Below are 144,179 nucleotides of genomic sequence, written 5' to 3'. Positions count from 1 at the left end.
TGGCACCCTCTTTGACCTGACCAGCACCCTGCCTGTCCAGCCAGAAGGACCACCCAGCGACCCCCTTGTGAAGTAATATTGCACTGAAAGAAGCCTCACCTGGCCATTGATGGCAGACTCCAGTGCTTGAGGATAGGTATATCTTGACACTGGGGCTTAGTATTCATAGCTAGCTACCGTGTGTGTGTGTTTTAAGGGGATCAGCCCCAAAGTTTATGACCTAACTTTTGCATCTATCTAATAAACTAGAATTTTATGATGATCCTGTGAGTTGATCCTTTGTAGCCAACAGGAGAACCTGTCAGATTCTGCTTTCTGCAGCCATTTTCCATAAACTGGCCACTAGACACTGACATACACAAGACAGAGCCAATCAGTATGCTAATTTATCCTTGCAACATCTGCCTGTGTCATGGTCTCTTGTCTCAGATAAGGATCTTGGCATTCAAAGGCCATGGCCTCTACCAAGTCTCCCACGTTACATCAGTAGCTGTGATGCAGATGGTTCTTGGACAGCCACAGGGCCTTGGATGTTAAAATTATTTTTTTTCTCTCTCTCCTTTTCAAAACATCATTGTTATAATATGAAAAGCAGGTACTTTTTAAGTAAGTGTCCCAAAACAAAATGGACAAAATTTATCAAGGCACTTAGGTTCTTTCCCTTCTTCTTTAAGGAAAGAGTAAGTTTAAATACACCTGAAGGTCCGAAGTTGGCAACCCAAGACAATTTTATTTTACTAACCACCAAACTTTTTTTTTATTGACACACATCTTTACAGAAATGTGTTGCAAACTACAAATTAAACCTTTCTGCCAGGTGTTGGACAAAGCTCAAATTTGTTACTCTAATATCAACCATAATAAAGAAGTTTGGTTATCAGTAAAAAGTTTTGCAGCATATGAGCGCATCCCCCACAAGTGTGCCACCTCAAAGTTATTTGAGGTGCCACAAACCACATGCAGTGCTATTAATTTGCAGAGTGGTGGGGGGGTTTTTTACATTGGGTGGTCCTAGTGCCAAAAATTACAGCTGCTAAAAAAAGCGGCACAGTGCACATTGTAGCAACATGTGCTGCCAAAAACTAGAGCCTGGCCAGCTAGAGCCACTCTCCAGCTTCTGGCCAGGCTCTGAGTGGCCATCTTTGTGCTGCTGCTGCGGATGGCTCTGCATAGTAGCGTGCCATACTTTGCCCCTTCAGTACCATACAGAGCAATTCCTTCCTAACCCAAGGTGATGCTTTGTTGATCTGGAATTATGACAAAAGAGCCAATTAAGTTCTCTATTCTAAGCTAACTTTTTCAGTCATGTGCTTATGCTCATTGGGCATTTATACACATACTCAGGGAGGGGGTTGCTTTAATTACAGCAGCTCTGAGAGCTGCTCTAACTAAACTGCCCATAGCATTATGTCTATCAGCATCCCCACGCTGAAAAATGGCTAATTAAAGCTCATCAAACAAGCTTAATTAAAGTGCCTCCATTGCCACTTTTCAGTGCAGGGATGCTGATACACATGATGCAAGGTCTGCATGGAGCATGGTAATTACCACACTTCAGCAGACTCGATTAATCAAGTCTGCCCTGACATGCTGTAATTACTGCGCTTTGGAGCAACTTCACTGTCCTTGTATAGGCACCCATTCTCATGTAGCTATTTTTCTCTAGATGTAACCAAAGATTAGTTTATTTAGTACTGAGTAGAGCTTATGATTGACAGATTGCCTTCTTATGTTATCACAGAACCCTCTTCTCAGTGTGTTGTGGGAAGAAGTAAACAGGAAACAAACCATTTTCTTTGCTGCCAGTCGCAACCTTGTCGGGTTGATGACCCATTTTTAAAGGAAAAGTGCTCATTCCAGGCTGGTGTGGAGCTGTGGATGGAAAGCTACCACTGTACTTTCTCCTGGAGAAGTCATCCCCCAGCTGCTCCCTGCAGTATGGACATGGGAGCATGTGCTGGGGGGTGGGCAGGTTGGGGTGGGTCCCCTGCCTCCTCCAGCCCAGAAGTGCCAGTCAGCACAGCTCAGGCCCCCAGTCACTAACCCCCGCCTTGCAGAGCTGGCAGAGCAGAAGACTGCACTCTTCAATGTTCAGTGTTTCTTTTCCATCCCCAGGCTGCTCGCCACATCTCTGTTTGGGTCTCTGTTCCCATTGACCAAAGCCCAGTTTCCTCAGGCTGTCGGCCGGGGAGACAGGATGGCTGGGTGATTGCCCTGGCTCCTGGCTTGGGCAGGGGGAGTAAAGCCCCAATGTGAGCTTCCCAGCAGATGGCAGTCAAGGTGATCACCAGGGATCTGGGTTTTCCATTTCCTGTGGGAAATTGGAGTAAACTGTGGATTTTACCTTTAACCAGAGGCAAATGCGGATGTCTCATTTTACCAGAAAAGCCTGAAGATTTTGCAATTTTGGGATGAGTCCTCTGCAGACTGGCACAGTTCCAGCCTGCGGTGGGCTGGGAAGGAGTGGCAGGAGGGCGGTCAGGCATGAGGCACCATGGCCTCAGGCAGCCTGGACAGCAACTCCTGCAGATAAATAGGGTTGGGGGAATTTCATAGATTTCATAGACATTAGGGCTGGAAGGGACCTCGGAAGATTATCGAGTCCAGCCCCCCGCCCAAAGGGCAGGACGTCAGCTGGGGTCATAGGATCCCAGCAAGATAAGCATCCAGTTTCATCTTGAAGGTGTTCAATGAAGGCGCTTGAACAACCTCCGGCGGCAGGCTGTTCCAGACCTTGGGGGCTCGGACAGTAAAGAAATTCTTCCTTATGTCCAGCCTGAAACGATCTTGTAGTAGTTTGTGACCATTCGTCCTCGTCATCCCTTGGGGCGCTCTGGTGAACAAACGTTCCCCCAGATACTGGTGATCACCCCTGATAAACTTGTAGGTGGCCATCAGATCACCCCTGAGCCTGCGCTTTTCCAGGCTAAAGAGCCCCAGGGCTCTCAGCCTGTCATCGTAGGGTCTGCTTCCCTGACCCCTGATCATGCGCATGGCTCTTCTCTGGACTCTCTCAAGCTTCTCCACATCCTTTTTGAATTGTGGAGCCCAAAACTGGACGCAGTACTCCAGCTGCGGCCTCACTGAGGCCGAGTACAGGGGGAGAATGACATCCCGGGATTTGCTTGAGAAGCATCTATGGATCCAAGCCAGCGTTTTGGTCGCTTTACTAGCCGCAGCATCGCGTTGCAGGCTCATGTTCATCTTGTGGTCAATGATGACCCCCAAGTCTCTTTCTTCCATAGTGCTAACCAACATGGCACTGCCGAGCCTATAAGGATGCTGCGGGTTTTTCTTCCCAAGGTGGAGAACCTTGCATTTATCGGCATTGAACACCATCAGATTTTCATCCGCCCACTTGCTGAGCCTGTCCAGGTCAGCCTGGATCACCCGCCTGTCTTCTGGCGTGGATGCTTTGCCCCAAAGTTTGGTGTCATCGGCGAACTTGGCCAGTCTGCTTCTGACTCCAGTGTCCACATCGTTAATGAAGATGTTGAACAGTATGGGTCCAAGGACAGAGCCCTGGGGGACCCCACTGGTCACAGGACACCACGATGAGTGACTTCCATCAATTACTACCCTCTGGGTCTGACCCCGGAGCCAATTTTCCAGCCAGTGGATCGTGGGGGACCCAAGGCGACAATTGGCCAGTTTCTCCAAGAGACGATCATGGGACACCAGATCGAAGGCTTTTTTGAAGTCAAGATATATGACATCAATCTCATCTCCCTTGTCCAGGTGATAGGTCACCTGGTTGTAGAAGGAAATGAGATTGGTCAAGCAAGACCTACCCGCAACAAACCCGTGCTGGCTATCCCTTAAGATGTTGGCGTCGGCCAGTCCATTAAGGATGGCCTCCTTAATAAACTTTTCTAAGATCTTCCCCAGGATAGAAGTCAGGCTGATGGGCCTATAGTTAGCCGGATCCACTTTCCTCCCTTTCTTGAAGATAGGCACCACGTTGGCCTTCTTCCAGTCTTCGGGCACTACACCAGAGTGCCAAGAGTTTTCAAAGATTCGCGCTAGAGGCTGGGCTATGATGCTCGCCAGCTCCTTGAGTACCCTGGGGTGAAGATTGTCAGGGCCGGCTGACTTGAAGGTATCCAGCTTCTCAAGATGTTCCTTCACAAAGTCAGCATTAATGGAGGGCAGGGGATCACCCTCACCCGGACTTCCCGGCCCTGTAGCAGGCACGGGCGTCCCATGGGGCTGATGAAAGACCGACGCAAAGTACCTATTTAATAGGTTGGCTTTTTCCTGGGCGTCAGTTGTCAGTTGCCCCATCTGGTTCAGCAGGGGTCCAACGTTGCCCCTGCTTTTCCTCCGGCTCCCCACATATCTGAAAAAGGACTTTTTATTGTCCTTGATGCTCAAAGCTAGCTGGAGTTCAGTTGCAGCCTTGGCTTTCCTGGTCTGCTCCCTACAGGACCGGATCAGTGCAGAATAATCCTCCTTGGAGGTGACTCCCATCCTCCATCCTTTGTAGGCCTTTCTTTTTAGCCTCAGGAGGTCTGCTAGGTCCCTGGAGAGCCAGGGGGGCTGCTGTGCCCTCTTGCTGCCTTTCCTCCGAGATGGAATAGACTTAGTTTGTGCATTGAGGATCGCTCCCTTGAGGAGCAACCACTCTTCTTGAACTCCCCTCTCCCTGCGGTCACAGTCCCTTAGGGCCTCACTGACAAGCCTCCTGAGCTTGTCAAAGTCGGCTTTCCTGAAGTCAAGGACTTGCGTGTTGCTGACCGACTTGCCAGCTTTTCGGCAGATGGTGAAGGTGATCAGCTCGTGGTCGCTGTCACCCAGCTTCCCATCGATCACTAGGTCACCGACTAGGTCCTCCCCAGTAGCCAGCACCAGGTCGAGCAGCGCTTTGCCTCTCGTTGGCCCATAGACTTCTTGAGTCAGGTAGAGGTCATCCACACACGAGAGGAAGCCTGTAGGGAGGGAGGGATTTGGGCAAGGCTGGGGTTGCTGCCCAGCTGGGCAGTGTGTGGGGTTTGGGGCCCAGGGCTGCAATGCATGGCTTCAGGGCCCCAGTGGGGAGTGGGACAGGGCTATGGGTGGCTCATCTGGGGGGAGGGGGAAGTGGGGCCAGCTCCCCACCACTGCATGCACTCCCAAGTGACAGGGGAACCCACACCCTCCAGATTTGTGCATAGGATGGGGGTGGGCATGGGCTGTCCACTGCAGGCTCAGGCTCCCACCATGCTTCCCTTCCCCGGGGCAAGTGGGTGCAACCCGGCATGGCAGGGAACAGCAGAGCCATGTAGAGAAGCTGCCTGTTGCTGCAAGCTCTGTGCTAGCCTGGAAATGTGCCTGCTGTGCGCCAGGCATCTTTGAGGGACACAACCCCATGCCGCTGCTCCCACTGCAGCTGTGTGCATAGGGGGTGCGTTGCCAGAGCAGCGTGGAGCTCGCAGTGGCAGGCAGCTTCTCCACGTGGCTCCACTGTTTCCTGCGGCCCTGGTTGCATCCACTGTGAAGGCCCCTGGGAAGGGCAGCAGGATGTGGAGCCTGAGCCTGCAGTGGTCAGTGCACGCCTGCCCTGTGCACAGATCTGGATGGCACAGGTCTGCCCCCCAGCTGGGCCCACTGTGGTGGGGAGATGGCTCCACCTTCCCCGCCTGAGCCCACAGCACACAGTCCACCCTGCCCCTGCCCCACACACAGATCTGAAGGGTGTGGGTCCCCTCTACCCCCCAGGAGTGCCAGCCCCCACAGCCTGAGACCTCAGAAGGCAGCAGCTGGGGTGGGGTGGGCAGGAGCCAGGCTTCTCTCCACTGCAGCTACCACTGGCTTCTGTGGGGGTCAGGGGACTGTGAACCCAGGTCCCTGGCCCTGTAGCCCTAGCAGCTGGGGGGGCCCTCCAGCAGGGCTGGGGGGGATGCAAGGGGCTGTGGGTGGGGGCAAGTGGAACCAGCATGGCTGTGGGGGCTTTGTGGGGGAGTCAGAGGCACCAGCACATCCAGGGGGCTGTGAAGGGAGAGGGGAGTGAGAGGCACCATCAGGGCTGGGGAGACTGTGGGGGTCCTTTAATTTAAATCATGGATTTGGGGGGTTTTATCAGTTAATTTGTGATTTTTTATCAGGGGAAACCAGGATCCCTGATGATCTCCTGACCATGGCCCCTCTTCAGCCAGGAGGCTGGCTGAGGAGGGACTGGGAGGTAAAGTGGCCTCCACTGGGGGCTTCCCTCCATGCAGGGCACAACCTGGCTGGGCGCCCAGTGCCAGGTAGGGGGTCCCTCCGCCCCCACACTCCCTCCTCAGATAGCCTACCAGCCTGGGAGGGGGCATGGCCAGGTGATCGCCCCAGCTCCTGGCTGTGGGGAAGCCCGCAGTGGGGGCCTTACTCCCCCCACTCAATACGGGAGCCGAGGTGATTGCCCTGCCAAACCCGCTCCAATGGGCCCATCTGGGGTGGGGGAAATGGGTCAGGAGTTCAACCAGAGGATTGACAATCTTCAAAACAAGTCAGGCACATTGTAGTCACTGCTAATTGTCACTACAAGCCAGCAACTCCCCCTTCCACCCACCCTTGTACAAGCCAGCAAACAATCTCCCTCCAGCCTTCGACACTTCCCCTCTAAAACACAGGGAACATGAAGAATTGAATGAAACAAATAGAAACTTTTATTTACAAATCAAATATTAACCATAACTAAACAAGACCTGTGTATGCCATGGCACAATAGCAGGCAACTGAGTGACCCATGTGTCAAGACACTGCTCCCAACAGAAGAAGCACTCAGTGAAAAAAAAGCAGGCACTGAGCAGAAGACTGAAAGGACAAACTGCAAACCCCAAGGGCAGCCAGTCACCCCTCACAGCCAAAAGCATCCCCCACATCAAAACCCATGATCTGCCCAGGGCTGCAGATAATAGTGCTTTGTGGAACAATGAGTAGACCCACCACAAAGTACCACCCCAGCAAATACCTCCAATCTGGCAGAAGCCAGGGAAGAAATGTGGGTGTGAGGTCCTTGTGCTTTTTTTGAATAGGCATATCAAGAGCTATGCCAGATATTGAGGTGCCAGAACAATCAAGTAATATCACAGTCAGAAATGCCCCAAGTCTTCCTACACCTGTTTGTTGATGACATTTGCTCAGCAGAAAAAAAAACATGTGCTGAGCAGAACACTGAAATGGGGAAACCCAGAATTAAGGATTGGTGAATAGGGACATGAGCATTAACAACCCTGTGCACACTGCAGCAGCTGAGCCTGCCCTGCTCCCACCCTCAAGGCAGCCCCTGCTCAGCCCCCACACTGGGAAGAGGCTGGCGTGCCCCTCTGAGTAGCTCATGCAAGCCCGTCACCCTACAAGCCAGAAAACCCATGCCCATCCACACTTCCCTTCTTCACACTCCCAGACTTCACATGAAGTGAAGAATTAAACAAAGCAAATAGAAACTTTTATTTACAAACCAAGTATTAACCATAATTAACCAAACCACAGAACAGCTTTTATAAAATGATGATGCTCCCGTTCTCCACTCTAAAGCAAGGAGCTTAGAAAGACTCAGAGGGCTGACTCTAGCTGGGGTCTGCAGGTTTGCCAGAATGAAGTCCTGGTTCAAATATAACTGCCCAGAGAAAGCTCCTGTGGCTGGAGACCCATGTGCCTTCAGGGTCCTGGAGTATCTAGACTGCAGCTCTGGGGCAGAGCCGCACTGGAGACTGTCCCTGCACAGTGCTGGAAGAGTGCATCTCGTGGGTCTGCCCCAGGACCCCTACTTTGGTTTTGGGAAAATCTGACAAACCGGAGATATATGAAACAAGACGTGGGTCTCAGCAAAGTCTCGCAAGGCATTTTTAGAGCTTGTGTACTTGGGCCAGACTGCGGCAGCCTGAGTGGAGAACAGCAAAGGGTTTTAGCCAGTGCTGCCCTTGCAGCAATGTCCAAGGACCATCATGCATGCAGGCCACAGCACAGAGAATGGGAGGGCAGTGAAACAGCAGGCTTTTGGAGGCCCCTACTGAGTTCCTGACCCTACTATGCTCGGGGCTGTACAGAGACAGCCCCTTCCCTGCACGATCCCAGTCTAAAGGTGGGGAGGAAAAGATCATCATCCCCAATGTCCATAGCTTAAGCTGTGCAATTGCACTGGCAATTGGGTGTTAGTTGCTCAGAGCAGAACATACCCAACAAGGCCAGAGCTAACCTTTCCTGTTGTTGCAAAGACCACCAGCTCTCTGGACAGCAAGGGAACTTTGGGGACCCATTAAACTCCTATTAGGTGTTAAATGCTCAGAGCAGAAGACTAGTATGCTTTACTGACAATAGCAAGCTTCACTGTGAGGTATTTCTATAATAGCACTGAGGGAGTCAGGGTACACCAGGCACCACATTATCCCTGATAATGGAGAAGGGAGCACATACACAGCAGACACTGATAGATTTCCGTAAGAGATAGATTTAGACAAATACCAATCTCCAAAAGAGTCTGGGATCACCCCGATCTTCAACTCCTGAACACACCCTAGGGCCTTTTGGACACCCCCACACCAAGCAGAATAGGAGATGACAAGCACTGATTGGTTTCTTTAAATTACTTGTTTAATAAAGTAATAAAAAGAGGTCAGCAGAAGATTGATTCATGTCTGGCTCTGCAGCTACACCTGCACTACACTAAAACATTCATTACACAAAAATACCTGTAAATTGTAGGGATATGTGGTAGACAAGAGGGCTCACTACACAAAAACTGTAGCGACATCCAGTGGACAAAGGGTCTCAGTCCATTTAATTCAGTGCATCACCATGAACATGTGACAGATTTATGGTTGTATCATTGCAAGTTGCAACATTGCAAACTAAACTACATCTGGATGCGCTTTAAGTTTGTAATGATGACAACTAATTTAAAACCCCACAAAACTCATGTACATGTAAAGTGTGAAGCCATTAAGCCACACAAAGGGAATTTTTTTTTGTATGTACATCACCTCAGCATCACGTGTATAAGCTTCCCTAGTCCTGACTGGGAGGGTGGACCTTTCTCTAGTAGATCAGTGGTTCTCAACCTCCTTAAATCCAGGGCTCCCCTCAGAACATGCCAGCTCTTAGTTTTCACTTGTTTTTTGACTACATAAAAAATAACAGAGCAGTCTCTGCCGCAACGAACTCAGAGGCCACGACAGGGCAGAATGGTTCGGGCGCTCTGGATTCCTGTTTGCAATCTCTGGTCGATCTTGTGCAGCATGTCTGCACCCCGGCAGTGCTAACATTGTGTGGCACCCGGAAAAGGATCCCCAGGCACCCGTGTGCTACAGCACCCTGCTTGAGAATCACTGCAGTAGATGAATGCAGGCAGGCCCCGAGAACTTCCCCTCAGGAGATGATCGAACTGAGGCCCTGCAGAGAAGTAACAAGTTTCTCAACTAGTATAACCCCTGCCTAAAAATCCTAAATCAAAAATAACTGCATGAAAAAGGTGGCAAGTAGTAGTACGGCTCACAAGCCTGGCTTGAGAGGGAGAAAAAATGCTCTTGGGCCAAGGTTCATGTAGGACAGCAAGCCTGGAGCACCTAGAAATGATCCCCAACGGATTCAGTCTCTTCCAAGCAGCGTGTTGTGAGTTCTCCTCTCCTTCCCTCGTCCTTCCTTTCCCACAGGAGTGCTTGCTACTGCCCACAGCTCAGGCTGGCAGAGGCAAGCAGGGAAAGGCAGAAAGCTGGTTTGGCGCATTTAAATAGATTTTCAGGTTCTTTCCCAGTCCAGCCTGAATGCCTTGTTTTCCACTTACAGTTTTTCATCAGCTCCTCTCTAACACAGAGCTGTAAAAGCGCAGAGTCTGACACCGCGGGGTACAGGTGAATGTGAGGGGACCTCAGTGTAGACCAGCAACAGGTGACACATAGGTAGGGAAAGCTTCAGATTGTTAGTTCCCAACCCAGGGCACTCAGCCTTTCTTTTTAAGAGACACAACATGAGTACAAAAAATATATAAAATAATTTTAAAATATTTGATTTTTTAAATTTTATTTTAAAATGTGTTAAAGTCTAATTAAAATAATGAATTAAGTTTATGATGCTATGCTCCCCAGTTTCAAGCAGGGGGCTGGGCCCAGAGCTGGGGGTGGCGGGGGAGCACATAAGAGACTGGAGATAGTGGTGGTGGTATGTGCACCACCACTACCACGAGGGTAGTGCACCAAACTGTGCATGAGGGTTGGGCAGGTATTGGCTAGGTCCTCCATTTTTTTCTTTCTGTATAAGGACTACATTTCCCATGTATTCTGAAGAAGTGACTACTGCTATACTTATGCATAAAAGCATCAGCATTCACAAAGCATACAATCACACAAACACAAGCAAGGAAAAATTGTAAAAACACAAACAACAAGCATGCACACAAAAATAGAAAAAACACAGCCACAAAAATGCAAAAAACACAAACACAGTAACACAAAGACAAAAGCAAATATCAAGATTCAAGGAGAAAGACTGTCAGTGTCAAGGTGCTGGCAAAAACACAAACCATACAAAAACAAAACTGCAAACAAACACAGACGAATAAGTCTTTGTTGCTCCAGTTAAAATATTCTGACTGGTCAATGCTAGTTGTGACTAACCAAAAGCTATTAAGTTACGCAAATGTGAATGCAGAACGAAGTGGATAGGGTCACCTGCCTGCTCAGTGTCTGAGTCTGGTAGCAGTAATCATTAGAAATAATTGGACAGTGTGATGAGTGGCCACCCAGCTCCCCCACCGCCCGGCCCCCAGTCTGCCTACGAAAGAAAAATGCCAATTCAGGAACTGTATGAATTTCTACACTGTACTTCAACATTAAATGGTGCTCCAGTTACATGTCTGTCTCTTAAACCGCGCCCCCCCCCCCGCCTCCTTGCATTCCTGGCTCTGCCCTGCAGGGGTGCCTGCCGCAAACTATGGGGTACTGCTGCCCAAATGGTATTGGGGTCCCCTGTCTGTTAACTGTCCTGCAGCAGGGGGGGTGGGCTGGGTGGTACTGTCAATGCTTGCATTTCTACAAATGTAACTTGTTCATGGTTTTACTAATGAGAAAAAAACAAAAAGGAGACAAAAAATTTGAAGGATTTTTATGTAAAAGACAATGAATGATCTGCCTCCTGTCTTTTGTATCCTCCCATGAAACAGCAGGGATGACTGCCCAAGCTGAGCAGCAGCATGGCAGATTGGGCCGGGGGTTGGGGTGGGGGTGGTGTAGAGGTGGATTAAGATTCCTTGGGTCCCAGGGAGCCCCATGCCCAGGACAGCTGCCCCCACCTGGCAGGGACCCCGAACACCCTACTCCACCACACTGCCCAGCATCCATGCAGCATGTGTGGGCACAGGAGACCTGCCTGGTGGTGCTTGGAAAGTGGGATGAGCTGCTCCCCCTGCCTGGCAGGGAAAGAGTGTGGTGGAGGTGATGCAAAAAAGAAAAACCAAGCATAGGCTCATGATAGTCTGAGAAGTTGTTAGTTGCCTTCTTTCAAATGTTAAGGCTGTCCCCTGGCACAGTATTTACAATTTTTCTTGTTGGGTTTAGGATGGGGCACTCTGTGTGGGGGGCTACCAAAAGGTGCTGCCCCCTCAGGAGTCTGTCTTGCCAGGATTCTTGTACATTGGGATCGGGGGGCAACACAACCATTGCACAAGCATTGGACCTCACATACCAATCCACCCTGCTGCTGTCTTCAAGTAATCCCAACACTCCAGAAACGCCCCCAAGCAAGGCTTCCCCATGCTGAGGTGGGCATGGTCCTGACCTCTCAGACCCACCCCCAAAGCACACAGACTGCTATGCATGCCAAGCTGCCTATGAAAAAAAACATGCAACATCCAGAAGGAACTATGTGGATTTCAAATCTTTACTTCAACAATAAAATTAGGTGCATTTACATGTCTTTTTTTCTCAGAAAAAAGGCATTATTTAAAATAAAAAAATTAACTAAAAAATTGTAAAAAACTGTTCAATTAGTAGAAAAAGAGAAGAAAATAGTCAGGTTTTAGCTTCCCTGAACCCCTATATCTATACGCTATTTAGCATTTATACATTATCTATTTATACACTATTTATACATTATCTGTTTACTTGTTCACTATACATCCTATTTAAACATATACACTATTTAAAACTATTTATCATTTACACACTATCTATTTACTCACCTATTGATACTTGGCTACCTATGTATATCTATTTCTATTCTACTTTCATTTTATTTACTATGTTCTTCTATTTCTTGTACTGTTATAAAGGATTCATGCTTTCCTTTATTCATCCTTTTCAATTTCTGATCTTGAAAGTCTTCTGCAGGGCAAGAAAGAAGAAAAGGATGGGTTTTGGCTCAGAGTCCAAATACCACCCTCTTCACCTCCCCCCTATAAAGTTTACAAAGTCAGTGGGATATTTCTGATATTACCTATATATCACCCAGGATGTTGCATATCCTGGGGGGTAGGTCTGGCATGCAGTGTCTGCCTGCATTATTTGTTGTGCTTCTGGAATGGAAGTGGCAATTATAAGAAATAGGGAAGTTACCTCTGAAATATTAAAGTGTTAAGAACAGGTGCCACACTCCCTCAGTTGCACACTTACCATTTTGGTGCTGCTGCTGTTCTGCTCCATAATGTACAATCCAACCAAAAGTACTGTGTAAAAATCCAGACACACTCCCAAACCACCCTACACCAGCAGTTTTGATCCTCAATGAGGATAAGAATCAACACATCAGTGAAGAGCCTCCCTAGTGCAATTGACTGTATGTGAAAGGTGCACAAGTACTTCATGAACAGATATCGGTATAAAAGGCTGAGACAGATGGAATTAAACACTGTGTCACTCATGCACAGGTGTAAGGCAGATGGAGAATGCTTAAAACGGAAACGTTTGGGCATTTCCTAACTTTGGTGTGCTTAACTTAGAACTATGCGACATACCATAGCTTTTCTTTGTAATAGGAAGAAGGCAGGGCAAGGTGGCACCTTAGGGTGCCTGTAGATGTGACAAGAGCCTGCTCCGGCATGCTGTAAATATGCTGTATCTGAGTCTGTCAGAGCAGACTCAATTAATTAAAGCTAATGACAGCTTTACTTTGCTGGCTCTCCATCCTCACAGAAAGATCCCCTGGGTGCAAGCGGTAGGCAGGTTAATGATCCTGTATGCATTTCCTCCAGGGGTGTTGCACTTACTGAAGTACAGCATGCCTCCCTCTGCTGCACCTGCCACATGTTCAGCGAGTATGACTGTATCAGATGGCATGGTATCCTTGTATGATACTGTCTTGTCCTGTAATGTTGTACAGAGAACTACAGCTCCTGGGCACCCCCAGGGGACTGGGAGAAGGAACTGTAGCATGCACTACAGCTCCCAGAAGGCTACAGGACAAAGGAAGAAGCAGACATACACACACTGGCCTCACTGTGTCCTGCAGTAGTTAGCATTTATGCAGAAAGAAAGAAATGGAGGAGCAACCCAATACATTGCCAATTCACACTGTGGTGTATTACCCACTGGTCATTGTCATGCTCAAACCACCACCACCACCACTCAACCATGCCTCCTCAACATGGCATGGTTGAGGAGGTAGTAGATTTTAAACTCAGAGCTGGATACAAGCTGGTTTGTGCTGCAGAGCAGTTATATCAGTCCATAAGGTCTGCTAGACTCCCATTGTAAAAGACAAGGCGGGGCTTCTGATCAGTGCAGAGCTGGCCGCTCAGAGCCTGACCAGCAGCCAGAGCTGGGCTCTGGCTAGCCAGGCTCTGGTTTAAGGCAGCACTTGTTGCTACCATGTGCACCACGCTGCTTTTTTTGGCACCAAGATTTCCTTTTGTAAAAAAAACCCCACCAGGCTGCAAATTAATAGCATGTTGCATGGGTGCACATGCACTGTGTGTGGTTTGTGGCACCTCAAACAGCTAGAGGCACTGGAAACCACACTTGCACGCTCATGGGAATGCACCTATATGTTGCAAATCTTTTTACTGACAACCAAACTTTTTAGTATGGTTGGTATTAGAGCCATAAAATTGAAACTAGCCCTTGTCCGGATCCTGGCAGAAAGGTTTTATTTGAAGTTTGTAACACATTTTTATAAAAATATATGTTAGTAAAAAAAAAAAATGCAGTTGGTAAAAAAAAAAAAATTTGTCTTGGGTTGCCAACTTTGGGCCCCCAGGTGTATGTAAACTTCCTCACTCCCTAAGAAATAAGGGGAGTAACCTCCATTTTTATGTCACACTTATTTAACAGTACCTGCTTCTCATTTTATAACAATGAATTGAGACAGATAGAGACAGACAGAGACTTTTAGCATCCATGGCCTGCTGGCTGTCCAAGAACCATCTGCATCACAGCTGTTGTCAGCACAGCTTGTACAGATGTAATGAGAGAGACTTGGCAAAGTCCATTGCCTTTGGATGCCAAGGATCCTAGTCTGAGACAGGGACCACGACACAGGCACGTGTTGCAAGGCTAATTCATGGTACTGATTGGTTCTGTCTTGCATATGTCAGTGTCTAGTGGTCAGTTTATGGAAAACAGCTGCAGAAAGCAGAATCTGACAATTTCTCCTCACAGACCATAATGTGGTGTCATCTTGGTTTATATTGCCTTTCTTACTGGAGTGCTGTCTGGGGGACCGGTTTCCAGAGTTTGGGATCTGTGACAAAACCTGTGGGAAGGGAAAACAACAGAATATTAGACGTTCCATCTTCTGCCTTAGGTTAGGCAGGTGAGCTCTCCTGCTGGGGCCAGGGGGACACCGGCTTTTCAGGACTTCTCTACTCTGCAAATAACAAGTCCAGAGGTGTAACTAGCAATTGTGGCACCCTAGACACAGAGTGCAGAAAGGCGATGTCAAACACTGCCCACTTTTCCTGGGCTACCCTTCTGGCATTTGCTTTAAATAGGTGCCACAGGCTGGTGCCCTGTTCACTCTGCCCTAGTAACACTATGGAGAAAATCCTTCAGTTGTGTTGTTGTCCCAAGGACAACTAAAGGTCTTCTCTCAAATCATCCATTACCATCTGCTTTGAACCATTGACTACATTTCTGGTCTCATGATCCTGCATTTGTGGAGCCCCTGCTCACAGCTGAGGGAGTGCCTAGCACCAGGAGAGAGCAGAACAGTGGAATTTGTCCTGGGCCACCAGGTCAGCTGCTCTAGTGGGTAGAGCTGGGCGTGGAGCGGGGGTTAAAAGGTCAGGGTCAGAGGCCACAAGTCAGGACCCAAAATATCAAACCAGGGTTAGGGACTAGACATACTGGGGTCAGGAGTCAGGAAGCAGATCTGCAGGGAGAATCCAGAAGCTGAAATCTAGGTGCAAGCTGAAGGGAGGTTCATGAACCAAGGAAGTGAGAGATGTTGCTGGGGCAGAAGCTGTTCAGAGACTGAAGGCCAGTGTGTTCTGCAGCAAGGCTGGGGTGCTGGAGGAGCTCCTCAAATGCAGCTCCAGAACGAGTTTGCAGGAAGGGGCTGGGGGTCAGCTAGCCTTGTATAATAGTATCTGGGTCACTGTCCTTAACAAGGGCTGCAGGGTAGAAGCCAGCCTGAGCCTTACAGAGCTGACCCAGGCTCTAGGACAGGAGCCGTACAGAGTTAAGGCTCACTGAAAGGGTAAGAACGAATCCCCTTGTGAGGGAAGAGGAGAAGGTCATGAAGTGAAGCACCAGGAGCCCAGACAAAGGGGTAAGAGGAGATGGAAGAGGTTCTCTCCTGGTGCAGTTTCCTAGGTCAAAATATGGTACTTTTTGAAGTCCTACCCTGGAACTGCCTCCCTCAGGGTCAGTTTGTGAAGGCCCGCATGGTCAGAAGCGCAGCTCTATAGGGGGAGGTTCCTCACACAACGCAACACTGACGGTTCTCTTTACTGCCCTTCTACCAGGTAGCCCCGTTCAGCCCTCAGCAATTACAAGTTGCCCATGGGGTGGAGAAGCAGATCCCCTGCCTGGTGCCCCAAAGGAGACGAATGACTGACAGATAGTGTCATATGTAGATGACAGCTTTACTTTGCTGGCTTTCCATCCTCACAGGAAGATCCCCTGGGTGCAAGAGGTAGGCAGGTTAATGATCCTGTATGCATTTCCTCCTGGGGTGTTGCACTTACTGAAGTACAGCATGCCTCCCTCTGCTGCACCTGCCACATGTTCAGTGAGTATGACTGTATCAGATGGGGCTGAATGGCATGGTATACTTGTATGATACTGTCATGTCCTGTAATGTTGTACAGAGAACTACAGCTCCTGGGCACCCCTAGGGCACTGGGAGAAGGAATTGTAGCATGCACTACAGCTCCCAGAAGGCTACAGAAGAAAGGACAGCGGGTACGTCTACATGAGAGGTTACATTGCCATAGTGATGAGCTACGTTGCTGTAGCTTATTGCCACACGATGTAATGTGGCTGGGCATGAACCATTACTCCAATGCTACTGCACAGTAGCAATGAGCTACTGCACGGTAGCTTCTATAAATAGCCATGCGGCATTGTGACTGCGCAGTAATACTAGTTACTGTGCAGTCATTTAGTACTTGCTAAAGCAAGTACTAAATGACTGCACAGTAACAACTGCACCATCCACCGTGTGTGTAATTGCACCCACTGTTTATTATCTGTCATATATATCCTAAGTGTATGTACACTAAAACATGTATTTACTTGTGCTTTGCCCAATCTCCTTAGCCCATTGGCTGGTGACCCTGATCCTCAGCATCCCTATATGAATGTGGAAACCTCCCTTGATGGTTCTCTGTGCCAGTTTCTGGGGTTGCAGGGTTTGTTACAATACCATTGGCATGATATCAGATCTAGATAAATTGATTCACTAATGCTATAGGATACGTACCTGTGATCACAGGGCAGGCACAGGTGGATGAAAGCCAATATTAACAGCAAGCTCAGGAGACCAGGAAGAATCAAGACCCACCGCAGAAGACCCACTTTACCCATTTCTAAACAGAAAGAGTTGCTATTTCAGTTACATGTCCTTACTGATTATTTCTTTTGTTGCATCCATCTGAGGAGCACAGGCAGATTAAACTTTCATCTTAAAACATTCATAGAATCATGGACAAACTGCAGCCTGCTTCTAAAACAACATCAGCACTGGCACAGTCGTCAGATCAAAGGTCCTGGATCCAAGCCTGTATCCTGTGACTGTGGCAAATCCTGGCTGCCTTAGTGGAAATGTATAAGGAATGGGGCGTGCAAACAATGATCCCATCCTAGTCATCCCACTCAGTCACCAACAGTGACAAATGTAAGGAACCCTCCCTCTTTTTCAGAATGGGAAACTAAGGCACATAGGTTTGGGGATTTTCCCAAGCTCACACGTGGAGTTTGCAGCAGAGCCAGAAATACAGCCCAAATCTCCCTTTTTCCAAGCAGCTAGGCCACATGGGAGCTGGTGAAAGCCTCCACAGCCAGTTAACAGTCCCCTACCTGGCCCTGTGCCAGGCGAGGCACTTCTGTGGTAAGAGCACAGGGAAAGGTCCCTGTGTCAGTCTGGAGTCTTATGGAGGATTTCTGTAGCTTTGCCAGATTTCCCTATCCCAATAGTTTACAGGGCTCACAGTTCCTGCTGCAGCCTGGCCAGTATCACTGTTGCTTCCCTGGGCAGAGATGCATGAGGGTTCATTCATTATGAGCCTGAACAGAATACAAGTGGTACTCACCGTTACCTGAGTGGCAGCCTATGGACAGGCTCTGGTTTCCCGTTGGATGAGAGACAGAGCAGGTTACTTGACTGTCTGCAGTGGCGTTAGCTATGCGTGTGCTGAGAACAGTCACTGTCCCATCGGGGTGAGATTCATCCTTAGTGCTGTGACAGACTTCTGGGACCCACGAGATTTGTGCAGCTGGTTTCCCTGCAGCTGCTTTGCACACCACATTGCCACTTCTGTCACAATTCACAGTGACCTTGGGAGAGACTGCAAGGCAGGAGAAAGGGGAAAGATTTGGTTTGATGTGCTTAACATGGTGCCCTCCTCATTTGTACCCAGAGGAGCCTAGCACAGCGAGAGGAATGGAAATGGAGTGTGGCAATGAAGACTCTTTATATGATGTGCCCTATGGTATCATATTGGAAATAAAAAATGAAAGCACTTCCAGTTGGTGACAGGAGTCATGCAAAAAGTGGCCTTGATGTCCCTCCCTGTGGGACAATCCTGGACTTTCCAGTCTCTTTTATGATCCTCTCTGCCTTTACTTTCATCTGCCATGCCTTTGCTTGTCACCAACCATAGAAAAAAGGTCTTGATGTAACTTGGTGTCTGGGGAGGTTGCGTTGCTGTCTTAAGGAGGAGTCTAATGGTACAGTCCTCAGACCAATCTCCTCTCTCTCCTTGACCCTAAGTGTGACCTCCAGCCTCCTCCACAGCTACACCCATTCCTCACAGGTCCTATTCAGTCTCTTCTCACTACATCTCCTGCCTCTCTTAGTTTCTGTTCCTTGGGTCCCTGGCCCTGGCTCTGGCACTGGGCCCTACAACCTCTGCCTGGCCCTCTCCAGGTTAATATTTCAGAGTGCTCTTCTGCACTCTGCTACATGGCATCCAAACTACCCCTTTCAGCCGCTCCTCCAGTTTTTATCAGTACAATTTGAACAGAAATACAACCTCCCCATGGTGAACAGAACCAGGCATTCACCAAAATCTCATCCTGCCAGGTACACTCACCAATAAGGGGAGGCTCCCCCACCCCTTCCAGTATCTTTTCCTCCCCTTGTAGGTATGGGTTCCCTGCTCTCCTCCAGAGTTTTCCTCTCCCAAATACTCAGCGCCAGAGGGACCTTTCCTGCTGGGGAGGTAAACCTATATAGTGGCCCACCCCACCCCTACTGCTCAGCTGATGTCTGCCTCAGCCACAGCACAGGGATTTCCCATTATCCAATCTAGAGCCTCTGCAAGAGGCAAGTCTCCAGTCCTAGGTCAACCTGCAGCCTTCAGCTCACTCCTGGCCTGAGGCACAGTCTTGGTAAAGCCTATTGCTGGGCAGCTCGTTCCCCCTGGAAGCTGGTAAACCTCCTGCTCTAGCTGCTACCCTCCCAGGACTGCTTACTGCTATGGGTACCAGTCTTTCCTGCCTTTCTGGCCTAGAGATCAGCAACTTCTTCACTCCTGGTTTTAGGAAACTGAGCTTCCTGCTCCATGCAGCCTTGCCCCTCCAGACCACAAAAGTCCTGTTCTTATAGTGGCCTTGAGGATTTATCTTACCCTCCAAACCTTCCTCAGTAGCAAGGCTGGGTACCATATTGTACATTGACACCAGGAATAGAGACAGTTCAGGGATAAAGTGCAAATCAGGAAACCAGCTGACCGGAGGAAGGCTGGGACCCAGTCAGTAAAGGTGCTTTCCTGCGAGCTTTGCCCGGGTGCTGCCTCAGCTCAGAGGCAGCATGCAGCTTGATCCAACTCTTCCTCAAGCTGGGGCAGCTCTCGGCCCACTAGCAGCCCTCCTGGGTGAACTCACAGGGTGCCACTACCATGGAGGGAAGAACTGGAGCCCCCTGCAGCTCAGGAGACACTTGTCCCTCCAGCAGATTGATCTCTGCCCATGAGAGAGGTGGGCAGACTCTGACAAAAAAAAAGGATCCAGTCCCTTGCTACTTCTGCCTTCAGCAGGCACTTGTAGCCAGCAGGACAGCTGGGGCCACCTGGAAGCTGCCTGTCTTACCCCTGAGGTAGTGCAGGAAGGTGGTAGGAGGGCAGCTGGGTGTGCTGGCAGCTGGAGAAGGTGGTGGGGTTGATGCAGTGGGCATTGGAAGCTCCGGCAGACTGCTAGCTGGCCAGGTGCTGCCCCAGCTCAGAGGTGCTTGATCCAAATATGTCACCGAGCCTGCCCAGACTTCCAGCACCCCGTGCACCATCCCTACTGCTTTCTCCAGCTGCCCAGTCACCCTCCTGCCACCTCCCTGCAGTGCCCCAGGGGTAAGCTGGGTATGCTGGCAGCCGGAGAAGGCAGTGGGGATGGTGTACGGGGTACTAGAAACCTGGGTGGGATCAGGGAAAGTTGCATCGGGCACCTCCAAGCTGGGGCAGCGCCCGGCCAGTTAGCAGCCCACCCAGGCAGCCCTGCACCCCATGCACATCTCTGCTGCCTTCCCTGACTGTCAGCACACTCAGCTGCCCTTCTGCCATGTTCCCGTGCTGCTCCAGGGGCAATCCAGCCCGTTCCTGGGCAGCCCCGGGCATCACAGGTCTAAGAGCCCTCATCAGTGATCTTGACCCCAGGTCTCAAGTGGGAAATGGCTCATTTATTTCCACATTTACTTTGAAATTCAGAGGCATACGAAGGGCATCTGCACCCTGGGCACTGGTAGCATGTGGGGCAGCAGAGGCAGTGGCACAACCAGCTAGCAGCTGTGGTGGTGCTTATCTTTATTTTCCCCACCAGAGTGGGCAACCAAGGGCTACTGCCCCATTAGGCTCTACCCCGCACTCCCCAAGTTACACTACTGCTGCAGTTTTCTGCAGGAATGAGTGTTTAATTGACTGTCCAGGTGGAATTGGCTCCTTCTTGAAAATAAGAAAAAAGGCAGCTGTGAAAAGAACTACCCCATTAGCCCAAACTAGATCTTTGGCCCTGGATGGATTTTCCACTTCCTCGTCTCTCCTTTGTGTACCCATCAGTCTCAGTGCTGTCATGACCCAAAGGTCTGATTTTTTGTGTGTGCTTCGGCACTAAGAATTATCCCCGTGGGTTTACAGCTTCATTGCACGGAGGAGTTCTGCTGCACAGAGAACCCGCGTGCAAAGGAGAGAGTTCCCGCCACTTTGCAGCTGTCTTTGCAGGGTCTTTTCTCCTTTGCAACACAGAAATGCACAGTGCAAAGGAGTTCCCTCTCTTCGTATGCAAATTTATGCCCTGCAATTGGCTAGTGCTAAATTATTCACACGTGGCGGCTAGCGATTGGCCTGCTAGCTGTATAAGAGGCTTGAGCACTTTCCGCCCAAGCCAAAGAGGACTCCACATCCATCTCGTGGGGACTCTGGGTGTGCGGCAGGGTCATCGAAGCCCTGTGTGTTATTCAGAGGAGTTTGGCGGCCTGATCCACCGCCCACCTCTTCCCGTCTTCGAGCGGTAACTTTCTATAAGACGTATCGATGAGTTTTCTATTTTGATGCGTGCTTGTCCTGGACATAAGGAGTTCTGTCTGCGTGGAGCCTAGCAAACTCCATGTCATTGTTCGTGTTCTGTCTGCGTGGAGCCTAGCAAACTCCACGTGATTGTTCGTGTTTTCCGTTTGTAACCGCAACTCAAGCAAGTTTTCCAGCCTGCACCGCGACCATCTTGGTGTAAGTAAACAATCTTAAAATCAACCGTTAAGTCTCTGTGCCTAATTCTAGCTCGGCGCCTGCCCTCTGCGACCCGGCCTGCCCAGGCTGCCGGCCACAGCCCGCATGCAGCGCGACGAAAAGGGCCCGGGTTCCGGCCCGGCCCGCACAAGTGCTACCTGCAGAGTCGCATCTGCTGTGAATAGAAGGCTTCCAGTTACTAGAACTGTTGCTCTGGCACCTTTCCTTAGCCTTGGTTTAACCTAATGAAAATTACTTTTGGGGACGCATGGCTGCGTAAGGGGATAATTGTGTAGAGGTCCCCTCTAACAGAGCGGGGTCTTTATAACCAATAGAAAACTTGCTCAAGCCTGCCTGTTCCTTCCAGCCCACGAGTGAGGCTCCACTGCTGCAAAGGGCAGCAGAAAGGAAAGGAGGCTGAAGAGAGGGAAAGGAGAAAGTGGGGGCAGAGATAGAGGGCATTAATCGCAGGAATCAGAGATAAAAATGTGACTGGGGTTATCCCTGTCTGATCTTTCTGTGGGGCACACTCCAAGCCTGCATTCTCATCCTCATATGGGGAGAGGAGCTTGGTGTGTCTGGCCTGGGTCTGATCATTTAGCTCACTGAAGAACAGTACAAGGTGTTTCCTACCTAGCACAGTCAGATGGTAGCATCGGTCGAAGTTCCCATCACTGCTTATGATTTCACAGATGTAAAAGTCCTCGTCAGTGAGTTCCACTGATGAAAGCTGAAGGGTAAAATTCTGCTCTGGTTCAGGATTCCAGTTCAGTCTCTCAATGCAGGCTGTTCTGACCACCGTGTGTGTATCTTCCCTGTAGGCCAGGCTGCAGTCAGCTCCCTTCCGTGGTCGTATCTTCCAAGTTACTGTTACCAGACTCTCCCATGAAGGGCTAGGACAGGTCAGCAGAACCCTGCTACCGGCAGACCCGCTGATCTTTTCTGGAGAAGACACAGGGAGAGGAAGACACTTGAGAAGTCATTTAGGAAGTCTTTCCAAGCCTTAGGACAATGATCTGTAATGCACTGCACTACTTTATTCGGACCTTACTTCTTCAGATCCTAGAGCCGTTTCTTACACTCGTAACAAGCAGAAAGGTTGTGATTGCCTAAAGGGGGAGTGTCTCATGAGGAGCACAGCTGGGCAGCAGCATGGGAAAGCTGCCCCTCTAGAGACAATGTGCTGCGAAAGTGGGATGTTTGTCCCAAGACAGCACTATAGTGTGGGCGGATGAAGCCCGCCTGGAGGGACCCATTCTGGGGGAGAAAAAATGGGAACAGGGGCCATTGTGGAAGCCTCCACACAAAATCCATGTTGGGTATTAGCTAGGGAGGTCCTGGATAACAGGGGTTTTTTCCCCCCTTCCCTAGGGGAAGGGAGAGAAACAGTCCACAACACAGGCTGGGGGCTGGAGGGAGCCTGGCTGTGTGGTGCTTCCCTGGAGCTTGCAGAGCCGCTGGGGGACTTGCTGCAGGCTCGGGGAGACATCTGCACCCAGGAATCCCCCCTGGGGCAAGGAGGAGAGCAGTGCTAGGGCCTAGCAGGGAAGGAACCCACATGTCCTGTGCGGGGGGGAGTGTGCACAAGCAGGAGGGACCAGAGGGAGACAGGCCCAGTCCACCTGTGTGCAGGGTTGAAGGAGATGGGACACAGGCTGCAGGGAGCCATGGCATCCATGTGGTTCATGGTGGGGAAAGGAGGATTTAGGGGTCGCCAAACCCTAGTTACCTGGGGGAGGCATCCCATAGAAAGTCAGGACAAGGTGGTGACAAAACCCTTTCCTGAGTGTCTGGCAGGTGTGTGTGTACTGGCCAGGGGGATTGCTTGAGTCAGCAGCCCAGACCCTGCGGCCAGCTTTGTCAGGGGAGCAGATCAGGGGAGAGAAGTGTAGTGCAGAGGCGCCAGGAGGGAGTGATGGCCGGCAGTGTGTGACGCCTGAAGAAAGCACAGGGGACCCAAGCCAAGGAAGACCTGCCCCTGCTGCAGTGAAAGGGGAAAGAATTGGCTGTTCCCCTCCAGGCTAAGTGGGCAGAGAGCCATCATAAACTTGCTCCTAATTTTTTAAGCATTGTCTGTCCACACCCTCTGTCTACCTTTCCCACCTTTGGTGATGCTCCTTATTACCTAATTTCTTCTGCTTGGCAGAGGGAGAACCACTATTTGACAACATCCTATCCAGAGGTCCCCTCTACTGTTATTAGATGAGGTATTCTTGCAGTGAGGTGTGCTTTTCAAAGTCACATGGGAGTGATGTACACTGCCTCTTGCTCTTACCAGACAGTATATAACAAGTTGTAATTGTGGGCATTCAGGCCTATCAGAATAGCCCTGATCCAGCTAAGCACTTGAATTCCTGCCTTTCTAGAGAAGGTCCCATTGAACTTCAATAGCACTGTTCACACTCTCCAGATTAAGCACATGAATAAGAGTTTTGCTAACTGGGTGCTCCAGTATGGACACAAAGTTGGAAGATGCCAACCCAGCCTACCTTAAAGATGAAAAACCCTGAAGCTTGGAATTGTGACAAAGTGACAGTAATTCTTACAATTCAGCCCTGGTCACTTGTGTTCATCCTCCATGGACCTGAGCAGCAGTCTTGTTCCCATTTCTACCACAACCATACAGCAACATGTGAGGCAGTAAAATGCTGTGGTGCAAGAAGAGTTGTTATGACCCTTGTTCTCAAGGCCCTAAAGACTCTGCCTACTAATAGCTATGAATTCAGGAAGTACATTACCGTAAGTAATACCTTGTGGTCTGCAGACCTCTTGCTTCTCCTGGGGATTTGAATTGTTTTCTTCTTTGGGCTGAGTCTTGGGTTCAGTAGAATTACCTGCCTGGGAACCTGTGTACAAAGAAAAATTTCAAACCAACTCATAACTGGATTGGAAGCAAAGCATTCTTTAGTCTGTTGGTTGCTGACAATCTACCTCTTCACAATCTGTTGAAGACGGCTAAAACATGCTTCATGCACAATAGCAGTGTTGTAATGCAGACATAAATGGGAAGTGGCTATGGCAGGGGTGGGCAAAATATAGTCTGTGAGCCTGATCTGACCTATCGATTGATTGCACCCAGTCCACAGCTGCCCCTGTAGTGCTCCACATGGGTACGAGCCATGTTCTTTCCTGCCTGGAGCAGACCAGGCCATGCTCCAGCCCTCACCTGCCCCATGCCAGCTAACAATACCACCCCTGTCCTGGCCATGGCCATGGCCCTGGCCCTGGCCCTGGCCCCAGCCACCATGCACCGCTTCTTGGCAGGGTAGCTTCTGCTGCCGCTGCAGCTCCCCAGGTACTGGTCAGCTTCCCCTACATCCACCAGCTCAGAATCATGGTGGTAGCCATTGGGGTGTGTGCTGAGTACTGCACACAGAGCAAATCGGGGAAGCTGCAGTGACGTGGCTCCTGCCCCAGCACATGGGGCTCCAGCTCCTGGGTGCCTTCCACTCACTTTGCTCACCCAGTGTGATGAGCAGCCAGCTGCAGAAGGGCAAGTGGGTGGAAGGTGTCCAGGGATGGTGCTGGGGCTGGCATGGTGTCATGGGTAGTTATGGGATGGGTGCAGGCAGGAGTATGGTGCAGGTTGGCCTGGGTGGGAGCAGGTGGGGCTTGGCCCTATGCAGATTGCCACAGGGGCAGCCACAGGCCAGATGAGGGCAGAGGGGTGAACCACACCTGCACGTGCACTTTTACTGATTCTTGTGGGCCATGAAGCAGAGGAGTTTCTACTTAAATGCTTTTATCCTTCTATGTGGGAAAGGGCTCAAAAACAGCAAGTCTGTCACATGGCCACTTGTCTAAAGCTGGTGCTTCATGCAACAGAACTTCGGTTTTCATTAAAAAGGAAAGAAGTGTATTGTTGTTAAAGTTGCAGATAAAGCTTAAAAATGTGGACTGAGGGCTAGTGCACACAGTGAAATGGTACAGCTAATATTACAGTATTGGAGTTAGACTGACATAAACTCCATATGGGGCATTCTGGCCCCTGGCAAACGTAACTTGTATTGCATGATTAGTTAATTAGGAAATAAATTGTGATATGTTACAAATGCAAAGTAATTATCATGTGATGAAAATGGCCAACCAGCCACAAAGATATTACTTGTTAAATGTGGAACATTTTTGTGTCTGGTTTGTATTGCTGATGAACTTGAATGTGTGGCATGTTACACACCACATGATAAGTCTTTTCTGGTTCCTCTGGCATGCTAAGGGGCTGTGCTCCCCCCCCACAACTCACCCCCCCCTCCAGCATGCAGCAGTGGTATGTGTAGCAAACACAGACCCAGGTTGTCAAATGCAGCCTGAAGCCACTTGCAGACAGAGACTGGGAAAAGTGGGCATCCTCTCTGTCTCCTCATCCCTGCCAGCAAACTGGAGCTCTGCTCATTGCCTTCACAATTGCCCTGTGCCCTCTGCCAGTGCTCAGCAGTTTACAACATATTGAAGTTAGTGGCATAAATATTTTAACAGGAATAGATGACAAGTGGGAGAATACTTGCCTCATAGGAATATATGTGACATGAGGCTTGGTCTTTAAAGCGGGTACTTCTGGATGCTTGGAGAACGCCTGCTTAATAATCTGAGTTTGGGTCTGTGAGAAGGTAAAAGATAGGCAAACTAACTGTGACAAATTCCATGCTGTTAAGATGCTGGGGTGACCCCGGGCCCAAGCTTCTCCCTTCTGTTCTGCTGTGTATCTTTGGAGATAGACTAGATCTTCCTCTTGGAGGTGACTCTTCACCCACTAGCCAAACTTAGTCTCCCACACCCCAGACCAAACCTTTGTAGTTCCAGCAGAAACTCTCCCTTCTGAAGAAGAGGAATGCCTGAAGTATCAACTGCTTCGTGGTGATCACACTTGCCACAGACAGTCAGTAAGGCAAGCAGGAAAAGGGGTTTGATTCAAGAAAATGTAAGACATACAGGCAAAAGAAACTAAAGACTGAGAGAGAAGATGATAGAAAAATAAAAGGTCAAAAATACAAGATCTCAGCCAACAATTTCCCTGAAGGTAGCTTTTTTTGGTTATCATCCTGCCTGCTTACGGACTCCCTCAGCTTGCCCCAGCAGAGCCCTTGATGGATTCCCCAAATTTGGGAGCATCTCATCTTTTTTACCAGCTTAGAAGCTGGGGCCAGAAAACATCCCTAGGGATTTCCCAAACCCCCCTCTGGTCTAAAGCACATGATCTGAGAATCTTCCATTTGTTTCTCCCTCTTCTTTCTGGAGAGATTAATATTATGCAAATGAGTTTTCCCTCTCATCAGGTGGGATGGGATATGACTGAAGGTGTGTCTGTCCCTTTGTGTTGCTCCCTTTTCCAGACAAAACCTTTGGGCCAATGTAATTAGGCATTCTTTCAGACATATCTGGCAGGCTTGCCGCTTTTGCCTGGCAAGCCCAGCTTGGAGAAGGACACTATAGATTGGTGGAACATTTCTACCAATCAGGTAACAGCTGGAAAGGGCTTGCCCTGCCCCTGCTGGGAATGAGGTGGGGTGAGAAGCCCCTGTACCTGACTGGAGACTGTGCTTTGGAGGTCTGGCAGACTTCAGGGGCGGGGCCTCTGGTATAGATAAAAGCATGCTGGGCAGAGATGGTGAGGGACATTGGAGAGGGAAGAGCCTCTATGGAATCCCTTCTTCATCCTAGCAGTGTGCAGGCCAGTGCACGGGGCTCAGGCTCTGGGAGCCACATCAAGGCAGCTCGAGCCTGCATCCTCAGCAGAGGGCTGGACGGAGCGGTGTACAGACCAGCACATGGAGAACCAGCCCTGGGAGCAGCTTGAGGCTGCTCGGGCCCCACGCGGTCTACAGACCGGTACATGGAGAGCTGGCCCTGGGAGCAGCTCAAGGCTGCTCGGGCCCACATGGTGTGCAGACCGGCACATGAAAAACCTGCCTTGGGAGCAGCTTGAGGTTGCTCAGGTTATCCCCGGTGTAAACCGGATAACCGGAGCCCCGCAGTGCAGCCTGGCCAAAGAACTAGAAGAACCCCAGAGCCTAGAACAGGGCCCAGGAAAGGGGAGGCCTAGGCATCAGGCTAGGTAAACCCAGCTGGCAGCAGCTAGGTTCCCCTCCACGAGAGCTGGAAGATCCCTTGGTTCCCAAAGCGGGGCACAGGGCCAGGAGGGGAGGTCTCGGGGTGATGCAAACAATGCTGGTGGGGCCTCTGATTGAGCAAAGGGCTCTAAGGCCCAGTTGACAGCTTCTTGAAGAAAGCTGTAAGTTGCTGGCAGAGTTGGGTCCCACAGGGGAGGCATTCCTGAAATAAGGCAACTGCTTCCCCCCAGAGGGAAGCCCCAGGTGCAAGTTTCCCTCCCAGCTTGACCCATAGAAAGGGAAGCACCCTTTGCTAGCTGGGATCCGGGGAAAATGTGCCTTGTATTGTATAAAACTGCCTCATATTTTGTATAATTGTTATCATAATTATGAATATGTTGTACAAAACATTATGGAATTGGGTTAGTTTGGTATAATGGGTTTTTGGCTTATCGTGTTGTAAATATTTATTGGTATACCTTTGGTATTTTTAAAAGATATTACTAAGAATATTTTTGGAAAGTTTTCTTTTGTTACCTATTAGAATATTTACCTATATATATATATATATATATATATATATATATATATATATATTGAATAAGAAATAATAGTATATTATAATTCAATAAACTGTAAATAGTTAAGAGCATTGGCATGGAGTTGAGTCTACAGAGGAAAGAGGGACCTGCACAAATCACCAGTGTCCTTCTCACAGCACTGTTGCCTGCTCATTTATCCCTTCCAATTGAGGATGGGCACACCCTTCGGTGTTCCTGGGTTACACATACAAGGGGCAAACATGACCTTCTCTGAATGAGAATGGCTACTGCTCCTCATGGCCACCCTGTCTGCTCTAGGCATTGGGTTTGTTTCTTGAGTGTGACAAGTCAGGTGGGGTAGTAGAGAACAACATGATTAAAGCCCTGTGTGGGGCATCCTCAGTGGCCTTCTTTCCTCCTCTACAGCCACTCCATAAGCTGCCATTGCTTATCTTTTAGACAGTCCTCTGAGTGGTACCTTCACACCAGGGCCTATGGACTTCCCTGGGTCTATAAGCTCGCATACCCCTATTCCTGTGCAGCTCCTGTTCCCCCAGAGTATGCCAGGTCCTGCTTCTGCCAAAACTGCGGTTCCAGCCCCTGGGTCTAGCTTATATGTGCCTCTGCTCATCCCCTTCCTGGTCACCTGGTCTGAGGTGCTCCTAACCAGGATCTGCAGTTTTAGCCCAATTAGCAATCCTGCTGCTACTCTTCACTGCAGTTCTACCTGCTTACAGGCTGTGGGCATGTTGATCTTCTGGTGGACAGGTTCACCGAGTGACAAAGAATAAGAACCCGTGGCTTTATGTCTGCTGTCTCACAGAACGAGTGTGGTAGGGGAAGGTTTAAAATTGTAATGGCCCTCAGTGCTTTTTGGCAAGGCAGAATTGATGCAAGGTCAGCATTTGCTCACAGGAAGCATCTCTCACTCCTTGCTTGCTTCATCTCAATACTACTAAAAAAATTAAAACTCACTATGTTAAGAAGTTGCAAAGGTTGCAAAGTCAGGCACTCAAATGTCAGAAAAAGACAGTATCAAAGTTCTCTTGTTTGTCTGCACTGTGCTACAGTCTCTAGTTACCTGATCAGTTCCTATTGTCTCCATGACCCCATCTCCCAACCTCTTTCTGGGCATGGGCTACACTTCCTATTACACTTCCTTATATCCTTCCCCTTGAGTGTGTGGCCCCATGCACAATCCAATCCCAGCAATAGATAAAGCAGTGGTTTTCAACCTTTTCAGAGTCAGGACACTCTTGACAATTTCTTTGACTATGGTGCAGACTAGGAAGAGCTGCAGCCTAAGCTAGTTCTCCTGCCTGCTTTAGGGTTATCAGAGAACCTTAATTTAGGACTGTGGACATACTGCAGCCCTGCACAAGAGGCAGCTGCACGTGGCCATCACCATCTACAGCACCCCTGCGGGGTTTTCACGGCACCCTAGGGTGCCATGAAACCCCACAGCACCCACTGGAAAACCACTGAGATACTGTCATTCATTTCCTCACAGACTTTTCAACATCTACCCAACACAGTGTCTGAGTTTTCCAAACAAATATGATTAGTTTCATAATAAAATATGAGATTAAGTGTTCTTATCATCTTCATTTGATAGATGGGGCATTGAGAGATTAAAAACCACAAATTCTTCGAAGGGCCATTTATTAATCAGTTGAAAACAGGATTATACTGGGCACATCTACATGAGACACTTAACGGCAAATTAGCATAGTTTATTGTGAAGTAAGCATGTGGGTCTCCATGTGCACATGATTATTTCACAGTAAATCTCCTTAATCCTGAATTAATTTGCTACCTGCAACGTAGCATCACGTGTAGATGTGCCCACTGTACAGTAGCTTAATGCACAGTAAACCTAGGCTAGAGTAAATGCATACGTAGATGTGTCCACTGTCTTCTGCGTTCTCATGCAGCTCCTGTTATTAATGTCCAGACTTTTGCCATTTGGCGCACAGGGTCTCAGATTTGGCAGCCAGTAAGTGAGTAAACATATTGACACTGCCCTAGATGATACATGTAGAAGTATAACGAGCTGTTTAAAACCCACCCCTGCTCCCTGCCTATACTCACTATCTGGCATAGTGCCCCCTTGCACAAGGAGGAAAGTAGCAGGTGACATTGGCAGGTACAGGAGACAGATGACCACCGCCCACTATATCGACATTAGCTAGTGCACCACAGTCTCTCAGCAAAAAATAGCTTTCTGTCCTCTACCACACCATTGACCACATCATCAGAATCACCCAGAACTACCCTCTGGCAACAAAGAATGGGAAAAGCTAGGTAACAAAGCTGTTGAATGAGCTGGGAAGGAATTACCCCCATGAGGAGTTAGCATCCAGCTCCAACTACAAATGGCATGGATGGCAGAGCCAGAACATATTATAAGTGCATCTTGGAAGATGCAACTTTCTCATGAAATCATGGGGCCTGTATGTGGATGGGTTTTCATGTGTGGGAAACTTGCTCGGCTGCTGCTGTGGCTTGTACTGTACCTATACCTTAAACAAGCAGAGGATTTCGGGCAACCCAGCACCTTTAACAAGCTGGAACTTAACCATATGTGCAAAATCTCCCTCCTCAGGCTCAATGTATGTATCTGATAGGCAGTGTGGTTTCCTCAGCTTGGCCTAACAACAGCCCTCCAAAATGCAGTTAAATTACCGCAAAGTATTAGCAGCAACCCCCTAGGTCACCTTCTAAATGTTTATTCTGCTTCTGATATCTGAATGCAAGGAGAGAACCTTTTTGTACGTATGGTGTATTTCTACTACATGTCTACTCTGTCACATTTTTCTGAGGTCACTTCACACATGTATGGAGACGAGTAGCTCGTGCCTCGTGATTAGTCTTGAGTATTACCAGTTATACTTCTGAACACAGGAAGCTTTTAAGGTCATTTAGTGATCTGGGGACAAGTATTGGACACGCATACTTTTTTCTCCTGTTCACCATTGTCAATCTGGTCCAGATCTATAGCCAAGTCCTCTTATTCTCAAGGGGCCAAATCCTCTGCTGGTGTAAATGAGAGCAAATCCATTCATTTGAATAAAATTTTCCTCTGTTACAAGAGTTTTAACCCCTAAACTGGAAGCACATTTGTGTAACAAGTTGATGGGTGTCTGCTCAGCTTTTAATAGAAGAAATATTTCCAACAAATTGCTATTAAGTCTGGCACCAATTTTCTTATTTTTTCACCTGTATTAAAAAGTGCCCATCTGGATGCACTTGCCTTGTCTACATTCCTTTTTCTAGGCCTGTCTTCTAGCGCACTGGGATGCAGTGCAGCACGGCTATAGCTGTTCTGTGGCAAAATAGAGGACTTCAGCCGCTAGGGCTGTCAGCCTTCCCTTTCTCACCTGCACTGGATTCTTTCAAGCAAGGGTATCAAATCTCTGGCCTGCTGAGCTGTGTTATTTGGCCCACAGGGCTCCTCAAGGGGCCAGGAATTTGGGGGTGGAGTGAGTGGGGATAGACTCCACCACTGGAGGATCCAGGGAACTACAGACCAGTCAGTCTCACCTCAGTCCCTGAAAAATTCATGGAGCAGATCCTCAAGGAATCTATTTCTAAGCATCTGGAGGAGAAGAAAGTGAGTAGGAACAGTCAGCATGGCATGGATTCACCGAGGGCAACTCATAGCTGACCAACCTGATTGCCTTCTATGAGGTGACTGGCTCTGTGGGAGACCAGTGGATGTGGTGTACTTTGATTTTAGCCAGGCTTTTGATATGGTCTCCCACAACATTCTCGCAGGCAAGCTAAGGAAGTACGGGCTGGATGAATAGAAAACTGGTGGATAGAAAATTGACTGGAGAATCGGACTCTGAGGGTAGTAATGGATGGATTGATGTCTAGTTGGCAGCCGATATCAAGTGGAGTGGGCCAGGGATCAGTCCTGGGGCCAGTTTTGTTCAATGTTTTTATCAGCAACCTGGAAGAGGGCGTAGAGTGCACCCTCAACAAGACTGCAGATGACACCACGCTGGGGGGAGCAGTAAATACACTGGAGGGAAGGGCTAGGATTCAAAGTGACCTAGACAAAACAGGAGGATTGTGGCAAAAAAATCTCATGAGGTTCAACAAGGACAAGTGCAAAGTCCTGCACTTAGGATGGAACAATCCCATGCATCAGTACAGTCTGGGGGCTGACTGGCTGGGCAACAGTTCTGCAGAAAAGGACCTGGAGGTTACAGTGGACAATAAGCTGAATATAAACAAGCAGTGTGCCCTTGTTCCCAAGAAAACTAATGGCATCCTGGGCTGAATTGGTGTTGCCAGCAGGTCACACAAAGTGATTATTTCCCTGTATTCAGCATTGGTGAGGCCACACTGAAAGTCCTGTGTTCAGTTTTGGGCCCCAAACTACAGAAAGGTTGTGGACAAATTGGAGAAAGCTCAGCAGAAGGCAACAAAAATGGTGAGAGGGCTGGGGGACATGACTTCTGAGGAGAGGCAGAAGGAACTGGGTTTATTTAATCTGGAGAAGACAAGACTGAAAGGGGATTTAATAGCACCTTTAACTACCTGAATGGGAATTCAGAAGAGGATGGAGCTAGACTGTTCTCAGTGGTGACAGATGACAGAACAAGGAGCAATGGTCTCAAGTTGCAGCACGGGAGGTTTAGGTTAGATATTGGAAGAATGTTCTCACTAGGAGGGTAGTAAAACACTGGAACAGGTTACCCAGAGAGGCTTTGGACTCTCCATTCTTGGAGGTTTTTAAGACCCGGCTCGACAAAGCTTTGGCTGGGATGATCTAGTTGGGCTGGTCCTGCTTTGAGCAGGGGGTTGGACTAGATGACTTCTTGAGGTCCCTTCCAACCCTCATTTTCTATGATGCTATTGAAATCTGGGGTATAGAGCTGCACTGGAGAGGCATGTTGGTAGCAGGGGGGCAAGTGATGGCTACATTAACTTGTTGCCTGCATTTTGATTGGCCATCTGAGCCTTTCTTGTGATAACCTAGTTGTGCACCCGCTCCCTGCACTGCATGAACAAGACCTCTGTCACTGAAACAGTTACTGTGCCCAACATGGGGTGTTCAGGGAGGGAAATCACAAGGTGAGGCTTGAGAGTAACTGTCTTCACTTCCTATTTTTGGCTGAGTATTACAAGCTTTGGGTGACAAAACCCATTTTACTCCTTTTTCTGCTTCATTCTCTGTGTCCTTCCTGTTCCAGCTCCACCCACACCCTCTTCCTTCCCAGGCTCCTTTCAACTTTCTCTGTTGTTTTTTGTTTGTAACTAGCTCCTCCAAGCAGCACCTGGTTGGACACAACCCATAGCATCTCTCACACCACTCAGCTCCATGGCTGTGGTAGGAGCATAAACATGACCATGTGTCTCATAGCTTCATAGTAGTTAGGGGTCAGAAGGGACCTGAATAGATCATTTAGTCTAACCCCTTGCCACTGGTTGGAGCATACGCTGGGGTCACACGACCCCAGACAGGTGTTCATCCAATCTCTTTTTGAATTTACCCAAGGTAGAAGCGAGGACCAGCTCCCTAGGAAGTTGGTTCCAGATCCTAGCTACCCTTACAGTGAAATAATGCCTCCTAATCTCTAACCTGAACCTATTCTCTAGCAGCTTCTGGTCATTGTTCCTCGTCACCCCAGGTGGTGCTGGGGAGAATAGGGCTCTTCCTATTTGCTGCTGATCTCCCCTAACAAGTTTGTAGGCAGAAAACTCTCATTTGCTTGGTTAATTCTGGGAATGTGAACAGCTGTATTGAAGTTCAGTGGGACTTGCTTTCACCTGTAGGTTCAGCAGTCACTAAACTAAGTGCTTAACAAAATCAGTGTCATTGCAAAGGGCCAAACACCCACATTTATACATCCTTCTTAGAGGCACAGTGAGCTCCTTGGGGGCAAGGGGAAGTGGCCTGGGGTGGGTGAGAGGAAGGGGGTTGTGCAGACCCCTTGAGGGGGAGCAGGGGATGGGGGTGGAGTTTTACTTGTCCCTGCTCTCAGCAGCTGACTGCTGCTGTAGCAGCATGGGCTCAGGCTGCTGCCACTGGCGGGCAGACTCACTATACACCAGTTGCTGTAACCACCCTACCACAGCCTCCCCAGGAGCCACCCCTGGTGCCACATTTACTCCCCCTCCCCATCCAGATATGTTACTGGGCACAGGCTGCATCTGCTATGGCAAAGACTTCCAGGGCGAGGGGCAGGAGCGGGGGCGGGCAGGGAGCGTTCCACTTGCTCCTCTGCCCTCCAGATACAGCCTCTCCCGCAGTAATGTATTTGTCCAGCTCCTGTGGCTGGGCAGCACAGAACTATTTCTGCCACAGCAAACATTTGCAGGATGAGGGGTGGGAGCAATTCTGGCAGCCACTCTAAGACAGTGCCTGGACCTGGTGTCCTAGTCACTCCCCGCTAGTTAAGCTACTAATCCTCATATACCATCTGGAGCAAGGAGCGCAGCACCAAAAAGCAAGCTGCATTATTTCACTGGTAGGTGACTTCCCACAAACACCACACCTCACTCCAAGGATGCACTTGGTTCCCTGGCACTCACGGGACTTCTGGGGATGAACTTGCCAAACAGTAGCTCCCCACTTTATATCACCACAAAATCATGAGGGATGTTTGTACCAGTAGGGAAATCTAACTCATGGCTTTAAAGGGATTGTGAGGTACATGTAGAGGAGCCTCAGGATAAATGAGAGCAGCAGAACAGAACCATAGCTAACTGCTGCAGTCAGATCAGGCTATAACAAGGCCTCATTGTCTCACCTGTAGGGGAGGAAGGATGGTCCTGCAGACAAGGCTGTAACTTTGGGCTCAGAAGGGCCAAGATCTGTTCCATGTTTTTTCTGTGCACCCTTGTGCAACCACGTGATCCTCAAATGTATTGAGATGCCTAATTCCTACAGGGAAGAGTACAACCATGGTAGGACAGTCTGCGCGAGTCCACACGGAGACCTGAGTCAGTGCTTAAGCCCCAGTCCATGGCATGGCAGGTAGACTGTTGCCATGCCTGGACTGACTTGCATAATCCTTCCTTGGCAGAGCACAGCACTACCACAAAGTGATGCCTAGGGAGATGTGTGTAGTCGTTAGAAATCAGTCAGGGCAGGTTTCCTGTAACATGGGCAGCTGGATCCTAGGAGTTGCAGAAATGCATGTTTCTCACATTGAGGACCCACGTTCTGTCAAATGCAAGTGCTTAGTTCTGCTAAAGGCTGCCATTCTTTGTAGCAACAACCAACTTCACAATTACCTAAACTTTTTAAAATACAGATTTTGTTCCACAATCCTCAGGCTACAAGTAGCATAGCTAGAGGGGTTGGGGCAAGAGGGACACAGGCTCCTTAGTATATACTTTTCTGGAGTCCTTCATGCATCTGTAACTGTCCTGCATGGCTGGCCCACAAGAGCCATTCAACATTGGGAAACAGACTGGGAGATGGAAGAGCTTGTCTTCTTTGACGCTCTGAATAAAATCTAGGTATGATTTGGAGATCAACCAATTGTACAACTTTGATAGGAATAGTAACTAAAAAAAAATTCTTGTTCTAGATATGACATTCTTTATTTAAAAAAAATCACATTTCAATAAATGACCATTTTTCTTGTATATCCAGCATATTACATTTCTTTAGTCAAAGAAAAGAAAATTAAAATGCTGTTTGCTACACTTAAAATCAACTCAAATTCCATCACGTAATACAAATTACAGGTAAGTTTCTGCCCTGGTCACTAGTGTTTCTCCTCCAAGGACTTGGCCAGTACCTTTGTCCTGGTCATACCTATCCCATACAGCAGTGGGGGTGTTGCAAGCCTTGGCCATTTTCAAGGGGCCTAGGCCAAGCTGCAAAAGTGTGGCTAAACAGGAGCTATCAAAGCCTGTTTCTGGGTGACCACAGAGTGAAGCTTTAGATGAGACAACTAACTTGATCTACAAAGTAAAGGAAGCCATCAATGGGCATCTATACATGTGCTCCAGGGCAGGGGCAAATTAGAGCAGATCTGACAGCCGTTCTAATTAAAGCGCCTGCATTAGCACCCCTGCGCTTCAAAACTTGTTCATTGAGTTTCAGGTAAAGCACCCCCGCTGCCATTTGGAAGCATAGGGATGCTGATACATGAGACACGAAGGCTGGCTGGACCACGGTAATTACCACACTCCAGCAGACTCTATTAATTAAGTCTGCTCTAATGCGCTGTAGTTGCAGTCCACCAGACCAGCCTCCATGCTTGTGTATAGGCACCCAACATGTCTGTCTAAACCAGTAATGAGATACAATTTAACAGAATGCAAGGCCTGAAAGGAGACACTATAAAGGAAGATTATTATTAAATAATCTTATTTAACATATTTAAATCATGTACATTAAACACATATATTAAATAGTATCTTAAATATATTACCTAGGCATTAATATATATGCATTAAATAATGTAATATATATAAAACTTGTATTGTTATTAAATAATCCAAGCATACTATATAGCTTTTAGTAATTGATGTAACCAAATGTATTAGATGCTGTTTTGATATAATAGAAGCATTTTTTCCTAAGATTTTTAGATAAGCTATAAGAAAACAAAGCAGCTTTGTTTATAGAAAACCATACATTTTGGGGAAAAAGAAAAATAGGATGAGAGCAAGCAGTATTCCATAATGCTAAAGAAAGGAGATAAGAATCCTTCCCTCCAGAAGTGTAATTTTCACAGAAACATAAATCACAACTAATTGACACCTTTCATATCCACAACTGATTCAGTCCAATTCCAAAAGTTTCAGTGAAACAAAATTTTAAAAAATATAACCAATCAGAGATCATTTATTAGACTAGTAGAACTGGCCATCTGTAAATATAGGGTATAGGCTGGAGGGAAATTCGGAGAACTCGGTAAATTCAAAAAGACCTGCTGCCAATGTGCATGCTACCATCCACCTCTCGAGTCTCCACAGCAGTGTAGGTGAGAATCGATGTTCTGCTGCCATGGGTAGCCACATAGACCTTGGGGTAAATGTTTGGTTTTGTGTTTTGAAGTGCAAACAAATAAAAAATTGGGCTGCAGACCTGTTTCTGCCTCTTATCAGTAGCCAACCAGCAAGGTTACCTGTAATATGGCTAATAGGGGTCAACCTTTTCAGCAGGTGTGTCACAAGGTAAGACTTGTCACCTCCCTGAGCGCCACTCCAGTCCCCTTCCCCTGTCTGATTTGCTGCTCTGCTTTCTGCTCCCTGTCTTCTGTTTCCTGCCCTGTCTGTGTCCACTGTCCCCAATCTGCCATTTATCAAGAGTCATCCTGTTCTGTTAAGAAGCAAATAACCTAAGACTAAGGTTATATCTATACCAGGAAAATGGACTGTATTTTAAGCCAGACATAAGCAAAAGCCAAGTGGGCCGATGTATACAACCAAGGCTTGGAATTGTCTGGTCTGCGAAACGCACAGGGCCAGATCTGCAAGAAGTAAAAATCAGCATTGTTCAGCTGAAGTCAGTGAGTTAGACCAGCTTACACTGTCTCAAGACCTTCACCACAAACGTTGAACTATACAAGGCAAAGACCATGCCTCCATCTTATGCACTGTGCGGGCTGGGGGCGAGCCGGGCCCGTCTTTGCGCACGCGGGCTGCGGCCAGCAGCCCGGGCACACAGGGCTGGAGGAGACCGTGCGGCGGCAAGGCACGCACGGGCTAGAATTAGTCACAGAGGCGTAATGGTTGATTTAAAGATTATTTACTTACACCCAAGACGGTCGCGGTGTAGGCTGGACAGTTTCCAGGTGCAGCTCCGCTTAAATCCTCGTTGGAGGACTACGACAAATTCGGTTCTTTGGCCCCGGAGTTGTTAAGGCTCCACGGGTTCGGCAATTTCTTTCCCACGGAGTTGTCGAAGCTCCGTGGGCTCTGTTCGGTTCTCAGGCCACGGAGTTGTTAAGGCTCCGTGGGTTCGAAAATTGAGTATATAGGAAAGGGATATGTCTAGGATTGCGCTTGGTGACGGGGAGAGGCCAGAGGCTGTTTAGACCTCTGTTGCCTGTTGCGTTGAGTCCGTGAGGAGCCGCAGCGCTTGGAGATCTTCACGCTCTTTAAGTGATTTCTCTCCAAGTGATTTCTCTCCAACTTGGGCGGAAGACACCCAAGCCCTTTATACGGCTAGCAAGCCAATCGCTAGCCGTTACGTGTGCATATATTAGAGTTGGCCAATAATGTGGCACGAACTCTCATACAAATGGTGGGAACTCCTTTGCACCGTGCATCTCTGAGATGCAAAAGAAATGCACCATGCAAAGAAAGCTACAAATTGGCGGGAAATTCCCCGTTGCACCGGAGTTCTCTTCCGCAGCAGAGAACTCCACCATGCAAGGAAGCTGCAATTTAACAGGAACATAATTTAGCGTTGCCGAAGCACACACAAACAAAAACTCACAAGTTTGGGTTGTGACATGCACAACACCAAGCACAGTGACAGTGCACAGGAAACAATTGGACATCAACGAATGTAGATGTTTTTATATTCTGCCCTCCTCCGTTTCTCTGATGTGAATCTATTCTTTTTTGGGCAGCTGAGGTGTGAGAAGTTGCTCCACATCCAAGCCCACCCAGAGTGTAGATTGCTGCCTTGCTGTTTTTGCTAGCTTCGTTGGTAAATCTCACCATCATTGATCCTATTGCCATTACGCTTGGCACGCACTTGCATTACATGCCTCAACTTCCAATGTCTTAAATTTCTGAGAAAATTCTCTTTATGTCTTAAAAGTGTCCCATTGATTCTCCGCCCAGAAATGAAACTAATTTGCTGACTTTGGGGAAAAATTCTATTTATTTACAGATTTGGCCTTGCACGTAAAGCACCCTTGTGGCTAAGCTGTGTTCCTACTATTTCTACTTCAAAATATTTTGTTCATTCATTTTTCAGTTTTACAGGTGAGGAGATTTTTCATCAGACAAACATTAAAAATATAGGTGCCCGCTGCTTAACGCTGTTTCTCTTACCACTATTTTGCTGTAATGCTCATTATAAATTGATCCCTGATTCCCTTTAGCGCTCAGCAAGTTTTGTTATAATGCTTGCAGTTGCCATCTTGGATCATAAAAAATTGAACATTTTTGTTTTCTGTTGTTTTAAAACACAAAATCAAACTTTTCTGCAGAAATCTGATATTTTTTTTCCATTTCCTTAAAAATCTGTCAGGGAAAATCCCATCCTATTCTGACCACCTCTGTTCATGAGCCCTGCGCCATGACTGTCATGAGCTCATCTCACATGACCTCGTGTCACTAGGTAGACCATAACACCAAATATCCCTCTGGATCAATTAGTCCATCTGCAAAAAGGGGGAGGAGGGGCCTGAGTGGTATTGAGGTTGAATTAAATCCTCCTGCAAAGTGTTTTGAAATCCTCTGATAAGCAGTGCTAGAGGAGCAAGACCCATCTTCTGAAGCCTGTAGATTTTGGCTAGTTTGGTGCATTGGACGTGTGGCCCCACTGCCACTACTTGTACTTAGCACTGGCAAGTGGTGTTCAGGGCTTCCTCTCGTCAGTATTATGAGAGTTCCTGTGTCAACGTCCAGGGCCAAGGACACAGGCTGTACACTCAGATGTAAGCTGGGCTGGTGGAGTGGATACAGCAGTTGTTAAGGTGGGCCTTAACCCACAACTCTAAAACTTTGGACCTGCAGCCTGAGCTGGCCCCTGCTCTTGGCGCAGAAGCCATTGCAGGTGAGAGGTGAGGCAGCTCCCTTTGGCTTTCAGAATAAAACCCCAGCAACTGTTCTCTGTCCCTTTGTGGGATCTCTCCCCTGTGCCCAGGATAAAACCTAAGGATGCGTGGACATGAAACGGAGGCCCTAAATTGAAGCGGTGGGTTTTTAAAAACATCGCTTCAATTTAGGGTGAAGTAACCCCCCGTGTCATGTACACCTGTGTCTTACCTGCCTCTCCAGCAGCGGGGAGAGGAGGGCGAGCTGCTGGCAGGTGGAAAGGTCTCTGGGCTGAGAGGGGGAGTGGGGGCTGGTGTTTCCCTCTATGGCAGCGGTGGCCCCCCATCCCTCCCCAGGCGGCCCCCCAGATGGTCCTGGGGGCACCGCAGCCACGGAGGGAAGGACCAGGTCCCCATGCAGCTCATGCAGACAGGCAGACTCCAGGTGAAGAAAAAAAAAAGATCAAGCTAAAAAAGATCAGGCTCACCACTTTTTTTTTTTCTTTGGTGGAGCCTGCCTTCCTGGGCTGCTGCCTGCACGGGCTGCCTGCAGAGTCCCTGAGCTGCATGGAGCCTGGTGCTTCACTCTGCATCTGTCGGGGAGCAAACCGAAACTCCTTGGAGGTGTTTTAGTTTGCTGTGGCCCACAGTCATTCAAGGTGCATTACACTGCCAAATGTGCTACAGCTGCTGGAATGAATGCACAATATGCCACCGATGCGTGTGAACACCAGCACCATTAAAGCAGTGCAAAAGCATTTAACCTGCTATAAAGTGTCGTGCAAACATGCCTCTCGTTTTGTCTACACATGCCCTAAGACCTCAGCCCTCCCTCATGGGAGCTACCACCAACCTTCAGCATAAAGCCCTGAACATAATTCCTGGCTAAAACTCCAAGTTCACAGGCCCTTTCATCTGGGCACTCTATGGCCTGTTAAATAAACCCAGATGGAAAGAAGGTCGAGACATGAGGGAAGAGCCCTCACCTCTGCCATCTGACAGTATTGTGAACCATGGATCAATCAAGGTCACTAAGCAGATGCCTTTAGACCACAGGCCTGTGATCATCACAAACAGCAGCAGGGGAATGAGAGCAGGGCAAAGATGCTGGTGCTGAGCTACAGAATCTGCAGTGTCCTTTACTGAAAACCACAATGAGAGGGACAGCAGCGATGGGAAGAACCATCCTCTGGTTCCCTTCCCCTCCCAGCAGCACAGCCCCCAGAGCAGTCAGACTCACCCGGTAGCACTGCAGACCTGGCGATGATGAGCAGGAGGAAGGCACAATGCCTCTTCCCTACTGAATGCATGGCAGCTCTTGCTTGTACAGCTCACACAGCTCTCTCACACTATCCAGCCTGCCGGGAACCCACAGGGCATAAGAGCTGTTGTGAGAGTCAATGCATTAAATGCTGCAAGATGTTTAGACACCAAGGCAAGGGGATATTTGATTACCACAGATAGACAGCTCAACAGCTTGCTGGTGACAGCAGCCAGCCACAAGTCTGACCTGCTGACAGGATATCTATTTGAAAACTTATAGCGGACAGCTTCACTAATTTACTAAAGTAAGAGCTTGTGGTCATATGTCTCTCATATAAGAGCATATGAGAAGGGAAGGCCTGAAAGTTAATGACCCTGTGTGGTTTTTTGGTGATGTAAAGCTGGGGACAATATCAGCATTTCACAGGAAGCTTCTCTTATTGATTATTAACTGTCTGAATCCTATCAAGATATTACAGCCAGAGAAGGATGGGAGGGAAAGGTGGGGCGGGGAGGAGAGTCACAACCAACCATATTAAAAAGGTCCAAAATCAGGTATGCAGAAGTTGGGTAAAACCAGAATCAAGGCTGCTTCGTGTGTCTGCATTGTGATAGTAACATGATCACTTTCTATTGTGTCCGTTCTCCACCTCACCCCCTCCTCTTTCTGGGCACAGACTGAATGGACTGGGTAGCTGTGCTACACTTCTTTATATGCTTCTCCTTCAGCGTGTGCCCCAGGCTGTATACACTGCACACCATCCAAACGTGGCACAGGATAAAGTGATTTGGTAATATCCTGCTGGACATTCAAGGCTGCACCCGTCACAGTGTCTGAGTGCTTTTGAAACATTACCATGATTTAAGGTTCCCAGTGTTCCTCTGAGATGAGGTAGAAGAATTATCTCATCTCACTGCACTGAGGGATAAAACCCATAAATTGGCAGACCTGTGCTCCAACTTTCAGGGCTAACTTGCAGCCATTCTCAGAATCAGTTGCATTACACAGACCTCTATATTTTGATGTGTCTCTCAGTGAATTCAGCTGCTGCTGTTAGAATTCAATCCTTTTGCCACTCCAAACTCAGGGTCGCATGCTGGGCTGCTAGTAAACTCTAGCAAGGCTCCAACAAGCACGTGTGAATTGAGGTTTTGCAGAGATTTCTCTCTCTAAGCCAAATTTGGGTAGGCAAATCTTAGTCCAAATCGTTACATTTTGACAAGGTTATAAAGATCCTATTGTCAGTTGTTAAAATGGGAAGTGTCTGGCCACCTTAATGATAAACTGCTTTTCTGAACTAGATTTATTCTGACTCTAGGACAATGATGGTTTGTAGCAAGAAGTACAGCCCTCTTGGATACAAGGGGCTGTGTGGGGGCTAAAATCACTTCTCATTGCTACTGAACTGTTGCTATGTTGCCACTTAGCTCTTTGTGCCTTTGGCAGCTTGAAGAGGATGTTCTTATTAGTGGCTGGCATAGTAGGAATTCAGAAAGTAGACAACATTGCTGTAGAGATGTTGGAAGAGTTTGGGATCCCTTATGTGGTAAGTTAATTCTTTGTATTGAAAGCACAAACCCAGAATAAGGCTTGTTTAAAGAATAATCCTGACTTGTGCCTAAAATACATAACAGACAGACCAGATGTTAAAGGTGGCCTGTATGGCAAAAAATCCCTTTCATTATAATATATGAGTCCTGAAAAGTTGCTTTTTCTAAAGGCCTGGAACTTCAAAATAGAATTAATTTTTGGTGTCCAGCTTGACACCTGAAAGGGCAGGTTTTCATAGGGCAAGTACTTGGCATTAACGTACTTCCTTGCCCATTAAATAAGACAGAAGGCAGTCAGAAAACTCTGGGAGAATGATGTATCTTGTAAATGTTTCCAGGTTCATAATAACATCTCTCTCTCTCTCTCTCTCTCTCTCTCTCTCTCTCTTTCTTTCTCTCCACCCTACCCCAAATCTTCACTCTATGGAGTTGTGTAGCTTGTATTAACAAAAATTGAAAAAGTTCCCAAAGCACAGTTGCTAAAAAATGTACTGATCCAGGACTTTGTAGAGAAACAAACTCAGGGATGTTTTCCTCAGCTCTTTCCAGTCAGGTAACCTTCTGTTCTATGCACCTTCCATTTAAGCACCTGAAAGGAAGGAAACTAACTGGAAGGTGTTGGGTGGTTTTGGAGATGGAAGTCCTGGTTATGCACAGACCCAGTGCAGGGGAGAGTACCTGTAGAACGGAGGTGAGACTTCATCCTTCTAAGGCCCATACCTCCTTTGGCCTTTCTGCTTTGTGATGTGGAGGCTTGTCTCAGACCACTCATCTCCTCTCAGGCAGACAGTGCAGGGGGTGGTGACTAAGGCATAGTTGACTAGGACCTCCTGTGGAATGATTGTGGCTTTCTTCTTGGAAAAGAAAGGTAGTAGCTGTGCTCAGGCTGCCCAGTACAAATTAATGCTGCTCTATTGAACTGTACTGCTGCCTGTGCTTGCTTTGACTTCAGTGTCAGTACATGTATTCCTCTTAGCCTATCAGTCTACTTGACTGGGAGGAGGAACAGGCTTTTCTTCTGGATCCACCATTAACAGAACATCAGGCTGAGACCTTGCCCTCTGTCACATCTGTACTGTCTGAGGGAAGCCAACTAGAGAGCACTGATGTAAATGAGAATGGAATTGGACATCTGAGTTACAGATAAAATGGAAAGGAAGGACCCAATTTGATTTTCACATTATGGGGGTAGATTGTGTCAGTTAAACAAAACAAAACAAACCCCACCTTTTTTTTATGTGGAGAAAGTTACAAATCTAGGACCCCAATGCACTTTTCAAGTCAGTTTTCCAAATACAACTACAGAACTGTATCACACATGGGGCACATCTACATGTTACCCTACAGCGATGTTGTTATTGCACCATGCCTTAGTACTTCCTTCTGGAAGTACAAAAGCAACAGCAGAATAACTGCCTGCACTGCACCGTACACCTGGCTATCAGACAATTTTTTTAGATCAGTCCTAGAGGGCATCCCATTAAGCAGTAAGCAGATCAAAGCCAAATCTGCCTACATCCATATTATAGTCTGAAATTTAGCATCATGAAGGTGCTAGTCATTAAGGGCACTTGTACGTGTGATGATGTTGCCATGTAAACATGACAAAAATCCCTCTTTGTGTAGCTTATTGGTGTCACACTTTACACTTACGCAAGGTTTGGGTGTCTTAAATTATTCCCATTATAACAAACTAAACCATATCCTTATGTAGTTTAGTTTGACATGTAACGGATTGCACTCATGTGGCCAAAAATCTGCTGTGCACACATTGTCGTTCACTGAAGTATGTATACTTAGCCCCTTTGTCCACCAGGTGTTGCTACAACTTGCAGGTACTTGCAGGTAATTTTCAGTGTAGTTTGCAGGTATTTGTGTGTAATGAATATTTTAGCACACCAGGTGTAGCTGCAGAGCCCAACAAGGATCAATCTTCTGCTGACTTCTTTTTCTCAGTTCATTAAATAAATATTTCAAACAAACTGTTTTGTGTTAGTCATCTCCAATTTCACTGTACTGACAGATAGAGTGTGTTGGGAGGTTGAAGTTTGGGGTGGTTGAACTATGCCAAGCATCCAGTGCACAGGAGCATTCAGTAAAATCACATTATGATTTTTCCCAAGTCTACAAGCCCCCACTTTTACATGAGATGTCTTCAGTGGTAAAAAAACAGTGGGCACTCAGCAGAACACTGAAATGGCCGAGCCCCGAATTGGGGGTTGGGTGGCTAATGTGGGTGTCAGGTCCCTGTGCCCTTTTTCTCAATGTCGCATTATCATAACCAGAGCTAGACACCAGAAGCAACCAGTAAAATCACACTCTCAATTTTTGCCGGGTCTCCCAACACCCCTTTTTACACGAGATGCCCTCAGCAGTAAAAAATGTGGGTGCTCACCAGAACACTAAAATGGCTGAGCCCTGAATTCAAGGTCGTGTAGCTAATCAGGATATCAGGTCCCCATGCCCTATTTTTCAATAAGTGCCATTAACACATTCAAAGTTATGCCAGGCCTTGAGGCGTCTTTGCTACAACACAGGAGGTCATCTCTGCCCCTTTTAGGTGTGTTCTGCTTTGAGCATGTAACACCCGGTAGGACTTTAATGGTCATCCAAAATTCACTGGATGTTCTCCTAGGAAAATACAAAGGAGCAGTTTTGTGTCAGACAGCTTAGAAGTATGCACACACTGACCCAGAGGACATCCAGCCACCCACCCTAGCTATGCATTCCAGACAACCAAGGAGCTCAGGTCTGGCAAAGAGACCTCACTACCACCATTCCCCCATTTTCCACCACCATCTCCCCTGCCCCGCACTCTTGTCCTGCTTTCCCATACTCCCTTCACTACTCCCATATACATTATCACAGTGGTGATGCTACTGCCACCCACTGTAGTCATGCTTTCCCTCCATCCCCACGTCCCTCCACCACACTCACCCCAGCTCCCCCTCCCACCCCCATCAGCTCCAACATTGGGAACAGGAGCTACAGGCAAAAGTGCAGCTGATGGTAAGTTTTCCGTCGCAGTGGGGACTTGGGGATATGGTAATAGGGGAAGCATGAAAGTATATGTTAGGGTACATTGGAACATGTCAGACTAACTGCTGTCTCTCTCTCCCAATTGCCCTCCAGTTGTCCCTTGCTTAAGAACAGCCGATGCATCAACCCAGACCCCTGCACAAGGATATTTAGCCGCACCAAGGAATAGGTATTTTCACAGAAGGCTTGGAGAAAGCTTCCTCAGAAAATGTGCTTTAAGGGGAGGTGAGAAAAGTGAGTTTGTGAGTATGGGGCAAACCCCCATGTCTTCTTTCTTCCCCTGCAGCACACCCATCGCTTTGTGAAGAGTGTCACCTTGGCTCTGCAGAAGAGGGTTGCCTCTGCTCTGCTGGCACTCCATTTTTTGAGAGGCAAAAGACTTTGAAGGGGGCATTTTAGATCTTTAATTTTATTTATTGTTTTCTAGTTGTGGGATGGGGGGACGGGAATTGGATATTCAGCAGTATTTCAGTTTTCACTATTTGTTGGTTTTGTTATTCATTTATATTTGAATTAAAGCTTTAGTTTTATAAGTTTCTGTGTTTTCAATCAATGTACACAGTGCTTTAGTGATCTGTGGGACTTCAGTCTTGTGGGTGGTGGCTGCTGTTGGTGGTGGGGGTCTCCCTTGAAGGGGGGCACTGTTGTGATTGTGCTGCAGGGGAAGCTTTTGGCCATGAAGGGTGTCCCATGGCATCCATAACCATATGTCAGCTGTCCACACTTTGCCCAGGCACTACAAGGTCAGGGCTGCTGGTGAACTTCCCTTGAGCAGGTCACCCCAACCTTTTTGGGTGTCTGTGGCCTGACTGCCCTCTTCCTTAATACCATACAATCTCTGGTCACTTTTACTTAAAACCGACAGGTGGGGTTCTGTGAAGCCGATCATGAATCTAAAAGCAGAGCCTCTTTATGAATAGTGGGTACTCGCTGTCCCATGGCATCCATAACCAGCGTGCCCCTAAGATGCATGGAGTGCCTTTGGGGTCAGACAGAGCCCCCTACCCTGGCTCAAACTAGGCTGGCTCCAAAATGACCCAAGTGAACCCCTCAGTCTGGTGCCAAAAGATGCAACAGTTGCAGATCATGTCTGCTGTTCAAACTCTGCCCAGGTACTACAGGAACTTTCCTTGGCCAGGTGACCTCAAGACTGCACACAGCTCCCCAGGGCATGCCTTATTGATCTCAGATACCTGAGGTTTGTGACAGAAGTGCGTGTCTGGTAGTGCATAGGTTGGACCTTCACCAAAACTAAGAACCTTGCGTGTGTACTGGGGGACCCTGATGTGTGCCAGTTCATCTGCAGTCCACGGGCCAACTGGCAAATCTACCTTGATGTTGCCCAGAAAATGTCAGAGCGGGTTCACAACAGGACCCCGCTATAGTGCTGGGTCAAGGCTAAGACACTGCAAAATTCCACAGGGATGTCGCACGAGTGTAGTGCCAGGGCACCCCAGTGTGTTACGTGGTTCACTGCAGGTACCTCCAGCTGCTAATGGAGGTACTGGATCAGCGTGAACAGCAAGCAACAGAGACCTCTGGGGTGTCCTTGCCTTCAGGCACTTCGCCAACCCTGGTTGCCACTCCTTGGCAATCCAGCCACTCAAGTGGAGAGGAAAGTGGAAGGGTCACGGGCATGTCACCAGCCAATTCTTCCGAGGAGGATAGACCAAGGACCTCGACCTTCACACATGATATGTTACCAAATTTGCCCATTACTTTGGGGTGTGCTCATTTATTAGGGATAGTTTCTAAGGTCTTGGTGATTCTGTCAATGTGCTGCTTGTGTTACTATACGGAGCTGTATTTCTCCCTTCTGCAAGCCCTCACCCCCAGTGGAGCTATCTTGCCGGACTCAATCTCAATGGGACTGGGTTCCTCCAGTCACCAAATCAGTCATACACACAAACACACACAAGTTAACGTGACACGCCTGACCTGGCCGGGCTGATCAGCATGGACAGGCTGACACCCTCATATGCCAAGAATCAGTTCATAAGAGCAACAATAAAATGCAGTCAGACACAAGCACACAGGTAAACAGAATCCCTCTGAATCCGGCTGGGTGTCCAGCTGACACCCTCATGGGCCAGCATTCAGTTCATAAGGGCACGTCTGAGTCAAACTGGGTCAATCAGCCTGTACAAGCTGATCCCCTTATGTGTTTCAGACTCAGCACGTCCCAATCTTTGGCCTCTTGATGAGCAGACCCCACAATAATTTAGGCTTCACAGGGTTCTTTAGCATAGGTAAAAGAAGCGTTGCTGCAGAGCACAGGAGGAAAAAGAAGCAGAGAAGGAAAAATATACCCAATTACTACCAGTTTGCCTATAAAAGTTATTTATTGCTAAGCATATGAAATATATAATAGTACTAGTAGTAATAGACATGCAAAAGAATAACAAACACAAACAATGACAATAATATTCTGGTTTCACTAAGTATTTGGGGAAACTCAGCTCAAGCTTAACTAATACAGTGCAGGTTCAGAAGTTTATGCCTAGACAGACGAGAGAGAACGCTGGGAATCTCACCTAGTCCACGGTACGCAGGCTGCAAAGCTGACAGGCACAGTCCGTAGCACAGTCCTTGAAGGGAGATGATCTGTTCTTCCAGCGTCCCAAGAATGACAGGGGATGGTGTCAGCACAGGAGTTTTCTTCTTCTTTCCTTTTCTCCCTCTTTCCTCCTGCTTCTTCTTTTTCTTTCTCTTTCTTCTTTTTTTCTCTTAAGCACACACACTTACAGATTTTTATACCCTCAGTTCAGCTGCTTTGAAGCACCCTCAGTAGTGTAAATCATTGTCTTTTCTATCGACAAGGGGTTATCTGGTTTGGACCATCTCAGGAAACTGATTGATAATCAGGAAACACTTAAGATTAGGGAGTAACCCAAATACTTGGGAGCCAGCTTGAAATTCCTATGGATGGCAGATATACTGATGGGATATCTCATGGTTTCTTCAGGAACAATAGATAGCTTGCAGCATCAGGATTTGGGATTTTTACTTGTGCACAAGCCTCAGCTTAGCATGACTTTTCCAGATTAAAGCAATTATTGGGGTGCTCATAACCTTTTGTGGAGAGGACTTCCACCAGTCATCTCGGGAAAGATACGACAACACCTGGGATTAGGGCTCCAGCAGGCTGGATGCTGTGATGAACCCTTAACCATTGTTCAAATGTTGCCCATACCCCCTCTGACTCGGTCTCTTGCCTCAGCATTCCCTAACCCGGCAACCGAGTTTTAGTCAATCAAGTTTAAATAGGCTTCCCATAGTGGGACCAGGGAATGTATGGCCCGAGATGCCTATTAAACTTAGAGCTGTGTGTGTGTGTCTGGGGGGGAGAAAAGTACTTAGCAAATCCAGATTAGAACTGGTCTGATAAATGCTGAGCTGGGTGTGTGTGAACATGGGTTGATTAACATTGGAAGCACAGATTCCCCATCATGCAGCGCTCTCCTGCTTCTCTGGTCCCAGAATTCACTGCAGTCTCTGCTTCAGGCTTTCTGTTTTCCATCTCTCATGTAAATGAATGGTCATCTGGTTCCATTTCAGATGCAGATGAGACCAAGGGCAGTTGTTCACTCTTATCACCCTTATCTGGAGAGTTTTAGGTGCGTCTCTCACTGCATCTTAATCAGTTTCATTTATGGGGGGGGGGGGGGGGGGGGGGGGGGGGAGTTCTTTGTGAGTCAGACAGACTGCATCCTGTGCCAGGGTTGCCCAAGAATACAGAGCTGAGGCGTAACATATGTGAAGCCCTGAGGAACCTAATAGTCAGTCACCTGTCACCTGAAGTGACAGATGTGATTAGGCTGGGCTGTGAGGTGAAGCAGGGAGAGAGGAATTTGTTTTCAGCCACTTGTTTGCAGCAGAATCACACTTGTGTACAGCCAATCAGGACTTGCTACCCCCCTTGGCCAGGCACTGATTCTCAGTCATTTTGGACTGAACAGTTTTCTTTTTCTTCTGCTCCCAGGATTCTCTGAGTGCATCTTTTTAAAGCAGCGAGCATCCATCAATCAGTCTAATTACTGCATTTATTAATTTCCGTTATTTTGTTTCTTTTCAGCTCAGATTGCAACACCTCCACCAAGGACATGCAGGCAACCCAGGCAGGCTGCAGCCAATGCTAGAAGTAACGTGCTGGTGAATGACCTCAGGGAATGCAAACAGTGGCTGTGAGACCTGGTCAGACAGATCCATCGAGCTATGGGAAGCAACGTGGGCGTCCAGGGTAAAAGCAACCACGCTGAGTCCAGGAGGCATACCCAGACCTGGCAGGACCGCCAAGTACTATTGAGTGTACTTCTCCCTATTCTATGCCTGGTGGTCATCAGACCTGGTCCTGCAGGAGCCCCTGCATCTTTCCATGCCAGTCAGCAGCAATGTTGGGCACATATCTGCACAATGCAAATTAACAGTTCTCTGTCCAGTTCAGAATAACTTATTAATTGTTGTACTTAAGAATTGCTACAGTAACTTTTTATTGTGATAGTAATAGTTTAGTTATTGTTATAGCATAGAAGTTATATACTTATACCACGCTATAACTAGTTCTACTATGCTATAACTATACTATATTGTTATAGTATAATGACCCATAATTATTTATAGTACTTTTGAATGAATGTTTAAAAATGTTGTTCTTTGTTTTGTTTCTTTTTTTATTTTTCTTGTTTGTAAATAAAGTTTTCTGTTTGCTTTGTTGGGTTTTTTACTTCATGTTCTCTCTGTTTAAGAGGTGGACTTTGGGTGGGGAGGCAGTTGCTAGCTTGTGGACGACTGGTGGGAGGTTGTTTGATAACCCCTTGGTAGCTTGATGCAGTAAGAGGACCTGCCCAATTAGGGTTCCCTGCCTTAGCCAAATCCTGGGCTAACACACACATAAAGTGGGCTCAATTTGCCTACTGTATTTCTGTGGTCACAATAATAAAAGCCTGGGCCTTGAAAGCCCCTGCCCTGACTTACTCCCCAATTGGGTTGGTTCTTCAGGGAATGATTTAAAGCTGCATGCATTTATATTAAATGTTATGGGAGCAGAGCATAAGACCTGATTACAGAGGCACCACTGGCCATCCATGGCTGGCCACCTGCTACTGGAGCAGGGTCCAGTCTCTGGTGTATGCCCAGATGTCTTCAGCAGCAGGTGTTGGCAGGCAACCCTGAGGCAGCACTCCCACAGGGCCCTGCTCCCTCATCCCTGCATGCAGATGTTGGCCCTGAACAGGCAAGAGACAGAGGCCTTTTGTATGAGTTTGCAACATTGTAGAAATAAGATTCTCTGCACCGGAGGCCTAGTGGTGCCCGGCCTCAGATTGGAGATCAGCAGTGTGACGGTGCCCAGAGAACATGGTAAGCTGTGCAGGTGGGCAGGACTGTGCCTAGGTGGCTGCCGGGTGGCTGAGATACCTATCCCCCACTCGATCCTCTGTGTCCTTCACCATGCAGTGTGCTGGCTGCCCTGACCCCTCCCCACTTGGCGCAGCAACAGATCCCGTTCCCCCTGCCCCTGCAGGCCAGCTGCTCTCCAGTCGCTGCACTGATGCACAGCCCATGGAGTCTGAGCTTGGGGCGCATGGGGCTCCCAGACAACTGGGGTGTGGGTCTGGCTACACCCACGCCCTTCCTGCAGGGGACCTCTCTGGAGAAGTGCCAGGGTGCTGCCCCCACATGCCACCAGTGTGCACCAAGCATGCCCCTGCAGTGTTCCCCAGTCGATGCACAATGATCTGTTTGTGAAAGAAGAGGGTAGCCTGAGCTGCTACACCCTGCTCCTGCTCATCCTGTTGGTGCCTCAGGCACACCTACGATCCTGGCTCAGGACCCTGAGCTATGATGGTGCAGGGGTCAAGCCTGGGCTGCCATGCAACCTCTGCTGATGGCTGGACAGCTACCTGTCACAGCACTACATGTCCCTGTCCTCTGCCACTGAGGACAACATAGTCGCCAAAATTGACACCTTCCTCTGCATTTGAGAGACCATTGCCCACATAGCTCTAGGAACATTGTGGCAGTCCAGTAGCGGCTGTTCCTGCACTGAGCCACCCACCTCACCACACCCGAGCACCTTCCAGGCTCTGAGTGCCTCCCTGGGGACACCTTGCGTCTGGCTGACCCCCTTTCTGGAGCATACCCGTTAGCCTGGGGATAGCACCACCACCACCCAGGGTCTGGCCTGACCCTGGCACTGTATCCCCAGGGAAATACATGCCTAGTAGCCCTCGAGGGTACTCAACCCACTTTGAGAACTTGGGGTGCTTCCCTCAGTCTGAAGCACAAATAGTGGTCTCCCTTAGTCAGCCAAACCAAAGGGACACCTGAGCCATAATCTAGCTCCTCTCCCAGTGAGTCTCCCATGCTAGGTTCAAAGGAGAACTTTATTGGTTACAAGGAGTAGGTTTGGAATAGGGTACAGGGTAGAGCAATCAGAGAAATCCCATAGAGCAAACAGGGTCGCTGGGTAGCCTTTGATCATGCATCTGAGTTACTGCAAGCTATATATCTAGCTAGATCTCAGGTAGCTTACTCATGAGTATCATCCAGAGGCAGGTGGAGAATCCCTCTGGAGGCAGGCAGTTCATTGATCATGAGTTTCAAGAGAGAGAGCAAGTTTCAGATGGTCCAGCTCTTCTCTCTGAGTTTTCGCCATGGCTCCTGCTCCTCCTCCTGGGCAGTCATGACTTCATTTACCTGGTCCAATGGAGGCTAGCACCTGTTGGCTGTCAGCCAACCAATTTGAAATGCATCACTGGTTGCTGGGTAGACTGGCAGGGTCTCTAGCCCCCTCCCAGTCAGGATGGCATTGCTTAGAACAATAGTGAGTTTAAATCCCTCACCCAGGTATGTGATGCCTGGGTGTCCCCTCCCTCAGGAATGTATCCTACTCAGGTTACCTAAAGAGATGGGATGTCTGCCCTCTGCAGGGCCTAACATGTTAACCAAATTGTTATAGAGCACAGTTTTTGAGGAGAGACAGAACAGAGGTGGCATTCTGCCCCACTTCCCCCCCTTTTAAAAGCTTGGGCACATGGCTTCACAGAGCCATGGGTACGAGCGTGTTTCATTTGGAAGGGTCATCTTTCACACCTGAAGAGAGATTACAGAACACATAAGACTAGTCATAACAATAATACATGTAGGACATCGAAACACACTGGGAAGCTCCCATGCCAGACCTCTCTCAGGTGTGCCTGAGTCCATCTGACCCACTACCCAGAGTCCTTTTGTGACAGGGCATCTGCTATCAAATTCTGGCTTCCCTTGATGTATATGATGGTGAAGTTGAACTCTTGAAACCGTCAGGCCCATTGTTGAAGCTTGGCATTGGTGTTTTCCATTGTCTGCAATCATTGAAGTGGGGCATGGTCCGATATAATGGTGAACTGCTGCCCTCACAGATAGGGCCTCAGCTTGTTCAGTGCCCAGCTGATTGCCAAACACTCCTTTTCAATAGATGACAGGTTCTGCTCCCAAGGGATTAACTTCTGGCTCAAGTAAACCGTGGGGTGCCATGTCTCTGTGCTCTTGTAAAAGTACAGCTCCTAATCCTGAATCAGAGGCATCAATGACTACATAGAAGGGTTTATCATAGACCAGTGCATTCAGAATTGGTGGTTTGATAAGGGCAGCCTGTAGGGTGTCAAATGCTTCCTGGCACCCCTGCTTCCAGACCACTGGATCAGGGCTGCTCTTCTTGGTCATCTCATGTAGGGGAGCTGTCATCACTCCAAATCCAGGGACAAAATGCCTGTAATATCCAGCCAGGCCAAGGAAGGGTCTGACTTGCTTCTTGATTTGTGGGGATGGCCAGTCTCTGATAGCCTCAATCTTGTCCCACAAGGGAGCAATCTGACCTCCCCCCACACAATGTCCCAAATATACCACTTCAGATAGTGCCAACTGGCACTTTTTGGCTTTTATGGTAAGACCAGCTTGCTTGATCCTACCTAACACAGTGGTCAGATGAATCAGGTGCAATTCAAAGTCCTGACTGAAGATGGCGATGTCATCAATGTAAGCCATGGCAAACTGCTCACATTCTTGTAACAGGTTATTAATCAGTCTTTGAAAAGATGTGGGAGAGTTGCACACACCAAAAGGTAAAACTGTAAACTCATATAGTCCCACAGGTGTGGTAAAGGCAGACTTGGCTATGGTGTCTGGATCCAGTGCCATTTGCCAGAATCCTTTGGACAGATCAAGAGTAGAGGTGACCTTGGCTGGGAGCAGGTGATCCAAGCAAAGAGGCAGTCCTGGGCAAAGGGTAAGCGTCAGGGGTGGTAACAGCATTCAGCTTCCTGTAGTCCACACAGAACCGGCTGGACCCATCCTGCTTCCGGACAAGTACCACCAGGCTGACCTAGGAACTCATTGAAGGCCAGATTACCCCTAACTCTCATCTCTACGATTTCCCGCTTTGTTTCTTGCATCACCTTCGCATTAACTGCATATGGTCTGGATTGGATGGGGCAATTGCTGCCTGTGTCTGTAGAGTGTACTGCCAGGTTCATGTTACCTGGTTTGTTGGAGAACACTGTCTCAAAGTCCTTGAGTGCTGCGAGCAGTTTGTCATTGTCCTGGAAGGGCAGATGATCTGGCAGGTGGAATTCCTCTATTCCTGGCTCTCCATCCCAGTACATCAGGTGATCCTTCTACTGAGGAAATCCAGAATACCACATCACATCTATTAAAGCATGGTTTAAGCGTGTTCATGTGTACTATCTTAGGCTTTTTGTCTGCCCCACTCCTGATCGCTACATAGGTCACATCATCTAGCCTGTCCAGGATGATATGGGGATCTTCCCAAGCTGCTTAGTGGCAGGAAAACCATGACCTTATCACCTCATTCAAAGGTACATAAGCGAGCTTTTTCATCATACCAGACATTTTGCTTCTCCTGGGCCTGGGCCAAGGAGTCTTGTGCCACCTTTGTCATGTCAGTTAGCTTCTGACAAAAGCTGAGCATGTACTCTACCATGGAGGTCTTAGTGGAAGAGATTTTCCCTTTCCACTCTTCTCTCAGCAAATCGAGAGGATCCCCAACTCCCCTTCTGGACATCAACTCGAATGTCGAGAACCCAGTGGACTCCTGGGGTACTTCATGGTAGGCAAAGAGCAAATGCGGAAGTTTTTCATCCCAGTCACTGGGGTTAGGTCCACATAGGCCTTTAGCATACCATTGAACCTTTCTACAAGCCCATTTGTCTGAGGGTGGTAGGCTGTGGTGTTAAGGTGTTTTACTCCACAGCACTCCTGCAGGCACTTCATCACCTCCGCCAGGAAGTTCCCACCTTTGTCAGTCAGGATGTCGGAGGGAAACCCCAGCTGAAAGAAGATCTTGGGGTCAGGGCTTCAGCAACTACAGGTGCCTTGGCAGAGGTCAAGGCAATTGCCTCTGGGTACCAAGTTGCGAAATCCACTAGAGTCAGGATGTATTTCTTCCTTCTATGGGTCTTATGCCTCAGTAGGCCCACAATATCCTTCTTTGGAAGGGTTGATCAATGATAGGGAGGGGCTGTAGGGGATCCTCTCTCTTGTCCCCACTTTTGCTGGTCCTCTGGTATGTCTCACAAGATCTTCAGTAGTCTGTCAGATTCTGGGCAATTCTGGGTCAATAAAAGTTCGCCTGCAGCCGCTGGCATGTCTGTTCCCTGCCCACGTGACCAGCACAAGGTAAATCATGAACCATGGAAAGCAACTGTTGAACTTATGAGGTACTAGGAGCTGGCGACAGGGCTCCCAGGTCTCGGCATGGTTCTTTGCTACCCACAATCGATAAAGGAGTCCCTTATCCCAGACCACCTGTTCCCTCTTATCTGGGGTGAACTCTGTTTCTTGCTCCTAAGCCATCTGCCGGAGTTCCTCCAAGCTGGGGTCCTCTAGACCCTCCTGCTTGAACTCCTCTTGCCTGGCTAAGGTAAGGAGTGCACCTTCACCCTGAGGGATGTCCTTTAACTTCTCCCCGAGAGTCTCAGTTTCCTCTGCCACTGACTGACCAGACTCCTCCCTGAGGCTGTCACTTAACTCAACCCCAACTTTGCTAGTTTCCTCACTGGCTGGTGGCTGGTTGCAGTCAGAGGAAGCCTCTCCCTTTTCCTTCTCTGCCTCTGCAGCCAATTGGGTGACCAGGCCTGGGAATTTTCCACTCCTCTCACCTTAGCCTTTCTGCTCTGTTGACGAGTCACCACATTAACATGGTAGGGCTCTATGAAGTGGGATCCCTCCCTTTGCAGATATTCAAGCTCCAAAACATGCCTCCCCACCAAGATGGGGACAGAAGCCTCTTCCAGCACTCCCAGTTCCATGCACATCCTGCAGCCTCTCCACTTGATGGGGAGACAGGTTACTTGTACCTTGAGTGACTGAGGCCCCACCCCTTGTACCATAAAGGTCCTCCCCAGGACTATATCCATGGGTGAAACAAGGTTGGCATTGATTAATGACACACTGGCCCCTGTGTCCTGTTCCCTGACAAGGGTTCTCCCTTTTACCATTATCTCAGTCCAGTGGGTGGTTGTCACTTCCTCTGGGTTTGTAATCCTGTAGCAACAGGTATGCCCCTCACAGTGGCTTGGGTCTCACTGCTTACCAGCTGTTGCATGGCTGATTGGCTTGGGTTTGTTGCTTAGTTTTGGGCTGTTGGGTCTGATGTCACTCGGCTCCCTGCAGTTATAGCAACCCCTCTTTTCCAAATTGGGTGGTTTGTCCGAATCTGGGGCCGCCTTGTACTCAGCAGGAGGTGGCCCTCTTTCCCATTTTGGGCCTGGCCCTCCCTTCCCCACTTTGTGGAACCCCTTCTGTTCCTTCCCAAAGTAGGGAGGCTTTTGGTTCAGCCCATCACAATTTAGCAACAGTTGGTCCGCAATTTCAGTGGCCTCTTGGATGGTTTGGGGTTCTTGTCTTTGACTAGGGTTTTAATCTCCTTTGGACAGCAGTGAGAGAATTGGTCCAGTGCTACAAGGTTTAGTGCCTTCTCTCTAGTGTCAGCGTTGGCTCCATCTGCCCATTTAAGGAGTGAGTCCCACACCTGGGCCGTAATCTCGACCATTGACTTCCCCAGTTGTGGGATGGCATTCCGGAATTTTTTCCCGGAAATAATCCAGTCCTAACCTGAACCTTGAACACACAGCATTTTTAAAGGCATCATAGTTATCTGCTAATTCTGAGGGCAGGCTGTTCAGGACAATGGACATGTTGCCCTCAACCAGAGCAGTCATGTGTTTCATGAACTCCAGGGTTCGATAAAGTCGACTTCCCAAATGAAAAGAGCCTTAAGGACATCAAAAAGGCCCTATGTAATGATGTGGTAGTTGTAATGCCCGACTTCTATAACATTTTTATCCTGCAGACAGATGCACCTGAAACTGACGTAGGAGGGGTGTTGTGTCAGGATCAAGAGGGCATGGAGCAACCGATTGCCTTTGCTAATAAAAAATTAAATGCCACCAAAACAAGGTATTCTACTATTGAGAGGGAGTATCTAGCAATAAAGTGGGCAATAAACTACTTCCAGTATTATTTAATGGGAAGAGAATTTAAATTAGTCACTGTTCATGCTCCTTTACAATGGCTAAATAAGTCCAAACATGATAGCATGTGAATCACGCGCTGGTCATGGTCTCTACAGCCTTTTAAAATCTGTGTCAGTTATAGGCCTGGAGTGACCAGATAAAGTAGCGGATTTTTTATCAAGGTGTAATGAAAATGAGGTGGCAGTGACGGATCCATGCAAAACCACTATCAAAATTATTGATGATTGGAACCAAAAAGCTGTTTCACCACAAGGCAACTTAAACAAGGCGCAAGGGGGGGGGGGGGGGGGGATGTGCGACAAGAAAGACTTACCCCGGCCTGGCAAGGAATGGAGCCAGCAGGATGACACACAGGAACAAAAGCACGGCAAAAGTTAAACCATGGAGGGAGATGCTGTGTTAAAAGAAAAAAAGGAAAAAGAACAGTGGAGCTTGGAGGAGCCAGGGCAAGCTCCTGCGTCAGCGTGGGCATGCTTTATGGCAGCGTGCCAGGGCTGATTTGCTAGCTGGTCCCCTAAGACTGGGATAAAAAGCCTGGTGGAAGAACAGCTCTGGGGACTGGAAGTAAGTTCCCCGACTGGCCCAGAGTGGCTAGGAACAGAACAGAGCCCCACTAGAGGGACATGGTGGCTTCCCCAGGAAGGGGTTTTCCAAGATAGGCAGAGCCAGACAAGGCTCAGTGACTTACCTGAAGAAGCACCATGGACATCGGATATCTCTAGCCTCTACTGGATCCAGGTGGGACCTGAAGGGACAAGAAGAGATGGATGTCTGAACCACAGCAAGTATTGAGCCCAGAGAGAGAGAGAGAGAGAGAGAGATGCCAGGGAGCAAGGTAACCCGGGGTCTGGAAGATGCTTAGGCAGGACCAAGTACGGTCAGGGAAAATTCAGATGAGATAACATCCCAATCCAACCATCATAAATTCAGAAGGACAAAACACCAGAGTTCATACTGTACAAACTCCAGAAATCCAGAAACAACATTTTTGGTTGGTGTTGGGTGGAGTGTAGGGGAGGCGGAACCCCATGTAGGACAGATAATCTGGAAGATTGAAGGAAGATACCAGGAAGGGTGGAACAAACCATCTTCCTCCCAATTACAATAATTTATTCCAGCAAGACATGGCAGGAAAGACCCCCTGGGGAACCTTCCAAGATCTAACCCAGTAACAAGCCTGCCTCTTCCTTAAGCAATGGTGAAACCAGAAAAGGCCCTACAGTCACAATGCATGGGTGAATGGCATGGGAGAGTACAATAGGCGACAGGTGCCCCTTGACACCAGTCAGCAACCAGGGCGGGGGTCCCCCGGCAGCTAATCTCACTGACTGGGGGATCCCCCCTGGGGCCAATCTCACTCACCAAAAAGCAGCCGCACCACTTTCAGAACTCCCAAGGCCACATCCGGAAGTGGCGCAGCCACTTTTGCTGGTGGTCCCACTTCTCAGCCAGCGCTTGCAGGGGCGGCACCGGTGCTCCAGCCTGCCCCCAGCCTGTCACCTAAATAGGGAGCGTGGCCTGACAGGGGGTGCACCAGTGCTCTCAGGAGGTGCATGTGCACCCCCATGCATCCCCTACGCATCATCACTGCACCCAAAATATCTAACGTTGAATTAAAGAGGAAAGTAGAGGATATGCTTAGTATACAGAAGCCTATATCTATAGCCTTAAACAAACTTCAGAGCGATTTTTGCTACATTGCTGATGCTGTTGAAATTTGGAAGGCACTTCAAGAAACATCGAAGAAAGAAATACCCAACCAGAAAGTTAAACTGCAGACAATAAAGAAGCGAATGGATAAAGTACTAACTCCACCTCATTTTCTTGCAAACATTCTCAACCCCAGATGTAACGGTAGATGCCTAACTTCTGAAGAAGATGATGCTGCCATGGCATGGGCATCTCGAAATCAGTCCTCGGTTATGCCAATCATAATACATTTCAGGGCTGGAGGGGAACCATTTAAGCCAGGGGCAGGCAATTATTTTGGGCGGAGTTTTACTTACTGAGTTTTGGCAAGCCATTGAGGGCCACATAATAGGCAGCCAGGGGCAGATAAATATTAATTATCTAAATTTTTTAGGGGCCCCATGGGCTAGATAAAATGGTCTGGCAGGCCACATCAGGCCTGCGGGCCGCAGTTTTCCCACGCCTGAGTTAAACAGTACAGGCAGTCCTCGGCCTTACAACACAATTGGTTCCTGAAAACCATGTCTTAAGTTGAAACGTCGTAACTCGGAACCAATTTTTTCATAAGAAACAATGTTATAAATGGGGGATTTGTTCTTGAACCAGGGCCTGATACCCTATTTTTACCAAAAATACCCCAGAATTTTGTACTCGATCAATTATGGATGAGTAATATAGCTACATTAATGTATTTATATTGTAAATAACAATCATATTGATTTGGAAGGACTTCTTGGAGGTGACTTTGCTGGACTTTTTGAAGGGCTTTTGGTTGGACTTTTTGAAGGGTTCTTGGCTGGAGTCTTCTCAGGAGTCTTGGCTGCAGGTTTTTCTGGAGTCTTGTCTGCTTTCTTAAAGAAAGTGTCCAAGGAAGCTTGGACAGATGTTCTCCAGGGAGATGAGCGATGCAGCGAACTTGTTCACTGGCATGGATTGGCATCGGATCAAGCGTTGTAAAGTTGAAACTGACATCATAAAGTTGAAACAGGGAGTTAATTCATAAACGTTGTAAGCGTGAAACATTGTTACTCGAAACTTTGTAAGTCAAGGATTGCCTGTACATATTTACTGATGATGTTTTGAACAAAGTCACTCCCCTGAATTGGTGGAAATCATTAGCCAGGCACCTTAAAACAGAGTTCCTTCAGTTAATAAGCCAACTTTTCACAGTAGTAGCTTCCTCTTCAGGCACAGAGAGAATATTTTAATTGTTTGGTATTGTTCACTCACAGCTAAATCGACTGGGAGTTGAAAAAGCGGGAAAACTCGTATTTCTGTTTCAGTCTATGAATAAAAATGACAGTGGGAGTGGAGAAGATGAGATCTAGTTGTAGAATTTTTAAGGACAGCGTATGTTTAGTGTTATGACATGTTAAGAGTGAATAAAATTCGAAAAATTTAAAAAAAGAGTTTAAGGACAGATGTTGTAAAATGCTGTATTGAGTTGTAAATTAACATGTTTTAGTGATCAGATTTGCACCATTGTTTAAGAAATGTGAAGAAGTACCTGTTCTCTACAAGGTTAAATTCAGGGTTTTCTCTTGATGCTTTAAATCATGATTTAGAAAAGATAAATCAATTATTTAAATTGCCTTGATTTAAATCAATCCAACCTCGGTACTTCTAGTCCAGACACAAAATTAGCTTCCCTGCTTAAGACATACCCCAGTTTTGGGGGGCTAATTTTGTGGGAAAGGGGTGTGTGGTATATGAGAAAATATGGTATTTCCCAGGGGTGAGGAAAAACATATACTCCCAAATTCCATCAGAAGAATTTTCATTACAACAGGCAGCAAAGAACTGTGAGCTTGTACATTGGAGTCCTTCATTAGCCACTTCTAAAAATCCCTTCAGTAATAAAACAGTGGTTTCCACCTTGCAGCCCACAATGAAGTCTGCCTAGAAACTCTGGATCCAGTGCTCCTTAAATATGAGGGAACCTACCTGCAACTCTTGTCCCTATGCTCTCCAAGGCTTTATCCAGCCCTATTTCCAGGTAGCAGTGACTATCTAATATTTATTTCAAACAGTTCAAATAATCTCGCTTAGCACTCCTGCACATGGCCCTCTGTGCCTGCAATGCTCCAACAGTCTCTCTATTTGTACTGGTACCCTGCAATTAACAGTATCCCAAAATATGTTCATGCCCTCTTCTGCAGTCCCCCACATAATTCAACCTTATCTTGTCATTCAGCTATATTCTCTTCCTGCTCAGGAGATGGGCTCCAGACCTCCCCATATCCATTGTGCACATTTCAGCCCAGTGCTCATACTTCATCAGAGTCAGACGCTACTGACCCCTAAGCCACTTCCTCAGTGAAGGGAGGCAGGTAGGGGAGCGCTTCCTCAGAGCTGCTCTTATTTTGTTTGGTTTCTGCTGGTCTTGCCAGTTCACTGCACCATTTCAGAGGTCTTAACAGCCTGCTACTCCACAGCTTACACTGGGCACAGGGCCTTGTGTGTTACCTGTTCTCTACAAGGTTAAAAGGAGGGGTTTACACCTCACTGGAGATTCCCCTTGACAAATGGACTACACAGGCTCTGCACCCACCAGTCAGTGGCTGAGTGTGCTACAGGACCTGAGCAATACTTCCCCTACAAATTGCTCCTCCAAGCTGATGGGACACCAGGAAACAGAATGGAGAGCAAGGAGTTAATCTCTCCTGGACTCCCACAATAGTTAGGGAGGTTAGGAAGTGGAGATGGGAGCAGGAGTGGACCAGAGAATCTGAGACTATCAGAATACATAGGTGGGAAATGGAGGAGCCTGGTAAAATGGAAGACAGAAGCAAGAGATAGTATTTGCTACCAGATCCCTACCTCTTGCAGGATGGACACAGGATGGACCCACTCTGAACATGCATCAGAGCTGGGCAGGGAAGGCAGCTGTTATCTGTAGGATTCCTGCCTCCTTTGTGGCAGGGATTGTAGGTAAGTATTAAATGAGGCAGGGGCCTAAAGAAAAAGGAAATTCTCCTGGTTGTGGCAGGTGACTACTGCTCCTAGAGCAGTGGTTCCCAACATTTTTAGATTTCAGGCACTCCTCATAAGACTCAAAGGCCCCCCTCTGGAAAATGCCAGCTCTTAGTTTTCACTCCTTTTTTGACCATGGAAAAATAATAGCACAAGTCTTCTGTTGCAAAGAACTCAGAAAGAACACAGCGGGACAGAATATTTCTAATACTGTGGATTCTTATTTGAAATCTCTTGGTTTATCTTGTGAATCATAACTGCATACATAACAGTGCAAACATTGTATGGCACCCGTGGCACCTTGAAAAGATCTCAGGGCACCTCAGGGCAAAGTATTCACATGTGGCTACCAGTGGTGTATTCCCCATTTACTGTCTGCTGGATTTGAGACTCAGAGCTTTGAGTGGCAGAAGTGCTAAATGCTAACTGCAGCTACCGGAGGCAGTCATGGAAATACATGGGGGGCTCTGTGATGCAAAGGGTTCTGAAAAATCAGACCTCAGGGTCACAGATTGGCCACTAAATACTGCAGTCCAGTTTTGACTAATTTAAAATCACATTAATGCTTAAAAAGTGCTTATAGCCCAAGGAATTCCCTATGGTAAGAAAGTGTTATGATACTTGATTCAATGTCAGATTTGAATGGTGCAGGGGGCCAGTTTAAAGGAGACAGATAAAAAAGGTAGCTGTTAGCCAGTCCATGAGCAGTGTTCAACATGTGCACAGGAAGAGGCAGAGGGGGCCATGGAAATAGTAGAAAGTGATCATGAAACTAAAGATGATATCATGAAGCAGACACACAGGGCAGTATGGATTCAGACATCACCTAATGTTTGAGTACCTGACTTTGCAACCTTTTAACATAGTTGGTTTTGGAGGTTTGCAGGTGGTTTAAGTATTGTAATATCTTAATAGTAATGAGTCAAATAAGCAATCCAAGAAGGGCCGTATAACCAAATGCTTGCATTGCTTCCAACTCTCCCCCACTGAAAAGCGGAGAGCGTAAGTTCAAACCTCCCTCTCCCCCTGCCCTTCTCCACACATGTTCAGCTGTGAAATGGCAGCTGTGAAACCACAGACTTTATCACCTTATATATGCCTTATTGGACAGGTTCACCAAAACGTGTCCACATCCTGCTAGCGGGTAGGACTTTAGTCCTTGAGCACTAGCAAGCTGTCTGCCTGTCCGTCTGAGGTTGCTTATATACTCCATTACCTTGGTATCTAATCACCTTACCATCTTTAAAGCATTTACCCTCACCACACTGAGACTGCTTGAGCCCCTCACGGTGTCCCCCCGGCATTCAAAACAGCGAGTGAACATGATACAGCCCCGAAGTTCGTGGCAGCGGGGGCTCAGAAGGATTCTCCCTGTAATGGCTGCTCTCCTAGGGTGGGTCCAATTACTGGTTGCAAGAACAGGCAGCCTCTTTTGCTGACTCTCCGTACCCCCCTGGTTAACACCACATAAAAAAGGAGGAGGAAACCTAATTGATTTGAATAGAGGGCAGAAAAACTAGGCCAGAATGGAAGAGTCTGGGACAAGCAGTCCGGTGAGCCTAGGTCTGGGGGCAGATTGGAAAGAAGCATGGACGAACGGGTAGTGTAATGGTTAGGTGCCCGAGGGTCATTATAATGCCCCCTGCACGGCTCTTCATCCCTGCTAGGCTCTCTCTCAAAGACCTTGCCTTTTCACCTGCCACATCTGGACAGAAATTTTATGAAAGGGAGGCTGCCTTCAGAGACCGACAAGCCAAAGGTGCTCACTTCCCTCCCTGGCAGTCAACTCTCCAAACTGAGCTAGCCTTAAGAGCTAACTGCATAACTCCATCTGCCCATACGCCATAACGCCACACCCCATGCCTCACAGGTGTTTGGGGTCACCAATCAGGTGGGACACTTGTCCCCAAGTGTCCAGGCCACCTCAGTCCTTCCTTCCCTTGTTGGGGTTTCAGCCTCCCCAGCTTCCACCCCTCTACTCTGGGTGGTCCCTTAGCCAAGGCCCACTGTGCTAGATCTGGCTTCTGGGCCCTGGGGCCCCCATGCTCCACCCCTAGCTAGGCAACTGGATCTCCAAGCAGGCCTTGAGCCTGCCATCTGCAGGGCTCAAGAATAAGCCACAGGTGCAACTTAAACCAAAAAATTTCAGCCCTCTGGCAGACACCCAAACCTTCACAGGATTTAACATAAAATAAAGGTGACCTGTCTGCCTAATTGAGCCTCCCTCTGCCCCAGGTAACTCTCCCTTGTTCCCAAGCCTGCAGATTTCCTTCCTTCTCCACTGCCATCTTAGGAGCCCTGCTACCAAGAGCTCCTCACTCCATAGATTCAGAGCTAGCCAGCCTGCACAACTCAGGCTCTGCTCTTATATGGCTCAAGCCCAGCCCTTCTTTGATCACATGACTCCCTTGTCAGCTGATCTGACTATAGGGATGTTCCTTAAGCCCCAATCTGCTGGCTGCCTGTGCTACAGGGATCCTGCCCTTAAAAGGGCCATGCAGCTTTTCAGTAACAGGGTAAGGGTTCCTTGTTATGGGCAGTTGTGTGGTTATTCTCTCACAGCTGCAGCAGTTGGCTGAGCATTGTAGCTTGTGTCTCAGGTAGCAAGTGATCTGTTACTAGTGTCTTATGAGGCTTGTGATGTGGAAATGTTACTTTCTTTACAGGAACTTATATAAAGAGCTACTTACAGTAAAGAACAAAGAGTCTAGTGCCCTTGCAAGGGCCTGACCTTGTGTGACAGAGTAAGTCCTCTTGGAAACAGAGAGTGTCTAGGAAGTGTGGCATTCCAGGAAATGGTTTGTTATACCCAGAAGTTCCTGCCTATGACCTCACCCAAACTGTCTCATGCTGTGATGCCACACTTCCTAGGTACTCTGTAGTTACAGGACTTCCTCTATGTCATACAGTTAATCACAACTTTGGAAAAATCTTTTTTTTCTACATTCTGCTTATCAAAAACAAGGCACAAGTTTTAGTTGGGGGTGTTTTGTATGCAAGAAGATAAAGTATTTCCTTTTGTCAGCTTTCAAGTTGCCACAGAACAACCTGGAGTGTCCCCTTTTTATCTTATCAGATAAGGAGAGCAGGCACTCCAGAGACTATTCAGTTCCTTTCCTAAACTGGTTTGGTTTTTAGTGTTAGTTGCTTTCAATCTGGGCAGAGACGGAACAGGTGAACTTTGTTCAGTCCAACCGTTTAACCATGTGAACAGGCTAAAACTGTTACATGTCTGCTGTAGCTTCTTGAGCTTTCTTTTAGATTGCGTCTTTTGGAATTCGGCTTCAGCTTGAATTAAGCTCTTGTCTGCTAGTGCAAATCCAGAATCACTCTACTTCAGTCAACGGAGTTCATCTGGGTTTTCTGTAGCCAAATTGTGAGCAGCAATGCAACATACCTCAATTACTGTTGCTGGGGCAACCTTAATTTTGCATTTCCTGACCTGTGTTCTCTGATTAAAATCTCACCTTGAAGGCTACATTTGCATTTTTTATTTGTTTGTTTGCACAGAGAATACATTTCTGCAAAGGGGCAAATGAGCACAATAAGCAGTGAGGGAGAATGTGACTGTGCCCTTCCAAAACAGCTAGCAGACATCATTCACCACCCACTGAGTGGGTGAAATCTCACCGTGGTGCAGCACATGAATGCAAGAATTTTTATGCAAGCTCATGCAAGACTCTAGTCCTGTGCTTTTAAAAAGTGCAAAAGATTTTTAATGTAGGGATCCTATTGCAACCATGGGATGAGTCCCTCACTTTGCTGAGCATTGAGGTCCTAGAGTGAGAAAGAAAAAGGAGAACGGTTGTAGAGGTAGAAAAGCCAACCAATGAGTAAAGGCAAGAGCCATGCTCACTGATAGCATGGCCAGCCAGAAACTGGTTGCCCAAACATTGAAAAAAAAGAGAGGGGGTTATGCAGATGTTTTGGATTAATCCTCTTCTTGAGCAAAGACTTTTCAATACTCTGTACAGGTCAAGTGAGGAGAGAGGGATGTTATGTGAAGGGAGAAGTGATTCAGAAGAGAAGTACCCCTCATGTGCAAGTGTGCATGATAGCAAGGGGTAACCCCAGCAGGAGAGAGAATGGTGAAGGAAAGTTTGTATGCTTTTCCCCCTTAAAACTCCTTGCTTTATTTGGTCACGTGACTCTTGTTTCATGGGCAATGGACCTTTGAATCTTTGAAGGAAACCATTTTGTGTTCAGCTCCACGTCTGGTGTCACGGAGGTGGGAAACACTGAAACACTTTACCTTTGCTCTCTTTTTTTATTTCAAGTAAGTCATTCAGGCCTAAAGAATCAGTTTGCACTTCATGGCCAAAGAGACAGAGCCAGCAAGCTCCTGGGTCTCTGGTGCCTAAAAGCTTGTGTCTTCACTTGAGCTATACAAAGTGGGTGTAAAGAGTTCACATCTACTTTGCACTAGAATAAAGAACCTGGCGTGTCAGAGATTTGGTCCCCTTCTCACCTTGCTCTTCTGGTGGACCTTGGATGCATTCCAGTCCCATCACTACCAGCTCTTTCTCTTGAAGCACCCACAACAAAACAGAGTGTTTTAGCCTTTGTGAGTTTGCTACATGAGCTACCCCATGGTCCTAGTCCATGTGGGTACTAATGATGCGGCCAGGAGAACCCCCTTGCTACATGAGCCTCCTGGAAAGAGTGACCGGACAACTCAGTCTGTCTTGAATTTATTTTAGGATACTTGAGTCATCCTTTTTTTTCATTTAAGCCAGAGACTAGACCACTAGGTTGTGATACAGCACATTGGGAAAGCTGCTGACTTGTTCTCTAGAGCAGTGGTCTCCAACCCTTTTAAGTAGGAGATCACCTTTGGCATTTAAAAGCAACTCAATATCTACCATGTGCCGCTGCCACCCCCTCACCTGCTCCCAGCAGGTAAGTCTGTAGGGAGGGAAGCGGGGGACAGATCAAGGCAGAAGGAGAAAAAGTTATTTGGGGGTGTGCCTCCCCAGCAGGTAAGTCCCACCTGGCCGGGGCACCACTCAGCTTACCACTGCTCCTGCTTCTGCAACAGTGTCCGTCACTGCAGGGTCCACAATCTAGCTCCCACCCCTTCTGTCCCCCATGGACTGACCTGCTGGGCTGAGGCATGCGCATGCATGTATGTGGGCACTCAGCCCCCCACCCCAGCCTCGGATCAACTCCAAGAGGCTCTGAGATCTACTGGTGGATCGAGATCCATTAGTTGGTGACCACTGCTCTAGAGGCTCAGCTTTCCTTTGGAAGAAGAGAACATCTCTAGCACTTAAGTTTGTAAAGGAAGCCTCATAGATATGAGCCAAGTGAAAGCAATGGAGAAGTGCTGATGGAGGCTGTAGAGAGTTTGGCACAAGTGCTGTGGGAGGGGTGAGTATAGGCAACCCCTGCTTAACGCGGTTTCGCTTACCGTGGTTTTGCTATAGCGCTTATTTAAAATACATACCTGGTTTCACTTAGCGCACAAAGGGCTCATCTGTTGAAATGGTTAACTGTTTCATTCCTCAGGCAAGAAAGAAGTATCAGAGAGCGGGCTAAAATCCTGAGATTTGGTTTTGGCTTACCTTGAAAAAATCCACTGAGTAAGCAAGCTAAGAGTCTCACCTAATTATGTGACTTCAGGACCTGGAAAAACAGTAAATGATGTGAGATTAATGGTAAAACCATGAGACATGGCATGCTGAATATGTATAGTGCATTGCACAGAGGATGTAGGCATGGTCTGTATTCTGAGGAATTTTCCAGCTGAGAAACTGAACTCCCTTTTGGTTCCCCTGCTCCTGGCCTGGGATGAGTTTATGGATAGGAAAGTGAGGAACAGGCCCTTTGAGTAACTGTTCTCTGAAAAGACCTGTGGAGATAACGAAACTGAGGGAGGGAAGTAAAAGAACATCCAAGGTGTTGATGACCAAGCGGGGAACCGATCTCAAGATCCTCAGTTCTCTAGTAAGGTTTTTATTCACACCTCTCAACAAGTGAAAATGTAGCTGTAATCCTGCTGTTGGGGTGGTGAGTTTAACTTACCGAGTGGTTAAAAAATTAAGATAAAAGGCCGGAAGATAGACTGTGAGTAAAAGAAAAAAGAGGCAAATGAAAAGACCAGGTAATGGAGGGAGAAAACATGTATGCAATAGATCAGTACATAGTGCTGTGGTACTTCACAGCACTTTTCTGAAGCGTTGGGATCCCAGTCTGCTCGCCAGTTGTGCCTTCTCCCTTCTGACTCTCCGTCTGATTTGTCTCTCTTCTTCCACAGCCAGGGGATTTTCATGTTTTTCTCCAGGTGAAAAGAAACTGGAAACTTCACTAATAAGTAGGGGTCTAGAGCTATATTGTGCAATTTCAGACTGAAGAAAAAAATAGTGGAACGTGCATTAATTTGCTATATCACATATTATATATAACATAACAAATTAGGCAAAAATAATTCAAAGATGTTATTTCATTAGTCCTGGAGTCAATCTAGGAGTTAAAAAACAGTCTGCAGGGCTGTGAAATGGGACGTATGTGACTAGGAGCAGCGAACAAACAGCAGCAAGGAAGGATAGCTGGAATAGTGGAACCATAAAAGACCATTTAAAAGGGAAAAGGGTCATTAACACCTATGCAATGAAGAGTTTAGAAGGAATCAAAAAAACTAAAATGAGCCATTAAGTCAACTGACTCTGTCACTACTGCCTGAATAGAAATAATGCTGCCACTGCCAGGCAGTTGGCTTTAAACTTTAGGTGGAGCAGGAATCAAAGGGAAGTGCAAGTGTAGCAATACTGTGCCCTGCTACCCTGGATCCTTTCCCACTTCCATCAGACAGCATGCTTGTGTCTTGTAAAGAGACTGTGAGAGAGGCAGAGAGATCACTTCCTGCCTTTTGTCTATTCAAAAGCATCAGAGTTTGCCATCTGTCCTAGTACAAGGCTCCTGCACGATTCTCCCCAGAGTTAATGAAAGATGAGGTTGGTTCCAGTTGCCTTGAAGTCCCAGATGGGACAGGAGCTAGTGCCCTCCCAGAGACAGCAGCCTGCTTCCTCCCCCACCCGCTGCCTAAACCCCGCCCAGATCAGCAGCTCAGCTCATCCTCTATGACTCATTTCCTCGCCTCAGAGGGATTCAAAGGCAGTTTTCTCCTGTTGGCACCCTTCTTCCAAATGGGCCCACATTCTGTTGCCCAGCCTGCAGCAGTCTCCATTGGATGCCTTTCTAAAAGACAAGCTCTCATCCCATTAGGAGTTACGTTACCACTGGGTGAAACCCTCTGGCCTGAATGATACATGACAAACTGGGTGAGCATGATTAGTCCCTTCTAGCCTTTAGAGTGGCAGGAGTGCAGCTCTGGCAGTTTATACCAGTTGAGAAACTCCTTGTCAATCAGCGAGTCTTTGAGACAGCACATATTTTCATCAGGTGCCAGGAAGATTGGAAGAGGCAGGGCTTCAACACCTGATGGCCAAGAAGTGTCCAGAGATACTGACAGATCGTCGCACCGCACCCGAATTGCTTTGAAATGTCCGCAGGAATATCTCAACTTGCACGTGTGTGTATATATATATATAGTAACAAAATGAATGTAGTCCTCTGTATTGTAGCTTAGAGCAATTCCGATCCTTTAGTTGGAAAAAAAAGAAACGGGGTTGAGTGTTTCACTAATTTCAGTTGTGATATTACCTAAAAACTTCTTTGAAATGTGAGGGACTCTGGGAATGTGGACTCCCACCTGTGCCTCTCTTAGCCTCCATTGGAAGTCACAGATGAAAGGAACCACATTCTCATCAGGACTTTCAGGTGTGTGGGTGTTTGCAGGAATAAACAATATCAACTAACCACGCAGAACAACCAGGAAGCTGCTTCTGAAGCAGCCCCTTACTTCAGCAAAGCTTACTATACTGTGTCACCATCCCATTTCCTTATAGCACAGGGCAGTCAGAACTCGTTTTGTAGGACTGAAAAGATAGGAAATGACCGCAGCAAAATATCCTGAAGAGCTGAAGTTGAAATGTTAGGAGGATTGGGGAGAGGTGCAGGACTGGAATAGCAGGGGCACTTCAGGGCAGAAGTGAGTGGTACGGGTAGAGGTGCATGGGGAGCCCAGTGCTGGAGGAACAGGGGAGACTGCAGGAGTTGGCAGAGGTCTGTGTAGGAGGAGGGAGCACTGCATCTGCCCACACACAAAAAAGGGCTTTACCCAATGCTTTTGCTTTCGTTTTCATGACCATGAACGGCACAACCCCAGCATGTTCATTTCTGTATTTCCACAGTGGGAAAAGAAGGTCCTGATGAACTTTTCACATTTGAAAACAAGAAATAATGTTAAGGCTATGATGCAAAGCATCCACAAACAGGAAATGCACTGCTAAGTACAACTGTCCCAACTCTATCACCCCTGGCAGGGGAGTGAAAGGTTCTTTCAGTATTGGGTGTATTGTGGGAGTGACTCACTGTACAAGGCATTGGGGTGTACGTACAGCCTCCTTGCCAAATTCCTAGGCAAAACCTGCATTTCACTGATGGGGTGGTATGTGGGCTCTGTGCCATGGAACAGATGTGGCAATAGCACAGAAACAACTCCAGTGAGTGATGACTCTCTTCACACGTTCATCCTGCTTGTAGACATGACTCCTCCCTGGGTTTTGAGGCTCAAGATATGGAAGACAACAGTGAGCCAGATGCTCAGTAGGAATAAGTGAGGATAGTTCTGCTGAAGTCAATGGTGTGAGGGCACCATTGGCGACGCATAGGGGGGGCATACAGGTGCATGTGCACGCCCTGAGTGTGGCAGTGCACCCCCTGCAATAAGGCCCTGCGGACAGTGCTGACAGTGCCTGCGGGTGGCCACCACTCGCTCCCCTGCCAACACTGCCAGCAGTGTCTGTGGGTGGTCGCCAACCACTGGTCAGCGCTCACCACCCACCCCACTGCTGACAACACCGTGGCTGCCTGCAGGAGCTCCACACTTACTGCTGCCACACTCCTACCGTTGCCAGTGCCACCACTTCCTGCTGGAGCTGTCCATGCCCCGCCAGTCACCAGGGGTACACGGTATTCATGGAGGGCACTTCACTTCAGGTGAGGATTTAGCCAGCTGCTGTTCATGGCATATTCAGAAATACTGTTACTCACAGGAGCTTACTTTCCACCTACACCCCGAGAACTGAAACCCAGCTTCACATCTCTCACATTGCAGTAGCTCCCACATTTCACTAACGAGTTAATAGAATAAGTTCTGCTGTCAGTCAGGACTTAACACTGAGCAAAACCACTTCAATCAAGCAGATCAGAGACTGTGCATGGGCCAAATAATATCTGATAAAATAATATCTGACGATGAAAAGACAATGGATCTTATAACCACGATAAAAACCACAGGATAGAGCCCAGACTTCTGCTACCAGAACAGATGAGTTGGAAAGGGCTGAGGTAGCAGCACGTAACAATTCTGTTGCCTAGCCAGCAGCTCTTTCCATTGGGAGCCTTTCTTTCTTGAGGGGACTCTGCTGCCGTGCCAGGGTAGAAATGTGCAAACTGACACATGTCTCTTCTGGTGTAGTCTTAAGCCTCACAGCACTATAGGGCACATAGGATTGCAGGGGAGCCAAAGCTGTCCTGCCGTCTGAAGAAATGCTATGAAAGGGAACATTGCTCTGTTACCTTGAAGAGGCATGTGTTACATAACACAGAGGTACCTGGAACAGACCCTGAATGAAATAGTTCCCTGTCAAACAACTTGCCTCAGAATGATTCCTGACCTCCATGGCTCCCCTTGCCCTTGGAGACTTCCCCTTCCTCTGGCCTCAATCTTTGTCAGCGCTTCCAGTTCTTCTTCCCTCTCCAACTGCTTCTTTGTTTTCATCACAGGGGATCTTCCTCTTCCTTTCCACTGTCTTCCCTTCTCCATAACTCGTCCAAATAATCAAGCTCTATCTCCCTTTGCCCAACCTTAGAGATAATCATGTTATTTGTTCATATACATTACTGATTCCTTGATTAAATGTAACTGCTCAGAAAATCAGTGGCATGTCCTTAAGACATGGTGAAAACCTAAGATCAGGGCACAAAGGCAGATAAAAGGCAAGCCGCATGTTAAAATGTATACCGGGTGGAATAGAAAATCATTCTAAAACACTGGCATACCCTTCCAGGGAGCGCTGTGCTCAGTTTTTGTTACCCTGAGATACAGCAGGGATACAAGGTCAGAGACAGGTGACAGAAATGGTCAGAAGCATTCTTTAATATTATATTGACATGAGTATAATATGACCCAGAATATAAGACAATCCCCAATAATTAGAGCGCATATATGGAAAATTTCTAAATTTATCATAACTTTACAGGTAAAACTGGAATTGGGTGTTCTTGTCATGTGTCTTTGGATCCTCCAAAATTTATATGCAGATGAGGCACAGGGCAACTTGGTCTGGCTCCACCTCATGGAGAGTGTAGCCACACTAATCATATGCAACAGCCTGAGAGAGAAGGTGACAGAGGGATTCTAGGTAAACTGTTTGGAGCCCTGTTTCTTGATGTCTGCCAGACTTTTAAGATTGGTAAAGAAACAGGAGTCTTTGGAAATGGGAAAGAAAGGCACAGCTCAGCCGTAGGAGTAAAGAGGAAGTCAAAAGTTATTGGTGGAGTGTCTCACTATGACTTGGAAAAAAAAAGTCAGTGCTGAGGGGACCTGTGTGCAATAGGCCTTGCCATACCTCTTATTCAGAAAGGCTGCGCTAATCTATTCTTGCGGTAAGGTCCCATCAGTATGTTTGCCCAATATGGACCATGTGTCTTATAGTCATGCTTAGTGTTGGCTGTATTTAATCAGTTTCATTGTCAGTTTCTATTACTAAGCCCATGCTGCTTTTGGCAGCAGTTCAATGATAGACAATAGAGCTATCCTTGTATGCAAATATAAGATGAGAAGTTTTTTTCCCACACTGACTGGTGAAAAAAGTTCTTGTCTTATATGTGAGTAAATACAGTATGTACTTTAATACAGCCTGTAAATGACCTGTGGAATTCATTGCTATGTGAAATTATGAAGGCCAATTGCTGAGGAGGAGTCAAAGAGCATTAGACACTCATATGGATGCTGAAAATATGCATTGTAATGTTGGACAGAATAAAAAGAAGTGTTATACATTCCCATGCTTTTGACCATACTCTGTCTTTAACTAGGAGTTATTATTTCTTCTAGAAACATATTAATCCACAATGGTCCATTATGGGGTTTCTAGTACCTTCCCCTCAAATATTTCATAAAAGCAGATCTCAGCATGTTGGCCTAAGGGGCCACGGACTGTGGAGATCAGTGCTCACTCTCCCATTCAGTCTCTGACAGCTGGGATCCAATCCAGCCTGACCGGTCCTGTTCCCACCTCATCTTCCTTCAAGATGCCTTTAAATACTTTGGATGTGAGGTCTCCAAAATCAATTCCTGCTATCTGAGCAAGAAGTATTAAAATAGCAACAGAAATTAAATAAAAACATCAAAACAAATAAACATGAGGCTAACAAAAGCCAGTTAGTGACGCACAAGACTGCAGCAACACAGAGCAACGTCTGACAACCTGCAAATGGCTAAATAGGCTGCACGTCCCCAGTTCCTTAGGTGACCTGAAGAATTTCATTTCCTCATGGGTCTGAGCAGAAGCAGGCAACTCTGAATGTGATGTGAAGAGCAGTGAGGTGGAGGAGAAGAAATGAGTCCTATAGTATAGCTCAAAGATGACCATCTGTCAGCAAGAGGGGCCAGAAATTGTGCTAATGGGGGAGAAATGGCTGCTAGTCCTCAAAGTCTGGATCGCTTGAGTCCAAAGCTAGATGAAAAACATGAGAAATCCTTGTTTCTTCCTCATTGTTCAAATGGTCCTGGCAGTAGCCAAACAGTTCTTAAGGTGAAAATTGCTCAAAAAATTCATTAATGAGAAGGTCTGAGATTGTTAGTGCCTCTGGGAAAGATCGTCTCATCTGAAGTCTTGAGCTCTCTGCCAACACTGGATGAGGAATATGTCTTCCCAACATCCCAAGGTATAAATTTGATTGTGACCCAGGCTTGGAGACTCCCTTCTCTTTACCCCATGCTGAGCTCTGCCGTGGAGTTTATCTTCACACTTCAGCCTTGTGAGGAGAGCCAATAAACGGAAGGCAGAGCTGTTCAATCTGTTTCCTCAGTGTATGCGTTCGCTCTCAGCACAGGAAGCCCAGTGCGGTGAAGAGACAGGAGGAGGAACTTCTCCTGAGCTAATCAGTCAGGAGCACCCAGGGTCCGGGCAGAGCAGTGGGGAGGTGGATGAGGGAACAGACACACTGCCTGGGAAGGACAAGCTGCACAGAGGGAAGCTTCTGGGATCGCAGCTAGGCTTCCACAGGATGGATGGTGTGAAAGCGCTGCATCAGCCCTGAAAAGCAAGAGCTGCCATGCATTTGGTTGGGAAGTGGTGTTGTGCCTTCCTGCTTCTCACCATCATCACGTCCATGGTGATGCTGGGTGAGTCTGATTGCTCTTGGGAGCTGTGTTGCTGTGAGGGGTGGAGGGGATGGGAACGTGTGAGAGCAGTTTTTTCCATCACTGTCATCCCACTTTTGTGGCTCTCAGTAAAAGACGATGCAGACCATGCAGTAGCAGCAGCATTTCTGACCTGTTCTTCTTCCATCCTGCTGCCTGTGACAACAGGCCTATGGTCAAAAGTGATCTGCCACAACAACAGTGGCTCTTGCGGTTCCCATCAAAGAAGCTGATTTATTTAGCAAGCCAGGGAGAATGCAGAGGAAGGGTCTGTGAACTTAGATGTTTAGCTGGGGGGCTGTTCAGAGTTTTATGCTGAAGGATGGAGTAATTCCCATGGGGTAGGGCTGATGTCTTATGTTTTCTTCTGGGCACGGGTGGGAGACCCATATGGGCAGTGGGAAGCAATTCCTGGGGGCTGGTGGAAACTGTTACCATCTGGAGCATCTATGTTGATTTTGACCTAAAACTTCTCAACTGACAATAACGGGCCACCCAACACGGAGCTCCCTAACCATTTAGGGCCACAGTCTTACATGTATTAGACCAGAGCTCTTTTGGTTAGTGTCCATGGGTACTAGCAGAACCTGTGTCCTTTGCCCAGGAGCTTAGCACAGGGGCTCTCAGTACTGGAGGGAGGCAGTTCTGAACAGCACTTACAAAAGCCCAAAGTCCCTGTAATAAGTACAAGTTATCGGCTGTGAGAGATCATGGGTCTAATGTACCCAGCTGGTCAAACACAGACTCCAAGGTTGGGTCTTGCTTCTCTAGCCCTGTCAAGGTCAAAAGACTTCCCACATGCCATTTAACTCAACCTCAGCAACCCAGTGAGGTTGACCCCATTTTGCAAGCCCAGAGAAGAGCTTGGTAACTTGGTCCATGTCACACAGTGAGCTCATTTATGTACTTGTTAGATTCATACGCTGCCCTTCCCACATATCAGTCAGGGACAAGGTCCCTGGGTAGAACTGGTCAGAAAGTAAGGATTTTGTTCTCTCTTTTTCTGTTTAAATGGACAATCTTGACCAAAGTGTAAGAAAACCACATTTGGTGACATTCTTACAGAGTAGCTGGACTTTTTGTTGAAAGATCAAAAATGCCAAAACAAATTGCTTCCAGCTGCATGCAGAAAGATTTTCATTTGGAAGAAATTCTTTTTATGTTTTGCCTTTTAATGCAAAGGCAACCTTTTCTGTGGAGGTAGGTTTTCCGTCCAATTCCTTTTTTCCACTGAAAAAATCCTCCAATGAAAATTTTCTTTCCTGCCTTATTCTCAAATGCATAACCCACCACACCGAGCTGCGCCCAGTGTGGAAGGGTAGGGGCAGGGGTCTACTCTGGGCTGTTTATCTTTGGAATCCATGAGCTCAGTGGACCACCCAGATCCAGCACATGTGCACCTATCCCAGCTACTTCTGCCCCTAGGGAGCTCCAGGGTCATAGGATGCCCAGAGAGAATGAAGGTCAAAAGGAGGGGCTGCAAATACAGGTTTCCCTCAATTTATGCAGGTTCAGTATATGCAAATTTGTTCTTATGCGATGACCCTTTTTATACCCCAAATTCATTATATGCGAGGTATATTCACTCTTATACGATTGGCATAGGCGTGCGCCACCTTTCCCCAAGCAGGTAAGTCTGTGGGGGACGGGAAAGGGCCATGGGGCTGGGGCCCCACTCACCCCAGCCCCTGCTGCAGCTGCTCTGGGAGTGGCCGATGCCAGCCGCCTGCAGCTGCTGGGCTGCACCATGCCCTAAACCCCCTCTAGCCCTCCGCTTGTCCCCACTTGCCCCAGCCCCTGGGCTGCGCCGTGCTGTGGTGCAGGCAGGTGGTGTTGGCTGCTCCTGGGTTTCCTGCATCAGTGGGGAGAAGTGGAGCCCTGGAGTGTGGCACAGCTTGCCTCCACTCACCCCAGCCCCTGCTGCAGCAGCCCCAGGAGTGGCCAATGCCAGCTGTCTGCAGCTGCTGGGCTGCATCGTGCCCCAAACCCCCCAGGGCTCTACTTTTCCCCACAGGCAGGTGGTGTTGGCTACTCCCATGGCAGCTGCAGGAAGAGGCCTGGGGGGCATGGGGCGCAGTGAATTTTGGGGTGGCAGCAGCCCCCTTCCCATTGCTGTGGCCTGCCCCCAGTGCCGGGAAGAACCTGGTGCCACTGCCGGCCCCAGCCTGTAGTGGCAGCCTGCTCTCATCCTGTGCACAGATCCAGGTGCACAGTGCAGCCCCCCCAGGCCTCCTGGGGTCTCTGTAGCAGCAAGAGCCGCACCCCACCATCCCGCACCCCGCACCCACTGACAGTTCCCTCTGCTTTGCTCCCTGCTGCAGCCCCAGGAGCAGTGGATGGGGTGCGCTGCACCCCTCCCCCGCCTCCCCTTCCCTAATCCCAGCCTTACTCCCTTCCTCCTTCACAGCCACAGGAATGTATGCCTATTTGTTACTTTATAAACTGGGTTCCCTTTATGCAAATTTGATTTATGCGCAGTTTTCCGGGAACACGCATGTACCACATAAAGTGAGGGAAGCCTGTATTAATTTAGCATATTTTAAATTGGCGCATGGCACAGGCTCAACCAACCTTATCTTTCTATTTGTCTTAACATTTCCCAGTGTCACCAGGACAGCTCTGCTAGAGTTAGCAATAGCAGAAGCACTAGCTTAGATGCAGCAGGCCATTTAACCACCATGGTGTCTATGTCTCCCCACAAGCACTACAGGATGACGCATTATACAAAGTGGTGGTGGCTGATCTAAAATAGGGATCCAACTGGTTCATCCACTGAGCTGTAACAGGGGGAAATGTTAAAGCATATGCCAGTATAGAAGCTGCCTCAGTGACATCTCTTACTGCATGAAGTGTGGGGGTGGAGGCACCCCAAATGTTTGCACATGCACCTCCTGGAAAGAGTGAGCATGGAGGGGAAGTGCGCCATGTAGGGTATTGTAGATTTATGTAGCAAGTTTCTCTTTTTATTGGAAAAGACCTTGCCAAACTAGACCGTGCTGGTGGTCCCTCTGGAGGACTCTCCCACCTGGCAGGGGCCAAAACCAGCTGATCTGGAGGAAACTGCAAGAAAATCTATCAGTGGTAGTCTTGGAGAGCAAGTCACGCTCATGCTCCTGCAGTTTTGCAGACAGAAGGTACTCAAAGCAGTGTAGACCTGGAGTAACATGGAGATGAATGAAGCTCCTGGAGTAGACTGCCTGCTGTGGAAATGTATTTGTGTCCACAGCTCCTGCCTGTACCCGACTCCTCTCTGCAATCTTCTCTCCTTAACACAGGCAGTGAATTCTCATTCCCCCAAGTTTGCCAAACTTTCTCCTGCCACACCTGCAGTCCTTCTCTTCTAGCCGACTCCTGCATTCAGTAATCCTTGAACTACCTCCTCAGTTAAGACACTGTGGGAAAAGATTTTGCTAAACCTGCCTCTGTCTTCATTGCACTCCTGCGCTAGTTCCTGCGCTTCTCCTGACTGGGCTGGACTGCTGGCTTTGGTCACATTGATAACACAAACACTAACAGCGAGGAAGTCAGACAATGGCTTTTCCTAGGCCATCATTTAATCTGTGTTCTGTAGTATTCTGTCAGCAAAGACTTATTCAGGTGATTCCCTACACTCACAGATATATTCTTTACAGGAAGATCATGGTTTAGAACTTCAGCGTTCACATTTACATTGCCTGGACCAAGGCCTGCTGTGCTTCAGTGAGTCAAGTTTTGAAACCCCAGAGGCAGAGAGCTTAGAAAATAGCATGCTGACCACAGCACACGATCTATTCAATGATGCACACACAGATAAACATGCTCTTGAAACTGATAGCTCCTTTGTCTTCTTCTTCCTCTTCTTTGGAAGCTCTGAGCTTTCAGAAATTCCAGAAATATGTGATGGCAGCAGTCTTGGCATGTTTCTAGACAGTAGCATTATCACTGAGTGTATTTACTAAGAACATAGACAAAGGGAATATTATGGACAATAAAACAATTGTGACTGATATTTTAATTGCACAGAAGTAGGTCACAAAGCACCATGGTTATCATAGCAACACTTGCTCTCTTGAAAATGTGAAACACAAAGGAGTCTTTCTTTACGTGGTGATTGAATCTACTGCATCTAGTCAGACTTACCACCCTCTACATTTGCATCTCAGTTTCCAGTAGAAGGTGGCACTTTAACAGAAGTAAACAGGACAAAATCCATGTTACTCCTCTTTGTGGGGGGCAGAACTAAAACTCTGGTTCAGAATGCAAGGGATAATAAAAAATGTTCCTTATCTGCTTCTCCAGTCAAAAAGACTGAAGCTCTTTATAGTCTGCTCTGCTGTAAGTTGCTTTTATGCTACCTGAGGATTCTCCTCGGCAGGAGGAAAGACTCGCTTGTCTGCTTTAGGACCCTTTCTACCACTGGAGCTCTGGAGCTGTCAGTCTGATCTTCTGGATGTTTGTCTGATGAAAATGTCAGCCTTGGTAGATATTTTGTTTTTTCCTTATAAAATAAAAAGCCAGAATCATTTGAAGTAGAAATTTCAAGTAGCATTCATGCAGCATACCCAGAGAGCACTGTCTCCATGCACATGGCCAGATCCAGAAATGAATGGAATAGTTTTATTTTTAAAGCTTTGCAGATTGATTTAATCTCTGGATGGAGGGCAAACATGAGAGATTTCAGCCTTAAAAAGCATTGTCTCATAATGGTGCAAGACAATGAAAGCTAGGGCTGTGAGAAATGGCTGTGTCAGGCAGAACAAAAATAGGAACTGTCATGATGAGATTCACCAGCATGTGGGGAGTGGGTCAGCAAGAAAGGAGTTTGCATTCTGTGGACAGCATTTTTGGGTAGTTAATTTTCCCCTCCTGCACAAAGCCTGGTTAGAAGCAGTGTTAGTGCAACAGTAAAAGCAAACACTCATATCACACAGCTTTATGCAGGCAGAATATGAAAGGCAGCTAAGCAAGTGAACATCACCTCACATCTTACAAACTGTCAATGTGCTTGGTTTGCGGCCAGAGCTTCAGCTGATGCAAACAGACCTCTCTCACTAAATTCAGCTGAGCAATGGTGATTTTCAGCAGTCATGCATCTGTCAATAAAGGTGACAGGTAAAACAGTTCCAACACTTTTTCCCTGAAGATATACCTTGATTAAACACAGTCGTAGGCCCATGTTAGATGCTTCTTAATAGAAGTAGATGTCTCAAAATAGGTAGATCTTAAGGAAAGAGTGCAAGTTCCAGGCAGATTGAGTGAGAGGGTAGAAAGGATGGAGGCAGAAGAGGACTGATTAGAAGGTGAGGAAAAGGGATCTGGGTTGTTGGAAGAATAAAAGCTAAGAACTGGGCAGCTGCAGACCTGTGCTGAGCCTGAAAGACGAGCACCAAGACCATGGTGTTATTCTTGTTGCAGTTCTCAGCATTCTAATATTATAAAAGCCTAAGTCTGTCTGTATGTAATGCTTTATTCACACTCTGATTGGCTAATGGAAACATCCAATCAGAGGGTTCCAAGCATGGGGGATCACTGCCATGATTCTGAAGCCGCACTGAGGAATGAACAGGGAGTGTTCATTGAACAGGGAATGCACTCTGCTCCCTGCAAGAGGATGAACAGTGTCAGCACGGCCCTACCCCGCCTATCATTCTTAATGGACAATTGGCTAGTGGTATCATATGTGCAGGGTCATTCCCATGGTCACACTGCCATGACAGGCAAGTCATGGACAAGGCACAGGAGAAAACCAGCAGTGGGGATGGCTTGGTGTAACAGTAATTTCTGGGGACAGATTCATAGATTCATAGATGTTAGGGTTGGAAGGGACCTCAATAGATCATCAAGTCCGACCCCCTGCATAAGCAGGAAAGAGTGCTGGGTCTAGATGACCCCAGCTAGATACTCATCTAACCTCCTCTTGAAGACCCCCAGGGTAGGGGAGAGCACCACCTCCCTTGGGAGCCCGTTCCAGACCTTGGCCACTCGAATTGTGAAGAAGTTCTTCCTAATGTCCAATCTAAATCTGCTCTCTGCTAGCTTGTGGCCATTGTTTCTTGTAACCCCCGGGGGCGCCTTGGTGAATAAATCCTCACCAATTCCCTTCTGTGCCCCCGTGATGAACTTATAGGCAGCCACAAGGTTGCCTCTCAACCTTCTCTTGCGGAGGCTGAAAAGGTCCAGTTTCTCTAGTCTCTCCTCGTAGGGCTTGGTCTGCAGGCCCTTGACCATACGAGTTGCCCTTCGCTGTACCCTCTCCAGGTTATCCGCATCCTTCTTGAAGTGTGGCGCCCAGAATTGCACGCAGTACTCCAACTGCAGTCTGACCAACGCCCTGTAGAGGGGAAGTATCACCTCCCTGGACCTATTTGTCATGCATCTGCTGATGCACGATAAAGTGCCATTGGCTTTTCTGATGGCTTCGTCACACTGCCGGCTCATGTTCATCTTGGAGTCCACTAGGACTCCAAGATCCCTTTCCACCTCTGTGCCACCCAGCAGGTCATTCCCTAGGCTGTAGGTGTGCTGGACATTTTTCCTCCCTAGGTGCAGCACTTTGCATTTCTCCTTGTTGAACTGCATCCTGTTGTTTTCTGCCCACTTGTCCAACCTATCCAGGTCTGCCTGCAGCTGTTCCCTGCCCTCCGGCATGTCCACTTCTCCCCATAGCTTTGTGTCATCTGCAAACTTGGACAGAGTACATTTCACTCCCACGTCCAAGTCATTGATGAAGACATTAAAGAGTATCGGTCCAAGGACCGAGCCCTGCGGGACCCCACTGCCCACACCCTTCCAGGTCGAGACTGACCCATCTACCACGACTCTTTGGGTGCGACCCTCTAGCCAATTCGCCACCCACCGGGCTGTGCAGTCATCCACATCACAGCCTCTTAACTTGTTCACCAGTATGGGGTGGGATACCGTATCGAAGGCCTTCCTGAAGTCTAAGTATACGACATCCACCCCTCCTCCTGTGTCCAGGCGTTTCGTAACCTGGTCATAGAAAGAGACTAGGTTGGTCAGGCACGATCTGCCCGCCACAAACCCATGCTGGTTTCCCCTCAGCATAATTTGCCCTGCCGGGCTCTCACAAATGTGAGCCTTGATAATTTTTTCAAAGACTTTACCAAGGATGGAGGTGAGACTGACCGGCCTATAGTTGCCCGGGTCCTCCTTCCTCCCCTTTTTGAAAATGGGGACCACGTTAGCCCTTTTCCAGTCCTCCAGGACTTGGCCCGTGTGCCACGAGCATTCGAATATTCCCGCCAGTGGCTCTGCAATGATGTCGGCCAGTGCCTTCAGCACCCTCGGATGGAGCCCATCTGGGCCTGCCGACTTAAAGGCATCCAGTTCTTCCAAGTGACTCTGCACCACCTCAGGATCTACGTATGGAAGCCTGGCGCCTTGCTGCTGCCTCTCTGCAACCCCAGTGAGAGACTTGTCGTGCCCCTCACTTAGGAACACTGAGGCAAAGAACTCGTTGAGGAGTTCAGCCTTGTCCCCCCTATCTGTCACCAATTGTTTCTGCCCATTTAGCAGCGGTCCTATTCCTCCCTGGGCCTTCCTTTTACTCCCAATATATCTAAAAAACAATTTCTTGTTGTCCTTTACTTGGGTTGCTATCCTCAGCTCCATGGTAGCTTTGGCCCACCTAACTGCCTCTCTACAAGCACGAGCAGAGGAGGTATGTTCATCTTTAGTGATCTCACCCTGTTTCCACTTTTTATGTGCTCCCCTTTTGGCCCTTAGGCTGCCCTGGATTTCTCTGGTCAGCCAGGGAAGCCTCCTGACCCCTTTCCCTCTTTTGCCTCGCTCGGGCAAGATGAGAAGATGAGAAGGAGCTGTATGAAGCGAGGCAAGGATTGACAGGAGGTGACAGTCAGGATGGCATTAGAGCAGAAGTGGGCAAAATATGGCCCACAAGCCAGATCCAGCCTGTCAACTGATTATATCTGACCTGTAGGTGTCCCCACGGCACTCTGCATGGGGCTGAACCCTGCCCCTCCTGCCCAGGGCATCCTCTGCTGCACTGCTGCCTGCACCCACCGACAGCACTGCCCCAGGCCCAGCCCCAGCCCTGCTCCCGGCCCCAGCCCAGCCCCAGCCCTAGCCCCAGCCCTCACCCCAACCAGTATGCACAGCTTCCCAGTGCAGCTGTTCTTGCTGCTGTTGCTGCCTGGATACCATTCAGCTCCCCCTGCCTCCAGCACATCCTCCTCCTCCTCATGCTCCTTCTGCCCTGCTCTGGGCAGCAGGCAGAGTGGGGAAACCATGGAAATATGTGTCAGGCATCACACACCTAGCCAGGCTGGGGGGAAGCTGCCTGCTTCTGCCCCAGTGCATGGGGCTGCAGCTCCCAGCTGCCTTCCGCCCACTCGATCACTCAGTGCAATGAGCAGCCACTTGAAGGATGGCTGAGTGGGTGGAAGGCAGGCAGGAGCTGGAGCCCTGTGCACTGGGGCAGAAGCCACCCAGCACAGGGTAGATGAGCACATGGGTTCAGCCCCATGTGGAGTGCCACGAGGACAGCCCTGGGCCAGATGGGGCAGGCCGGACCGCACTTGCACCTGGATCTGCACCACGGCCCTGGCAAGCTCTGCTACACGTACCTCCAGCCCTACCTTTCTTCCCTTCCCCTACCCCTACCCCTACCCCTGACTCACTCTCAAGAGCTAGCTCACAGGCAGCCCCCTCTACACGCATGCACACCCCTCCTACATCCCCATCCTACGCCCCCCACACTAATCCCACATCCCCCCACACAACTCACAACTCCCCACACACCCACTCCACACACTGCCACATACCTGAAAAAACACAATATACAAGAGGAAGACTTATTTTGTGTTTTTATGTAATCCCCTCTATGTACACTAAAATATAAACCAGTTTTGTATGGTTTATGATTTGTTTTTTATCTACAATTTGTTAAAATGATATCTTCTGAAACATTTTTGTGTATGGGCCTCGACAGCTCACCAGAACTCATTAAGTGATTCATGAGCCAAAATAATTGCCTGGCCCTGCTTTGGAGGAAGATGGCTGCAGGAAAACAAAAGAATAACCCAAAAACCAGAAAGCTCCTGTCTGGAAGGGACAGGAGCCAAAACTGACTCAGGATTTGTCCTTATTACAAGCCTCCCAGAGGCAGAGAGACGCTGCCACAGGGAAGCCACCAAGCACATCCCCACCCACGCAGCACCTGCTATCAATGTATAGCTTCACTACAGCAGCTGTGCCAATGAGGGCTGCAGCTGCTGGTGTTACAACCTTTACACACTCTTTACAGGAGCTTCCCTGTGGGACAGAAAGCTTCTGTCACTGGCAGAGTAGTCATTGAGCTGTCGAGCATGTCAAGCAGCCACGAGCATGGAGACAGTCACACTTTCATCAGTGGAGCCAGAGTTCTGCTGCCAATCCTACGTGGCATATATCCAAGGCTTAAGTGGTAGTGAGAGAGATGTAGTAGGTAAAACAGGACTTAGAGAACTTGTCAAGGAATAAGCAAGAGCTTGGATATAAGGATCAGAGTGGGGAGCTGAAGACAACATTAGCATAAGTTTGCTCATGTGTCCTGTCTATGGCTTGTCTATCTTGGCCGTGTGACTATTGGAATAATCCTGCACACGTTCTCCAACACATTGAACTCCAATAGAGCTCAAGATTCTGCCGTTTATCATCCACACTACACAACCGATTCCATTAGTCAAGGCTTGCACACTTTCTCTCCACGGGTAGGGTTGTACTGCACTCACTGCAGGGGCAGCAGCTCATATAGATGCATCCTACTGATAGCAACGCTATCAAGGTCACATAGTAGCAGGGAGCTCAGTCCAGGCTAGCTTTCTGATGGTTAACCCTACACCTCAGGTGGGTTTTGCAGCCTACGCTGTGCTCTGAGCTGTCAAGCTATGTGGCCAGCAGCACACAGGCCAGCTAGTTTAAGGCTAGCACAGATGTTTCTACATGAGCTGTAGTGACTGCTGTACAGACATATCCTAAGTCTCCTGGCTGCAGGAATTTCTACCCCTGGGAATATCTTGTTTTTTCTACTGGAATCACATCCCCCTTTCTGACCTGAAAGGAACTGCCTGGTTTGCAAAAGGTAATCATGCTTCACAAATTATCTGGGCCACAGCCATTGTTGCTATAACTCCATTCCCTTCCACTGAGTAACATCAGGGACCAGTCACCTGCTTATCTTTTATGTTTTCACAGCATGCATTTGCCCAGTAGAGCAGTGTCCTCCAAGGCTAAGTACAGACAGTCAAAAAGCCTGAGGCTGTATCAATTCAGTCTTTGCAGATTAGTTTAAACTGCAGAGATTAAACTGAGAAGCAAGTGAACAGACATTCACTTTTGATTCAGGAAATGCAGTGGCTCAGTCCAGAAGCCAAGGGGGGGGGGAGGGGCAGAAAGAGACTGCTAGAGCATGCCTCCCAGCCTGCTAGGCACTTCCAAAGGGAAGAAACTAAAGCTTCAAGACTTTTCCCCTCTCCCTGCTTGAAGGGAAGGTGCATGGCCACGCTGCCTGCTCTCTGCTCGAGTGGGGAATGGGGTAGGGGGGCAACAGCCAGAGGGGGCCTGCCCCCCCAGGCAAACCCTGGCTGAGGTCCATGGCCAGGGAGGGGGTTTAACCCCACTTCCCCAGCTCAGTGCATTGGCCCCAGGCCCTGATCTCAGCTGTGTGCATGTGTTCTGGTAAACTTGATACTGCTGAGGGGCTGGAGCCTTTGCAACATGCCTGTCCCTTTAAAGAAGAGGAAAGATGTCATCTGATAACTCAAGCTAACCTTTCTGCAGCTGCAGTCTATCACCAGGTCAACATTCCCCCTTCACTCCCCCTCCTGCCACTTACCATTCTCACACCTATTGTTTGCCAGAACCTCTGCTTCTCACTGCCAGTATCTGAATTTTGCATATTGGCTTCTATTCTACCCAGGAGAGCACACAACACCAACAAAATCTTCCTTTGCCTGAAGAAGGGTGTTTGTGCCCAAAAGCTTGCAAAGAATTTTTTTTCCAAATATTTAGTCTAATAAAAGATATTACATCTACCCAAAGAACCAAAGCTGCTTCTCACACTCTGCCTCTGTGGGTGGACACAAGGCACTGGGATCTGACTGCTTGAAGCCAGTTCAAGTGAGAGTGGAGACAGAGCTGAGACAGAACAGGAAAGAGGAAACCTGCTGCAAAAGAGGTGAATGAAGGCAAAGAAAAGAATAGGAGAAGGGAAAAGCTTTGAATGGGAGAATATTTGAAGGGAAACCCTTTGGCTAGATGGAACAAAAGATACAGTGAACTATTTTCTCTGAATGTGAGTAATGAATCTAACTTGCTACTGTAGCTAGCAGGAGAGTTCAAGGTTTTCTGGCCACGCAGAGAGCTGGGTTTCCTACCCCTACCCCTTTGTCAGCCAACCCCTGTTGCTCTGGCTAGGGAGCAGAGGGACAGGGCCAACCCTGCTCTCTGGAGCAGACAGCACAGCCCAGCTCAGGGCTACAGAGCATCCTGGGATGTTGGGGGACTGTGTTTTAACTTGAACCAGGACAGGGTCTGGGACAGAAGTTTCATAAACTGGTGTGACCTAAATCAGTAAAGTATGATACTACATTCAACCAGGTTTATCTTAAAACAGTTTCAGCCATTTTGAAACTGGTTTATGCACACTGAAATTCTGTTCTATTACAGGTTTAAACCAGTTTCAGATGATTTAAACCAGTTTATGTATAACTTATGTCCCCAGCCCAAATATCTAGAACTACCCATTCAGTTACAACTTACTGAGAGTCATGTAACAGAAGCATTTCAGGAGGCAATTAATCATTTGCTTGTGGTCTATCACAGCCTTCATTTGCTTTACCACTAATTTCAATATGACATAAGTTGCTGTGCGTGGGGGCAGACAGAACCCTTATTTCCTGCAGCAGCAATAGGACTAAGAATGAGCACAAACTACAGTTTTTTACATGGCAAAATCTTCTCAATACCTGCAGTTTCTAAAGAGGTTCCAAGGTTGTGAAGTCACCCCAGAAGAAGAGATAATAGTTCTGTTGTGGGCTAGAACTTGAGTAAATGGATAGCACCACAGTGAAATTGAATGTGTTTGAAAAGGGAGAGTAGCAGTATCATATTCTAGATCTCCCCTTGCCCCCACCCACCCAATTCTTGTGGCCTTACAATCATATTTTCCTGTTTCTGAAATGTTTCCCTCTCCTTTTGCTATGTGAATTGCTCCCAGAAACAGGAGAAATGACTAAGCAGCAGGCTATGGGGGGGAAAACAACTCAACTCAAAGTACTGTCAAATGCACAAAATAAACAGCCGGAAAAAAAAGAGAAAAATATTCCTCTCCATCTCTTTCAGTTACTGTAATTTTAGTGTGCGAGGGAGCTGACAAAGCTTCAAGACTGGTATGTGACTTCTAAACTGACTAGATCTTTTTGAAACAGAAAAAATAAAAGCAGAAAAAATGGCCCAACTTCAAAAAGAGATGATAGACTGAGGAGTGAGCCCCACAAGCCTATATTAGGTAGGGCTAGTCCTCAAGAACTGTTGAGCACACCTTAACAACGTGGGTTGGCATTTTTAATGACTGTTGCATGGATTGAACAGGAAAGGGGCAACACTGAAAAATGACATTGAGTTATTCAAGTTAGTCTAAAAAATACTGGAGGAGCTGCACAGGTACAGAGACCAGGGTTAGGCTAGAAGGAAAATAAGGCAGCGGTGCTCTCCATCCACAAGGTAAACTCTGCTCAGCACGGTGAACCGTGACCAAGTTACATTTGTGAGATTGGTCAAACTAGGATGGTTCAGCTCTCTCAGATGCAGAGGTCACTCTGAGTTCCATTCCCCCTTGGCAGGCTTCAATATGCCGATGGGCTCTGCTGGGCAAGTGACTGAGGGAAAGAGTGGAGATACGCCACAAACGCCATGTGGATGGGGCAAAAGAAAGTGATGGCACTCCCTGCAAACAAACAGACCAGTGACCCTCCCTCTCCTTTCTTTCATGAGGGAAGAAATCCTTAACAATACTGGTGCTTAAGTTATCGTCCCTGAGCTCTCACCTCACTTTCCCCACTGGGACGGCTCCCCCTCTGAGACCTGTTATTTCAGACCTTCTGTGGACAGTCCTGCACTAGGCACCAAGAGGGAGATCAACCCCAGTCTGGCATCTTGTGCATTTAAAATGCTCTGATTATACTGGGGTATAGGTTGTAGCCATGTTGGTTGAAGATCACAGACAGACAAGCTTCTTTGGGTAAGTCTGGTATCTTTTATTAAACCAACTAAATAGCTGGAAATGTTTTTCTTAGCACGCTTTTGGGTTTTAAAACCCTTCATCAGGCTGAGGAAGCACCTGCAGTTGGTATGTGTGGTCTTCCTGAATGGAATGAACAGTAAGGAGGCCAGAGGCTGATATGCATGCAAGAAAGCCATTCAGTGAAAATGTAACTCCTCAGTTTACATTTTCACTGACTCCTCAATTTACATTTTCACTGTTTGGCTTTCTTGCATGCATACCAGCCTCTGGCCTCTTTACCATTCATTCCATCCAGGAAGAGCGCACACACCAACTGCAGGTGCTTCCTCAGCCTGATGAAGGGTTTTAAAACCCAAAAGCGTGCTAAGAAAAAAAATTCCAACTATGTAGTTGGTCTAATAAAAGATATCAGATTTACCTAAAGAACCTTGCTTGATTAGACTGGGGAATCTTACCATCTGGACACACTATTCCAGAAATAAATATTTTTTTCTGTTTAATTTATGTCACTTTGGAAGGGGGTTATGCTACACCAGAAACAGACATCTCACTCAGGAATCAAAGAGCAATGGCAGACCTTAGTTTAATTGCATCATGGCAATTGAATATTTTTGTTGCATAATGGAAACTTTAGGCAGTGTGCACGGCTTCCTGTGGAAAGGGCAGTCTGTCCAGCAGGGAAAAAAGCAGCCCACTAGCTTGTGCTGGTACCACTGGCCAGCTGGAGGAGCTCCCCAAGCTCCGTGCTGGTCAGCAGAATTCTACCCTGTACCAGTTCACCTGCATAAAAAAACAGAAGTAATAGACTGGCCATGGGCCCAGGATAGCTGTGAAGGCAATGAGCAGAGCCCTGGTTTGCCTGCAGTGATGAAGAGGGAGAGTGGATGCCCAGTCCCCCTCTGCAGGTGGCTGCAGGCTGTGTTTGGCAGCCTTAGACTATGTTCAACACAAATGAGCTGTTCCATACTGGAGGTAGGTGAGGTAGGGGAAGAAGCAGTGCATCTTAGGATGCTGGAGGACCCAGCAAATACCTGTCACACAATGTGACATGCCATACATTCAAATTAACGAGCGATACAAACCAGCCACAAATATTTTCCACATTTAGCAAGTAACATGGTTGTAGCTGGTTTGACATTTTTTATCTCATGATAAGTTCTGTGCAAGTGGAGCATGTAATAGTTTATTGTATGATTAACTGGTTAATCATGCAACAAATGTAATGTTTGCCAGGAGCCAGAATGTGCCCATATGGACTTTACATCAGTATAACTCCAATTCTATAATTTTGGCTATATCATTTCACTGGGATAGCTCTCTCAGTTTATAGCATTAAGGTTTTCTTTGCAACTTTAACAAAAACAGAATTCCTTTTTTTTCTTTTAATGAAAACTGACGTTCAGTAGCATGAAGCCCAAGTTTTAGAGAAGTGGCTGCATGAGAGACTGGCCATTTCTGAACCCTGTCCCAGACAGAAAGATACAAATATTTAAGGAATCATAAAATCATAGAAAATTATGGTTGGAAGGGACCTCAGGAAGTCACGTAGTCCAACCACCTGCTCAAAGCAGGACCATCCCCAGCTATATCATCTCAGCCAAGGCTTTGTCTAGCTGGGTCTTAAAAACCTGCAAGGATGGAGATTCCACCATCTCCCTGGATAACCTAATGCTTCCAATGCTTTTTTACCCTCCTGGTGAGAAAGTTTTTCCTCATATCTAATCTAAAGTTACCTTCCTGCAACCTGAGATCATTGCTCCTTATCCTGTTATCTGCCACCAGTGAGAACAGAGTAGCTCCATCCTCTTTGTAACAACCTTTCTGGTAGTTGAAGGCTACTATTAAATTCCCTCTCTTTTCCAGACTAAATAAGCCCAGTTCCCTCAGGAGCAGAATTTCTTCTGCTTCATGGCATACAAGAGTTGCTAACAGCCTGGTGGGATCCTTCAGTCCCCTTCTTTAGAGCTGTTTTAATGACCTTGCAGCAGAAAGTGACCTTAGCAAATAGCAGGGATCTGGCCCAGTGATGGGCCTAAGCCAAAACCAGCACAGATCTGAGCACTCCCAAAGCAGAAGGAAATTCAAGAGTGCCAAACAGGAAAGAGATGCATTATAGTTATTTTTGTTTCAAGAACATCATCCATCCTGAAGGTTCCTATGCAATTCACAGACTTCTTATGCAAAAAAATCTCTCCACACAGCATAGATGTGCAAGCACCTTTTGGTAAAATTACCAACTCTCTAACTGCAGCCCATAACGCTATAGAAGAACTTGGGACAGGAAGGGAAGAATTGGAATTGGAGTCTGGCCAACATTGCCACTCCTACAGTATGTGTCTTCTCTGTTTGATGCCTCTCATCTGCTCTGCCTTCTCAAAAACAATTCTCCCCAGGCAATAAACTCTTCATTCAAATAGGATCAAGGGGAATTCTGAGTCATGCTACAGCTTTCCTGTAAAGCTAAAAAATGACTTGATGAGCATGACTCAGGAGATTTTAAGCTGACTGAGCTTGTGCCTGACTCACCTAAAGTGACTGGTGCCTGACTCATTCCTGACTCTTCGTGACAGTAGCTGATGGAATGGTATAGCAGAAAGCATAACTTCTCTTCTCCCCTTTTTGATTTCCACTTATGAAGAAAGCCGCACGTTACACTGGGGAAACTGTCCTCTGTCACAGGAGAACAGCTCAGGAGAGGAGGGTCCAACAACTCAGAAAGCTGATGCTACATGTATGTGTTGAGATACTGTGCACTATTAATGTACCCAATATTGCTATTGCCATGTCATGTTCTGCCCTCTGGTCAAATTCACCCACTCACTGCATAGATTTGCTTAGACATTTTTAGATGAGGCCAGTGGAATGGATGACATTGACTGACATTCTCGACTCTGGTAAGTGAAGGAAAGCAGCTCTGTGTCCTACATTTTTACAGGACTAAAGCTAAGAAACCATCTTGAAGCATTCTTCCTCTCTCATTTCCTTGCTGATGACATCATCAGAATCCAAAATAGTCACTCCAATTTTTATACTGTCTTTGGCTAGAGAAAATGTACAGAACTAAACAAACCCTTCCATTTCTACAGCAGTATTTGTATAGCCAGAAATGTAGCAGCTTAAGAAAAAGGGCAAAAATTTCTGACACTGGAAATGCAGGTGCTGGTGGGTACAGACATTCTGAAAACAAAAGATAAAATACAGGCAGCCCTCGGACTTCCGACACAATTGGTTCCTGAAAACCACATCTTAAGCTGAAATGTTGTAACTCGAAACTAATTTTCCCATAGGAAACAATGTTATAAATGGGGCACTTGGAGGGGTTGGACATATTTAAGTTGGTGGGCTCCAATGATCTTCACCCAAGGGTACTAAAGGAATTGGCTGTTGTCATAGTGAAACCACTGGCGCAACTGTTTGAGGAATTCTGTCTACACTTGGGCTTCTACCAGCATAACTACAACAAAAATAAACCATATAATGCCATATTCATGCTGGTAATATTATGAACTGTTGACCAGGGTGTGTACCACCCACAAGCCTCTCTGATACTGCTGAGCTTCCAGCTATTAAGCCTAAACTCCTGCTGTGGACGGCACAGTAGCAGCAAATAGCTAGAAACGGCTGCAGTCTAGAACAGCACATGGCTAAGGCTGTGCTCTCCTCAGCACCATTTTTCATCACAATTGCTGCCAAAGCCAGAAGAAAATAAAAAGTTATGCCAGGAGCTCCTCCAGCACAGCTGTGCCCTGAGGGTCAGCCAGGCTCCACTTCCCACTAGGGTTCACCTTCTGAAACTTGGAACTGTAGCTGCAGTAGGGAGAAGATTGTATGGAGCAGGGGATAATCCTACAGACTGGGGGCACAGACACATTAAATTAGCAGTCTGTGATGGAAGCTATGAATATAAGGAATGGCTCTGAAGAAATAAGGTCTGAATAAAATAGTGCAGTGCATTACACATCATTGTTCTAAGGCTTGGAATGACTTCCTAGGTGACTTCTCAAGTATCTTCCTCTCCCTGTGCCTTCTCCAGAAAACATCAGCAGGTCTGCCGGTAGCTGGGTTCTGCTGACCTGTCCTAGCCCTTCATGGGAGAGTCTAGTAACAGTAACTTGGAAGATACGACCACAGAAGGGAGCTGACTGCAGCCTGGCCTACAGGGAAGATACACACACGGTGGTCAGAACAACCTGCAGTGAGAGACTGGACTGGAAGCCTGAACCAGAGCAGAATTTTACCCTTCAGCTTTCATCAGTGGAACTCACTGACGAGGGCTTTTACATCTGTGAAATCGTAAGCAGTGATGGGAACTTCGACCGATGCTACCATCTGACTGTGTTAGGTAGGAAACACCTTGTATTATTCTTCAGTGAGCTAAATGATCAGACCCAGGCCAGACACACCGAGCTCCTCTCCCCATTTGAGGATGAGATCACAAGCTAGGAGATTCCTGTACAGAAAGAATATCAGGCTGGGATAATCCCAGTTACAATTTGATCTCTAATTCCTGTGATTACCCCCTCTCCTTTCCTTCTCTCCAGCTCCCTTTCCCTTCTGTTGCCCCTTGCCCTCTGAAACCTCACTCTTTGGCTGTGTGACTGGAAGGGACAGGCTTGAACAAGTTTTCTATTGGTTGTAAAGACCCATCCCTGTCCATTTGTTAGAGGGGACTTCTGGCCAACTAAGGAAAGGTGCCAGAGCAACAATCTTAGTAACCAACATCCTCCATTCACAGCAGGCATGACTTTACAGGTAGCAATTAGATTGCTAGATCCATAAAGGAAGAGACAATGAAGTGAAAAATCCACCAAGGGTAGGAGATGTATGTTGTGCTGACCACGCAGTTCTTTTCCTAGATGCCATTTTTTTTAAAGGCACCAGTTCTGGCTGGATGCCCAATTAAACACATTAATTCCTGCAGACAGCAGTAGTGTAACTCGGAGCATGGGTGAGGCAATCAGGGCAGTAGCCCTAGCTTCCCACTTGTGAGGAACATAAATAGCAGTCACTGCAATTGCTAGCTGGCTGTGCCACTGCTGCCCCATATACTGCCACAGTCCTGGGTGCCTCTGCCTTGCTATGCCTCTAAATTTCAGAGTAAATGTTGAAATCATAAACAGATTAGTCTTTTCCCTCTGTAGACCTGAGGTCACTACCAGGAGTTGCACATTAAATGAGCCTGGTGATCTCTTCTTGCTGAGTAGATATCTGCCTCACAGAATTGATGCGTAATTTTGGGATAGGAAGCCATTTTTTGCCAGGAAAAGCCCAGAACTGGAAGAGCAGGAAGTGTTACTGGACAGAGCTTCTCTGGAAGAACTGTCTGAATGGGTGAAAACTTTTATAGCATTAGCTAACACTATATTGAATCACAATCAACCGCCCGCTTTCAAGAGTGCTATAATTTACCAAATTTATCTCACTTAAAAACTTATGATGATGAATTCAGACAGTCCCACACTCCTAAGACATCCCTTAGTTTACACAGACTTCTAAACAACAAACAGCTGCACCTAACGCTGTGTAAAAGTTTTCATCCATAGATCTCAAATTACTTCAGGAAGACAGTATTATTACTTGCGTGATACAAAGTGAGGAACTGGGCACAAAGAGGAGGTGATTTGATCAAGCTTATGCAACACGTCAGTGGCAGAGCCAGACACAAAAACCATGTCTCACTGCCCTAAAGGAAGGAGACTCGGACCTAGATAATGGACAGATGAGCTTATGGTCCTGTCCATTCAGCTTCTGGGGTGGAACTGGATACTTGGTCAATCAAAGCAATTTAAGGAAAAGGCCCTCAGGAGCACCTTGGCTGACTAGTTCTTAGCCTTTCTCTTGTTGGTGTTCACATGTTGGCCTCAACAGCCTCTAGTCCTGGTGTGGATGAAGGTTCTTTTGGTTGTTTTGTTCCAGCTTGATACCAGAGGGCATGTGGTGAAAAGATCCTTGATTGCCAGTTCTACCTTCACTCCCATCCCCATTAATTTGTAAGGTGCTTGGGTAGAAGTGAGGAAGGCACCATCTTAACACAGCAAACCCATTTCAAATCTTTTCCCTTTTTCCTGCCTTGCAGTCCCTCCCAAGGTCACCGTGAATTGTGACGGAAGTGGCAATGTGGTGTGCAAAGCAGCTGCAGGGAAACCAGCTGCACAAATCTCGTGGGTCCCAGAAGTCTGTCACAGCACTAAGGATGAATCTCACCCCGATGGGACAGTGACTGTTCTCAGCACACACATAGCTAACGCCACTGCAGACAGTCAAGTAACCTGCTCTGTCTCTCATCCAACGGGAAACCAGAGCCTGTCCATAGGCTGCCACTCAGGTAATGGTGAGTACCACTTTTATTCTGTTCAGGCTGCACTCATAATGAATAAACCCACATGCATCTCTGACCAGGGAAGCAACAGTGATACTGCTCAAACTGCAGCAGGGACCTTGAGGCTGAACTGACAATTTCAATGAGCCACATAAACTGTCTGGAAAGGGACATCTGTTAAAGCTACAGAAATCCTCTATAAAATGCTAGACTGATATGGTACTTCTTCCTGTCCCCATTGTATAGGGGTGTCCAACCTGAGGGCCAGGGCCAGGCAGGGGATGGTTACTTGGCTATGGAGACTTTCACAGTTCTATCACCAATTACTGTGGCCCATCTAGATAGTGGCCACAAGCCAGTACAGCCTGGTGGCTATAAGGTGATGTGTGAAATGAAGACAAAACCACCTTAATGCCCCACAAGAGACAGTCCCTTTTGGTCAGAGCTATGCTGGGAATGCATGTATGGGACCTAAGTCACAGCTGTCACCTGCTTGGATTTTATAATACTCAGCTGAAGAGGAACAGAATAGAAATTTGTTGGGATACCAGTATACATGCCCTACTGGAGGAACAGTTGAAAAAGCACGAAAGCAGCATCCACTCAAGTGTCCAGCCTTGAGATAATGAGTGAACACCCTCATTTCCTCAGTTGTGAGGAGATAGCAACTGCATTGTGTTTTTGCCTTGAAGAGCTATCTGCCATAGGTTGAATGATGACAGAGGATCCTGGTTTTCTCTGTTTAAAAATCATAAATTTCCTGATTAACATTTCCCCCCACCCCCCTCCCCACGCAAATCTGCATTTTTCTATGATTAAAATGAAACACCGCTATATATATAGGTATCAGTTGAACACAATGTTTTATTGATATATTTACAATTTTAAAGCAATTCGTAAACCTACCAGTTCCTCAATCACTATAATAAAATTCTAAATACCTATACATTTTGGCATTTGGTTTTGGGTTTTTTATCATGAAAAATCAGAGCTCCTCCTGCCCCCTTCACTCACCAAGATGCAGGTCCAGCTGCAACTGTTCCCCCACAGTGCTTTGTGGTGCTGAGCAGCCCTGATATGCTGGTGCCCTGCCCCTGCCATTGCCCCTCAGTCCCAAACCTCAGCCCCCCACCCCACTGATGCCCCTCACTCCCCACCTACAGCCCCCTCAGCCCTGCTGGTGGCCCTCACTGCCAACCCGCAGCCTTCTGGCCCTGCCAGTGCCCCTCACTCCTGACCCCCAGCCCCACCAGCCCTCCTGTTGCCCCTCACTCCCCAAGCACAGCCCCCTGGGCCCTGCTGGTGCCCCTCACTCCCCACCCACAGCCCCCTGCCTCCCCAGTCCTGCCGAAGGGCGCCCTCAGCTGCCAGAGCTATGGTGCCAGGAACCCAGGTCTGCATCCCCCTGCCCCCCCACAGCAGCACCAGAACCTTGGCTGCCACCCATGGGAAGCAGCAGCTACTGCAGTGAAATGGAGTGCAGAGTCCTGCACTCCCTCCCACATGGGTGGCACTGCTAGAGCCTGTGCAGGATAGGGCGGTGGATGTGAGCTGGCAGCTGTGGGCTCGGGGCTACCCACCCTGCTGCTCCCCCTCCAGGGCTTCCATAGCTCAGCGGGTGAGACCCAGTGCAGCAAGGCAGAGCAGGGCAGGGAGGCTCAGTGCTGCCACCAGGAGCCCCGCACCACCATGGTCAGATGCCCTCTGCCCACCCAGGATCAGTGGGGGTGGCACCGCAGGGTTGTATGCCCCGATGCTGCCAGGCAGGCAGGGGATGCTTCACCATGATGGCGCGGGGTTTCTGGTAGTGGCACTGAGCCTCTCTGCCCTGCCCTGCTCTGCCCTGCCACACCAGGTCCTGCCCGCTGGGCCATGGAGGGTCCGAGGGGAGGGTAGCAGGGTGGGGAGCCCCAAGCCCACAACTACCAGCCTGCATCCGCCCTTGCCACACACACAAATCTGGGGGGCACATGCCCCCCATGCCCTCCACAGGATTGCATGCAGCGGCAGGAAGCTAGCCCCCCACTGCCCTCTGGATGAGCCGCCCGTGGCTCTGTCCTGCTCTCATACATTCCAGCCCCAGGCCCCAAGCCCCATGCACCACCCCGGCTGAGCAGCAGCCCCAGCCCCAGCCCCAGCCTCGTCCAACTCCTTGTCCCTATGGGGACCTCAGTCCCCCCCCCAGACTTACCTGCAGGGCCCTGCTGTCATGCTTCCTGGATGCCACGTGCTTGTGTACATATGTGCATGTACATGGAGCCCCCTGCTCCCTCCAGCCCCTTGCAGGCTGGAACTCTGCCAGCCTGCAAGTGCAAATCTGCTGTTTCCCACATTTTTCTCCTTAAAATGAGAAAATCCAGGTTTTACCATGTTTTTCTGTGGTGAACATAAAACCCAGATCCCTGGTGATGAGATATACAGAGCCCTTGACAATGACTGGAACACAGCCTAGCAGTTAAAGGGCGTGATAGGCCACGAGGAGATTTCTAGCTCTGTCAGAGGGTTTACTCATGAGTTTAAACAAGGTCCATAATCTCTTTGTCTCAGTTTTGGCTTTTGCTGAGCATTGATAATATTTTTTTATTATATTATTTTTTAATATTTCAAACAGTTTATGGTCTTCAGATGGACATAGTAGCAGAAATGACCTGAAATACTGACATGCACTCTCTCTCTCTTCAGAAAAAGTTTATATATTGGTTCCCTGTGTTGCTTCCCTTGCTGGTCTCATGATAGGCATCCTGTTTCTTTTGGCTTTCATTTACTGCTATAAGCTGCATCATAGCAGGTATGTATGATATAGTGTTAACAAATTAATTTGCCTAGAACTGAGAGAAAGTTTAAAGTGGTATGTGGGATCATATCAATGCTATGCAAACATCTCTGATGAGGAGCATGTGGCATGGTGCAGCAGAGAAAGGCAAAACAATTCACAGTAAAGCTACATGGTAGTTATGATCCGTTTTTAATTAAATCAAGTACCAGGAGCAGTAGAGCTGCGGCATCATGGAGTTCTACCTAGGCTAATCTGCCCTACTTCTAAGGTATGCTTTATAGCTAGGGGTCTACCCAACTCAAGGAGGCACCAGGCTGATTTCAGGAGCAGATCACATGGCCAGCTGCCATTTTTGAGGACTTATTGTGGCTGGCACCACCCCACATCTCTGATTGGCTATGGGGCCCTGGTGGCCCTGCCCCCCATGACTGATTGGTGGAGGGGGCTCTCTGCTATAGGGCCCCACCCCTCATCACTGATTGGCTGAGAGGGATGTCTGTCAAGGGAGCCAGAATTTTATTTTTAGTAAGCATTTTTTTTCTCACGGATTTCACAGAGATCCTCTGATTTTGCAGTTTGCACAAAATCTGCACAATCACGCCTTGTGTAGGTCCTTATTTGTAGCCAATGCTGAAAAATGTGCTGCTGTAAGTATACTGCTAGTGGTACTTGAACTAGTAAATGCAAAGCTAGTTTGGGTAACTCATTGCTACTGCACAATAGCTTCTAAAAATAACTGCGGGGACAGCTCTGCATAGTACTGTCAGTTAAGCAACTACGCAGTCCACCACTCATGTAGACACAGCCATTATGGCCTACCTGTAGAATTTTACTGCCAAAATGGACAATGAAGAAAGATAAGTTGTTCTTTGAATACTACAGTGTCTGTCAGTCTGCTCCTTGTGGCCACCTTTTGGGGAGGATGGGGATCAATTTATCTAGGTAGTTAGTAGTTGTCTCCCAGCTACAGAGGACTAAGCATGACTCCCCTGGCATATCATAAAGAGAGTAAAACTACAAAATTTTTGTTGCTTTGCTGTTTAAAGAACCCCCCAAGGTGGCGCTGGGCTTCAGATCCACCAGGATGGGATGAAATGACTCAGAGGGAGGCAGTGCTAGTGTAAGACTGCACAAAGCACAGCATAGGAAATTCAGGACAGGGCTCCACGTGTACCAGGAGAGAATACTTCAGTCATCTCCTTTCTCTAACCCACTCCATGCTCCTACTACTTCACTTCATGTCCTCCTCCTTCTTCTGAGGGGGCTTAATTCAGGGAGAGAATATTTGATTCAGAGCATAATACTTACCTTTCCAGAGAGCCTCAACTCCACCACTCTGCTTTCTACTTGTTCTTAGAGCTCCCAAGCCTTGAGCAGAGGGTGCACAACTAGACAGCTATGATACCAGGGGCATTGTTACACATTGCCATTTGAGCTGCTCAAATGTTGATTGGTGCTAGTGCTAGCAATTTTGGAACAGTCACATCTTAAGGCTTAAAACCTTCTCTGACTGTCCCCCACCTTCACAGTTCTGACTTGCCACTACAGGACTGGAGAGCAGGGGCTTGACTAGGAGTTACAGCTGTGAATTGCCACTCAGGACTGGTGAGCCAGGGTAGGCTCTATCCCTCCTCTAGGTGAGGGTGTGCAAGATGGCCTGGGAGGGGGGCAGGAACATGAAGCTGGGAGGTGGAGAGTTAATGGGATGGGAGTGGGTAATGAAATGGGAGGTGAAAAGGAAATGGGGGGGGAGGGGCGGTGAAATGAAGGAATCCAGCCCCTGAAGGATAAAATAAAAATAAGTTAAAAAAAAAAAAAAGAACGGAAAAAGAAATAAAGAGGAAGTAAATGAAAGAGTCTCACGTTTTAATAAATTGAGATTTGGGATTAGGGTGTGGGGGGTGGTGGCTGTACTTTTTGAGGTGTCTAGGAGTGGTGAGGGAAGGTGCTTTTGTGGGGCCCTACTGTTCCTTTCCCAGGTAAGGAAGCCCCAGCTCATGGGGGCCTGATTTGGCCCCCTTCTTTGTTCACCCCCACCCCAGCCTCCTATCCTAGACCCATCCATGTCATGTTACCTGGCTGCTACATGTGCTCTGTAGACTGCTTGCACAGGGTTGAACCCCTGAGGGTGGGAAGGTCAATCTCCAGGGGTGGGAGGGGGAGTTGTCTTGGTTCCAGAACCCCCTCCCCCTCCTCCCCTTCCCTCCCCATTCCTCCCCTTCCCTCTCCTCCCCTCTTTCCTGGCAGTGCAGTTCAGGGATGGAGAATTTGTCCACATAGAACAGGAGGGTGGAGGAGAGGACTCTGCATCCTGAGATGCTGGAAGATTGCAACTTGGGCAGCTCATCTGTGGGGAGGGGCTACACATTAATGGAACACAAGCTAGGTACCTTGGATCAAAGGTAAACCTACCATGGAGTGGTATAACTTTAAGCCACCTAAAGTGTTCCTGAAACTAGTTTCAGGTGTTAATGTTTAGAGAATCCAGGCAGTAAGAGCTCCAGGAACCACCTGAAATTAATGTGTAGGAAGGCCCCAGAACTGCAGTCAAGAGCTGCCTAGTGGCGGATCTGGGAGAAGATCTTTACCCTCATTAGAGGACTTAAGGAAGGCGTTTGTTAGTGGGCAGACTTTCTAAGAAGTCAAGGCCCCTCTGACTTAAGATGGCTGAGTTCAGAAGCTTACCTAATGTGGAAGATGTAGTACCATAACAGTCTGTTTTCTCCCCTTTGTCCTCCCACAGGATTTGTCAGAAAACCAAAACTCCTGAAACTGCTCCCACAGAAAATGTTCAGGTAAGGACAGTGACACCCATCAAGATGTCACCAAATGGGAGACCTGCTTTGAAAGCACTTCTGGAAAGTTTCTTTTATGGAGAGGAAACCAGATTATGGCTCTCACTGGTATCTGCAGTGGCATACCACAAACTTATCACTAGACGTGGTTGCAGATAACCCAGAAGTTATCATTATCATGAATCACATGCACAAAAAGCACTGATAGTGCATTCCCATTCAGGACTCAGACTAGCATCCTCAGCATCCAAAGGAAAGGACTCTTTCAAGTCTCTCTCTCCTCCTGTGAGCTGTGCTGACAACAACTGTATACACTGCTGTATGGCAGCATGGTCTGTACATGCAGCACTTGGACAACCAGGCAATGAAAGCTGTGGTTTTCAAAGTTCTTTTTTTTTTTTTGCTGTAAGTAAGAAACAGGTATTTTTTAAGGGGTTGTGATGTGTCAGCATGTATCACAACTTCTGAAATGGTCCATCTGTTCTGGTAATGACATGTAACAAACTTAATGTTAAAGCTTGAAAAAGGAATTTCAGTACTGTTTCCTAAACAGTAATTTATATACTCGTTAAGGCCCCTTTATAGCCAGAGCAGCCTTGAAAGGCCTCTGTGTAAATTACTAATCAGACCCAAGATCCTAGCTAACTGTTGTGGTCAAACCAGGCTAGCTAGGAAGGGGAGGGAGAAGTTCCTTGCTCTGCTGCTTAGTATCACTTAGAATCCCAGTATCTGGTTCCCCATTTTAAAGAGTGAATAGTAGCATTTCTCTTCCTCACAGTAATGTTGTGAGGCTACCTACCCTGTGTGATGTTCCACTGTTAGGGTAGTGGGGCCATAACAGTACCTAAGAGAGGTAGTAGAATCAACCTGATCTCATCAGGTTAAAAAGCATGATTTATTCTAAACTTCTGAAAAGGTGCATCTGTTGTAGCAAGTCTCTTGTTTGTTACTAGCAAGAAGTGATGTTGCATTGATATAAGTGCTAGGCAAAGCACAAACATTTGCCCTGACATATCACAAAACCTACATTACAACCTCAAGGAACCAGCTGCAATCAGGGCCCCAGTGTGTCAAGTGGTCTATAAAGACCACATGAGAAGCAGCCCCTTCCTCAAAGATCTTACAGTCTAAAAAAGGCCAAGATGAAAAGGTTAGAGAAAGCCAAGAGCTGCAGGTGAAAGAACATCTCAGGTTCACCCAAAACCAAGAATAGACTTGTCTTAAGCCTTGGTCCCATTCCCTACACAGTAGACTATACTGCATCTTGTTGGTTTCATTTGTATTGCTAGCAGAGTAATAGCCAATGGTGATCACTCATAATTTAATTCTTAAAGAGTTGAAGCACCATGCCGCATTTACTCTCTTAAATTTATGGTAGGAAATATGTTGTTCTGTTCAAAGAGTCCAGAACTTCTAAAAATCAAATGCAGTCCTCATGCTTATGGTCTTTTGTCTTTGATTTACTAGGACGATCATGATCTGGAGCTGGAGCCCTATACCATATTTGTACAGAAGGAAAATGTGATCTATAACTCTGTGTCTGACCTAACAATGAGAGATAATGTTCCAGTGCATCTCCGAACAGCAATATGACAGTCCTGCTGAGGCTGACTTGGTGGGAAAGTGAGAGAGAAAACCCCTTCAGGTGGCTGGTGATGGAGAGCCTCCTCTCAAAGGATTCTTCACAGGATTTTGGCAAGCAGGGTTTTCCATCACTGCTAGATACCTTCAGACATGCTTTACTTGCTGATCTGTCCTTCTAATCTCCTCTCTTCTATCCTGTCCCCATGTTGGGAAGGGAGAAGAGCTGTGAAGGACTGAGGGAACTACTTCCATGATTTTCATTATGAGAGTATTGCTGACTTGGCTATCCTCACCTCAGGAATCCCAAGCCTGGCAGTCACTCTTCAGCATTAGTTCTGTAGACTTGACACTATACTGCATATCTTTGGGAGCAGGGAGGAGGGGTGAATGAGCTAGAATGAAACACTCATTGTCAACAAGACCACCATATTCCCAAGTTACCAGCATAAAGACTGTATTAGTGCTGGTCATCACAGTAGAGAGGTCAGTAGAATAGCTCTGCATCTAGGTGGTCCTGAGAAGCAGCAATGATCAATGGAGAAGGTCCATGGATAAGAGTAGTCCCTGATAAGCAAAATAACTTCTCAGGTCCCCTATGCTATATTTCCACAATTTTTTTTTTCTAGTCTGCACTTACAAATTATTTTCATGGGTTTTATCACAATTCTGTGGAGATGGAGCCCAGCTTCCCCTTCCTCCTGGGTGCATGAGCATTAACAAGCTGCAATAGAACCATGTTGGCCCCATCCCACAAATCTCTAACAGTGTCAAAATACTAAAAAAAGAAACAAATTTCCATAATCTATCTGACTGCAATTGTGCAATAATACATAGGGCTATTTCTTCCTGGCTTCAGCTGTTTGCCTTAATTCATAACCTATGCTAGCCCGTTATTATTTATTTTAGCTAATGTAATTATAGATGCCATTTTCACATCTTTGACTCTTAGTAGACTGTTAATCTAAACATCATTGCAGCGGAAGGGTACTTTGTATGAAAAAATTTATCCATGGTGAAGAGGTAGTCTTTTAATATAATCAAAGCATCCATTTGTCCATGTGTTGTGGGAAAAAGCATTTGTCCTCTGTTTCAGTGTCTCAGTTTTGACAGGCTGGTGACCCAGTTTCAGAGTTAAAAAAAATGTGTCACCCTCTCACAGTTACTATTTACTATCAGAGGAAAGAGCTATATTGAGGAGGAGCCTGCATAATTTATCGGATCATGTGTCAAGAGGCTGACAAGGAGACAAAAGGAGTACTTGGTCCCAGTAGGCTGAGGTTGCACAGGAAGTGGGAAAGCATACTTCTATTTTAGACTAGAATAGAGGTTTTAGTGCCCCATGATGTTCTAATTACCTTGTGGGACAGCCTTGTGGACTGCAGCAGGTCATTGCTTGAGAAACACTGCTCTGGAATACTCAGCATTTCCTAAAGTAATCAGAACTTGTGTTAGAGGTAATATCTTTTATTAGACCAACTCGATTTTTGGAAAAGAAAAATCTTTAATTGCAAGCTTTTGGGCACAAGCACTCTTCTTCAGGCATAGGAGAAAAGATTGTAAAAGTTCTCTTAGATAGAAATAATTTATCCTATATAGAAATGATGCATCTCCTACGCATTTTACTAGGCCAAGCTGCTGTAAATAGTCTTAAACACTAATCTGTTCCTTCCAAAACATCTAACCCCCTTTCACCAACCTTTGTGACACAACTGTTTCCCTTCTCTATTTCTGGTATGTCATTGTTCCTAGAGGTGATCTGAAAGAAAGCCAGTATTCAAAGTGAAGGAGTACACCGAGTTTGAAATTTCAAATGAACCTCAGGGGCCTCAGCACCTTCCTCTCAATGAATAATAGGATATGGTCACTCATTCCCCTCAGGTTCCTTTGAAAGTACCAGCTATAATAGGTATGGCACTGAACTTAATGGTTTCCCATCCTCATATTGCTAAAGATCTTTTAGCCTCTATGTGTTCTCCAGTCACCACACCATATAGTCAGCAACATGGCCTTGACATGCTCCTGTGAGAGTGCAGTTTGAGCCCAACAGTGTATGCCAGACTTCTCTTGCCATGTACGTTATCCTGCATTTGTTTACTCTGGATTTTACCTTTCAGCCTGCTGCCCTGCTGCACCTGCCTTTTGGTACTCCTTACAACCCTGCATGCCCAGGGCCAAGTTAGTTACCTCTGATCTGGGCCTAGAGTCTTGTGATGCTGACTAGCTACTCACCCTGTCATGGCTATATAAATTACAGCTAATCTGTCCTTCCAATAGCAGCTAGTTGTGGCACATGGTTGGATGGCCTTGGTCAAGAGCCACACAGGTTGTTTGTATCTACATGCTCACTCTCCAGTGAATAGTGATGCATAGAAGGGGAATGAAGGTGAGGAGGGGGCATGTGCCCCCCCGAGATTGGCCCTTGCTGGCCGGGGAGTGGGGGCACTGAGAGAAGCACCAGTCAGTGTCCCCCCCCCCCCCCCCCCCGAGATTGGCACTGGCCGGGAAGTGGGGGCACCGAGAGAAGTGCTGGTGGCACTTTTGGTGTTGCCACCAACACTTCCGGGGTCAGCTATCAGCAGCTGGGGGACTCACCCCCCAGAGTCGGCAATCAGCCGCAGGTGCCCCCCCCGTACTCAGGAGGCACCAGTTGCCCATGCTCCAATGTTGGCCCAGTGCCACTGCTCACACTGTGCTGGCCAACACAACAGCAGGACCCACTCTTTACTGCTAGACTAAAAGTTGCCATTTAGCCACATGATTCTTTAACCCAAGCTAGGACTTAGCTGGACTGTGAACAACAAGATGTAGGCCACAAATTGCCTCCCTTATTCAGAGACTGGAAAGCCAGTATGCTTGACCATGTGCAAGTCAAACATCTTCCCAATGCATTCATCATCATCATCCTTTTTTTGCAGGAATTGTCATTTTGGAGTGGAGGCACTGGCCTTCCCACCCAGGTATTTCCTTTTTCTTGCAGTGCTGTGCCCCTTTTTTGCAGCTACCTTACAATGATGATGTTGAATTGAATGATGTTCTGAATTTGCAGTTACTTAGGGGCTCAGCCATGCTTGCTTCTAGAAGTAATTCCTGTGTTGCACATTTGCAAGAAGCATGTTCCACAATGGGCTGCTCCTTGAAAGAACTTCTTGTGATTTACAGTGTCTCTCTCCAAATCATCTTCTGATGCAACATTTATAGTTGTTTAGTTCAAGGCACTTCTTGACTGATGCATTTGACAGCTTCATCCTCCACCTCATTTGGGATTTGCCATCTGCCACCCTTGTTCTACAACAGAGTCTAGAATTCCTTTCATGAATAGTGGGGTTGGAAGCAATGCACTGAATAGTCCCCAAATTTGTGTTTTTCCCCAAATTTGTGTTTTGATTGGATGTAGGGCCCCATTAGTTGCCTAATTGTTTTGTCAAAGCCAGGACTCAGTCACAGATCCTGGGTAATTGTTTCCCATTAAAGTAAATGACAAAACTCCCCATGAATTCTATACACATTTTCCCCCTAGTTCTCTCATTGACTTACTACATACACCGTGAGCAAGTAACATAGCATCTCATTTTAGGTCTGATCTTATTTCCACTGAAATCAATGCCAGAACTCCCTTTGACTGTAATGGAAGCAGGATCCAGTCTTTTAACCCTCATCAAAACAACATGCAAAATGGTGGTGCCTATCTGTAAAGCATTTTACTCCTGGGCCAAAAGACACCATATCACCCTTCTCACTCCTTGCATAGCCTTGCTCACCACTTAACCCATTTACAGTTCAGTTCAGGAATGACACTATCCCTCCATCCCACAATGCCCTCCCACCACATTTCAGAAATGAAAACTCTGCCCAGAACTCAGTGTCACCTATTCAACCTTATCTCTTACTACTGAGAGGGCTGTTAGTAACTCCACTGACAGATGTCATAGCCTGATTTGACTGTTGTACAGCACAGACCATGCTGGCTCCAGCTGCTTGTTTAACAAACCCCAACCTCCCCTTTCCCTCACTAGAATGTAAGCATTTAAGTTGCCTAATGTGGCAACCTAATTTGGAAGACTAGACCAAGGTGAACCAGAATGTCTACTTAAAGCCAAGTTTCCTTCAGGCACATAAAAAGCCTGTAGTGTTTGACCCTGTGAAAATAAGTAAGGGTAAAATTCACTTCCTAGGAGTTTGGTGCATCTATTTTTTTAAGAGGAGATTTTTAATCAAATGCTGATTTTTACCAGGTTTGGAGCACAGTATTTATCTTTACCTAGGTACCTGTATTTTTGAAGTCACATTGTGGCTTCCTTTCTCCCAGTTTTCAGCCTGCTGAAATTCCATAGGTTTGCAGTTGCTATCTCCCCTAGGCAAGTGAAAGATTGTTCACAGCCTCACTGCTGAGAGCTGTGAATTTGCTTCATCTTGAGACTAGTGGTAGTTTCAAAGGTTTCCCTCCTGTCTTAAAGGAAGTTTGAGGTATTCAGAGGTGTGTGGGGGAAGGGTTTTTCTTTTTTATGTTTTACTTGTTAAATTGTAGCTGATACATCCTGGGAATAAAGAGCTTTATAATGGTACTGAGGTGAAAATGTCTGCTCATTGTTCTAAGCTAAGATCTATAAAGTCACTAGATGGCACTAGATACTACAGAAGAATTTGCCTTGTAGATCCCACATGCCCACCCTCAGCGTGCTGAAACTCAGTGGGTGTGTCTACATGAGACGTTTACTGAGCAGTTGATAAACTGATGTGTACTGCATAGTGGCTACACATGAGCACCTAACATGTAGGTCACACAAAACTAATAAACTCTACAGCGGGTGAGACTTGTAAATACAAGTGCTACCCTGATGTGGACTTTTTTTGTGTGCAGCCGTGCACATGTAGACGTTGAGCCGAATGGCTGGGGTATGAGCCTGCTTCAGTGCAGGGGCTACCATCTAGCTAGCCCTGTACTGAAGCATCCTTGTACCCCAGCCAGTTCCTCCACAGCACATTGATCCCAGTCAGAGCAGCACCAGGCTGGCAGGCTGATTCCCTTGGCCCCTACTGGGGCTGCTGGGACTGCTGTGACCCAGCTCAATGTGATATAGTCCAGGCATACATGTAAACTGTATGCCTGGGAGCTTCCCGGGAGCAATAAACTATGGAGCAATAAGCTCTGCAGTTCATTGCTGCATGTTAATGGATCATGTAGGCATGCCTAGTGGCATCAAGACAGTGCCAAAATAAAATCATCAATAAACCCAGCAGCCAGATTCCCCTGCTCCACTTTCATTCTCACAACCCTCCACTTCCCTTCACATTAGGTACACCAGCACAAAATCTTTTTAGTAGTTGTATCCCTTCTACTTTCCTTGGCCATGCAACAGGAGATATGGCCCTTAAAGAATAACATGAGCTTTTAAGCACATGAGTTTATGCTCATTGTTATTTGTTCAAAGATTTCACCTCCAGCACAGCAACAAAATCAATGTCCCAGCATTGTGTTGATTCAGGGGGAAATGTGCCACCTATTAAACAGCACTTCTATAGTACAACAATTTCTCTTTCAAGATATCTTATCTGAAATCTGATCGGGTCCCAGTACCGCTTTAACATTTAAGATCTTATAAGCACGTACCCTGGCACTGAAGGGCTATCCAAAGCTGAGCTACTAAAGGCTGAACATTTACAAACACTGCCACATGTATACAATGAAAACCCAAAGGCCTTAAAAATTAAAAATAAAAACAAGTAGAACTCAGTTGTACAGTGTCTATCTTTATTATTTCTATCTGCAGCATATTATTGCCCCTCATTAAAAATTCATCATTAACCATGGAACAGGAAAACCACAAAATCTTTTACAAGATCATCTGTGTGAGAGAAGGTGAGGGAGAGAGTCCATGATCTCAGCTCTAAAAAGCTATGAAATATTTGGTAACTTGGAATAGAAAGGGTTCTTAAAGACATTGTATCTGAAAGATCCATTTCTCCAAAAACAAATTATATCAATCAAGAAATGGGCAACAGCCATTTTGGGAGTAAAGGGAAAAGTACATTTGCAACATTTTCCATTGTCGTCTTTCATATACAACCAGATTCCATTAGTCTCACTCAACCCATCAAGGGAGCAAATCTCAAGTATCATTTAGTCCAGTATATGCTTGCTTCTTTGCTTTTAATGTGAGAGGATTGTATTCCTCAAACCCTGGCAAAGGATGAAAAAAAACCAACTTGGGTAGGTGATGGATGTGAAACCTTACTTTGGTTCCAAGCCTAGCTATATTTTTTTAAAGATTTCCATCCAAAACATGCTTACTTTGGCAGCCCACCCAGAGAACTGTGAAATCATAGCAAATACAGAGTCCAATTCTTACCTCTGCAGACCAGTAGACCAAATGTAATACTTGCAAATTGCAGCTGTTCTTATGAAAATTGTTTTGCCAGACTAGAAAAATATTTTTTCCTCTAGCCTTGTCTTCAGTACTTGGAGGGGCTGTACAAATAAGTTTGTGCCTGGAGAAACTGATACAATTGTTTTTCTGATACCCATTTTTAATTGCATCAAGAAAATGCGGAAGGGGATTGTTTCATAGAGTAAAATGATCTGGGTTTTTCAGAACTTGCTGTCAACAGACTTGATGGACAGTTCAAAGGATAAAAGGGGCTTCATTCTTAGTTTGCTGGCTTGAATCCTTCTATAGTCTGGAAATGATTGGAGATTAGTAATTACTTTATTATTAGTTGCATTTAGTTCCTAAGGGACCAGCCAAGAGCAGGGTACTGTTGTACTAGACGCTTCCCAAACACAATGTTGTAGAGAGCCCCTGCCCTAAAAAGCTTGCATTCTAAATAGACAGGAGAGACATTGGGTAGACGGAAGGGGTAAAACATAATTATCATTTGGTCAAAAGCACTTATGGGACTTAGATATGCAGGTCTCACTGAAAGTTAATGAGATTTGGCACCATTAATCTCATCCCCAGATCTTAACTCTAAAAGGTGAAGAACCAAGCACAGGATATATAGATTCTCTTTCAAGCATAACCTGTAGAATCCAGCCTGATGCCAATGGCAAAACACCCATCGATTGAGGCATCGACTGGGAAAATGAGACAGAGACTAGAAGGGAATTAATCAAGGGGACAGGTATTTAAAGTGGTGTGACTGTTTTAGCAAGATTGGAAAAGAGCTACATGCTATCAGAAATGTAGCAAATGTTGATACAGCTGCAGAAAGTGAGAAAGTGGAAGGCTACCTGCGGGTGAGAATACAGCAGTCCTTTCTCTAGTACTCCACTGATCATTGACTGCCCTCTACCTCCAAAATTGTGTTGAGACACCATGGTAGGGCAGAAGAAGCCTACGCAGCAGCAGAGTCAGCTCTGTTGACAAACAGAGGAGCCTAGTTCTAAGGACTATCAACACAGCATCCTTCATCAGTATGGAGAAACCTACAGGCTCAAACTCCAGTGACTGCGGTCAGTTGCATGTTAACAGAGGATGCTCTAGTCAGTGCATGTACTCTTACCACATTCTTCCCTCAGCCCTCTAATCTGCAGCACCTGGGAACCTGTACATCAAAGCCATATAAGAATTTGATCCTGCAGGATAAATCAAGGGCAGATTAGCTAAAACCTAAATCAAATAAATAAATAAAAAATCTCTCTGGGGAATCTTATCTGGCAGTTGATTGAGGAAATTTGGCAGTATAAATATTTACAATTGAAGGTACAAAGATTTCTCATAATATTAAAGCTGTTTTCAATTCAAAATGCATGCAGTTTCACTTAAGAACCTTTCATTTGCTTTTGAAATCTAGCTTGTGTCTCATATTCAGGATTTATTCTTTTTTCATCCTCTTTGTTCCCACCCCCACTCTATTGCTGTCTTCAGGGTTTGTGTTTCATTGGATATCCCTTGTGGTTTTAACTGTTACCCAAGTGTGGTCTTGAGGAAGAAAATAATCTTGTGGACAGTTTCTAACTTGTAATTCATGCAGTATTATTGTGCAATATGCATTAATATTATTAGCAGTATTATTTAATTGTATTGTAAAAGAGCCTAGAAGGCCCAGCCAAAATCAGTGCTCCTTTGTGCTAGGTACTCTACATATACATATTAAAAGACAGTCACTACCCTGTAGAGTTTCCAGTCTAAAAAGCAAGACAGTCATAAGGTAGAAGAAAAGAAATTATTACTGAATGTAAACAGACATAACAATTTAAAATGCCTTTGAAACATTTCAAAGGGCTAACTGTACACATGTACAAGTACCTCGAAATGTTCCAAAAGTGGCTGAAACGCTCCAAAATATCTCTTTAAGTGATGTGCCATTTTGAAGCATTTCACTTTTTTATCATGCCTGTACAGGGACAGTGTTGTGCAAGGTGGGAGAGCAGGTGGACAGACAGGGACAGAAAGCAAGGGCAAGGATCCCCATTCCTGCCAGCCCCAGAGTCAGGTTTATCCCCCCCCTCTGATCCTAGCCAGAATCCTGCTGACTCCTGGTGTTTCATAAAGGGACTCCATTTGAACTGTAGCAACTTGAGTCTTTATTTAAATGCACAGTATTCAGTACTGCTGCTTGTAGCCATGTTGTGCATTGTGCACTTGATGCTATTGTACAATCCCCAAGCACACAGAGCTTCCTGGAAGCTTACAGGTGTCACCCTCCAAATCGTTCCTCCTACAACTACTGTGTCAACATTCAGGGAACCTGCAGGCTGTTTCATGTGGGACACCTGCTGCTGCCAAACTCCTCCATCTAATGCTCTGCTGGATTGGCGGTGAAGTGTCAGATTCCCAGCGGGGGGCCAAGGAGCCCCTGCTTCCCTCTCTTCCAGTGGTTAATGGGGGTGGGCGGGGGTGCAGTGGTGCAGGTGCACTCCCCTTCGATACCTGTTCCATTCAAAGTTTAAAACCAGCTGCGTGGGAAGGGCAGCTGCATTTCTACTCAGACAGTGTTAAGAGAGTCAACGGACTTCATGGCTTACTAGCATCTCCTTGATTGCTGCTAATCTCTGTCCACTCCATAGGTGCTATCAACCCTCTATCCTTTTTAATAGTCTTGATTGTTGGGGGGAAATCACACCTTTTAAACCAAATCTTGAAGCTGGCCTAAACAACTGCTTCTCCTCAGATTTCTCCCCAAAAGGTAAGGTGGATCTTGACCCTGTCCGTATCTATCACTAGTTTAATTAATAAGCACTAAGAGGAAGGCTTGTGGTACATGAATGAAACTGTGTATTAAAGAAACACAAAACAGCCACTACTATGTTAGTAATATATATAAAGGACAACAGTAACACCAGTAACAATCAACACTAAGTATTCCTAAGTCCTACAAATCCTAGAACCAGAACAAAGGGACAGCAATCACGAGAGAGATTTATTGGACCACTGCCGTCGGCGGTTCTGTCTGCCTCTTCAGACCCAGTGCCAGGGCTTACCTTATCCTGCTACCAGTCACTGGTATATATAAGGGTATATGACAGAAAGATAGCCCACAAAAGTATCCCTTCCCAAGGTCTGGGGAATACTCACCAACTACTCAGTGAGGCCGCTACCAAAGCCCTTATGCACCTGACAGGAAAATGTCAGGGAGCCAACCTCTGACTGAGTATAGGAGTGTATTGAGGGGTGGTCTCCGACTGCTCCAGGGATCCTTGCTCCTCACAAAGGGCCCAGATTTCATGGGAGATGTATACCCACTCACACGAGCTATCGCTCTCTCTCGGTTCCCTCGATCACTGTCTCTCTGTCAAACCAGGCCTTACAGGCATTCCTATACAATCTCTCTCACAAGCGTACCCTCGCCACCACACAGAACACCAGCCACACCCCCACACACCAAGTCCCTCCCTCACAGAAACCTTTTAAAGGGCCAGTGCACACGGCACTTTGGATTATGCACTCATCCCCAAAATGTGCACACTGCACTCTATCCATTATACCTAAGGGGTATCATATGGAAAATTACAAAACTGAGGACCAGAATGACATCATTTGTCCTACTTACAGTCTTACCTGTGAATGACCTGACCAACTTGAACTGTCCTGGTCCCAAAACCTAACATGAGCCAGCCACGAGCATCTTAATTTGCTCTCAACATGATGTTCCACTACTCAAAATATCCTTTCTTCTGCATTTTTGCTAAAAGCTTTAACTCAGATGTGGTATATTAAATCAGGGCTAGACATGGCTGACAATGACGTAATGGAAGCATTGTCAAGATGCTCAAGAAGGCTAGATCTTGTTCTATGAATCTGAATAAGAGATGTACATTTAACTACAATGACTACAGGATGAATGGCCCAATATCTTTTGACTATTTTGACTATTTTTTGCCTGGTTTGTTGTGGGTTATTTTTAACCATATGTATAATCTAGCAAATGAGTGCATATTCTACTACTGTATGGTAGTAGACCAACACTACCATATAGTAGTAGACCAACCATATAGTAGTAGTAGAACTACCATATAGTAGTAGACCAACACTACCATGTTTTAGCCGAATTTTAGCCGATTTTGGATTTTAAACTTCATTGCAGAACAACAAGGAAGTTTTTTTGCCTCCCTGCCTGCCATCTGACACCTCCAGAGAAGGAATTCTACTTGATCTACACATCAAAGAGCTACTCAGCACAGCTTACAAAGACACTCTTATGGGCCCAGAGGGACAGCCTTCCATCTTCAGCTCCCTGTGTGCAAAAATGAAGTTTCTTTCCTACCTATGGGAACTTTTTACCATCTTGTACCAGCTACACTTTTCCCAGAGCCTGACGAAGGGACTTTGATCCTGAAAGCTTGCAGAAAAGGACAGTTTTCTTGCCATTTTCCAGTTGGTCTAATAAAAGATATCATTTTGGAACCGAGAGTTCTAGTTCTTTGTATATTCTACTACTACGGTTTGTTTTTGCTTTGATCTTAAATTGAATAATATAGTGCTAGCACCCTAGCATATGAGTAACGCTCCTAGTTTCTCTTTAACTGGAGACAGATATATGTTGTGTTCTATGTAATGATGCAACACACCATCTGCACCCCTCTTTTCCAAATCCTAGATTCACTCATGCACTCCTCCCCCTCTCTTCACTCTCCCTCCCCTTTACCTTCCATCCCTATGATGGGAGTTGGACAGGGCAATGGAGCTGCAGGTCACTGCAGCCTGCTCTAGCAACCCCTGGCTGGCACATGCTATTCTTTTCAGCCAGGGAATATGTGTGTCCCCTGACTTAAACATTTCATGTAGAAATGTTCCAATTGTTACATCCATATATGTGCATTTTCACCAATCACAACTCCATTTTACCTTAATCGCTCTCCTGAATCTAATAGGAAATCAGTAATTAAATAATACAGCTGGGTGCTGCACCTATTGGGAATCAGAAAGTCACAAAACCCTAACTGATGTAAAGCGCAAAGGATGAAGGCATTGTCTGTACTGATGTAGCAGTGATGCAGTGCATCTAAGCTGGGGTCTGCAGTAATGGCAGTACATGAGCAAAAACCTGTAACGTAGACAAACTCTAAATCTCTTAATCTCAGTTAGTGCTAGGCAGCCCTCAAATTACTCAAGAGCCTTTAAATGATCATATGCTTTCTAGGCCTCATCTCAGTGATTTACATCTCCTGGGTCTTCAAAATGGCAGCTGCCCATGGAAGGACAGGCTCCTGTGATATTCTGTCGCTTCCCATTTTGAAAGCAAGTTTCAAATTAAAAAAATGTATCATTGGGAACAACTTTCTTTGACCTCAAAGGAAGTTCATCTGAAATAAAAAGTAAGAATTCACTGGAATGCAGGAGTGAAGGAAGAGATTGCTATTTTATCTACAGCATTTTGCTCCTTTCTGGAAGATAACATGGGACATAAACAGCCCACACAGGAGATTTTACCACCCCAGGGGAGGATACAAGTAATTCCTGTGGAAATCAAAATGAAGTTTTAATGTCCTGTGGTGGGAGAAAAGGGTTCAAAGTACATTGTCGCAATAGCTAAATGAAAACATAAAGAATGGGAATGTGTAGAGGAATGGAAATTTATGCAGAAGACTGGTAATGGGATGCCAAGATTTTCACCAGCAATCCAAAACAGCATCAACTGAAAGCTGTTTCCATCTGGTGACCCATGCCCAGCTCACAAAATCACTACCACTACTGTCACTTGTTGGCCCTCTTGCTAGTAGCCTTAGCCAGGAAGTCATGGATTGGACAGGCATGCAACAGAGACTGCACTACCTATTCATAGCTGCAGATGATTCCTTTACTAAAAGAGTTGAGGCACGTGGGCAGGAGACAGCTCGGAGGAAAATTTCACAGCTACTGCATGTGAATAAAATGATGGCTTCACTCTCATTAGGGGAATCACTATACCACTTTTTACCAGCACTGCAAAGAAAACTAAAATAACAGGGGACATGGACTCAAGTGCATTGCAGAGTCAAAGCTGTGCTAACTCTTCCTAATCAATTAAGCACCAGTCTAATCATGGAATCATAGGGAAATAAAGCTAGAAAGGACCTCACAGGTTAATCTAGTCCTTGTTAAAGAGATTTGGACAACTAACCCTATGGTAAGTGCTTTTAAAACACAGCCATCAGTGATTCAAGCTGGTTCTAAATTGGAAGCATGTTATCAAGGCAGCCCTGCATAATTCACATACTTGGAAAACTACAAGGCATCCTTGTACTGGACCCAGGTTTTTTGGCAACAAAATAATAGTTTTGTAGGATAAATATCCCCAGATGGCTCTCTCCACTGACAAGCTTCAGAAGAGTCTCCTTTTTTCCCTGGTGCCTCAATGGTCCAGGAACGTAAACAAAACCAGGTGACACTCTTTTACCAGTGAATCATTTTCCTCTCAGCTCCTTCTAACAGTCTGCCTATTATGTCTCAGATTGGATGGCTGCTGTTCCCATGAGAGCACTCCAAATGGACTAATTGAGTAAATCACAACCAAGGAGCAAAATTACTAGGACATACACCCTCAGAATTGTATTATGATCAGTTGCTAGGCAGGGCCGGATTAACACATAGGCAAACGAGGCACATGCCTAGGGACCTGAGCTGCGGGGGGCCTGGTCCTTCCCTCTGTGGCAGTGGTGTCCCCTGGGTGAGTGGCTAGCAGGCTAGGGGATGCCCCAGCTTGGAGGCAGCACCTGGCTCAATCCAACTCTCCTCTGAGCCTACCCATGTCCATGTATGAATTTATATAAATATGTATATTAAGTAGAGGCCCACACGTTTGTCTGCCTACGGCCCACTAAAGGGTTAATCCAGCCCTGTTGCTAAGTCTCTGTAAGGCACAGAGATCTAACAACTTAGAGTAGAGAGTAATAACTTACAGCCCAAAGGCTGGATCTGGCTTGGCAAGCCATTGTATTCAGTCCACAAAGCCAAGATATCAGTGACAATTCAGTAGCACTGCAGTGTGGGGGAGCAAAAACAGCAGTTTGGTGGAATTTGGTGGAATGGTGGCATCCAGGTAGAAGTGGTGACCTGCCTTCAAACCTAGCTCTGTTAATTTGGACTTCCACTCCTAAAACGTTGCTGACTCCTAGTTTAGAACAAAGTTCTAGTTGCCTATGCACATTTTACTGAGATGGGACACAGAGAAGTGTGTAGACGCTTTGGCAGGAACAGAACAGCTCACAACACAGTTGGATCTAAGTTATAACTAGAGCTCCTACATGCTATGGTAATAAGAATAACTGGTGGAGTAACCTCCTAGGCTGCCTATATACATGCTTGTTCATGGTCTAATAAGAACGCTCCAGCATAACCTCACTGTCACGTGTATTAAGCACCTGCACATTTTTAAATGGCCACAAGAGTGATTTATCTAAACCTCGCTGAATGAGCTTTAGATAAAGTGTCCTGCAGCCATTTTTAAATGTGAGGGGGCTTAATACACATGAGGGTGAGCCGCATTGGCGATGCATAGGGGTGCATGCAGATGCACAGGCACCCCCTGAGATTGGCTGTGCACCTCCAGGAAGTGCCAGCCACGAAACCAGAAGTGCTGGTGGAACCAGAAGTATCCGGTTTTGCCGCTGGCTCAGCAATCAGGCGCTGGGGGACCCCTCTTCCCCCCGAGTTGGTGATCTGGTGCCCCCCCAGACTCAGGAGGCACCAGTCACCCATGATGAGCCATTTTCATTAAAGCAGCCATCCAGGAACTGCTCTAGTTAAAACACCCCACACCCACCCTGAGCATGTGTATAGGCAGCCCTACGTACTAGCTAAGTCACTTAGCAAATACACTTGTGAGGCATTATTACTCACCTTAGGAACAGGGCTGGTTTGGGAGTATATGTAATAGATCGTATAGAGAGTGCTTGATGTTCCTTCCTGGAGCAACAATGGAAAGAAAGCACAATACACTATTTCCCAGTAAGCCTCAGGCATGTGCTTTCAATATAGCCCTGGAGCAATTGCTTAGTTGCTACCTCTCTATGAGTGTCTCATGCTAGTAAGCTCAGAATTCGAAAGTTCCAAATAATAAGCACACTACTCCTTCCAAAACAAAATCTACTGCATGCTAACCCCATAGGACTGAAGCTTCAAGTCTACAAGACTACATATGATACAGCAAAAAAAGGCACAAACAGGGGAAGGAGATGTGCATGGTGTGGGGCCATATGGTGTGGGTTCTGGGGGAAGAGAAAAACAAATGATCCAATACTCCTTGGAGAAATGAAACTGTTCTGGAATCTGAATATGGATCCAAGTGCCTAACTGGCACCAATCTCTGGCATGGTCTGAACCAAAACTTAATACAAACTTGGGCCCATGCATAAGAGTTATGGTTGGAGAAATGGGGGCATGACCTGGTTGTCACTTACAGAGTAGGGCTCCCCACTTGTTGGAGGTGTGGGAGCTTTTGGCTGCTTTCAACCTGCAATCTTGCCAGGATCCATCAATCTTGCTGGGATCCTTTGACCCCAGCTGACTTCCTGCCCCTGGGGCAGGGGGCTGGACTCAATGATCTTCCAAGGTACCTTCCAGCCCTAATGTCTATGAAATGGACTTTAGAAAGGCCTTCGATACAGTTTCGCACCCTATCTTCACTGGGAAGCTAGCAGACTGTGGAGTGGACACCTACATGGTCAGGGGGGTGACCAACTGGCTTAGGGACCGCACTCAGAGAGTGGTGGTGAATGGTTCCTTCTTGGCCTGGAGGGAGGTGGGCAGTGGGGTCCTGCAGGGTTCGGTCCTCAGACCGATATTATTCAATATCTTCATCAGCAATTTGGACGAGGGTGTGGAGAACACCCTTTCCAAGTTCGCTGATGATACCAAGTGCCTCTATGCGGCACTGGTCAGGCCACAGTTGGAGTACTGTGGCCAGTTTTGGGCGCCGCACTTCAAGAGGGACACAGGGAATCTCGAGAGGGTCCAGAGGAGGGCCACTCGCACGATTAGTGGCCTTCGTGATAGACCCTACGGGGGAAGGTTGAGACAGCTGAATCTCTTCAGTCTTCACAAGAGACGGCTGAAGGGAGATCTTGTGGCCGCCTATAAATTTATTAGGGGAGGTCAACGGGGAGTAGGGGAAGCGCTGTTTACTAAGGCGCCCCAGGGAGTGACTAGGAATAATGGGTGTAAACTAGTTGAGAATGGATTTAGGTTAGATATTAGGAAGACATTTTTCACAGTAAGAGTGGCCAGGATCTGGAATGGGCTTCCAAGAGAGGTGGTGCTATCACCTAGCTTGGAGGTCTTCAAGAGGAGGCTAGACAGTCACCTGGCTGGGGTCATCTGACCTCGGTCCTCTTTCCTGCCAGGGGCAGGGGGTCAGACATGATGATCCATTGTGGTCCCTTCCGACTCTACAATCTATGAATCTATGAAATCTATGAAATCTATAAAACCTACCTTATCTCAGCCCAAGGGCTGATTTGTCATGAAAGCAGCACCAGCACTGATACCTTAAAACCTACCCACCTTTAGACTTGTGAGAGGTTCAGCTCAGCCAATCTGAAGACCCTTGGCTAAACTGTACAGTGCATACACACTGTCTTATAAGACCAAGGTGCATGAATTCTGTGACACACAAAGGGAAAGAGGGAAACAAATGCACAAAGGTCAAAGCAATTACTTTCTATAGCAGCAAGTTCCATACTGTTTCCAGAAATGATTTGAAGGTGTAATCAGCATTGATCTGTTTGTTTTTATCTTCTCCTGGGAGCTATTATGTGATCTTAGCAAAATATATCAATTTTAAATAACTCAGTGTGTGAGCTTACAACAGACCAATTCTTTTCAGGATTCCTCAGGGACATTGCACAGTTCTCCACCATTATAAATGAATGAATAGGCCTTAGTTGTACTGCAGTAGAGCAATTTGTTTGAATAATGTCTGAATACACACTGAGGTAATACCCGTCCAAACTCTAATGGTGTTCTGAAGGCAGGAATTCACATTTTAAGAGAATAGAGTTTATTTACATTTACAGAACAGTTATGGTTAGAATAGAGGCTGTACAGATGCCATTGGAAGGGTTAATATTTATTCTCACTCTGTTATTCTAGTGCAGACTTCTTTAATTCATAAGTCCAAAGGTGATATTTCTAGCAGCCAGTTGTAGAACCCCCTTTGGATTCAAACAGTCTCATTTCCTAATACCATAGTAAAAAGTGTGCCACTGGATTTAACTGTAAAACATCTGCAGACAGCAAGAAGAGAAATGATTCTGCAATCAAGGCAGAATCATTCTATCAGTCCTTTACCAAGCCTTACTTTCTTCCTCAACAACTTCTCCTCTCAGGGACAAGACATCCCCATGATTTCATAGATTTCATAGACATTAGGGCTGGAAGGGACCTCGGGAGATCATTGAGTCCAGCCCCCTGCCCAGGGGCAGGAAGTCAGCTGGGGTCAAAGTATGCCAGTGAGTTAAATGAGATATTGAATAAATTTGAAGAATGCTGTGCACCAAAATGCAATGAGACTTCTGAAAGACATATGATGTGGAGCACAAGCCATGTATGCATAAAGGTGCCATTTTTAGCTTAGGCTTTTATTTTTACGTTAATGCCATATAAAACTCCTTCTCCTACCAAACCCTCCCCCTGCACCTGGCCTCTGTCCTTTCTAATGAGAGATGATAAGGTGTCCAGAAGAAGATCATTCTTTGCTCCTTAGATTTCTCCTATGAAAGACCGCATGCAGATCCACTTGAATGTCTGAATGAGGTTGACTTGGACGTCCACACTTGTCATTTTGTGGCTACCCATCATTTTATTACAAGCAACTTGTCTCCTTGCTCCAGTACCAATTTGTTCTGAAGGGAACTCCCCACCCTGATGCATTTCTGTAGAAACTGCAGTTATATAAGCAACCCTTAAAATTACATAAAATTCCAAGCCTTGACTTCAAGAGTGCCTCTGTTAAAAAAAAGGAAGAAAAAAACCCAACATATGAAATCTTGTTAAGCACTGAACAACAAAAACCTACATTGTATTAGGCCAAGCCTTAAAGGTCAAAGAAACCTGATGATAACCAGCTATTCACAGTCACTTGATAGAAGCTAACCCACATTTACCATTGGCAGAACATCTTGTTTAGCTACAGTGTTTTTCAGGCCTACAAAATATTGAGTTAGGGGCTTAGTTTTATACAAAATACATATCCTTTGGATTCAACCAACTCTAGGAAGAGAAATGCAGCTAGACCATATGGACATCTCCAAGGGCCATCTGCTTACTAAACTATGCTTTCCTTATTATAGGGGCCAACATATATACATACATACACATATACATATATATATAGATAGATACACACACACACACACACACACACACTTATATTTAATTAGCTCACTGCATTGCTGAGGTTTGTCTCTTGCTGCTCTCTATTGCTACTTTAGGAGAAGTGGAGATAATGACAGCACTGCTGAAGCATGATGCTGTAGATAAGGTCAGGATGGAATTTCCATTCTCAGCACTGCAATCACTTATAACTCTCTTGCTCAGAACCAAATCCCCTCTGGGCAGTCCTTACTGAGGTTTGGTTCCAGCTCTTAAGCAAATCTTTTCAAACTTTGGAAAGTGTGAGTGTAATCATTTGGCTACTTAGGAATTATCTGAAGTGGACAAAAATGTTTCTCATCTGGTAAGAACATTGTTCAGTTCAAAGGAGCAGAGGCATCATTCCAACACTCCACGATCCTTATCCTTTTCCCTTTCGTATTTTACTTTATCTGATTTGGGGCCCAGACTCTCCTGAGAAACTGTTTGACAAAAAGAATACAAATGCAATGTTCAATCTTGCTGTGGGATAGAATCTCAATGGGTATTATTTGCCTCATAATTCAATTCTGTATCTGACAGGTTCTGATAAAGCTGCTGGCAACAGCAGTTTTTCTGAGCCCTTGAAGTATAATCTGTTTGCTGCAAGGGATTAACTGCAGGAAAGACTCTATCAGAGAAGAGTGTGCTTTGTAATTTACTTAATTTATATTCTATAAATAATATAAGTTTCATGACAAAGTAACATAGTAGAATTTCACTAATTCACATGGTGGGGAGGGGAACAGTATGAATGACTGCATTTTTCTCATTCTTGAATACATGAATGATCACAGGAGAATAAAAGCCAGGTAAATAGACCATGAAATGAACCTTGTGCCTTCTATAATCACATCTAATTTATTATAATACTTTAGAACAGTGGGGAACATCTTTTTTGGCAGGTGTGCCACAAATTCAGTCCTGCATCCTCCCTACGTGCCACTCCAGTCTTCTTCCCCTGCCCAGTCTCCGCTCTGCTTTCACTCCCTGCCCTGTCCCTGATCTCCCGTAAGCCACACAAAGAGGCTTCCCATACCCCTTGTGACGTGCTGCAGGTTGCCCACCCCTGCTCTAGAAAATGCTACTAAATAATCTATGGTCCATAAAACCAGCAAACTTGTGACATGATATCTGCCTGCTGGACTGATGACCTCATCCAGTAAAGAACTGAAACCCATGCTTATGTCCTATTCCCATTCAGGAAAGCACTTTAGAACGTGCTTAAGACCCACTGGCATTGAAGGCAGGTAGGTATGTGATCTAAGTTGTGTATGTGCTTTAAATTCTTTCCTAGATATGGATCAGAGCCTCTGTTATTAAATTTTTGCTGACATGTTAGGAGAGGTCACCAGTGGACTGGATAGATTATAGAGATTACTGATTGATGACATTCTACTGGTTTAAGTTATTTTAATTTGTTTTATACCCCTCCCCTCCACCAAAGTACATGAGTATGAAAAAACCTTGTTTGCATTAAGTATAATGATATATGAACACTTGTTCCTTTAAAAGGTATAAGGTAGCAAAGGGCTGATTTCCAGTCAGAGCCAGAGGCATAACAGGGCAGCTCTGCAGCCTGAGCAGTGACAGCACTTGGAGCAGTGGTGGTGCTGGGCTGCCAGGAGCATGATCATCCAGCAGCTGTGGAGGCTGCTCATTTTGAACCCCCCACACCAAGTGGGCAACCAAGGCTGCTGCCCTAGTTGGCCCTCCATAGATACACTACAGGTCAGAGCCTGTCACTGTCTAATGCTTGCGGACAACAACACTTTAGAGCATATATAGTCTCCTGAGAGAGATATTAAAAAACAACAGGGCAAGCTCTTGATCAGTGATTCTCAACCAAGATGCCATGGCCACGGGGCACCGCTTAATACTTAGCACCGTTATGTTTGCAGACGTGGTTCACAAGATAAACCCAGGGATTTTAAATAGGAATTTGTTGAGTTAAAAACATTCTGACCTGTTGTGGATTTTTTTTTTTTACTTCTTTGCAACAGAAGAATTGCTCTATTCTTTTTCTAGTCAAAAAGGAGTGAAAAGTAAGATCTGACATTTTCCAGTTTCCAAGAGATGCTGTGAGTCTAACAAGGGGATCCTTGAGTCTAAAAAAAATTAAGAATTAGTGCTCTAGTCCCAACTTCTAGGCCTTGTCAGTGCCCCTCAGCTAGAGTCAAAATGGTCCAACAGGGTCCTACTGGAACCATACTTCTAAGTTTGCTGATATGTGAATAGCTAAACACCCCCACATTTAATGTGATTGCATTGATGTAATGTTATTATTGTCATTAGCCTTGTTTTAGGGTAATAAACTTGGGGGTTAGATTTGACCTAAGTGTGTATCTGCCTGCGTGTTCTTTCCTGCCCTTAAAAGTAAAGCAAATTCAAGGATATAAATTTGATACAGGTGTCAGATGTTTTTCAGCAGCCTCAAGTAATGTTTGCTGGTGTATTATCAACAAATCAGCTCTTTGAGTCCGATCCAAAGACCAGTGAAGTCAATGGGAGACTTTCAGTTGCTCTAAAGGGGCTTTTGATCACTCCCTAAATAAGGATATGTTGCTATTCCCATGGGCTGAGGATATATATAAAAACACTGATGATAGCCTGAATAAACACTTTATGAACACTTTTCTGAAAGTGCTGTGAACTCTGGAGGAAACTGGCATAGAGCAATGCATCCCATCTAAAAGAAAGAGGCAGAAAAAAATCTTAATATTAATTTATAAACAAAAAACAATATTTAATATGTCAAATAATTAAAAAAATATATAGATACATATTTTCTGTTCTGATTCTAGAAATCATCTACTGCAGCTGCATTACCTTGTACTCTGTCCTCACCAAAATGGCAGAGGGAAAGGTGGCTATTGCAAAAGTTTGAAGGTCAGAATTGCACACATCTCTAAGACTGCAAATAGACTTGTGTGGCAATGTTTAGATCCAAGTGCCCCTAACTTTTGGGTATGTGGGGGTGCTAGGATTCAGACATTTTGTCCTGTCTGCAACTGTAGTGAAGCCTTTTTAAATATACACTTTTTTTTTAGAAACAGCCAAACATATTTTACATATTCCAGGGTATATCATAGGCATCAGGGTTGAAAAATATTTACCTTGTGGCTAAAACTGGCCTTGTGGTTTGTTTATCTTTGGTTTTCTCAGTCTGGTCAGGTCAGGAGCAACAGAGAGGTTCCCTAACCTACATTTTACAAGCCATCTCTTCTTGTAAACATATTCCAGGTGAAAATATTAATTCCAGGGTGATTTACTGAATGGCACTGGACCTGCTCCTTCCACTGATCAGTGGAAGCTGTTTCCTTATTTTTAAGTAAGACTGATTTTGGAAAGGATGAGGACCTGAGTCACTGCCACTATTTGAGCAATCATGTCCTAACGATAGCAATGCCCCAGTCATAAAAATCAGCACTTGTTTATACCACTATTTGATTCTTGAAAATGACCTGAGGTGTGAAGTTCAGACCTGAAACCCAGCATTCAAAGCTGTTTGGAATTGCAGTTTGGGTCTGAGCTCATCAATCTGAATCTATGCAAGGCAAACTATGGTGTATTTAGCAACAGCTGCTACATGCTTCTTCTTTTTTTCATGTTGTAACTTTTATTCTAAAAACTTCTATTTCCAGAGACAGAAAGCCATTTTGTATTCAAGCCAGTGCAGAATGTCAGAGGAAATACCCTCTGCTCTCACAGGGAGACTTTGTTTTTGTCCTTTTGTGTTTGATTTTCTTCTTAATCAAATACGAAGTTAATGATGACTGAAAGTATCTGTGAGCTCTTTGTGTAATGACAGAAAATGAGAATGTGATGTGGATGACACTGAGAAAAAGCAAAGCACCATGACAGTAAAAAGCTAAAACAAACCAAAGAAGCAGCGAAGAGATTTTCTGGATCAAATAAATAAATAAGCAAAAATAATCCTAGGAAACATAAAATGTCTGCTTTCAGAAATATGCAAAATTTCAAGTTCAGTAAAAAGCAGAACAATTGAAAATACACGTGCACATGTATACTGCTTACACAGCTAAATACACTGGATCAGTTATTTCTAATTTCATGGGTAAATTCAGCTTTTCTCACTACTGCCTTTGCATCTTTCCAGAACAGCGGTGCTTTCCTAAAAATGATCTGGCATAACTATTGTCTTGTTCTCCTTCACACCCTTCTCCCCTAAGCCACTTCCCTTGTGATGCTTGCACATAAATAGGCAAAGAAGTAAGGGCAGACTTTAATGCACATAGATACAGCTGATACACATGAATTAATTTTAAAAGGAATTTTTTACTTTTAGCTTCTCTCATTCCTTGGAGTCTCCGACCAGCAGAGACTCCCCATGCATGAAAAAGAAGGGTGATTGCACCTGAAAGTTTTAAGAACTTTTTTTCAACAACTCAGTTGGTCTAATAAAAGATATCACATCTACTCAAAGAACCTTGCCTTTTTAAAAGGATAGCATGTATACATTTCTCTGGCAACATAGAGCAGACTCACATTTGATCGCTTCCTTTCCTCCCACCTATTGGTGGCTATTTTAGGTCCTACTTGAGTAAGCTGCTAATGATGGACGGACCCCTATGTCTTCACAGAACCCTACTGACTGCACTGGGCACTGTGGAGTGGAAAGGGAAGCAGGAATAGGACAAACTGTAAACCCCTCAGAGCAGGGACTATTTGTTTCTGAATGTAAAACAATGCACCTCATGCCACAGGGCTCTGATCCTAACTTGGGCTTCAATGTGTTAGAACTAAAAAGATCCTTTTACAGTGTGTGATAATTAATGATGAAAGCAGGCATGAATAATTCAGTTTTACTAACAGAAAACAGTGGGAATGAAGGATTAAAGTTGCAATATGGGATGTAAATAAGCAAGGGAGAAGAGCTATGACTGATGCGGGAAGCAGCACTCTGAGTGTACTGATTGCTATGCAGTGAAATGGAATGTCAGCCTCAAAGGGTGGTTACAACCAGAAAAGTGATAATGTGAACTTTATATAGAATTTACTTGTTCAGTATACCCATTCCCTCTGGTTAAAATCCACCCCTAGGCTGCATCCAAGGTACCACTTAAGTCCCACTTAAGCTCTCAAACACAGGCCTTGTGAAAGTTCTCTATGGCTTTCATCCTGAACAACTTCAGTCTTGACTGTTCGCTTTGCTGACAAATAAGCTTTCACTTTCACCAACCCTGCAATTATGGGGCAGTGAACAGGGATATATTTTGCAGTGAGCATTGTCAAAACCATTGTCATCTCATTTCCTGAAGAAGGCTTCATGCTGGTGATGCACAGATAGGGTTAGAAACAGTCCAGCTAGATTTTCTGATCCCGGTGGCAGCTGGTAGCATGGATGATTAGATATATCATGATTTGATTCATACACTGTCTTTGGAAGATGCTGAAGGAAAATATAGAACTGTTTTGGCTGTGTTAAACTTCACTGAAAAATGGATTTTAAAAAATCATTAATCTCCTTTATGGAAGCAGTTAGCTGATATATAGGCAACTCCAACTTCATGTGGGCAGGGTTCAGATGTGTGTGGTGGAGAGATGCAAGACAGAAAGCACAGAAACAGACTCAGAGAGGAAGAAAAACAGACAGTGCCATAGAAGTACTGATAATGTGTTCTGAGAAAGAGCCAAGAGGGAGAAAAGGTTTTTTGTTTGGGTGCTAGCTGAAATAGTTTAGACAGTATGAGCATGGGGAATTGCAGGATTTAGAAAAGTGGGGTGCAGCAGATGCCATAGGCATTACCCCTCCAGCCATGAGGAGTCCCTGGGCTAATAAGGAATATTTGTGGGTTGCAAAGGGGAAGGGAGCAGAAAAAAGGGACCTGACCATCACTGCTGCTGTCCCTGGTCAAGCCCAGCACCTTACTCAGATGCTCCCTGCAGCCCATAGGTGAAGTGGGGCAGGAGTAGCTCTGGGGCTCCCCCACACCTGGGTCAGTGTGGTACAGTGGTGAGTGGGTCCCTCCTCCCTGTACCTGCCTGGTTCTCTGCAGTCTCCTGTCAATCAGGGGGCGCCAGCTGCTGTGCAGGGTGCCAGGTTCAGCCAGGGACACCAGTAGCAGTGGGTGGCTCCCTTCTTCCTGCCCCTGCTCCCTGTCCAGATCCATCAGGTGTCCCATACAAGCCCAGGGGCTCTAGCTGCTGAATGAGACTGAATGGGGGTACTAGGCTTGTCAAGCAGCAGCAGCAGCAGCAGACAGGTACCCTTTTCCTGGCCCTGCCCCATGCTGGATCTCCCACCCACCATTGTGTCACACACTAGCTGGTAGCAGAGGCAGGAAGCAGGAGCTCCTGCTGTCCCAACTGCCCCCAGCACCCTGCCAGGTAGTCCCCACTGTCTACAGCTGGAGCTGAACAGGAGAAGCCCTGGGTCTCCTTCCCACCTAGGAGACAGTGGTGGTGACAAGTTGGTTCACCCGTCCTGCTTCTGGTCCTTGCCTGGCCCTCCTGGGTGTCCCCCACCAGCCTGGGGGCTCCAGCAGTGCTCCATGGTCTCAGCTGAGTAGTGGTGGTATTATCTGATGGGGTTTGAGCTACCTGCCCTACAGCTGCTGCTACTGGGGCACAGGTGCAGGCCTAAGCTCCAGGTGCTGGGCCTGGGGGATGGGCTCCCTGTACCCTGGTTGGACACCCTCCATCCCCAGAATAGGCTCCCTAGAAGCCCCTAGTCTTGTGTCCCCTTCAAATCAGCTCCTGGAGCTCATGCTCTGCTCACCCTGCCTAAATATACTAGTGTCCCTCAGCAGGAGCCCCCGCCCTTGCCCATGCCACAGGAGTAGCAGCTGGAGTACAGGGAGCGCAAGCTAAGTTAGGTAATGCTACCCCAGCCCTCCACACTGGCCCATGAGGAACTGGGACGCTCCTCCCTGCGTCAGTTTTATAAATCTCAATAAGAGATATATGTTTAACTAGAATAACTAAAGGACTAATAAAATAATATCTTTTGATTATTTTTGCCTTGTTGCATTTTTAACATAATATATAATCTAGCTATTAGTGCATATTCCAATAAAATTACACTTGGTTTTGCTTTGAACTTAAACTTATATATATATATTTTAAACTTAAGCTCTGCAGGTTTTTTGCCCTCTTCCACTTCTAAATAACCATTTCATTTATATAATGAGGCGGTACAAAAAGGAGGGTTCTGTCTGCCATTTCACTTAAGCATTCTGTGGCTAAAAGCTTGTCTAAAATCTCTCCCAACTGCACAGTTGGTCCGATAAAATATATTACCAAACAAACCTTGCTTCTCACACATTCCCTGGATCATTACAGCTACAACACTACAATGTTCCTAACAAAAAAAAGGCATATAGCTGCAATCCCACAGCATGGTGGACAGGTTAATTATCACAAGGGGGTTAACTGGTCCTGTCATTCACTATTTCAGGTTTAGGAAACAGCTCCTGCATGGAGCTGCCAAGCAGGGTGAATCTACTGTGTAGACATGTCCTCACTCATTCATTTTCATGGAACTCTTGACTGAATAGAAGCCATTTCCACCTGAAGATTGTCAGACATGGTGTCACTGTTTCTTACAGTTTCTTTGGAAGAGCACAGAGGGAAAAGTGATCTCTGAGACTCCACAGGACTCACTCATCAAAGGCTGTAACCATAAAGATCAGTGCCTGATCTTTGTTCAGATTCACTGTGAACTCCAGATGTTGGCTCATTTTCAATACGCTTAAATATACAACGGCCTGAGCAACAGGTGGAATCTTGTTCACTGTCCAAGATAGAAATTCTTTTCTGCTTATTTCTTGCATCAAGCAGCCAGTTCTAAAAAACAAGTTAAACTCACACACCCCAGAAACAGGAATAAGAGCCTCAGTAAGCTTATGGATGTGTATGAATAGCCATTACCTTTCAATGGAAAAATATTTATGTCTTCTACTAGTGTTTTGCTGCTGCTATAGCCCTACTCAAATAACATTACTAAGCAAACTGGCAGCCTCCAGCTAGCAATAGGCTGAGGAAATGGAGATTTCACATTGAAACATGGCTCACCTGTTTGTGGTCTAATAATGTGGAGGACTTTTCAAACCCAAGGTAAACAAAGATATCAGGAAAGCAGATGGGAGGCACCACAACCCTCGCCATAAAAGAACCACCAATAATAATTTTCTTGCACTTAAAAGGGAAATCAGGGCCCCCCGTTTTTATGACCAGTTCACTGCTGAATTTCAGAAGGGAAAGGGCCTTTCAGTAATGGAATCAGACGGTTGCCAGACAAACTCCCCTACCCAGCAGCAGGGGATTAACAACACTTCTATATTAACAGTTTTGGGGACTGTAAGTGTGATGATGAAGAATGATATATTTATGATGTTATTGCAAGTGCTACTTACTTATAAACTGTGATTCCCTTAACTCTTTTCACTGGCATGGCTGCTCTCCACTCCCCAAAATTATAGCCTCAGAAAGCCTGTAGACTTCAAGGACCAGGTTTTTAAGCTCCAGAGTATGGCATTCTGGTCTGGAGAAGGATGAAAGAATTTCTGAGGAGATATGGAGGATCTTTTTCATATGAACTTAGTGCTTGTTTGACAGCTCTGAAAAAAAGAGTGATTTATATGCAGAACATATATGATTCAATCTTCTCCCACACTGCCCTAGTCATGTGCTTCAGCCCTGATATATGAGAGTCACACTGAGAGGTGAGAGGGTACACTTCAGACGCCATTGTCCACTAAGTGTAAGTACTTTAGCTAGGCCTCACTCAGGAAGTAATTAGAGGTCATTGTCACTGTGATTTCTGCAATTTGGACAACAATTGTCTGGGAGATGAACTGAGATCATAAATCTGCCATCAGGTGATGACAACCCATGGGTAACCACCAACCTGAGATGGATTTGGATCAAGGACAAAGAAGAGAAATTTTAATAGAGCCTCTAAAAGAAGATAAATTCTATTAACACTTGTCAGCGCTCGAAGCTGCCAAGTTGCACACCTTATTCATTAACTTGGAACACCTGGTATCTGGACTGAAATGAGCCAGAGTCCAGGAACCCCTGCCAAAAGTTGTCTTTGAATTCTAATAATTTAGGTCTGTAAAATCCAGTGACTGTAGAATAGGAAACATATTCTCAGTGGCTGCTCGTAAAATAATCACTGAGATACTGTGGCTTCCTTTCACCGAAGGAAAGTGGATAGAATAAAATTCCCTAAACCCCGCTTATCTGGATTCCAGCTCACCAGAAACTGTGTGTATTGTGAACTTTTGTTGCTACCACATGAGAGTGGTACTATGGTGAGTGGGAATAGGCAGGGTAGATTTGCACCTTATAGACTAATTAAAGCAGAGCTATATATAACATAAGCATTCATGAGCTCACTTCAGATGCTGTAGAAGGACATGCACAGAGCAGCATATAACATGGAGAGACTTAATGGAATACAAAAGGCAGGAAGGCAGGAGAAAGGGGAGAAGAGGAAGAAGGAGAGGCAAACAAGCAAACAATTAACCCATAGGAACAAAGGAGTCCCAAAAGTTCATCCAGGTAATGGGATAAGAATCTGGAGTCCATTTAAACCATACTTGACACAATCCAGTCTATTCCACAGGTTCCCATTCAAGCTGGCTTTTTAAGTTTTGCTGCCTAAAAATAACTACCATGAGGTCAGAGATGGAGTGTCCGGGGTGGGTAAAGTGTTCTGCCACTGGCCCAAGTGTCTTTCTGGAGCTGATTCCAGAGGCCTGTTCATTCATTCTTACATTCAGGGATTGCCCCATCAGTCCAATGCAGCCAGCAGAGGGACACTGTAAGCAAGTGATGGCACATAAGACATTTCTAGGGTTGCAGGTGAATGAACCTTGGATGTTATAATCCATGCTATCATCCAGTGATGATGTTGTCTGTATTAATGAGGAGGCACAGCTGGCATCTAGGTCTGTTGCAAGGCCTGGTGCCTCGGAGAGAACGGAAATTAAGAAGCCTGTTGCTGGAAAGATGCTGTTTGAGGCTGAGGAGCTGTCTGTATGTGAGGATGTGTCCCCACCATGGCTACCTTGAGACAGTCATGTTTTTCTAGGAGGGGTTGGAGGTCATTAAAGAGGTGTTCAGGATGGCGGCTGTAGCTGACAACTAGAGGGATGCTGTTGTCCTTGCCTCAGGATTGGAATTGTAGCAGGTGGGAGCACAGTCCAAATATGGCTTTGTTGATCATTTTGGGATTGTATTGTAACTGTAGGAATCCCTGCTCCAGATCCTTACAGTGTTCATCCTGGGCAGTGCGATACCTGCTGAAATTCCTCTAGAGTCTAGAGATTCCTTCCTGTGTTTCCAAATAATGAAGATGTCATTGATACATTAGTTATATCAGGGGATGAGAAGGCAGCTACAGAGGAAACAGGCTTCAAGGTCTGTCATAAATAAGCTGGCATAAGTGGGGCCACATGTGTGCCGATAGCAAAGGTATAGGGAATCTACAAATTTGAAACAGTTGTGTGTGAGGACAAAGCAGGAGAGTGTAATGACAACCAAAGCAGTATTACTACAGACAAAATGGAATTCAATGGAAATGCCATTGTAAAACATGTGAACCTTTAAACAGTAGCATTTTATCTTCCTCACTGAACACTAACCAAGCCAGTGATGACTTATTTCTCTTGACAAGTAGCTGGCCTGAGCCACTAAAATAAAAAGGCTATTAATTTAAGGGAGAGAAACTATGGGTACATCTTTTCTAATGAAACCAAAAAATACAGACCAGAATTAACCTCGTTGACTAATTCAGGGAAGAGAACAGGGCAGATACTTTGGATATGAGATTGTCTGAAATGCAGAAATCATTGGTCAACAGCAGATCAAAGCAAATGAGCTCATTAGTGAAGTGTCAGTATGACATCACCTCCCCTGCCTCACAGTGTCTGCTTCCCCAGGCCTGCCAGGACTTTCTGAGCCAAGGTCTCTTGTTGTTAGAGAAGGATCTGAGCCAACATGCAAATACTAATATGAATTTCAAGCCCTTCTCTCAGATACTGGGATGCTAGGTTCTGGGTGGAGGGTTGGACCAACTACCCCAAAGCTGCTCAGTGGTTCCTAAAGTTGAGCTGATACCTTCTATCTCCCATCCTGTGCTATATATCCTCCAAGGCAGAGTGCGCCATAGACTAAGAAGGGTAGTGAGATATCATTGCTTATCCACAAAGGAAAGGACATATTCTTTTGAATATGTGTTGTTCGTAAAATCACAGTTAATCAAATACAGGTTGGTACTCTAAAATCTACCCTTTGCTAGTGAGAAATGGTTATTTCTCACCTTGTGCAGGGGGGCTGGACCCAGTGATCTGTAAGGTCCCTTCCATTCCCTAAAAACTATGAACACATATTTCATTATGAAAGCTATATAGCAGGTGAAATTAGATTGTAACTCTAAGCAGCAGCTCACTGTAAATACCCATAACATTAAAAAAGCCCAACCTTCCCCCAAAAAAACAAAACGAAATGAAAAACAGTGTTGCTTTTTTCTCCCCATCATAAAACTTGCTTGTCATAACTTTGGCTCAAGGCAACCTCAAGAAAGGTTTGAAAACTGATTCTGACTTTTCCTCACACTATAGTGACATCACCTCAGCATAAAGCCTGCTCTTTCATTCCTTACAAACTGAAAAAAAAAATTCAAAAAACAGAAGACAGCATGCTTTATTTCTACATAACTGGAAAGTTTAGATTTATTTGATGTGATCTCTAAGTGGAGTGTGGAGGGAAAACAGGATACTGTATCTGGCAGCAAATATGTGGCAATCATGCAAAGTAAACTCTTGATATGCCTGTAATCTCTTTGTTGGCTTAGCCCTTATTCAATTTAAGGCTCTGGAAAAAGCCACCAAACCTTTTCATGTGAAGTGTGAGATGGAACTTGTTAGTCATGGCCATTTGCTCCTCATGGGACTCTCAGGCAGAGAATGTGGTATATTGAATGGACCACATTCAGACATGGTGTAAAAGCTGATGTGAGACTTCCTTAAATCTCCTGCCTCTCTCTTATTAATGAGTAAGGAAGTCATAGCTGCTGTAACACACTGAGAAGCTGTAAGAAGGCGAAGCTGAATTAGAGGGTGGCTTACATTGTCTCGTTATTGGCTTTCCTTTCTTTTCTCTTGAGGCCTCAGAATACAAAGCAAGCCCATTTCCCTTCAGACTCATTAGTTCAGTGAGATAAGTCTAAGATGAAGTTGCCAAGTAGGTGTGAGTCTAAACTAATACCTCCAGAGTCTCAGCTGGGCTTTCCATTTCCCTTTCCTATCTACTTCCACCTTGTTTAAGGCCACTGTCCTTTCTCAGTTCCTCACACATTACTCTCGGTGGATTAGGTACCGATCCGGGTCCCTGCTCTTCCCTGAACCAGGTGTGGCCCAATCCTGTCATTCCAGATCATTTGAGAGGACTGAAGATGAACCTAACTACAAGCCAGACTCCTTACAGCACACTGAAATACACAGATAGTGCTGTTCTAGCAGCATGTTCTTGTGACCACAAGAAATATCATAGTGAGGAGCTGCTGGAAATGCTCCATGGAATAGGGCTCTTTCAGTAGTCGTGGCTGTTAATTACCACAAACTTGAATTAAAGCAGGGCAGGCGCTCAGCTCCACCCTGCTGTCCATGAATTTGACCTTGGCCTGGAAGCTCTGAACATTAGAAATGGAGATTCCTACCTGCAGTCAGAGCCAGGCAAACACAAGTGCAGGCAGCATCCCCCCACAATGGCAATGCCTACTGGCTGAGCTACTGCACAAAGGCAGCTACAAAAAAACAAAGGAAGGGTGTGATAAGGCAGCATGTGTGTGAAAAAACAGAGGAGTCTCAGTTGGTTTTGTTATGGCTGTGGAAGATGGAATTAGGAAAATATGAGAGACCTGGATAAATTACCGGGGGTCACAGGCTCACGTAACACCTGGCAGGGAGAGGAAGGGCAGAGACAACTACGGGACCACGTCCTCTGGATATCAAAGCAAATATACAGAGAACTGAGACCAAGACAACTGAACCAAAGCAAGTATGTCTGTCCTCATCAGATAGGCACCTGGGGAGAGCCTTCCCCTGGGAGCTTGCACTCAAGGGCGGAGCTGTCTCCAGTGGCCCTCAGGGTTGCCCTCCTGTCTGTGCCATCCGGCTCTGCAGGTCACCCAGGGCTCTGTTGCAGTCCACCAGCTTCTGGCCCACTGCCTCACTCGGCTTCCTTCTCCTGCACATATACGCCCAGCCCCAGGGATGAGCCCCCACGGCTGTGGGCTCCAGTGTGCTACTCAAAGGGTCAGTACAATCCCTTCACGCACGTCCCACCCCCATGCTCACTGACGGCCCCAACTTTAGCTGACAGTATATACTGAGTCCTCTGTCATAAGGAGCCAGTGGAAAGCTGCCCGGCCAATTATGTAGACAAATGGGGTGCCGAACAAGTGGTGCCTTAGTGCCTTAGTGCCCCCGCAGACCAATGCACGATCAAATATTTTTTTTCATAGACTAACATGTCTCTGTTCAGGAGCTTCCTATTCATGTTTAGGATGGGGCATTTGTGGCCTTGCAAATGTTGAGGCAAGACTCATCCCAAGGCTGTGTGTAAGGCAGTGGTCTGTAAAGCAAACTATCCTGTAAAAACCAGCCTGTGTAAGTCTGGCACATGACAGAGTTCACTTGGTGTCCTGACAGGCCTGGGGGACTTGGGGTCCATGTTAAAAATGAACTAAACAGTCTTTATTGGGGGGCAGGGGGTTGACAACAGAACAGTTTCCCCCTCTCTTGTATGCTGTTTTTCTACCATTCTTCTCCCTTAAACAAAAAGAAGACAATGAAAATGGGAGGGGGGAGGGCATAATTTAATCTAAAAAAATGAAAATTTCGGGGAAAACTTTCAAATGAAGTGAAAAAAATGAACAATTTGATCCACATCCAAAAATACTATCCAAATCTCACAGAGCCCTCCCAGTGAATATTTGGAGCCGACTGCTTTGTCTTTTTTTCAGGGGCATAGGTTGTAGCCTTGTTGGTTTAAGGACACAGGCAGACAAGGTCCTTTGGGTCAATCTGATATCCTTTATTACCAACTTTTTCAGTATTTATCGCCCTTTCATTCTAAGCCATCCCTAACTTTTATATTGTGAAATGAAGTAAAAAGAGGAACAGACAAAGGACTATTTATATGCCTCCCTTCCTGACAAAGGCTCAGCATATGCTCCATGCTACTTAAATTAGCTCAATTAACGCTATCCCCTCACTTCCTGCTTTACTCATCCTTCTTTTGTGCTAAAATAGAGGAAAGATTGCAGGCCAGACTGTCTCCTGTTGTGGCCCCTTTATGCACCTCTGGCAGTATAAAATGGTTACACTCTCTACAGGAACAGCACAGAGCCAGGGGCAGCCCACTGCTGAGGCAGGAGCAGAAGACATGAGAGGGCAAGGAATCACCAATCACCCAGGGCTCAGAGCAGTCAAAATGTAGATGTGCTGCAGTTAAGCAGGAGCAATGCCTAAAGCAGTTCACACTCCGGGGAATTGTCTGTGGAGCAGTCCAGTGTGATGGAAGCAAACTGGGGGCATGTAGCAACTTTTTCCTCCCCTCTCCTGTGCCCTGTTGTCTGAGATGATACTAAGGTGCGCAGCCCAAAGCCCTGCACTTTCAAATGGCTGCAGGGATACCACTGACTCCACAGCTCTATTTATCCTCCACTTGCTTAACACCCTGAAATATAATAAATGCATTTTTGTATTGTTCTGACACAATATCACTCCAGACGTGTTGGTTTTAGGAGCGGATAGGCCTGGGCCCTCATGTTTGATTTCCCCAATTCCCCTGTTGTCTCTCTGCATTTTTGTTCTTCCTGACAAAAGCAAAACAGTGATCCCTCTGTCAATGCCATGTCTGCTCCAGGGAGCTGCTTTGTGCTTTTGTTCACAAAAGCCTAAATAAGGGATTGGTGCCAAAGCCCTAATCAAGAGAAAAAATGGGTAGGAGAGAAAGCTCTTCAGCATTATCTGTGCCATTCAGCAAGGGTTATTAAGAACGCTGTTTGAAACGGGGTGAAGGAAGGGGGAATGGTACTGTTTACCATAGACTTTTTTTTTTCCTGAGGCAATGTATGTGCCAGCATAAAGCAAATTGTTTCCCAGAACAACACATCTCATGAGCAAATGCCTCTGAGAATCAAGAGTTTCAATCGTTCTGTAGGCATTGAATCATTGTCAGACACAGATTGGTGAGACGAGCAGAACAGTGCAGTGCTCTGAGCAAAACATTAGCAGTCAAGGATACGCTACCACAAGGTTGCTACAACACTGTGCTTTCATACTTCCTTTTGGAAGTATAAAGCATGGCATAATAACTGCCCGTACTGCTCTGTGTGTGTGGCGCACAGTTAGATTTCACTGCTACGTCACCGTGGCAGTGCACTGAAGCACAGGAGCGCGCCGCTACAGTGACATGGCTGTCAATCACATGTAAACCCGTGTGATTGCTACATTGCCATGGTGCACCATGCTATGTCGCCATAGGGCAACATGTAGAGGCACCCAAGGGCTCTTAAATTATAATTCCACTCTTTTGTAATGTTGGGAAAGTCATTTAATTTCTCAGGTGGCAACCCTCTTACCATGGTGAACAGTTTACCCACACAGTTTACTCATTCTTGCTTAGGGGTTACTCATATGATGATAACCAACGTGTAGAAAACATTAAATATCTGGCCCTTTGAGTAGGTGGGGAGAAGGAGGGAGGAGAGAGAGGAAGAGAGAGTTGTTTTAAAGGGGGTAAGCACCAAGCAGGAAGAATAATTAGGAATGAGATGAAAATTAAGAGACCTTCTTGACAGGGAGTTCTGTTAAAGCATGGAGGAGTCTCCTGAGAGAAGGAGCAGAAACTCTGTCCATTGGAGTATTTGAAATGACTCTGGATAAAGTCCTGGTCAATGTGTGGAATGGAACACGGCTACGATTAGTAGGAGATGCTGGGTGAACAGAGGAAATGGAGCAGACGAGCCAGTTCAGCCTTTTCTGTTTCTCTCATCTATGCTTCTTTGTCTGCTGCGGTCCTGAATGCAGCAACGTTCAGACAATGACTAATGTGGCTTACCATACCTTCTAGAAAAACTGAAAAAAGGAGAACATTTAGTATGTGCTATGACACAACCTCAATTGTGCAACGAGGAGTTGTTCACAAGGATTTATATGAAAATAATCTGCCCTGGAGGGGTTAAGCTTGAAGCATTTTCTTTTTAATTAATTGCATTTTATTTAATGTCTTACCTTTCTGTTAATGTCTTATCACTCTAGGCTAGAGCTTAGCTCTCCCATTGCCACATACCTTTTTATTACAAGGATCCCAGAGCACTTTACAGATATGAATAACATTTCACAACAGCTCCAAAATATACTGGCTTCCTTTTACACAGGGAGACCACGTCACAGATTAGAATATTTTAGATTATTTACATATAGCAAATCACACGCAGGGCTAGGAGCAAAACCCACGCATCTCTGATGTACCCACTCCAGTGTAATGCATTCCTATCTGTGGTTTTCAGCAATCACTTGGTATTTGTTTTACTTGGTACCCAGTTCCAAGTGACTATGAATGAGTGTCCTGACCAGACTCCCCATCTGGGTATCCCTGATGTTACAGGCACAGACCTCAAGGCCCCAGCTTTCTAAGACAGGCTGTATCTCTGGCATTCTTGAGGGGCTTATTGTAATTTGGTAAACAACAGCACATTCACTCAGCTGACATTCTCTGCCTCTGAGTCCTTGTGATTCCTTTTTTCTTATAAGCTAAAGAGTATTGATCAGATTTTCTGGTTTGTGACCTTTACTTGCTCAGTTGATCTGAGCCTACAAAAATCTGTGTTTGAACAAAAAAGTCTATGATAGGCATGCTACATGAATAACAACTATCACAATGAGATTCATAGCTAGCAAGAGATTATGATAATTGGGGATTTTGAAGGTCTGAGTTATGAAGTTTGGATGAGTTACAGTCAAGTTTGAAACATAAAATCTCCTTGACCCAGTAAGATTCTCATTAACAATCACACTTGGAGCTGTGGGAAGGAAAATATATGGAGATGAACCTTGTGAATGTTTGGACATTGCCCTGTGTGATGGAGAATAAAGCCATTAGCTGTCCTGGAATTTACTGAAGCTAGAGGAGAGCTGAAAACTTGTGTCACAGTTTATTCATTCTTTTCATACCACTAATGCCTCCCTCTGTGCTGAGTGTAGCCATTATCCATCTGGAAACATTCCATCTATAAGAACCTAATGACCTGAAAAGATGGCTTTCTGGGTTTGGAAAATGCATGAATTCTAAGGAATTTTGGTCACCACTTGTTATATTATCTAGAATCATAGGGACTAATTCTCAAGTATGCTACAACCAGACAGGACATTACAGTTACTCCCACCATAAGGCCCCTTTGCACTGCCAGAGCTATGTCAAGGGGCCTTGCTGTAAATAAAGGCCAAGGTTTTTATTTTTCTTTCAAACATGCACAAAGAGAAGTAGGGAGGATATACTGAATAGAGTATGTAGCCTGGGAATCAGGATACATGTCTATGTATTTCCTGTTCTGACAGCATGATACAGTGGATCCAGAAGGGCATCTGGGGACAACTAAGTTTTAGAAGACACTAAAACTTGCAAGTAAAAAATTAATTCGTGGATATTTTTGATGAGTAGAGTTGCACTGTTCTCATCTGATCCGTATAGCTCAACAATGTTAGGCCTGCCCAGTACTGGTCTCAGAAAGCTGCTGTTAGACAGGGAGGATGTGTGTACCACATATTTTTTGCCCCAGACTCAGCTCCATATCTGCTATAATGAAAAATAGATTCTGTGGCTTCAGAAGTGTTTTTTCACTGAACATTTGTTTTAACTTGGGTTTTCTCTCACTTCCTCCTAAAAACCTTTAATTCTAAGATGACTACTAAGTAAGTATATACTAAGAGATAACCCAGTTCCTGTTCCTCAGTTTTTATGACTGCAGGTTGACAAAGAGACAGAGATGACACAATGGTATTTATAATTGGATTGTGTTTGTTTATCAGACTGTTTTCAAGTGTACTTCTCTTGTGAAATAAATTCAAAACAACCAGCTCCCCACCATCACCCCAAAGGGAATATGAGGCAAAATAAAGTAGATAAATACAAGGGTTAGTTTGAAATTTTAATCATACAAATGTCAGGAAGCCCAGACTAAAGGTTCCCAAATCAGTCTTAAACCTACCCCCTTGTACACTGCCTTGTGCATATTAAATTGTTATAGTGGGGTCTTTTATTACATGATTGCACAGCATTGGGCAGTGTAGCCTACCGTTTGACAAATAATGCCACCTAAAATGTTACACACAATCTGCATCCCTTTTCTTTCCACTCTGAGGCATATCTCTAGCATCCTGTATTTCTCCATAAAGAAGGTCTGATCGCGTACTGAAAGAACCTATAAAACTAGGAGGGAGACCCTGAATATCTGAACAAGCACCCTATTCAGTAAGATTGCTTAAGCATACGCCTAACTTTAAACACATAATTGATCCCAAAGGTGTTGTATTAGTTGGACTGCTCACATATTTTAAGCATGCCTGAGCACAGGCTTAAGCAGAATCTGGCTAAAATATGTCCCAGATGAGCCTCAGTTTCCTGAGAAAACCTTTGTTATGATATCTAGGTGGACCCATACTTAGTCCTGACCAGACCCCACAAGTACAGAGATCTGCACACATAATAAATAAAATGGAGAGAAGGGAAAGAAATGGTAACCAGACCTTCTTAAACCTCAAACTACATGTCAAGCAATTATTTTCTAAGTTTTCCTTTTATATTACCTATCCCCATTTGTAAAGCATATGTGGAAAGGCATTCCCTACAGAGTTGAAATGACATACACTAGAAAATGTGATTTTTCATTGTAAAACTGGTTGTACCAAATTATTTTACGTACCAGAGATTCAAAGCATCCACGCTGTAGGCACAATGACCTTTGCATATCTATCCTAGAGTTCCTGGCTTAACTCACAGAACTGCGGCATAGTGGCACATTTCAAAAGACTGCAGCATAGTGTTGGGACACTACATGTATGCAGCCACCCAGAGCAAACCACTGGTTCCACAGGTCTGTTCTATGCATTTGTTCCCTAACTCCTAGCAGGAATAGAAGGTCCAAGATGCCTGTGTGTATAGAGCTGACTCAACTCATGGTACTAATACATGCTCACTGGATTAAATCATCTTGACTTTACCAGCCACACCCTCTGCCAAGGACAATCCTAGGATATTCCCAGGAACTGGGAATGTGTTCCTTAGCCCATCACTGAGAAGCCTGTGATGCAAAGCTTAGCAGCTGCAGACATCTCCCAGGAGCTAAGAGATCTAAAGGTTAGAAGCTGAAATTAGCCACATTTAACACTAGAGATGAAGTACAAAGATTTAATAGTGAGGGTAATTAATCATGGGATCAAAGCACCTAGAAATGTGATGGATTCTTCACCACTTGACATCTTTAAGTTAAGACTAGATATCTTGCATGAAGATATGCTGTAGCTCAAACAGGTATGGCTAGATGCATATACCTAGATGCACTGTGTCAGCTTCTATGGCTTGTGTTTTACAAGTGGTCAGACCAAATTACCATAATGGTGCCTTGGCCTTAAAATATATTGACTTAATTTAGTATCTTTTGGAGCTGCAGGTCAGGAGTGAGGGGCACTAGCAGGGCTGGGGACAGGGCTGGTTCAAGATGGAGCTGTAGCCAGCAGGGCTGTTTTTTAGAATGATGTTCCTGTTATTTTGTTCTGCGTATAATTTTGGCACCCCCTGTGGTGGGCCAGTAGGGGGTGCTCCTGTGTTGAGCCACCCACCTCATAGCGTCCAAACACCTTCTAGGCTCTGCGTGCCTCCCTGGGGGTGCCTCACGTCTGGCTGACCCCCTTCCTGGAGCACACCCGCTAGCCTGGGGGTAGAGCTGCCACCATCCAGGGATGGGCTTGATTTTGGATCTGCATTCCCTGAGAAACACAGGCCTAGTAGCCCTCGAGTGTACTTGATTCACTTCAAGAACTTGGAGTGCTTCCCTCAGTCAGAAGCACAAGTAGTGGTCTCCCTTAGTCAGCTGAACCAAGAGGACCCCAAGGCATAATCTAGACCCTCTCCCAATAAGTCTCCCATGCTAGGTACAAAGGAGAACTTTATTGGTTACAAGGGGTAGGGTTGGAATAGAGTACAGAGTTGAGTAGCATCAGAGAAATCCCATAAAGCAAACAGGGTGGCTGGAGTAGCCTTCAATCACACATCTGAGTTACTGCAAGCTATATATCTAGTTAGATCTCAGGTAGCTTACTCACAAGTATCATCCAGAGGCAGGTGGAGAATTCCTCTGGAGGCAGGCAGTTCATTGATCATGAGTTTGGAGAGAGAGAGCAAGTTTCAGATGGTCCAGCTCCTCTCTCTCTGAGTTTTCTTCATGGCTGCCTCCTCCTCCTGGGCAGTCCTTAACTTATATAACACTTATGACCTCATTTACCTGGTCCAATAGAGGCCAGCACCTGTTGGCTGTCAGCCAACCAATTTGAAATGCATCACTGACTGTTGGGCAGGCTGGCAGTCTCTAGCCCACCAGGGTGCCCAATCCCCTCTCCCAGGTATGTGATGCCAGTCACGTAGGCAGAGGGAGCAGGTTTCTCCCCTCCCTCAGGAATGTATCCAGCTTAGGTTACCTAAAGAGATAGGGTAAAGGTGTGTATCCTCTACTGGGCCCATCTTAACCAAATTGTCACAGAGCAGAGTTTTTGGGGAGAAACAGAGGTCACACCCCCCAAATTTTGGCACCCTAGGTGACTGCCTAGTTCGCCTAATGGTTGGACAGGCTCTGAGGATTGTGGTATTAAGTCAGAGTACCCATCTAATTGAAGTGCTGTGTTACCAATGTGAAGTATAGTACATTGTTGTCAAATTAGTGAATGTTGGGTTGTTTATTGTTGATTGTAAACTGGTATTATTAGCTTAGTTATGCATTTTTCTTTTTGTGTCATTTATAAATTCAAGTTCCTATAATTTATCTATATGTATATGTGTGTGTGTGTGTGTGTGTGTGTGTATACATTATTAAATTTTGTATATATCACTTTGTATCATGTCTTGCACTGGAGGAGGGGAACTCAGGCCCGCCCCTACTGCCAAGTGGACCAGGGTTATACTTTCAAAAGGGGTCATATACTGAAATAGATTGGAATAGGAATTACTCTTATTTTTTACACTTATTATTTTATTGAAGTAGATTCTAGATGCTCCAACTTGTGGTCTGGACTCCATTGTGCTAGGCGCAGAAACTCTCTGCTAGGTAGATTTTATAATCTAAATAAACAAGACAAATGGAAAGTGGAAATAAGGAAGTATTTATACTCCCAATCTTATAGATGGGGTCTTGAGGTACAGAGAGAGTAAGGGATTTGCTCAAGTTCATCCAGAAGATCTGTGGCAGAGCTGAGAATGGAATTAAGTCTCCTGAGCTCATATGGCTGCAAATAACATGCCATTTGCTCCCATGAAGAATAGGCTCATTCACGGTTGCATCCTTTGGGAAATTACTCCTTATGGCCACACTCCATCTTTGAAATTAACAAGAAAACCAGTCTCAGTTGAAGAAAAGCCAAAACTATATGAGGATTCACTTCCTATTTTCAACCTTTTATCCCACAACTGAATGTGGTGATGTTGGGGTCTCCAGATGGGGTGGAAGGTAGTCAAATGCACAATGTGAATGCAAAAGCAGCTGTGAAATTCAGACCAGGGTCAAATGACAAAACTCATCCAAAGTCTGGGGCTGTTCAGAAACAGAATTTGCCTCAGGCCCATCTGCAAATGATAAAATGCTTTGAGTTCAAAGATGCACACATGCAAATGAAAATGAATTTTGCTGAGTCAGAGCCCCTGGGGAAGTGTTATGCTCCGAGGGCAGGATGTGCTAACTCTACAAAATGCTAGAGTTCTTGGGCAGAGGTGGAATTCAGCTTTGCTCTTAATATCCTACAGTTTAAAAATAAAACAAGATGTGCTTCTCCATCTGTTACTGAGGCGCCAACCTGCTGTTTGGAGGAAGCGCTTACTTCCTCCATTAGCTTGTGCTGTCCATAGCTCCCTCAGCTCCTGCAAACAGCCTGGTGGAAAACTTCCATAGTGATGCTGCTGTGACCTCCCCTTCCCCTCTCCTCAAACACATGCTCACCTAATTTAATCCTCCTGACTTTACCACCCACACCCTCTAGCAAAGACAATCCCAGGATGCTCCTATGAGCTGGGGAGCATGTCCCTTACCCCATCACTGAGAAACCTATGACATCTCCAGCTCCTAAGCCTTGCACCCCCCACCAAGGCAGCTGGGGAGTTCACATATCTTATGGACAAAGGCAACCAGATCCTGATTTAGGGAAGCAGTTAAGCACCTATTTGGGAAGCACTTATTTCAGTGCCACAGGATTTCCGGAACTGAGACTTCAAAAAGCATTGCTGCTGCTTGAATCCAGTTCTGTACACCTCTAGATCTTCACAGAGTTTTTTTCCCCTATTATTTGTTCCGTTGCTTTAATACAGATAAAATTGCTAATTACCAGGACTGTTTTTTCTCTCCCTTGACTGCTGCCAATACAGTTGTTTTTCCCCCTTTTTCTTGCAGTTTTCCAATTTCTCCCAATAGCACTTAAAGAGCATGGCTTTTCACAATGAGCAGTGCCTTTGATCATAGTCTCTGCTAAAGAAACTTTAGCCTTTTCCTACAGGCACTAATGATTTGGATGTAAAACTGCTCTGGTCTAAAATTTCAACGTGTAAAGTCTTAGCCCAAGAGCTAAAGATGCTTACACAAGTTACATTTTCCACACGATCAGGCCCCCGAAAGTGCTCTACAGCCATCCCATGAGTGACACATGTGCACGGCTGCAAAGCGCTTTTAAAATAGCCAATACCATGAAAAATTAACATTTCTCAAATGAGGTATTAAAGGAAGGTGCTCTACTTTAGAGCACCTTAGGAAACTTGTGGGTGCTGACAGATGTACCTTGGCTATGCCTTAACTCATGGAGCTTTATAGAAAGTACCATGAGTTAGAGCCTTCCCCTGCCTCCTCCCCTGACCCAACGGACATCCACCTGTTGGGTCAGGGCATGGGGGCTGGACCCTATGTGTGCTGGCCTTGACCAGCAGGCGGGGGTGCTCCAGAGGCCTCCAAGGAGGCTGCTGAACTGCTCCTCTCCCCAGCCCCAGTCCCCCACCGGAACTGCTGGCTGGGGTTTGCTACCTGGCTGGAGCAGGAGGGAGGGGGAGTGGAATGGACCCTCCCTGCCTCATGGCCCCCCCAGCTACCCCAGATGGGGTACTGGAAGGAGCTAGGTAGGGGTCCATGAGGAGAGGGGGCTCCAGTCCACCCCACCCCACCCTCCAGCTCAGGCTGGGCAAAGCAGAAAGGGGGAAAGGAGCAACATGAGTTGCTGGCTTGCCTGGCCTGAGCTGAAGTGGGGGATGGAACGGAGCCCCCTCACCTTGCAGTCCCAGTCTGGTTCCCCCCATACTCTAGCTGGGGTAGCTGAGGGTGGGGGGAGGCAGCAGGAGCTGTTCCACACCCCCCAACACACTCCAGTTCCAGCCATGCAGCAAACCCCAGCCAGCAGCTCCAGTGTGGGGGCGGGGGGGAGGGGGCACGGCTGGGAAGAGGGCCTCCTCAGAGACTTCTGGAGAACCCCTGCCTACTGATCAGAGCACATGCAGGTGGGCTTCAGCCCCCCGGTCCTGACCAAATAGGTGAATGTCTGTTGGGTTGAGGGGGGTGGGCTCTAACTCATGGTGCTTTGTATAAAATGCCAAGAGTTACAGTGCAGCCAAAGTATGCCTGTCAGCAACCTAAGAGATCCAAACTTTAGAAGCTGAAACTAGGCACATTTCAGATTAGAGATGAGGTACAAAGATGTAACAGTGAGGATAATTAGCCGTGGAACATCTAGAAATGTGATGGATTGTCCACCACTTGACATCTTTAAGACTGGATATCTTGCCCTAGCTCAGAGGTTCCCAAACATTTTCTTATTCCAGATTTACTAACTGCCTATGTACCTCTACCAGCATATTTAACCCCTTAAATGCCAATTATTATTATTATAATGAAAGTTATATCCAGTATTATACAATTTCTCCTGCATACTAGGGCTGTGTGAAGCTTCAGTCCCTGATTTGATTTCACAGAGATTCGATTCAATTCAGTGGCTGAATCTCTGAATCCAAATTGAATCAGAGGGCCCTTTAATCTCTCCAAATCAAATCAGAACCCTCCGAATCAATTCAGAGAGATTCGGAAAGATTCACAGATTTGGACATAGGCACAGCTTTAAATGTTTTTTCTACATGCCTCTAGGTAGCAGGTGGCTCATGAATGCTGCGATGATGGGGCGCATGGAGTGTCTCACAGAAGTGCAAGGGGCTCCCCAGCACGCTTGGCAGCAGACCTGGCAGTGGACTAGAAGCACTTCTGGTCTGCTTCCAGGTCCACCAGGGAGCATGCTGGGGGGCCCGCCTGCGTCATCCTGGCTCAATGACTGGTACCTCCTGGGTCTGGGGGGGCATCCTGGGTCCCCCTGCGGCTGATCACCAAGCCAGGGGGGCACAGGGGCCATCCTGCATGTTCTCCAGTGGACTTGTGTAGACATACACACATGCATGTTAGTGGGAAGGGAGAAAGAGTTGATCAAGTTTTATTACTCCAAGATGTTTAACTACACCACTTGGATTTTTATTTTCATCTGTTCCATACAGCATCATGCATTGCCTCATTTACTGATAAGCCATTTTTTGCCATAGGCTGCTCAGTCAGTTCAGGGCAGCTATAATATGCAATTAACACCTGCTATAATAGAAATTAACTTTCCTTCTGGGAGGAAAGAGTGGAAAAGAGAAAAACTCAGTGAGTTCTGATGGAACTGCCTTTTGGTTGAATTACTAACATATGATGTAATGCAGCTTGGCACTCTGTTCTGGCCTGAGGGCTGTTCAAACTGCATTTCTAGTCTGTAAATATACTCAGGGCAGGAACCATAGTATGGTTTTATGTGTAACTATAGAAATACTTGCGCACATACAGAGGGCGAGGTGGTGGCCAAGGTCAGAGCAATGTTAATGCACTGCATTGCAAATATTTCCTTATTAATTACAGTAAACTAGTTATGCTGATAGAAGCTGGAGGACTGTAAATTATTTCCTACAAAGTAAACTTTCCCCTGCTGCTCTCTCTACTCTCCTTCCCACAAAACAATCTACTTAAATTTATACACAAATATAAAACTTCAGATTAAATATCTTTAGAAAAGGTACTGCCTGAGGCAGGACTCCATGTTAGAACTTCCCTGGTGAAACATTCAACTTTGGTACTAATTTGACAGCTTTGGAAGTGTCTTCCTTCTATGAAAGCAGTAAACAATGGTCAGCACCAATGTAAATTTGCACTACTCCACTACCTCAGTCTACTTCTATCCTGGTCTGCAATGGCTGATGCTGTAGTGAGAAAGCAGTTCATTTTCCATGGCTTGCTATACGATTTCTCTGCATCAG

At 46.4% G+C, this 144,179-nt stretch overlaps 2 protein-coding genes and 1 long non-coding RNA gene across 4 annotated transcripts; 1 reads left to right on the top strand and 2 right to left on the bottom strand.

Annotated features, from left to right (window-relative positions):
- Window positions 1–6,609: 6,609 nt before the first annotated feature.
- On the bottom strand, window positions 6,610–24,807 carry LOC102569110 (cell surface glycoprotein CD200 receptor 1-B). Its single transcript, XM_059724310.1, has 6 exons — window positions 24,717–24,807; window positions 24,001–24,108; window positions 21,896–22,204; window positions 17,642–17,896; window positions 16,813–16,918; window positions 6,610–14,640 (listed from the first exon to the last, which is right to left on the bottom strand). The coding sequence occupies exons 1-6, from the start codon at window positions 24,805–24,807 to the stop codon at window positions 14,571–14,573; spliced, it is 939 nt and encodes a 312-aa protein (XP_059580293.1). The 3' UTR covers window positions 6,610–14,570.
- A 24,241-nt stretch (window positions 24,808–49,048) lies between these two features.
- LOC132243317 (uncharacterized) lies at window positions 49,049–139,056 on the bottom strand. Of its 2 annotated transcripts, none has more exons than XR_009458996.1 (4): window positions 138,935–139,056; window positions 57,620–57,676; window positions 57,245–57,325; window positions 49,049–55,050 (listed from the first exon to the last, which is right to left on the bottom strand). It is a non-coding gene; the product is annotated as an uncharacterized LOC132243317 (long non-coding RNA). The 2 variants fall into 2 exon arrangements; XR_009458997.1 differs by having other exon boundaries at window positions 49,049–54,054.
- On the top strand, window positions 73,872–105,365 carry CD200R1 (CD200 receptor 1). The gene is made up of 6 exons (XM_019476464.2): window positions 73,872–74,068; window positions 91,363–91,671; window positions 93,406–93,660; window positions 96,331–96,436; window positions 99,168–99,219; window positions 100,687–105,365. Exons 1-6 carry the CDS (start codon window positions 73,999–74,001, stop codon window positions 100,810–100,812), a joined length of 918 nt encoding a protein of 305 aa, XP_019332009.1. The 5' UTR covers window positions 73,872–73,998; the 3' UTR covers window positions 100,813–105,365.
- Window positions 139,057–144,179: the final 5,123 nt, after the last annotated feature.

This window comes from Alligator mississippiensis, chromosome 1 (assembly GCF_030867095.1).
Source record: "Alligator mississippiensis isolate rAllMis1 chromosome 1, rAllMis1, whole genome shotgun sequence".
NCBI lineage: Eukaryota > Metazoa > Chordata > Crocodylia > Alligatoridae > Alligator > Alligator mississippiensis.
This window is presented reverse-complemented; position numbering and strand designations above follow the sequence as displayed.

Bases quoted from the DNA above. Each gene is read 5' to 3' on its own strand.
- LOC102569110 (XM_059724310.1), bottom strand. From the start codon at position 24,807: ATGACACCATGCCAGCCCCAGCACCATCCCTGGACACCTTCCACCCAC. The intron at 24,109-24,716 runs GTGAGTGGAAGG...CTTTGTACACAG, and splicing joins CATCACACTGGGTGAGCAAA to GTTCCCAGGCAGGTAATTCT. The intron at 14,641-16,812 runs GTACGTATCCTA...CCCTTCCCACAG, and splicing joins TGCCTGCCCTGTGATCACAG to GTTTTGTCACAGATCCCAAA.
- CD200R1 (XM_019476464.2), top strand. From the start codon at position 73,999: ATGCATTTGGTTGGGAAGTGGTGTTGTGCCTTCCTGCTTCTCACCATC. The intron at 91,672-93,405 runs GTAGGAAACACC...CCTGCCTTGCAG, and splicing joins CTACCATCTGACTGTGTTAG to TCCCTCCCAAGGTCACCGTG. The intron at 93,661-96,330 runs GTGAGTACCACT...CTCTCTCTTCAG, and splicing joins AGGCTGCCACTCAGGTAATG to AAAAAGTTTATATATTGGTT.